Source organism: Jaculus jaculus, chromosome 2 (genome assembly GCF_020740685.1).
Source record: "Jaculus jaculus isolate mJacJac1 chromosome 2, mJacJac1.mat.Y.cur, whole genome shotgun sequence".
Taxonomy (NCBI): domain Eukaryota; kingdom Metazoa; phylum Chordata; class Mammalia; order Rodentia; family Dipodidae; genus Jaculus; species Jaculus jaculus.
Genome location: NC_059103.1, coordinates 20,118,736 through 20,262,469, shown reverse-complemented (window position 1 = coordinate 20,262,469; position 143,734 = coordinate 20,118,736). Strand labels below are relative to the sequence as shown.

General features: G+C 48.0%; 2 protein-coding genes and 1 pseudogene across 2 annotated transcripts; 1 reads left to right on the top strand and 2 right to left on the bottom strand.

The window, feature by feature from the left end:
- Positions 1 to 71,944: 71,944 nt before the first annotated feature.
- LOC101600061 lies at positions 71,945 to 72,546 on the bottom strand (annotated as a pseudogene).
- Positions 72,547 to 97,607: 25,061 nt separating this feature from the next.
- Positions 97,608 to 143,082, top strand: Kcng2 (potassium voltage-gated channel modifier subfamily G member 2). The gene is made up of 3 exons (XM_045143491.1): positions 97,608 to 98,459; positions 100,632 to 101,399; positions 142,306 to 143,082. Exons 2-3 carry the CDS (start codon positions 100,716 to 100,718, stop codon positions 143,080 to 143,082), a joined length of 1,461 nt encoding a protein of 486 aa, XP_044999426.1. The 5' UTR covers positions 97,608 to 98,459; positions 100,632 to 100,715.
- Positions 98,162 to 98,641, bottom strand: LOC101599778 (ADP-ribosylation factor-like protein 2-binding protein). The gene has a single exon (XM_045143779.1). It carries the CDS (start codon positions 98,639 to 98,641, stop codon positions 98,162 to 98,164), a length of 480 nt encoding a protein of 159 aa, XP_044999714.1.
- Positions 143,083 to 143,734: the final 652 nt, after the last annotated feature.

Below are 143,734 nucleotides of genomic sequence, written 5' to 3'. Positions count from 1 at the left end.
AGAATTTGGCAGCAACTTCAGCGGCTCCAGCACCGGTACCAGTGGCCCCAGCAGCAGTGGACCCAGGAGAGCAGCGGCTTCGGGGTGAGCAGCAGCGGTGGAAACGACAACGGCAGCTTCAGCAGCGGTGGGGGCTCCGGGGGTGGCACCTACAACAGCTGCAGAGGCGGCGGCAGGGGCTCAGTTTGCCCCGTAGGAAAAGCAAGTGCCCAGCTCCAGAAATCAGAACAGCAGCCCGACGACCCAGGCAGCAACTTGACTGAGACCAAAATCACCCAAGGTAACTGGGATTGCACCAGGGAAGGGTCTCACCTGGTCACAAGCTGACTTGGATACCTCAACAGACCAGAAATCTAAACCTCTTTGTTGATAGAGGATCTGGTCATTATAATAACTACTCTTGCATACATACTCGGGGCTGTTTTTGATGGAATGGGTACAGTGTTTAGTTAAATTTTAGAATCTACCAGTATATTATTCCACTCAGCCTGCTTGAATACTCCTATAGCAGGGAAACTCAACCCCTAAGAACATCTTTGTAGATACTCTGAGAGTCTTAAGAGCCACACCTAATTCCTTAAGGTCCTACCCTGAAAATATATTACACCAAATCAATTGATACAGCTAAGAATACACAGCTAGCTAGAAAATCCAAGCATTAACTTAATCCAAGATGCAAAAATATATACATTATAACACAAGAAACACTAAAAAGCAAGACGATATAAATCCACCTAAAAGTATTAATGCATCAGAAATGTCCTCCAGTGAGAAAGAGTTAGAGGAAATGCCTGAGAAAGAGTTCAAAAGAATAATTATAAATATGTTCAAAGAGGTCAAAGAACACATGAAAACAATCAAAGAAGAAATCAAAGAGGAAATCAAAGAGGAAATCAAAGGAATCAAAGAAGAGGCAGGACACCAATTTAATGAAATAAAGAAGGCAATACAAGACATAAATAGAGAAATAGAAATAATAAAGAAAAACCAGTCAGAATTACTAGCAATGAAGAACACAGTTAATGAAATAAAAAACTCTGTAGAAAATCTCACCAGTAGGATGGATGAGGGAGAGGACAGAATATCTAAGCTAGAAGACCAGGTGGCAGACCTAATGCAGTCCAACAAAGAGAAAGGCAAACTTATAGAAAAGTATGAGTGGGAATTTCAAGATATTCGGGACACTATGAAAAGATCCAATATAAGAATTCAGGGCATAGTAGAAGGAGAAGAATTCCACTCCAGAGGCATAGTAGGCATCTTCAACAAAATCATAGAGGAAAATTTTCCCCAAATTGGGAAAGAGGTGCCAATACAGATACAGGAAGCCTTTAGAACCCCAGCCAGACAAAACCCAGAAAGAAACTCTCCTCGCCACATTATACTCAAACTTCCAAACACACAAACCAAAGAAAAAATATTGAAAGCAGTTAGAGAGAAAAATCAAGTTACCTACAAAAGCAAGCCCATCAGGATTACAGCAGATTATTCAACACAAACTTTTAAAGCCAGAAGGGCCTGGAGTGATATATTCCAAGTTCTGAAAGATAACAACTGTCAACCAAGGTTACTTTATCCTGCAAAGTTATCCATCCAAATAGATGGAGAAATAAAGACATTCCATGACAAAAGCAGGTTAAAGGAATATCTGAAGACAAAACCAGCTCTACAGAAAATACTTGATAGAATCCTCCATGCTGAACAAAAGGAAAAGCACACATATAAGGAACCTAGAAAAAACCAGCCATACTCAAATACCAGTTAACAGAAGAGAGCACAGGTAGAACAAGTAACACACACACACACACACAAATGGCAAACATAAATACACACCTTTCAATAATATCTCTTAATATCAACGGTCTCAATGCCCCAACGAAAAGACATAGATTTGCAGACTGGGTTAAAAAGCAGGATCCTACAATTTGTTGTCTTCAAGAAACTCACCTTTCTACAAAGGATAGACATTATCTTAGGGTGAAAGGTTGGAAGATGGTGTTTCAAGCAAATGGGCCTAGAAAACAAGCAGGGGTTGCTATCCTAATATCAGACAGGGTGGACTTTAGTCCGAAGTTAGTCAAAAAAGATAAGGAAGGTCACTTTATATTGATTAAGGGCACACTCCAACAGGAGGACATTACAATCCTAAACATATATGCACCTAACATGGGGGCTCCCAAATTCGTCAAACAAACACTATTAGAACTAAGGTCACAGATAACACCAAACACGGTGGTGGTGGGTGACTTTAACACCCCACTCTCATCAATTGACAGGTCATCCAGGGAAAGAATAAACAGAGAGGCATCTGGACTAAATGAGGTCATAGAAGATATGGACCTAACAGATATATACAGGACATTTCATCCAAAGGCTGCAGAATATACATTCTTTTCAGCAGCACATGGAACATTCTCTAAAATAGACCATATATTAGGACACAAAGCAAATCTTAACAAATTCAGGAAAATTGAAATAATTCCTTGCATTCTATCTGACCACAATGGAATTAAACTACAAATCAGTAGCAAGAAAGGCTATAGAGCATACACAAAATCATGGAAGCTAAACAATACACTACTAAATGATGAGTGGGTCAATGAAGAAATCAAAAAGGAAATCAAAAAATTTATAGAGTCAAATGATAATGAGAACACAACATACCAAAATCTCTGGGACACAATGAAGGCAGTTCTAAGAGGTAAATTTATAGCCTTAAGTGCCTATATTAAGAAATTAGAAAGGTCGCAAGTAAACGACCTAATGCTTCGCCTTAAAGCCTTGGAAAAAGAAGAACAAGGCAAACCAAAAAGTAGTAGACGGGAAGAAATAATAAAGATTAGGGCAGAAATTAATGAAATAGAAACAAAAAGAACAATCCAAAGAATTAATGAAACAAAGAGTTGGTTCTTTGAAAGGATAAACAAGATTGATAAACCCTTAGCAAATCTGACCAAAAGAAAGAGAGAAGAGACACAAATTAATAAAATCAGAGATGAACAAGGTAACATCACAACAGATTCCAGAGAAATTCAAAAAATTATAGGGACATACTATAAAAGCATATACTCCACAAAGTATGAAAATCTGAAAGAAATGGATGATTTCCTTGATCTATATGACCTACCTAAATTAAATCAAAATGAGATTAATCACTTAAATAGACCTATAACAAACATGGAGATCCAAGCAGTTATCAATAATCTCCCAACTAAAAAAAGCCCAGGCCCGGATGGATTCACTGCTGAATTTTACCAAACTTTTAAGGAAGAGCTAACACCATTGCTTCTTAAGCTTTTCCAGGAAATAGAAAAAGAAGGAATCCTACCAAACTCCTTCTATGAGGCCAGCATCACCCTGATACCAAAACCAGGCAAAGATAGAACAAAAAAAGAAAATTACAGACCAATCTCCCTCATGAACATAGATGCAAAAATTCTCAACAAAATATTGGCAAACAGAATACAAGAGTATATCAAAAAGATCATTCACCCTGACCAAGTAGGCTTTATCCCAGAGATGCAGGGATGGTTCAACATACGCAAATCTATAAATGTAATACATTACATAAATGGGTTGAAGGACAAAAATCACATGATCATCTCATTAGATGCAGAGAAAGCATTTGACAAAATCCAACATCCCTTCATGATAAAAGTCCTACAGAGACTGGGAATAGAAGGAACATATCTCAATATAATAAAGGCTATTTATGACAAGCCTACAGCCAACATATTACTAAATGGGGAAAAACTGGAAGCTTTTCCACTAAAATCAGGAACAAGACAAGGGTGTCCACTGTCTCCACTTCTATTTAATATAGTTTTGGAAGTCTTAGCCATAGCAATAAGGCAAGAGACACACATAAAAGGGATACAAATTGGAAAGGAAGAAATCAAGTTATCACTATTTGCAGATGACATGATTCTATACATAAAGGACCCTAAAGACTCTACTAGCAAGCTGTTAGAGCTAATCAAAACCTACAGCAATGTAGCAGGATACAAAATAAATACACAGAAATCAGTAGCCTTCATATATGCTAACAACAAACACACAGAGGATGAAATCAGAGAATCACTCCCATTCACAATTGCATCAAAAAAAATAAAATACCTTGGAATAAACCTAACTAAGGAAGTAAAGAATCTATACAATGAGAACTTTAAGACACTCAAGCGAGAAATTGCAGAAGACACTAGAAAGTGGAGAAACATCCCTTGTTCCTGGCTTGGAAGAATCAATATCGTGAAAATGGCAATCTTACCTAAAGCAATCTACACATTTAATGCAATCCCTATCAAAATTCCAAAGGCTTTCTTCATGGAAATAGAAAAAACAATCCAAAAATTTATTTGGAATCATAAAAAACCTCGAATATCTAAAATAATACTGAGCAACAAAAAAGAGGCTGGTGGGATCACCATACCTGATTTTAACCTATACTACAGAGCCATAGTAACAAAAACAGCATGGTACTGGCACAAAAACAGACATGTAGATCAGTGGAACAGAATAGAGGACCCAGATGTAAGCCCAAGTAGCTATAGCCACCTGATATTCGATAAAAATGCCAAAAATACTCATTGGAGAAGAGACAGCCTCTTCAGCAAATGGTGTTTTGAAAACTGGATAAATATCTGCAGAAGGATGAAAATAGATTCTTCTCTCTCGCCATGCACAAGAATTAAGTCCAAATGGATTAAAGACCTTAACATCAGACCGGAAACTTTGAAACTGCTAGAGGAAAAAGTAGGGGAAACCCTCCAACACATTGGTCTTGGCAAAGACTTTCTAAATACAACCCCAATTGCTCAGGCAATAAAACCACAGATTAACCACTGGGACCTAATGAAATTACAAAGATTTTGCACCGCAAAGGACACAGTGAAAAAAGCAAAGAGGCAACCTACAGAATGGGAAAAAATCTTCGCCAGCTATATATCTGATAAAGGATTAATATCTAGGATATACAAAGAACTCAAAAAGTTAACTAATAAGGAATCAAACAGGCCAATCAAAAAATGGGCTAAGGAGCTAAATAGAGAGTTCTCAAAGGAAGAAATACGAATGGCATATAAGCACCTAAAAAAATGTTCTACGTCACTAGTCATCAGGGAAATGCAGATTAAAACTACATTGAGATTCCATCTCACTCCTGTCAGATTGGCCACCATCATGAAAACAAATGATCATAAATGTTGGCGGGGATGTGGAAAAAAAGGAACCCTTCTGCACTGCTGGTGGGAATGCAATCTGGTCCAGCCATTGTGGAAAACAGTGTGGAGGTTCCTAAAGCAGCTAGAGATTGATCTACCATATGACCCAGCTATAGCACTCCTAGGCATATATCCAAAGGACTCATCTCATTTCCTTAGAAGTACATGCTCAACCATGTTTATTGCTGCTCAATTTATAATAGCTGGGAAATGGAACCAGCCTAGATGTCCCTCAACAGATGAGTGGATAATGAAGATGTGGTACATTTATACAATGGAGTTCTACTCAGCGGTAAAGAAAAATGAAGTTATGAAATTTGCAGAAAAATGGATGGACCTGGAAAGTATTATACTAAGTCAGGTAACCCAGGCCCAGAAAGCCAAGCGCCACATGTTCTCCCTCATATGGGGATCCTAGCTACAGATGACTGGGCTTCTGTGTGAGAATGAAAATACTTAGTAGCAGAGGCCAGTAAGTTGAAAAGGAGACATAAAGGTTGGAGAAAGGAAGGGAGGAGGATACTTAATAGGTTGATATTGTATATATGTAATTACAATGATTGTAATGGGGAGGTAATATGATTGAGAATGGAATTTCAAACGGGAAAGTGTGGGGGTGGGGAGGGTGGGAATTACCATGGGATATATTTTATAATCATGGAAAATGTTAATAAAAATTAAAAAAAATAATAATAATAGAAAAGGGCTGGAGAGATGGCTTAGCGGTTAAGCGCTTGCCTGTGAAGCCTAAGGACCCCGGTTCAAGGCTCGGTTCCCCAGGACCCATGTTAGCCAGATGCACAAGGGAGCGCACGCGTCTGGAGTTCGTTTGCAGAGGCTGGAAGCCCTGGCGCGCCCATTCTCTCTCTCTCCCTCTATCTGTCTTTCTCTCTGTGTCTGTCGCTCTCAAATAAAAAAAAAAAGAACAAAAATAAAAAAAATAAAAAATAAAAAAAAATAATAGAAAATAAGGCCACCCCTGGAACCAAGGGAATGAGTCACAAACCAAAAGTTAACCCAAAATGGCTGATTACCTGCAGCTCTGGGGTCCCAACAAGGCCAAATGCTCAACGTGACATTAATCCTCACGAGAGCTCAAAACTTTCACCTGTTCACACTAATGCCCTCTTCACTGCTGCTGTCATTACTGTCATTGCTGTCACCATCAGCCCTCTGCAAGCAGGTGTTACCACTTGCAGGAGTGTAGATTGGACCTTCCCCACCTCTTCCCACGGCCACTTTCATCTGTTCCCTTAGCTTCACACATCCTTGCTCCCTCATGAACACCTTACCTACTGAGCTGTGCCGTCCTTCTCCAGCTGAACAGCCCACCTTTCAGGCTCTGACATCAGGTGGTCCCCCAGCTCCATGCACAGGACGACACAGGACTTCTCTCTGTTGTCTACAGAAGTGTCTTCCAGGTCACGGAACAATCAGCACAGGCCATGGGATGTGGCATAGTTAATGAATGAGACCTCAACTCTTGTCACTCACGTGGAAATGCAAAGGCTTACGCAGAAGTTGGCAGGGAGCAGTTGGCAAGGAGCAGCCCTATGCCAGGCATCTCCACAGCCCCAGCTAGAACGGGTCTAAGCCTGCTCATATTGGGCTCCAGACGGGCAAGGCTGGGCTGCATGCTGCCACTCCTCTCCTCAGAGCCCCCGCTTGCTGTGTGCCATCGCATAGAAGTCACTGCTCTCCAGACTGAAGAGATGGCTCGTTAGTTAAAGGGTCTTGCTTGCAAAGCCTTATGCCCTGGGATCAATTCCCCAGTACCTACATAAAGCTAGATGCACAAAGTGGCACATGGGTCTGGAATTCATTTGCAGTGGCAGGAGGCCCTGGCGCACCTATACTCACTCTCTATGTCTGCCTCTTTTTCTCTCTCTCAAATAAAAAAAAAATTTTTTTTCGAGGTAGGGTCTCACTCTAGCCCAGGCTGACATAGAATTCACTATGGAGTCTCAGGGTGGCCTCAAACTCACGGCGATCCTCCTACCTCTGCCTCCCGAGTGCTGGGATTAAAGGCAGCCCCTATATTTTTAAATATTATTTTTTAGCTGGGCGTGGTGGCGCACACCTTTAATCCCAGCACTCGGGAGGCAGAGGTAGGAGGATCACTGTGAGTTCAAGACTAGCCTGAGGCTACACAGTAAACTCCAGGACAGCCTGGGCTAGAGTGAGACCCTTCCTTGAAAAACCAAAATAATGATGATGATGATGATGATGATGATGATGATGATGATGTGTGGAAAGATTTCTCAGTGGTGAAGGCACTTGCTTGCAAAGCCTAATGGCCAGGGTTCAAGTCCCCAATGTCCACATAAAGCCAGATGCACTAAGTGGCATATGCATCTGGAGTTTGTTTGCGGTGGCAAGAAGCCCTGGCACATCCACACTCACTCTCTGCTTCTTTCTCTCTGTCTCGCTCAAATAAATAAATGGAACGGAATATTTAAAAAAAAATAAGCCATTGCTCTTCACAGCAAATATGCAGAAAAGGAGATCCCCACGGTCCTCTACCCCGCATTTGTCATGACAGCACTGGCCTTGCCTACCCCATGTGCCTGGAATGCAAGAGTTCCCTAGCAGATGGGCCAGTCCAGTGGAGAGTGCCCACTCTCGGGGCAAGTGGCTGAACACTTCACTTCTGCAGGCAACCTGCTCAGTGAACCAGGGCTTGTGTTAGCATGTAGGCTCGGGCCACCAGGATGGCCCCAATGGGAAGAATGATAAGTGTGCCCAGAGAAAAGCCACTACTCTCCATTAATCACACAGGTCTTTGGTTCTGGTTGTCCCAATGGCCACACTGACCAGCTTGATCACTGGAGGAGGCATACAGTCTTTGACATGGACAGGTGGTTGCAGAGGCCAGAGATGAGCTATGGTTATCCTCCTGGCAGCCTGCTCACAGGGTCAGGAATAATGTTCCTTGACACCACCACAGCCTGGTGGGTTGTAGCCTCCCATCCCAGAAACATGAGTTACTTTGCAGCAGACCAGTGAGAAACCAGGATGCACAAAGACTGACAATCATGCAGACTAGACTTATGTTAGTGTGCTTCATATGTGTGTGTGTATATGTATGTATGTATGGGTATATATATATATTGGGGCTAGAGAGATGGCTTCTTAGTGTTAAGGTGTTTGCCTGTGAAGCTTAAGGACTCAGGTTCAATTCCCCAGGACCCACGTAAGCCAGATGCACAAGGTGGTGTATGTGTCTGGAGTTTGTTTGCAGTGGCTGGAGGCCCTGGCATGTCCATTATCTCCCTCTCTCTCTCCCTCCCTCTCTTTTCCCTCTCAAATAAATAAATATCTTAAAAATATTTATTTATTTATTTATTTGAGAGAGAGAGAAAGAGGCAGAGAGAGAAAGAGGATGGGCACACCAGGGCCTTCAGCCACTGCAAACAAACTCCAGATGTATGCATCACCTTATGCATCTGGCTTACATGGGTCCTGGGGAATTGAACCTGAATCCTTAGACTTCACAGGCAAACACCTTAACAGCTAAGCCATCTCTCCAGCCTCATTGGTGTGCTTTCTAAGCAGAAGCTGTAGGGGCATGGTACAGGTTAAGGTAGAGGGGGTTCAGCGTGCTGCTATGGCTGAAAGCCTGAATCCCCCTTCATAGGTATTTTCATCTAGATGGCCACCGCCGGAGCTTTGTGAAAGGCTGACTTTGGGAGCATCACTTCTCAAACCTCAGCGTAAGACTGAATCACCAGGGCCTTGTGGAAACACACGCTTTGGTTCATCTATCAGGTAGGATGGAGAATTTGCATTTCTGTTGGCGCCCCGGTGGTGAGAGGCTCCCTCTGTAAGGAATAATAGGGCGAGGGTTCCTTTGCACCAGCTCTCTGTGGTCTTCAGCGACCAGCCCTCAAGGCCAGCGTCACACAGTCGGGAGGAGCTGCTCCATCTCCTTTGCCCTCGGAACTGTCCAGACAGAGAAGACCACGTGGCACTTCTCCAGGATCCTGGGACACAGCCCCTGGGGAGGAGTTGGGAAAGCCGTTGCCACACTCCGTTCCCTCTGGGGACAGTGAGGCTCCAGCTGTCCCAGCCCTCAGCTCAGCTGAGACCATCTGCCGCGGGACACAAACAGTTGCGGGCTACTGGTCTGTGGCTGCAAGGGAAGGTGGGTGGGCTCCTCAGGGAGCTGTGCCCTCTGTGATCTATGCTGAATGCAAGGCTTGACCGCAGGAGGGCCTTCCTTATTCTGGAGCCCGTTGATGCTGATGTGACTGTCACTGTATGTGGTAGCAGAGGTGTCTGGATGGGAGCCCGTGGGGTCAAGTGCTCAGGTGACAGGGGCCCAGCTGTCAGGAGCTCTTGTCACCAGGAGGAGCCACTTGGACCTCCAGAGGAAGAACCATAGCCAAAGCCCTAAAACCCATGGGCCAGCGTACTGTGGGCCCCACCTGCACGGCACCAAAACAGCTCAGTCGGGACATTCAGAGAAAAATGAAACAAAAGCCCCACATGGCCATTTGACATCACAAGGGCTGTGAAAATAGATCATCACGCAGTGGCTCTTCCCAGACTTCATGGTTTCTCCTGTGGGCAGTAAGCGTACGGGGCTTGTTTCTGCAGCATCTGTTATTTGTGAGCAAGTGTCCGGAGGGATCAGCTCCGTTAGTGTTGGCGCCAGAGACCACAGAGCGCACCGTGTGTCAACCCTGCCCAGAGGACCGCGTGTGGTGGCATTTTTCTCTCCCTTGGACTTCACAGACAAGGGAGAGCCCCATCCATATCCCCGCTGGTGAGCTCTCAGTGACAGAGATATAGTTGAGGAGTATCCATCCACTCGTAACCCTGAAACTCAAACTTACTGGTACAAATGGTGATTTAACAGAAAAAAAAAAAAAAAAAAGCATGTTGTAGCCTGTGGCCACTTTTGTATGCAGGGCTTCTTCAAAACTGTCCATGGTTAGAAAATGTGACATGACATATGCCTTAGGGGTATAAAGCCTGCTCTTGTCTGGCTAAATGCATATATTATTCTCACCAAACTGCCATGATAGCACTACACTTAGTGTTCATATTCATATATTAATGCTACTCTCACTTTTGGTTAGAGAAGCTTCTCTTTTCAGATGATGATGACCAGTGTGATGACCCAAAAGGCATCATAATGCTGAGAAGAAAGGATGAAGGAGTGTCCAGCACTGAACCATCTCTGCCACACCCTCCAAGGCTCAAGGACCATTGCAGAAGAGGTGGCGGAAAGAATGTAAGAGCCAAAGGAAGGGTAGGACTGCTTACAAGGCAACCGTTTGGACAGAAATTGGCCTCGATATCCATGACCTCACAGTGCCTAGCAATAGCTTCACAAGACCCTCATAATAAGAGAAAAGGATGATGACATCAAAATAAAAGAGAGACTTGGGGAGAGAAGGAGGGGAGTTGATGGAGAGTGGAGCTGTGAAGGGGGAAATGGAAGAGGGGAGAAAACATGGCTTATTGTCTGTAAGTATAGAAGTTGTCAATGAAACAATTTAAAAACAAAAAGAAAATAGGGCATGATTTCAAAGGCATTGGCCAGCTCACACATACTGTCACCCACAACCCCCCAAAGTTGGATAACTTTGAGGCATTCTGCTCCAGCTACAAGCAGCGTGGACGCCAGCCAAAGGGGCCTCAAATCCAATGTTGTTTCTTGTCCCACTCTTGGTGGTGATGGCAGCGACAGCAGCCTTTCATTCTTCGTTGGCTGCCTGCCTCCAGCCTGCCTTGTCATCCAGACAAACCCTGAATCCAGAGCCCTCACCTCACATACTAGACAGCGGCTGGCCCGCCTCAGGTTACTCACCCTGAGGCCCCCCTCCCACTAGGTGGCCTGGGATGCTGGGCAAAACCTAAAACCATGGCAGGTTGGGACTTGCCTGGGCCAGGTCTTCCCCTCATACTGGTACTATTTCTAAACTTGGGGACAAAGAGGAACTCTCGCCCCCAAAGAATGGATCCCCAGGCAAAGTCAGTACCAAAGGGTGATGTGACAGACACCGACTTCAAATTCCACCGGGATCACCATCAAGGGGGAGGCCCAGAACCTTTCATCCCTGGAAATGTCAGGGAGACCTTAGCATGGTCCAAGCTGTATCCTCCAAAGAGGGTGACAGTGGGCATGAGTCTGCCGGAGCAGCGGGAGACCCTGGCCTGACCCCAGGGGAGCTCAGTCCAGCTGAGTCCAGGAGATTTCTGGAAACAAACACCCTGAAATACCAGTGTCTCCATACACACACACTGTATTCCTACAGCCCACCTGTTCTGTCCTTCTGAGTGACCTGGCCACCTCACTGGAGTAGCTCCCCACCCGGCACTCACCTTCCTTCCTATGAGCAGTGAGAAAGTAAACGTGGTCACTTTAAGAGTCTTCCCCACTGCCAACCAAGACCAGGTAGGCAAACCCAGCCCTCTGCCCAAGCTGAAGCAAACATGAGTTATAACTTCTTTTGGCCTCCCTGGGTGGGCGCGAATGTAACTCTCCTCTGTGTGCCTTTTTGCCGCACCTCAACCCTACCTCTGAACCGAGCAAGGGCCAAACAGCCTCTCCCGCTTAGACACTTTGCAGGACCAGAGGCCACTCTTTGCACTGCCACTGTGACCTCTCTCACATAGTAGTCTGTGTCCACATACACCCATTCTCCCACCACACACACACACACACACATACCAGAAACTCACAAAAAGGACCACCTAGCCGGGCGTGGTGGCACACACCTTTAATCCTAGCACTCAAGAGGCGGAGGTAGGAGGATCGCCATGAGTTCAAAACCAGCCTGAGACTCCATAGTGAGTTCCAGGTCATCCTGGGCTAAAGTGAACCCCTACCTCAAAACAACAAACAAACAAAAAGGACCGCCTTACCCTCACTTTATTCATTTTCTTTGTTGTGACAAGCCCAGCCAACTGGCTTTTTTTAATGCAAGAAAGCAAGTGAGAGAGAGAGAGAGAAAGAGAACTGGCACACCAGGGCCTCCAGTCACTGCAGTCAAACTCCGGATGTGTGCATTCCCTTAAGTGCACATGCAAGCCTGTGCTCTTGTGTCCCGTTGTGCCTCTGGCTTACATGGGACCTGGAGAGTCGAACATGAGTCCTTAAGCTCCACAGGCAAGCACCTTAACTGCTAAGCCATCTCTCCAGCCCACTTTATTTTTAAAAATATATATTCTGGGCTGGAGAGATGGCTTAGCGGCTAAGGCACTTTCCTGCAAAGCCTAAGGATCTATGTTCAACTCCTCAGGTCCCACATAGGCCAGATGCACAAGGTGGTGCATGCATCCATCTGGATTTTGATTGCAGTGGCTGGAGGCCCTGGCATACCAGTTGTCTCTCTTTCTCAATCTCCCTTTGCTCTCTCAAAAAGAGTAAAACTAAAATACATTTTTATCTATTTATTTGCAAGCACAGAGAAACAGAGAAGCATCAGTGCTTCTAGCCACTGCAATCAAACTCCAGATACATGTGCCACTTAGTGCATCTGCCTTTATGTGGGTCCTGGAGAACCAAACCTAGATCATTAGGCTTTGCAGACAAGTACCTTAACCAGTAAATCATCTCTCCAGCCCTATTTTTATTTATTTATTTATTTATTTATTTATTTATTTATTTATTTATTTATTGGAGAGTGACAGACAGACAGGGAAAGAGGCAGATAGAGATAGACAGAGAATGGGCATACCAGGGCCTCCAGCCACTGCAAACGAACTCCAGATGTGTGCGCCCCCTTGTGCATCTGGCTAACATGGGTCCTGGGGAGTCGAGCCTCAAACTGTAGTCCTTTGGCTTCACAGGCAAGCACTTAACTGCCAAACCATCTCTCCAGCCCCCTATTCTTTTTTTAAAGATTTTATTTTTATTTATTTATTAGAGACAGAGAGGGAGAGAGAGAATGGGCAAACCAGGCACTCTAAAGCCACTGCAAACAAACTCCATACCCATGCACCACCTTGTGCATCTGGCTTATGTGGGACCTGGAGAATCAAACCTGGGTCCTTAGGCTTTGCAGGCAAGTGCCTTAACCCCTAAGCCATCTCTCCAGCCCTATTCTTTAGCTTCCTAGAGCTCCTCCTTCACTCTTTCTCCCTCACTGCTCTCTCTGGCTTCAGGCCCCACCCAGTCTGGGAGTACAGTGCTAAGAACTCTCCTAATAAAGTTTTAAAGGTAAAAGTCCATGTCTTCTCAGCGGTCTCTCGTCAACCAGCTGGTTGTTCCCCCATCGCTCGCCCTCTTGGTCACTATCTGTCACCCGCAATCCCAGAAAGAGACTGCTCTCCCACTGAAATATGGCAGCCTGACCAGACCCACACGCAGCAGGGGCTAGCATATCCTAATGAATGAATGGTCTCAGGCAGGAATAGGTGCTCTTGGCTGTAGGGTAGATCATCACAGGGAACTTCAGGGACCCCAGGGCTACAGATAACAAGATGGAATATGAGGCTGCGGGATCATTTATGTACCCCTTGGACTCATCCTCCAGACAGCCCCCACTTCTCTCTGCTCATATGCTGGAGCCCCATACAGGAAAGTGTTTCCTTGACAATAATAGTAAAAAAATATATATAGACAGACATGTTTGAAAGTTTACTAGCTAAGCAACGCATCGGGCATGCTCAGCACCCTAACAGAAGAGTGACACATGACATCATCTCTTCCATTTTTTAAATTTTTATTTATTCATTTGAGAGAGAGAAAGAGGCAGACACACAGAGGGGGAGAGAGAGAGAGAGAATGGGCACACCAGGGCCACCAGCCACTGCAAACAAACTCCAGGTGCATGTGCCACCTTATGCATCTAGCTTACATGGATCCTAGGAAATCAAACCGAGGTCCTTTGGCTTTGCAGGCAAACGCCTTAACCGCTAAGCCATCTCTCCAGCACCAGCTCTTCCATTTTTGTTGAGTAATTGATCTGAAAACACAAAAGGAGAACCATCGTGCACCCGCAGGTGCATTTCTTGACAGCACGCTGTGAAAACATTTGGGAGCATTCCTGTAAACAGAGAAACCAAGCTAATTCGTTTCCTCTCAGAATGTCACAACATGAGCTTAATGAATAAGGAAGGCAGCAGCCCACGTTCTCCCTCAGCCCCCACGTCCCACTGGGATTGAGGAGTGTCTCCGTAGGGAATGAGACGCCCGCTTTGAAAGCAGGGTGTCACCTCATGATAACCCACTTTTCAGCAGGGGGCTGAGGACCGTGCCACTCTACCCTTGCCAGTCTTGCTCTCTGCCAGGCTGTTCTGCGTGGCTGGAGCTCAGTACCTACCCTTTGAGCTTCTTGTGGCTGGAGTACCATGAGGAGAGAGCGAAGTCTGAAGACATGGGAGTCAGCAGTAGACTTCTTTTCCCAGGGCCACATCCCATCCCCCATATTCATGTATCACATTGCAGCCTGTGACTGGCCTGTACCTGGCCTTTGTGTAACAGGGCCCCTTTGAAGAGTTCTACTTGGTGTGTCCCAGTCCCCCAATTTGAGGTGACTTCCTCCTGACTAGTCAAACCATGGTGGGTTGTCCCTGCGCACCATCCTGGGAGGACACAGAGTTGCCAACGTGCCCTGGATAGTCATGGCTTTTCCTGTGTTGCCAATAGACACACTGGGGGAGGTGTGTTGAGGGATGTGTGAGTCCCTCCTCATGCCGCCCGCTGGACTCAGCACCATGGACAGCTGCCACCACAGCCTGTACTCCTTGTGGCTCTTTCTCAATGGTGCCTTCCAGTCCGTCATTCCTTCTATGTGTGTCGGCTGAGATTCTACTGTAGTCAGAGCTGTCTCCTGTTCCCCTACCCGTTGGCAGACTCAGTTTTCTTTATAATGGCACAGACTGACTGGGATCCATCGTGACCCCTCTCCCCACACCATCACCTTATTGGCTCTCCGCAGCAGCTGTTTCCATTCGTCCTCCAGCACCTCCAAATGTGCTCCTGACGCATCTCAGCCCCTTGTGGCCACTTCGAGGATGGTGGTTACCTCATGGAATGACCACCTCACGGAACTGTGGCAGACTTATAAGTACCTTAGTCCCCTGTCCTCTGCCCACTCTGCTCTTCTGTGACCTTGCCCTCTACATGGTGGCATGTCCCAGTTCAGAACTAAATGGAACCCCCTTGGAATCAGGCTGTGTTTCAATCACATTGATCTATCACATTATTTGCTTGCTGATTGACTGATTGATGATTGGCGGGGTTTTTTTTTTTAACTTATTGTTCTTTTTTCTTTTTTTATTTTGGTGTTTCGAGGTAGGGCCTCACTCTGGCTCAGGCTGACCTGGAATTCACTATGTAGTCTCAGGGTGGCCTCGAACTCTCGGCGATCCTCCTACCTCTGCCTCCCGAGTGCTGGGATTAAAGGCGTGCGCCACCACGCCCGGCTAACTTATTTTTGATACAGGGTCAGAAGCTAGCGCATCACACATGACAGGCAAGCACTCCACTACTGAGCTGTATTCCCGGCCCCAGTATTGATCTCTCTATTCAGCAGGCCAGCAGCTCCCACCCAGGCCAGTTGTTCCTCGGAGGCAGCTGGCTCATCTGGAAAGGTGTTCATTTTGGGGTGGGAGGTTCTGAGAGCCCCTGGGGTGCAAAGCAGGGGGTGTATGCACAGACACACACAGGACATCCCAAAGCAAAGAGTGGTGTGATGCCCCCTATAAACTGTCTCTACAGGAAGGCAGTGTGCTACGCTCTGAAATTCCGGTTGTGGGAAGAAGCCTTTCCCGTGGTGTAGACAGTTTCTGCCTTGAGACACCCTCTGATATCAGTGAAAACCCCAGCCACACAGAGGGAATAAGATGATTTATTCTTGAGCCAAATATGAGTGCCCATGGCCTGGGAACATGGATTCAGATTGCCCTGACCAACACGTTCCAATGTGGAAGCAGTTACATGAACTTTTTACAGTCATAGAGCAAACAAAGTCATGAATCAAGGCAATTTCCAAATACATTTGTGGGAACATCAGGTAGGCAGCTTACGGCAAAGCAGGGAAATCCCTGCTTTAGGTTTCAGATGCTATCTGATGACATTCTTAGCTTTTGTGCTGGTGTAAGTTAATGGTTTGCTGTTAATACAATCCAAGTTTTTTTTTTTTTATATTTGCAAGGAGAGAGAGAGAATGGACACACCAGGGCCTTTAGATACTACAAACAAACTCCAAACTCATGCTCCACTTTGTGCATCTGGCTTTAAGTGCATACCGGGGAATTGAACCTGGGTCATCAGGCTTTGCAAGCAAGTGCCTCTTACCACTCAACAATCTCTCCAGCCCCTACATTCCCAACTTTTTACTTGATAGTTGAAAGGATATTAGTTCAGACACAGAGGTGGGCAATGAGTGGCTCCTGTGTGACTAAAGACAACCCAAGATAACCTGGCTCTGTTCTAAAGTTCTGGGTCACAAAGTGGCAGGCCCAAGAAAGCTCAAGTGACTGTCCTGCAGCAGCCTTGGAATATCAGTGATAGAGTCACCATGACATTAATGAGAATGCTATTAGCCACAGTAATCAGTAAAAGGGATTACTTATAATATTATTGGCCACATCAGTATATGGCAACCCATTATATTAATACACAGTAACAGTAATAATGTAATGGTAGTGATAACAATTGGCCTTACTTTTTATTTTCCAGCCAAATAATTAACAACCACCTGGTCTTTATGCCGTGTGTAGAGAGCAGCGTAGTGATTTTCAAGGAAGACATGGCCCTCAAAGTAGGCCTCTGGTGCAGGCCAGGACGAATCTCAAGAGCTTTCATCATTATGAGCACCAGCCCTTTGCTTAGCGAGAGCTGACCATGGCAGCAGTGCCAAGAGTGCAGACCCTTCCTGCCCTCATCGCCCCCCCAACCCCATGAACCTAAGGTGTTCCCACTTAGAAGTCCTTTCTCAACCTGGCTGCCACATCACATGACCCAGATGTGCGTGGCAGAAGAGCAGGTTTCCTTCTCAAACTGAGCTTAGCTGGCCTGAGACTAAGGCATAAGGCACCCTACAGACAAAAGCCTCAGCTAGCCATGACGTGACTTGTGGGGGCGGGCACCACGGAGATGAGACGAGACAGCTATTGGCTCCCACACGGCAGAACATACGCTCTCAGAAGAAACAAGATTCCGAGAGCTCCAGGAAGCAGAGGAGTATCCTGGGGCGCCTGCTGGAATCAGTGCTGGCTTAGTGACCACCGGGCTGCCCAATCGTGAATGTCTAGGTCTCCCTGCTCTTCATGTGTGGCATTGAAGGAACCCAGCTTTAAGACAGAAAGTGGGGGCATGGGGATGCACACCTTCAATCCCAGGACTCGGGAAGCAGAGATAGGAGAATAACTGTAAGTTCGAGACCACCCTGAGACTACATAGTGAGTTCCAGGTCAGCCTGGGTTAGAATGAGACCCTACCTCGGAAAAAAAAAAAAAAAGACAGAATGTGGAGCAGGCACCGCTCACTCTGAAGTCCTGTCTTACCCTGAGAGCTTTCCTGTCCTTGGCTCTCATTGGCCCACTTGTTCCTGCCCCTCAACCACTCTCTTCCTCCCACTCCAGGCACCTTGCAACTTCTCGTCCCAAAGCTTTTACCCACCACAAACCTCTCGTGGTTTATAGCTTCCCTGCGGGGGGGGGGGGGGGGCGGGGGGGTAGGGGCAGCTGCTTTCTTATCGCTGGCATGAGGGTGCTATGTTCCCTGTGACTTCCCTGGTTCCTGGCATGCTGAAGTGACCGGGGATCTGAGCAGCTGAAGGGATCCACCGCAGGCTGATTGTTAAGGTCAAGCTCTGGCAGAATTGCTGATGCCATGAGCATCCCGTGCCTGCTACCACAGGCCCAAGTGCCACTGAGAAGGGACAGCCCCTTCCATTCATGAACTTCACAGTTTGTCTGTGCTTCTTGTTTCTATTGACCATCACCTGGTGACTGGTGGCTGGGGAGTTCGTGCTCCCTGCTCTGGCTGGGGCTGCGGCCCTTGGTCTTGGTGAAGCGGGTCAGTGTGGGGATGCTTCCACCTGGACCACGACACACAGGAGCTGAGGAGGAGCGCTGAGCATGTGCTCAGTCATCAGCAGCAGGCAAGAGCGGAAAGGATCCATTCCAACATTTGCCAGTGAAAACAGTCAATATTTGAAGCCTGGTAAAGAGATTGAATGTGGAAAAAAACACACACACACACCAAATACAACATAAATCATGCATGTATATTTAGCTGCAATTTTTCCACTTCAGAAACAGAAAAGATATAAATATGAAACCCACATACACATTAACTTGGATTTTGTTTTCATTTATCTAATTATAAATACATATGTACGATTGGAAAACAGCATTCCTTGGGCCCAGCTTCTACAGCAGCAGTAGCCTTTGACATGACCTTATCCGCATTGGTTAGTCCTCTCCCATGGTGTTGAAGTGAAATGTATAGTGACATTCCCTGGGTTCTGAAGGCTGTGGGCATGTCTTCATCTGAGGGCTCTGGAAACCTCATGAGGTTCAATGTCCAGCTCTTTTTTTTTTAAATTTTTGTTTATTTTTATTTATTTATTTGAGAGTGGCAGACAGAGAGAGAAAGAGGGAGAGAGAGAGAGAGAATGGGCGCACCAGGGCCTCCAGCCACTGCAAACGAACTCCAGATGCATGCACCCCTTTGTGCATCTGGCTAACGTGGGTTCTGGGGAACCAAGCCTCGAACCGGGGTCCTTAGGCTTCACTAGCAAGTGCTTAACCACTAAGCCATCTCTCCAGCCCTAATGTCCAGCTCTTAATGGCAAGCCATGGTGGACCATGAGCCTACACACCCGAGCAAGCAGCACAACACTGAAGTACCATGACTTCTGTGGTCATTTGAAAGTATGTCCTCCATAGCCTCAGGTATTGCTCCAGCAGCCTGGTGTTGGGGGGGGGGTTGGGAATGGGGGGCATCACTGGGGATGTACTGGATTCTAGCCAAAAGCTGGAGAAAGCAGTGTGAGCTCTGATCATGCTTCCGTGGGGTTTTGCTTGTTACAGTTGTCTCTCTCAGCTTGGATGGATGGAAGTAGGCAGCTTCTTCTGCCATTGGTGGAACTTCCCCTGGACCTGTAAGCTTGAAATGAATACCTTTTCTCCTGTAAACCATGTCTAGTTAGATGCTCATCCCAGCATTGTGGAGCTGACTTCAACAACCTCCTTTCCATTATGACTCACACTTCTAACACACACCTCTACTGACTGACTGCATCTCTCCGAGCCTATAAATATCTTCATGGCAATTTAGTTATGACCACCCTGCCAAGACAACTGCCATAGACCAATGTGTGGTACCACAGCACCATAGGCCCCTAGCACCGTCCACCAGCCCATGCTGGAGGGGTACAGAGCCCCCCAAAGCTGTAGGATCCAGCAGCTTACTCCTTACCGTCAGCCCCATCTCCACAGAGGTGTGTTCAGCTTCAGATCACGCCGTTCCTGAGTGCCCTGGTGTTCCCGCCTGGCTCTGACCCAGTAACCAGTGCAGTGCAGGAGAGAGTCAGGTAGATTCCGTGGCCCTCACTCAAGTGCCCTCAGAGATGCTGGGCTTCAAGCGGCACCCTACTGATGATAAATTCCAGGTGCCAGCAGAGCTAGGGCCACTCCAGGAGCAGGACCTGCAAGCTGTATTTTCTGACAACCCCAGGGTGGACGTGCCAAGGCCGATTTGATGGGTATTACATCTGAACACCCAAGGAGAAGTGTTCATGTGGGGGGGGGCGGTGGCTGAGGCTCCAAGAAGGAACCGTGAGGCCTGGAGTTGCTGCCAGGCTAGCCACACTCGGCACTGAGGGGTATCGGCTGCACCTGCAGTGAGCCAGGCTCTTCCTTCAGCGCAAGAGGGCACAAGCTCCTGACACTATGAAAATTCCCAGCTGCCTGCCCCACCCATTTTTGTGTCTCCCTTGGATCAGCATCCGGTAGCACAAGAGGGACGCACCTGAGGTCCCAGAGCCTAGTCTCTCGATGTCACACAGAGACGTAACCATTCTATGTGGGCAGTGCCCTGATGATGTCATGCGACCAGTTGTCACCTGTGCCACCAGCAGGGCCAGTCGTATATTCCAGACAAGGGAAAGATACCTGCCGTGGTCCAAGGAAGGTGGGAACACGGCATTGCTATTCAGAGTTGGGGACGTATAACAGTGGCTGTTAGTGGCCACGTGTCTGATATCACCCTCCAGCTGTGGAGCTGAGGCCATGCCACCAGCCTGGCCTTTGGCCTGTGTTCTACTCTGATATAGGCCCCATGGCACCTTCCTAAGTAACTGTGACTCTCTGATGCGGTTCCGGAACATTAGCTGCTGTGGAAAATGGCCGGGGCATTTGTGGAAACTCCGGCTGGAAGAGCAGCGAGGCTCCTCTCTCCCGAGTGGCCAGTGTGCCCCAGCCCTGAGCGGTTCTCTCTGGAAATACATTCCACTGACCCTGAGAGCACAGAGCATGGTTCTCACTGTTCATGTGTGTTTACACATGAGATTCATGTGGAAAATATCCATTAACTCCTCCTGGTGGCTCCTCATTCATCTGCCAGTCTCTGTGGCCCCACAGCTATAACCCTTACACACCATAGCTCTTGAGCCTGGTATGGTTGCTCAGTATAGCTAACTAGAAAATGTAGAGAAACAATTAGACGCTGATGGGTTTTGTTCTTTAATAGGTTTAATTGAAAGTTGATGAATGTTTATTTTTAATGATGGCTGTTATCTGACTGGCAAAAGCTCCTGACCCTTTGCCAACTCCAAGATGCCTGCCCCACCCACTTGTGTATCTCCCTTGGACCAGCATCCAATAGCAACAAGCCTCTGCCCGCCAACCGAGGCCATTCTGTAGAGCCTCGCTTGCTGCCAGCCCGCCCTTCCCCTCTCAGAATCAAATGAACCTGCGTCCTGGGACCTCAGAGATCTCCGTCCAAACCCCTCACACCTTAATTGCATCAAATCGCCTGGAGACTCTGATCTGTGATCAGTAGGCTGAGGGAATGTCTTCCTAATGCTTCCCCGTGGGAGCAAACAGACCACAAGACAGGGACCAAACAGCTGCAATTGAGGAGAAGGAATCAAAGACCCAGAAGTTTCCATAACTCCTCCAAATGCCATGGCTGTCAGTGGGGACAGCCAGCCCTCTGCCCCTCTTGTTTGTGGTAATCTTGCCTTCCGACTTTCTTCCTTCCAAATATGTGGTATGCATTTCCCTGCACGGTAAGCAAACCATAATTACTATGGGGACAGAATGCCCTGGAATATTTGGCTAATTAAATGATGGCGAAACTGCAAAATCAGCTAAGAGAGCAAGCCACCATATCTTCAGGGTCTGCAGATCCAGGTTTTCCAGTCTTCCATACACAGTGAGGATTTGCCATCACTTGCACATCAAGCCATCATGTGCACGAGGACAGCTCAGGGACAGCTGCCATTGCGCTGGAGGCTCACTACCCTATGGCACTCATTTTTTTTTTTTTTTCGAGGTAGAGTCTCACTCTAGCTCAGGCTGACCTGGAATTCACTATGGAGTCTCAGGGTGGCCTCGAACTCACGGCAATCCTCCTACCTCTGCCTCCCGAGTGCTGGGATTAAAGGTGTGCGCCACCACGCCTGGCCTGGCACTCATTTTTTGTAAGATGTCTGACCTCAGGGCCAAGAAAGTGACAGATGGCTTTAGTGACAAAAACAGGACACACAGCCTCCTTGTGGGAGCGCTAGCTGTGCCCGCAAACTGAGCTACAATAAGGTCCTGCTGGGTCTCGGTCTCCGTCGGACCCTGAGCCCCTCGCAGCCCCTTCTCTGAACTGCTTAGGAGAGCTGACTTCCCAGACAACCAGGCCTGGCTGTCCCACCACCTCTGGCCTTGCTTCTGGCTGAGGATAACCTCATGCTTTACCTGTGAGGGACCTGGAGGCCTCTGGGATGGCTTTGAGCCAGGTCTGTGTCTCAATGGGGACACAAAGCTTCTGGGCACATCTTCCATGGCAGCCAGTGTAATCCCGCTGGAAAGGTTCCAGACAGCGCAAGGATTATTCCTAATGAGGGGCTTTTCTCTCTCCCCGTTGGCGTCCACGGCGTCTATCTCCTGCAAGGCCTGGTGTTACCTTTGCACCCGTGGGCTGCTGCGTTTCCTTCTAAAACTCCAAACTCACACTTTCATAACTTGGCAAGAGTTCAACTTGACAAAAACGTTTTCAAGTTAGCAGCAGCACTTGATTTTTTTTTTTTTTTCCTCTCACTCTCTCACTAGCAAATGTTTCTCTAATTGCTCTGCTTTCTTGGAGCTCCTGCCAGGCTCATTGGAGGAGTCTCGGGGGAGCCTTCAATCACCGGTGTACCTGTTTGGAAAGCTGTGGGGCGTCTTTTTATTTTTGGTCTTGGTAATCTCTGACTCGTAGGCGTTGAAGGATGAGGAATTTTCCAGTCGCTCCATAGCAAATACAGGACAAGGGAGCGGGGTCACAGTTTAAGCTCTGCCTCTGCCCTCCTGCCCTGTGGCTTTTTCTCTTATGAAAATCTGCCGCCGGGGCCTCACAATTGTTCCTGAGTAAATGTTTCTAGAATTGCATACTGACCTCCTATTAGCCAAGCCTTGTTCCCAGAATGCCATGGGATGCCCTGAAGGTCACCCAACCTGTCCTTTGGTGGCCAAATCTGTCACAGCAGACAACATGGGGGCTGGCACAGGGAGGGAGGACGTTAACAACCATTTGTTAGGAGAACAAATGATTGGCAGATACAGTGTCCATGGCCAGTATGAACAAATACTCTGCCTATGCCAGTGAGGGCTGGAATCTCCAGGGTGCCTTTGTCCCTCCTTCTGCCTCAATCAAGCTCTCTGAGCCTCTGGTCCTTCCACTTTAGGACCCAGATTCATACCTAAGGATTCATTCCACTGTGGGTGGGAGCAAGCCCCTGTCAGCAGCAAAGTCTGCAGCTGCTCAGTGGATGGCTGTAACCTCCGCAAAGCACCAATTTGTCCAGAGCCTTCGAGCTATAGACTGTGAAGAAGGGAGGGGATTATTGACCTCAGCCAGCAGGGTCCAGTGGCCATATCGGTTCAGACTGGCCAGTGATGCTAATCCTTGCCTGCTTAAAGTTTTTCTCCCAAGAAATGATGCTGGAGCGCTCAGCACCAACACGTCTCTATCACACCCTCCAAGGCTCAGCGTCCATTGCAGAAGAGGTGACAGAAAGAATGTAGGACTGTTTACAATACTATCCAGACACAAGATGGCCTTGATATTCATGATGTCACAGCGCCTGACACTACCCACATAAGACCTTCATAATAGAAAGGAAAGATGTTGACATCAATATAGAAGAGAGACTGATTGGAAAGAAGGGATTCAGTGGAGGATGGATTTGAGAGGGGGAGAATTGGGGTGGCATGGGAATTATCATGATTTATTTTCTATATGTATGGAAGTTGGAAATAAAAATTTTTATTTAAAAAAAATTTCTCCCCAGTTTGTCCGTGTAAGAATATCTATTTAGGCCAGGCGTGGTGGTACATGCCTTTAATCCCAGCACTTGGGAGGCAGAAGTAGGAGGGTCGCTGTGAGTTCAAGGCCACCCTGAGACTACATAGTGAATTCTAGGTCTGCCTATGCTAAAGTGAAACCCTACCTCAAAAAAACAGAAAAAAAAAAAAAGAATATCTATTTACGGGTGGAGAGATGGCTTAGCAGTTAAGGTGCATGCCTGCAAAGCCTAGGGACCCAGGTTCAATTCTCCAGGTCCTACATAAGCCAGATGTGGTAGTTTGAATATATACCTTCAGTGTTTTATTAGCTTGTACTGTGGATCGGCAGCCACCTCGCTGGAGGTGGTGTCACTGGGTGGATCTTAGGGTCCAGCCTTAAGGTGTGGTGGTAGGTTTGAGTTTCCAATCTAAAGATATGCAAAGTGTGCCTTGCTGAAGTGTGCTGTCCTGTGTGGCTTTTGGCTTTGGGGCTTGTGGCTTCTCTCTCTCTCTTCCTGGTCCTTTTAAGAGGGGGCCAACTTCTTCTGCCATTATGGAACTTCCCCTGGATCTGAAAGCTTCAATAAACCCCTTCTTCCATAACGGTGCCTGGTCTGGAAGTTCACCTGAAGCTGTCTGCTACACCAGATGCACAAGGTGGCGCATGCATCTGAAGTTCGCATGCACTGACTAGAGGCTCCGGCGCACCCATTCTCTCTCTCTCTCTCTGTCTCTCTCTCTCTTGGTCCCTAATAAACAAATAAAAATAAATATTGAAAAAAGAACATCTCTTTAGTGTATGTACACAGCCCAGCTGTTACCCACATCTGAGCATGCTCCCCCAGGGCTGGCTACGTGGACTACCAGCACCCACCCACAGGGGTCGCCACTCCCTTGCAGAGCTGAGGCGCTCCCTGCTTGGGAGCCCATAGAAAACTTGAAATCTTTATATTTTCTTTTTTTTTTTTAATTTTATTTATTTATTTATTTGAGAGCGACAGACACAGAGAGAAAGACAGATAGAGGGAGAGAGAGAGAATGGGCGCGCCAGGGCTTCCAGCCTCTGCAAACGAACTCCAGATGCGTGCGCCCCCTTGTGCATCTGGCTAACGTGGGACCTGGGGAACCGAGCCTCGAACCGGGGTCCTTAGGCTTCACAGGCAAGCGCTTAACCGCTAAGCCATCTCTCCAGCCCTGAAATCTTTATATTTTCTTAACCCTCAGTGATCTTCCAAAAAGTTACTTGTTGCTATTTGTCTTAATATTCAAAGCAAACCTGGAATCAACATTCCTGCCTGTTTCCAAGAAACAATTTTTTCCCCCTAAGCCTTCATGTGTCGACAAAATCACTTGCATATGATTCTAAGTGGGGGAGGCGTCCCCACTGGGGAACAGAGAGACACAAACATGGGCCACCTGAAGTCACCCTGGGGACAGTCTGAATGCCCCAAACCTCTCAGAGATATTCTGCCAGTGACATCACACAGGGTGACGAGGCATACAATGACATCATGGGAGGTAATGCGGCATGAGATGGTGGCATGGAAATGTCACAGGAGATAGCACCACACTCAATGGCATCGTGGGGTTAAGTCACATGAGGAGACATCACAACTGATGACACCACAGAGGTGGTACCACACAGGATGACGCCACATAGATTATGTCACAGGAATGCCCGTTGCCCACTGTTTTGGTGGCAATGTCAGAGGCTGTCAGGTAGAGCTGTCATAACAGGAAGGTGCCAGAGACATTTCAGTTGCTCACACACTCCCGCTGCTCTGTCCCGTGAGCCCTGCCTCCCAGCTGCAGACACGATGCTGCCAGTGCTCTGAGGACATCGGCTCTACCCTGTCACACCCTGAAGTGGGCAGTGACCCTTCCCACGGCCCACTTAAACTCATAGGCCACATCTGGGCTCGCTCTCAGAATGACAGGAAAGGCACCAGATGAGCAAAGAAATGACTGTGGAAAGTACTGGGGTCACTGGCTGGCAGAGGAGCTGGGCAAGACATGGTCATCTCCCCAAGGACCTCTCACCACCCCCTGGGTATGACCTGGCAAGTGCCTCTCGCATCTGGGTCAAGGAGGCCAGTGTGGGGAGGGCACATGGATGGGGTCCATGAGCAATATGTCGGCATCTGGCAGTTAACATAGGGTGAACACTCTGGTCAGACAAAAGGAAAAGAACAAGGAAAGGAGGAGGGCAGGTACACCAGAACACCATGGAGCAGGAGAAAGCCAGCCTGCCCTGCCCTTCCCCAGATCCCAGCAAGCCTCGGGCCTCCCCACAGTGGATTCAGGATGGCACTCTTAGCGCCTCCTGGTAGTCAGTGTACTTTAGGGTGTGAGGGTCACGGCACCCAGTTTTGGGCCTGATACCTCTAATTTATCTTAAATGGTTTTAGTTATTTATTTGCAAGGAGAGAGAGAAAGAAATAAATAGATAGTGAGAGGAAGAAAATGGGCACCTCAGGGCCTCTAGCCACTGCAAACAAACTCCAGACACATGCGCCACCACGTGTATCTGGCTTATGTGGGTTCTGGGGAATCAAACCTGGGTCCTGGGCTGGAGAATGGCTTAGGAGTTAAGCGCTCGCCTGTGAAGCCTAAGGACCCCGGTTCGAGGCTCGGTTCCCCAGGTCCCACGTTAGCCAGATGCACAAGGGGGCGCACGTGTCTGGAGTTCGTTTGCAGAGGCTGGAAGCCCTGGCGCGCCCATTCTCTCTCTCTCCCTCTATCTGTCTTTCTCTCTGTGTCTGTCACTCTCAAATAAATAAATAATGAACAAAAAAAATTTAAAAAAAAAAACCTGGGTCCTTAGGGTTCGCAGGCAAGCACCTTAAGCCATTAGGCAATCTCTCCAGGCCCTAATGCCTCTAGTTTAGCACCATGTTCCTGAGTGCCTGCAGGCAAGGAGGATGATCCACACAATCCCACAAGAGCGTCCAGTTCAAGGACAGTCTCCACACAAGACCACCGGTCCTCACAACATCACTTGTGAGTCTGGCCTCCCAAGACTACCCTCAGAGAGGAAAGTCACCAGGAATCAGAGCCTTTGTATGTATGTTAGCGCACATTATGACAGCCAAGGGAGGAGCTCAAAGAAGAGGCATTGAGAATGAGGCTCTTGTCCACAACAATAATGACAACACGGTGGGAAGCTCTCTAAGGAATCCACCCAAGCCAGTGACCACAGATTTATGTGGGGCTCAGCCACAGGCCCTCAGGCCCTCCCCAAATCACATACTTGGATGTCCCGGGTGGCTAAAGGCCCTGAGTAAAATGACATCAAGCCGTCAAACTAGACATGGTGGCTCTTGGAGCCAAGGTTAGCTGCAGGGCTCCAGCAAAGGCTCATTTGCTACCACACTGCACTAGGCATGCCATGGCCAGCTCTGTCGAGAATGCACCTCTCTTGTCACCTCATGTGCAAGAAAGATGCCAAGTATAGGGACTTGCCTGCGGTCACACATGGATGTGGCAATGCTCCAGCCACCCCTGCTGGCTAACCCCAAGTTGAGCCCCTTCTAGCCCTTAGACTTGAACACCTGCCCCTCCAGGACCCAGCCCCAAATTGGTGGACTGCTTTTGGGGTTTTCCCCAAACATGAGTCCTCTGTCATACAGACTGCTTTCCGACAGCACGCTGTGCAAATGCACACACGAACACAAAGATACGCACGTGTGTGCACACACAGTTGTACATACAGACACACATACAGATACTGAATGGCCAGGGAGATCTGTGTCTGTAGGAGGAGCTTAACTTGACCACATAAGTCATCAGGAGTTTGGAGCAAGAGAAATTCAAGAACAGAGATATGTTTTGAGAATGTAATTTTTTAAATATTTATATTTATTTCACTTTATTCCAGTGCTCAGAGTTGACCTTAAAGCTTCATGAGTACTAAGGCAAGCTCTATAATATTGAGCTACATCCCCAGGTCTCAGATATATATTGCATATATACATACAAGAGAGTGGGCACACCAGGGCCTCCTGACACCACAAACAAACTCCAGGTGTACGTGCCACTTTGTGCATTGGGCTTTCTGTGGATTGAGAATGTAATTTTCAGGCTGGAGAAATAGTGTTTAAGGTGGTTGTCTGTGAAGCCTAAGAACCCATGTTCAACACTCCAGATGCACAAAGGTGAGGCAAGCACAAAGTCGCGCGTGCCCACTAGGTGGCGCAAGCATCTGGAGTTCGGTTGCAATGGCTGAAGCCCTGGAGCGCCAATGCTGTCTCTCCCTCTGACTGTCTCTCGCTCTCCCTAAAACAAAATTTTAAATAATTAAAAATGCAATTTTACCTAAGCACTTCAGTCATGGCAACAGTTGGCTTTTGTGTGAGCAGTAGACTATGCATTGAGTTCTCAGAAAAGCTCCATCCCAGTCTTCATGAGCCATAAGAGCTTTGAGATTTGCTAGGAGGCCCGAAGTCAGCAACATTTCTTTATGAAGCATCTGGCTCATAAGAGGTTCGAATACTCACGTCCCCGTGTCACTTTAATGTCGTCCTCAAGGCTCAAAAATAGACCGGTCCAGAAGCCAGATGGCCCCACTCTGAGGTTGTCCAGAGAACAACCCTAGCCAGTCCTGAGCAAGGACACAGCTGGCCTCCCGTTGTCTTGTCCCCCAGTGAGAGATCGAAACCTCACGAGCTCAGATTTGGCTACCTCAGCAAGTTGTCACTTTGCAAAGTGGGTCACGGGCTGGGAGACACGCTCTTGTGCACGGCACTGCTCAGCACTTTCTTATATAGAAAATGAAAAATGGCCATGGAAATGTCTAGAAAGGCATGGAAGTGATGAGTAAGGGTTCCAGCAAAGACAAGCCAGAGCCTCAGCACACCAGGCAGGAGAGCCGGTGAGAGATGGGAGCCCCTAGGCTTGTAGAGGTTTGCAGCAGTGGGAACTGAGGAACCAGGGGGCACTGCTGGGTAAGAAATAGCACATGGCAACCAAGACATCTAGAAAATTCACCATTTTGGGGGCTAGAGAGACTGCTTAGTGGTTAAGGCACTCGCCTGCAAAGCCCGAGGACCCATGTTGCATCTCTCTCCAGATCCCATGTTAGCCAGACACACAAAGGTGGGGCAAGTGCAAGGTGGCACATGCCCACTAGGTGGCTCAAGCAGCTCGAGTTCGATTTCAGTGGCTGAAGCTCCTGATTTCAGTGGCCGAGGCTCTGGCATGCCAGTTCTCTCTCTTCCTCTTTCTCTCTGCCTCTCTAGCTGGCTCTCTCTAAAAATTAAAAGAAAAGAAAATTCACCATTGCGTCACCCAAAGAGGTGATCCAGAAAACAAGCCTACATTGCCTGTTCATTACCCCAGATCACCCGAGCCCTTCAATTTCAGGGTGCCAGGCACACAGCCCCGCTCCAGAGAAGGAAGACCAAACCCCAAATGTGACAAAGGGGGTCCCATTGTGACAAGCATTTCTACCTGCATAATCCTGCCTGTCACCTGTCTAGATGTCTGTTTCACCCCCAAGAGCTAAGAAGTATGTGACAATGCCTAACACTGGGGGAAGTCCAGAGTTCTTGAGGGAATGCAAAGTTATTTTACGTTAAGAAAAACTAAATTGAGGGCACCCGTGTCTGTCACGTAGTTGTGGACTTGACGGGTCAGTTTGGCGTGAAATACAAGCACCCCGGGTAAGCGGAGGATAAGCAAGTGAGCCAACAAGCTGAATCACCCGGTTCCCCTTTCACCATCGCTTCGTGAAAAGGGTTTCTCTGATCCACACTCGTTGACAAGCTACCCCAGTGCAGGCAAACATCCCTCCAAGAAGCTTGGGTACTCCCTGCCTGTCATCCACATGGATTCTGACAGGCTCAAGGCTGGGTCAGCTCTGGATCCATGACTCAAAAAGGCGAGAGGGAGCTGGGTGTGGTGGCGCACAGCCTTTAATCCCAGCACTCGGGAGGCAGAGGTAGGAGGATCACCATGAGTTCGAGGCCACCCTGAGACTCCATAGTGAATTCCAGGTCAGCCTGGGCTAGAGAGAGACCCTACCTTGAAAAAGCAAAAAAAAAAAAAAAAAAAAAAAAAAAAAGAGAGAGAGAGAAAGAGAGAGAGAGAGATGGGGGTGGGGTAGTTTCAGAGCAAATAATTCACAGCCACACAGGCAATTAGACTGCTGGCAGGTACGTCCCAAGAAAAAATTGCTAGTGGAATTGGAAGTGGTTAGCTGGGAGAAGGGGAGAAGACATGCCATAGTCATTAGGCACAGCACTGGAGGCTCTATTTCTGGCTCTTGCGAGCCCCGTATTGCAGGTTGGGGAATTGGAAGGACTATTATTAGGGTGGTCACTTGCTGGTACCATCACGGCTGGCCCATGGGGCTGCGGGGTGGGGGATGTGGGGTCACCTCACAGCTCCAGCACCTGCCAGCTGCCCTTTCTGGGCTAGTTTCTCCTGCAGGCATCCTGAAATCACATTTTTTTCCCTTCACTGTAATGAATAATCAGCCTCAAACAATGGGCATAAATCCGGGTTCTGTCCGTCTTCCTCTAAACGTATATGATGCTAAACTCTCCTCACCAAATGGTTAACTAAGGTTAAGTCAAGCTGACTTCAACTGTCACCTCAGCTCTAACACACGGCATTTTCCTCTGATTCCGAAAGAGAAGTCAGAGAAGGGACATTGCACGGTATAGTGTCCACCTTCCCGCAGGGGACATCTGGGCTGCTGTTTAACACCCAGAGATACCCAGGACAGCCCTGACAATGACCCAACCCACTAGGTCACTCAAAAGACTGAGAGCTGTGCCCAGAATCACTGGGTTGGTAGAAGGGCTGTGTTGGCCCAAACCACAAGCGCTGGCTCCTCAACAGCCTGGACTCCCATCTGACCCTCCTTCCTCAGAACAAAGCACATAGCTCTGCCGGGCCAGATCCCTGATTCCCTGTGATATCAGCGTCCTTCGTGCCTCTAGACAGAGCACCTAAGTGTCACGTCCTCCCTGGGAGTCTTGACTGGAGTCACTGGGATGAAGCCTGAAGCTGGCGGGCAGGGGCGGGGGGGGGGGGTCCCTGTCTCTCCATAGGAGCCTGCTCATGAGCAGAGCTGCTGAGACGCAGAAGCAAAGGGCCAGCATGAACGGAGCCCTGAGTTCACAGTGCCACCCGGACCTGCTGGCGATGGGGGCTGGGTCTGTGCACATGTCTGGCCAGTGTGGGAGTATTTGTCAATTCCAACCAAGAGTCCTAGCTGACGCACTAATAGATGCTGTCAGCAAAAGGCAATTCCAATGAAATATACAACCGCTGCAAGTACCTACGCAGGGCAGAGGGGAATCGTTTTTACAAAGCTTGACGTTCTTTTATGTGATTTCAACTGGGAGAGGCTATTCACAAAATTACTTTTCCTTTCCTTTCCCTTTTAATTTTGGGGAAGTTTAGTAAATTGGGGGTTTTCTTTTCACATTCCTTTTATTTGTATGGGAAGCACACTAAGGCTCCTGATGCTACAAATGAACCTCAGACCCTTGTGCCACTTTTAAAAAAAAAATCTTTTTTGTTTGCAAGGAGGGAGAGAGAGGAGGGAGAGAGAGAGAGAGAGAGAGAGAGAGAGAGAGAGTGTGTATGGGCATGCCAGGGCATCTTGTCACTGTAAACAAACTCCAGATGTATGAGCCACTTTTGTGTATCTGGTTTTATGTGGGCACTGAGGAATTGAACCCAGGCTGTTAGACTTTGCAAGCAGGCACTTTAACTGCTGAGCTTTCTCTCCAGCCTCCTTGTGAAACTTTTTATATCCAGCTTTCATGAGTGCTTTGGGAACTGAATTTGGCTGGGCTTGCAAGCTTTGCAAGCAAGTTCCTTAACTACTTAGCCATCTTATCAGCCCCTAAACTAGGGAATATTTTTTCTCTGTTTAACTGTTTTCAGGGACTGGAGAGATGGCTTAGTGGTTACGGTGCCTGCCTACAAAAATCAAAGGACCTAGGTTGGATTCCTCAGACCCATGTAAAAGCCAGATGCAGGCCTGGAAAGATGACTTAGCAGTTAAGGCACCTGTGAAGCCTAAGGACTCATGTTCTACTCTCCAGGTCCCATGTGAGCCAGATGCACAGTGATGCAAATGCTCAAGGTTGCACATGTGCAGAAGCAGGCACACATGTCTGGAGTTCAATTGCAGTAGCTGGAGGCCCTGGAGTGCCAATCCTTTCTCTCTCTCTCTCTCTCTCTCCCGCATAAAAATAAAGGCCAGTCTATTGGGCTTGCCTCAAAAAAAATAAAAACCCAGATGCACAAGGTGGTGCATGTGTCTGGAGTTCATTTGCAGTGGCTACAGTTCCTGGCGTGCCCTCTCTCCATCTCTCCTCTTCTTTCTCTCTTTCCCAAATAAATAAATAAAATATGAGGATGGTACATCAGGGCCTCTTGTTACTGCATAGGAAACCCAGACACATGTGCCACTTTGTGCATCTGGCTTTACATGGGCACTGGGGAATGAAACCCGGCTGGCACACTTTGCAAAACAGTCCCTTTAACCACTGAGCCATCTCCCTAGCCCTCTGTTTAAATTTTATTGGCTCCATTGCTCAATGGTTGCAAATAACACTTGAAAGTCTCAGTATTTTACAGAATTATAAAAAAAAAAAAAAACAGTCTGTAAAATGCTGCTGGGGCATCTGGACGTCATGGTCTCCTCCACTTTTCCAGTCAAAGATCAAACCACAGGAAACCATGAAGACCAAACTGTGGGGGAAGGGGAAGCTCCCACAGAGTTCAGCACTGTGGTTACGGAGATGGGGCAACCATCTGTTTTTTTTTTTTTTTTTTGTTCCTTTTTTATTTATTTATTTGAGAGCTACAGACACAGAGAGAAAGGCATATAGAGGGAGAGAGAGAGAATGGGCGTGCCAGGGCTTCCAGCCACTGCAAACTAATTCCAGATGCGTGCGCCCCCTTGTGCATCTGGCTAACGTGGGACCTGGGGAACTGAGCCTCGAACCGGGGTCCTTAGGCTTCACAGGCAAGCGCTTAACCCCTAAGCCATTCTCCAGCCCAGCCATCTGTTTTTTATGTAGTTATGAGAGAAGGAGAGAGAGAGAGAGAGAATATGAATACGGACACACCAAGGCCTCTAGCCACTGCAAACAAACTCAAGATACATGCGCCACCCTGTGCATCTGGCTTACGTGGGTTCTGGGGAATTAGACCTGAGTCCTTAGGCTTCTCAGCCAAGTGACTTGACTGCTAAGCCATCTCTTCAGCCCGAAAGGCTCCCTGCATATCTCTCCTCTTTTCTTGCTCACATAGGCTGGCTTACCTCAGGCCAGGCGCTGCGCAAAGCGGTTTCCGGACCCCTCAGGGCACCTAGCACCCACAGCTGTACAGTTGTGCAAAGCCTTGAGTTATAAAGCAAGAGAGTGAAGCTTATAGGAGGCCAAGTTGTTCCCTAAAAGGTGGGACAGTGAGCCAGCAGGTGAGGGATCCACCCAGCCTGACTGGCCGCCGGGCTCGACCCACTGGCACTAAGAGGCTGCTGGGTCATGCAGTTGGCATCAGGCCACATAGTTTTACCCCTGCCAGAATGTCATGAACTATGCCGGTGTTTTGAAATAGTCTTTGGAAATTTTTTAAAAAAATACTTACTTACGTACTTGAGAGAAAGGGAGACAAAGAGAGAGACAGAGAATGCGCACACCAGGGCCTATTGATACTACAAATAAACTCCAGATGCATGCTCCACTTTGTGCATCCTGCTTTATGTGGGTCCTGGGAAATGGAACCCAACTCATAAGGCATTGTAAACAAGTGCCTTTAACCCCTAAGTGATTGCTCCAGCTCTGAAATATATATATGGCTTTTTGAGGCAGGGTCTCGCTCTAGCCCAGGCTGACCTGAATGGAATTCACTATGATGTCTCAGGCTGGCCTTGAACTCACAACGATCCTCTTACCTCAGCCTCCACTTACCTCAGCCTCCCAGGTGCTGGGATCAAAGGCGTACACCACCACACCCTGCCAGATCTGGACATTTTTAATGGCTACATATTTCTGTACACCCATGGACAGTAATCTATCAAGCTGATCTAAAGTTGCTGGACCTCAGATCCTTCCAGTCTTGATATTTTGAATGTGTCTTCTGTAAACATTCTTGGACTTAAGCTTCAAGGACATCAAGGGACAAATGAGGAAGTCTGGGTTTTTTTTTTTTTTAATTTGTTTGTTTTTTGTTTTGTTTTTAGACAGAAAGCACACAGGGGAGGAGCAAGCCCGACAGGTAGTTTCCCCACACCTGCAGTCATGTACTGAGAGCTGCGACTGCCTACCTGGCTGTCTGCAATCCCTCTGGGTTTCGCCCTGTCCTCTCCGCCCCCTCCCCCCTCTGCCCCTGCAGCCTCACGGCTGGAAGGACTCGCCTTCCCTGCAGTTCTGCAGGTTCAGAAAACGCCCGCCGATAGCTGCTCACTCACGGAAAATGGCTTTGTTCTAATTGGGTTCTGGGGGTGAGGAGGCTGCCCTCCCACGCTCCTGGCTCTTCCCCAGCGCTGTGTCCACCCTCTGTGATTGAGCCGGGGCGGGAAGAATTTAAAGCTTATTCTAAGGGAGGAGCAGAAGCCCACAGGCCTTGCCTTTCCGCGCCGCCCCACCCCAGCCTCCGCTTCCTGGGCTGGCTTCTTAACCACCCACTGAACTTGACTTTCCACATATCCCTGGTTACCTAGGACAATCTTCTTCCACAGCTTTTCAGCCTCTGAAAGGCAGCAGCTGTCTAAAGCAACTCAGACACTCCATGCTCAGCAGAGCTGGCCCTGGGGAGGTACTTGGCATGACATGTGAGCTAGTAGTTATTGGACTGGATACAAGTAACAATCTACCCCAACATGGAGGTTGCGGTTCGCGGTTCCAACTCTGCAAGAGCCCCATCATTTCAGAACGTCACCAATGCTACAGAACGCGGGGAAAGCAAGATCCATCTGCTAGAACCTCACCTAACCACCAGTCAGCATTAAGCAACGCAAATATTCAATGTATGGTTCTGTTTGGAGTCTGTTTCCAAGAGGCATGGTACTAGCAAAGCTGAATGGAGGGCTGGCGAGATGGCTTAGCGATCAAGGCACTTGCCTGTGAAACCAAAGGACTCAGGTTTGATTCCCCAGAATGCATGTGAGCCAGATGCACATGGTGATGCATGTGTCTGGAGTTCATTTGCAGTGGCCAGAGGCCCTGGCACGCCCATTCTCTCTCCCTCCCTCCCCCCTCATGAATACATAAATAAATAAAAATATTTTTAAAAAACTGAATGGAAGTGGGTCAGCATCATATTGCTGAAGGTAAAGTCCTGTGTTCCACAGTGAATTTAAATTGACAAGACACTCCAGAAGGAACACTGGGTGCTTACAGGATGCACACAACTTCAAGTGACAAAAGCTGTATTGTGAAGTGTTATGGGCGTCATCCCTTGGACTGCGATAGTGGAAGTTCACAGCCCAAACAATGCAGCAAGCTAGCCAGCTTCAGCCACACGTGCAGTCTCTGTGCGTGTGTGCGAACGCACATGTGCACAAGGGGGCAGGGGAATGGTCACAGACAACGTCTGCTATTCTTCCCATGCCCACTGGGCAGGGAAATTGAAAGGGTGAAACCCCTTCCTTGTCAAACAGGGAGAAGCTAGCTTCTTATCTCAGGAAGGAATCTTCTTAGAAGCCCTTTCCTTAGAGTTTTTATTTTACTTATTTATTTGAGAGACAGAGAGAGAGAAAGGGCACGCCAAGGCCTCCAGCCACTGCAAATGAACCCAGACGCATACGCGCCACCTTGTGCATCTGGTATTCATGGGTACTTGGGAATCAAACCTGGGTCCTTAGGCTTTGCAGGCAAGGGTATTAATCGCTAAGCCATCTCTACTGTCCTCCTCAGAGGTTTTTATTTATTTATTTTTTTAGGTGTGATATTGCACACCTATTTTTGTTTTTGTTTTTGTTTTTTGAGGTAGGGTCTCACTCTAGCCCAGGCTGACCTGGAATTCACTATGGAGTCTCAGGGTGGCCTTGAACTCATGGCAATCCTCCTATACCTCTGCCTCCCGAGTGCTGGGATTAAAGGTATGTGCCACCACCCCTGGCTTTATTTATTTTATTAGTATTATTATTTTGCAAGGAGAGAGAACAGGTATGCCAGGGCCTCTTGTTATTGCAAACGAAGACCAGATTCACGTGCCACTTTGTGCCTCTGGCTTTACATGGGCTTAAGGACAATCAGACTTGAGCCATCAGACTTTGCAAGCAAACACCTTTACACCACTGAGTCATCCCCTGGGGCCCCACTCAGAGTTTTCCCTGATGGAGAGGATTCACATGTCAGTCCACTGACAGAATTTCAGTTTTCACGGGTTCCAGGAGCACACTGCCTTCGCTTTCCCCAGGGAGGCACTGGCTGCTGCGTCTACATGCCCGTGTGAGCACCGAGCACCGAGGACAGCGCCTTCTCGGCCTGGTTAACCTCGTGTTCAGAGATGGGACGATGCGGCGACGTGGTGGGTGTGCACACGGAGGCAGACTGTTTCCCTCTGGAGCCCCGAGAAGATGAGGACACACAGTGATGATACGCGTGGAAGTAGGGAATCTGGGGTAGAAGATTAAAAGTCATGAACAAAGGCATGTATTCCCTATGATGGGAATGTTTGATCTATCAAAAAGCTGGATGGAAGAGTAGACAAAAAAAAAAAAAAAAAAGAGGTGTGAGTGGCTGATGAGGGTCCTGGCGGGAGAGGGGCAGAGCTGGGAATACTTGGAGAAATTGTATAATGGTGTCATGACACAGAATGCTGCAAACCCTCGAGAAAGGGCAAAATCAAAGACAAGACATGCAGAAGGACAAACAGGCCCGAGCCGCAGCTGCGTGCGTTGTAAAGGCTGGCCATGGAGATTCCCCCTCGGGACTCAACATGGAGCCCACAGCAGAAAGGGAACTTTGTCTTCCAAGCACACCCACCAAAAAAGAAGAAAGCAAGGGAGTACCGAAAACCAGTCAAATTCACAGGCGAGGACAAGTGCCCTAAAGTGGACAGATGTCCAGAAGGAGGTGCACCACACTGCACAAGGGGAAGCCAGGCTCCTTTGGGTCCCCCAAGGGCTGAACCAGGAGGTTAGATGGGTAGATGGGACCAGACATGCCAGGTATGGACAAAAGCGTTCAGGTTTCCTTAGTTAGGGGTGGTGAGCATATTATATGCAAAGCGGCTGGGGGGAGTGGCCATGAATATGGCAAGAGCCACGGAACTGGAGACATGAAGTGCGCAGTGTCTCCGTTCCATCTCAATAAAGCTGTTAATGGCAGCAGGACAGAATATATCATCTTGCTCTCAAAAGGAGCCAAGAAAATTATGGTTAAATGTCTAGAAGAAAATGACTAATTTAGAAAATTACCAGTTTAAAAAAAAAAAGTAACTAGAGATCTGCTCAAGTAGATGAAAGTGGAGCCTGATGAATCTTGGGCAAGCAAAGCCAGACAGACCTCTGAAGCAACCCAATGTCCTTGGTTTGCAAATACCAGCCGCACGTAGCTATTTTAAACACCTATGTTAGAGATATTGAGCCAAAGCTCGAGTAGTCCCAGGAACGAACACACTTAGTTATATAACTAGGCCTTTCTTGCAAGGATTATGACCACTCAGATATCTTCTATATGCCACACTGTCCACCCTGTGACAGCCTCTTGAGACTCCTGGACCACTTCTGGTTTGGAACTACCCTATTCATGAATTCATGAATTTTTTTTTTCCCCCGAGGTAGGATCTCACTCTAGCTCAGGCTGACCTGGAATTCACTATGGAGCCTCAGGGTGGCCTGGAACTCATGGCAATCCTCCTACCTCTGCCTCCTGAGTGCTGCGATTAAAGGCGTGTGCCACCACACCCAGCTCATGAATTTTTTTTTAAAGTTTTTTTTTTTAAGAATATTTTATTTACTTATTTGAGAGACAGAGTCAGGCAGAGGGGGAGAGAAGGAGAGAGAATGGGTGCTCCAGGGCCTCCAGCCACTGCAAACGAACTCCAGAGGCATGTGCCATCTTGTGCATCTGGCTTACATGGGTCCTGGGGAATTGAACCTCAGTCCTTTGGCTCTGCAGGCAAACACCTCAACAGATAAGCCATCTCTTCAGCCCCTTTTTTAAATTTAAAAATATATATTTTATTTATTTGAGAGAGAGAGGGAGAGAGGGACATAGGGAGAAAGAAAGAAAGAAAGAAAGAAAGAAAGAAAGAAAGAAAGAAAGAAAGAAAGAAAGAAAGAGAAAGGCAGATAGAATGGGCATGCCAGGGCATCCAGCCACTGCAAAAGCTTGGACATCTGGCTTACGTGGGCACTGGGAAATCGAACCTAGGTGCTTATGCGTCACAGGCAAGCACCTTAACCACTAAGCCATCTCTCCAGCCCCCATGTGTGAATCCTTATGGAGTCAAAGTCTTTGAGACTTTACTATGCCTTAGTTTACTATGTAGGAGGCCTCATTTGCAACAGCATTCATTCACATCCTCATGGATACAGTCAGTAAACAACTATTAACCTTCGTGCTTGCATGCCAGGCCCTAGCTGAAGACCAAGAGTACACAGATAAGCACACCCTTGCTAAGAGGGCCACTGTGCACACGACTTTCTGCTTCTTCAAAGAAATGAATTTCCAACGAGGCCGAGGCAGTATTTACATCCTGGAGGTCCAACTAATGATGCACCACTCAGGATCCAGCAATAGGGTCTACAGTCCAGAGAGGGGATCAAATATGTCTATGAAGGTATATGACCATGAAAAGATGGAGAAAACACTTATGTCAGACGATAAAGTAAGGTACCAGCTGAGAACTGGAATTCTATTTAAACATCTCAGAAAGTCATGTTGGGCACTGGGAAGTGTTGGAATTGTTAGCTCCCTGGCAAGTGGTGAAAATACAGTAATATTATGATAATAATATTTTTGTATATAAAAAACTAAGGCCTCATATATATATATGTATATATATATATACGTATATATATATATGTATATATGTATGTGTGTATATATTCATACACATATACCCAAAGTGTTTTGTTGTCAATATGTTCAGAGATACAAAGTTTGGATGATGAAGCTACAGGTGGTTTATTTATTTATTTATTGCTTGTTTTTCAAAAGCTGGCAATGTTTTCTTTTTAATTTAATTTTATTTTATTTTAGAGAGGGAGATAAGAGAATTGGGGCACCAAGGCTTCAGCCACTGAGCTCCAACTCCGGACGCTTGCGCCACCTAGTGGGAATGTGCAGCCTTGCGCTTGCCTCACCTTTGTGAGTCTGGCTTATGTGGGATCTGGAGAGTCAAACATGGGTCCTTAGGCTTCTGATAGGCAAGCACCTTAACCACTAAGCCATCTCTCCAGCCCAAAAGCTGGCAACATTTTCTACAGTAAATGTGTACTACCATTCTGAAGCATCTCTACTTTTTTTTTTTTTTTTTTTAAGGAGATAGGAGTTTGCTCTAGCCCAGGCTGACCTGGAATTAGTCTCACAGTGGCTTCAAACTAGCGGCAATCCTCCTACCTCTGCCTCCCAAGTGCTGGGATTAACGCCATATGCTACCATGCCTGGCTGCATGGCTCCTTTTTAAAACAAAAGCTACCCAAAAGCTCAAACACCTCACCAGGATACAGACTGTGGTGGTTTGGATCAGAAGGTCCCCTCATAAGCTCATGTGTGCTGATGCTTGAACCCCAGCTGGCAGTAATTTGGGAGGTGGAGCCGTGATTGAGGCGGTGTGTTGCTCGGGGTGGACCTTGAAGTTTATTAACCCCTAGCTTGCCAGTGTTAGGCAACCCACTCTCCTGCTGCTGTTTCCACCTGACGTTGGCAAGGATGTGAGGTTCAGCCTCTGCTTTACCACCTTTCCCCTGCTATCGTGGAGCCTCCCCCTGGAGACTATAAGTCACAATTAAAAACATTCCTCTCATCAGCAACGAGAAGATGACTACAACATGGACTTTGTGTCACTTAGAAAAAGAAACGGACCATGTGCCTGTGGCTGGCAGGATCCCTGCCATCTCCTGCCACTGTCCCATCTAACAGCTATTGTCTGTTTACTGTGGGCCAGACACGTCCCTTTATTAATTGATTTGGCTACCAACATCAGCAGTAGGGTAGGTCCCACTGTTCTTCCCAGCTCACAGACAGGACACTGAGGCAGAGCTAAGGACCTTGGTCAAGGACACATGGAACCATGCCCTCCCTGAAACTGACAAGCTCACCTGTACTAATCTCTAAGACAAAGCAGTTAAGACCCACCTAACCCTGAAAAAAATAAAAAGCCATACTGATCAGAGCACGTTTGCTGTCCTGTTTTTGGATGTGTGTAATAATGGTTGTCTTGCCAGTTCAGAGGGTAATTGATTGTGTGTCAATTTCAGAAAGGGATTTGAGCCCGGCGTGGTGGTGCATGCCTTTAATTCCAGCACTCTGGAGGGAGAGGTAGGAGGATCACCGTGAGTTCGAGGCCACCCTGAGACTCCATAGTGAATTCCAGGTCAGCCTGGGCTAGAGTGAGACCCTACCTCGAAAAACCAAAAAAAAAAAAAAGAAAGGAATTTGATAAGTGAAGGTGCCCCCCCCCCATCAAAAAACACACATGGAAAACACTGAGTGAATAGAACAGTCAGATGGGAGGCAATGCAGAGGCAGATATCGTACCTAGGCCCACCCGTGCTGGTTCTTGTCTTGATTAGAAGCTGCACTGGGGTGGGATGCCGGGCTCAAGATGATAAGGGAACAGATTAGGGTTACGATTTTGAAGCATCTGACAAGCTCACTTAAAAAGGAAATAAAAACAAATGAGGTGAAATTTAATAGGAACAAACTGTAAGGTGCTCCTTCAAAAAACTGAAGATTATAGGAAAGAGAAAAGAATCACAACGATTGCACAAATGGACTCACAGAGGGACAGAATATACAAAAAGTGGGGAGTGGAGAGATGGCTTGGCAGTTAAGATGCTTGCCGGCAAAAGCCAAAGGACCCAGGTTCAACTCCCCAGAACCCATATAAATCAGATGCATAAAGTGGAGCATGCATCTGGGGTTTGTTTACAGTGGCTGGAGGCCCTGGTGCATCCACCCATTCTCTCACTCTCTCTACCTCCCTCTTCCTCTCTCAAATATATATATATTTTGTTTCTTTGTTTGTTTGTTTGTTGTGTTTTTCAAGGCAGGTTCTTACTCTGACTCAGGCTGACATGGAATTCACTATGGAGTCTCAGGGTGGCCTTGAACTCACGGCAATCCTCCTACCTCTGCCTTCTGAGTGCTGGGATTAAAGGCATTTGCCACCATGCCCAGCACACGCCTTTAATCCCAGCACTCCGGAGTCAGCGGTAGGAGGATCGCCATGAATTCAAGGCCACCCTGAGACAACATAGTGAATTCCAGGTCAGCCTGAGCCAGAGTGAGCCTCTACCTCGAACCCCCCCCCAAAAAAAGGGGGGTATGGGTTCGTTCCTTGCACAGGCAATGTAACCACAAGTGAGGGCCTGAAAAGAGCCGGATATGGCTGGGTCTGTTTGCTCCCCAGAAGAGCACTACAGAAGAATAAGAGGCCCAGAAATCCTCTATACCTGTCAAAACACTACCAGTTGGGCACTGGCTGTGAGCTTTAGAGACTTGTCTCATTTATCTGCTTATTGTGTCAAAGGTATTCCCAGGCTGCCCTGGGCTGACGGAAAGCAGCCCCTTCCAAACAGCACTCCCTCCCCATAAGCGGTCATTTCCTGGGCGAGATGGTGGCCTTCCAGGAATAGCGGTGCGTGGCCTCCTGAGCTCTTAAATTCAATGAACGTTTCCAGGGAGAAAAAGCCTCCTTTCTGGGCCTGGTGCAGGCGGAAGCTGGAGAGGAACATTTCCATCTCCATGCAACAGTGACACAGCCACCACCAGAGGCCTCCTGCCACCCAGATCCACCCCAATTCCCCCCCCCTCCCCAGCTGGCACACTCGGCTCTTCCTGCCCCACCAGCGTCTCCAGATCGCACAACGCGTCCGACTGAAACCCACACCTGGCGCTTCCAAGGTCTCTGGGGTTTGCTTGGAGGAACTTGTCCCCTCCCCTTGAGGGTGTGACAACGGAGGAGACAGTCCCCACATCTTTAATGACAAGGACTGTGAGTGTAGGCGAGTGTGAGCGCTCAGGTGTGAGTGCCTGTGTTGGTGTGTGGGAGAATGAGTGTAACCCTCGAGCGCGCGTGTGGGGGGAGCGGGTGTGAGCGAGGGCTTACATGTGAATGGTGCGTGAGTGCCAGGGTGCCCATGTGGGTGTGTCCGATGGTGCAGTTTGGGTGACACCCAAGGTGGTCCGGGTGAGTATTGCATGCGAGGGTGAGAGTGCTCATGGTTGAGTCCCTGTGTGATTGTGTGTGTGTGTGTGTGTGTGTGTGTGTGTGTGTGTGTGTGACTCTTCTGAGTGCGCTTTTATGGGAGCGTGTGTCTGAGTGTGAGTGCGTGGGAATGAGTGTGGGTGTGAGAGCGCGTGCCCGTGTCCCGCCAAGGTCCGGTGCGTTCTGCAAAGCCGGGGACATCATGCACCCCCGATCACCAGGGATGGGGTATGTATGTGGGGTGGGTGTCGGGGGGTGGTTCTCGCTCTGGGACCCTCTGGGCACGAGGGGGCGCCGCGCCACCACCGCAGGCCTAGACGCGCGCCGGGCGGCCTGGGGGCGGCGCGCGGGGCGGGGCGGTGCTGGACTCCCGGGGCGGCGGGCTCCCGGGACGCCGCGCTCCGCCCCCGAGGAGCCGCCGGCCGGGCACGCGGAGCCAGCAGCCCGGAGCCCGGCCCGGAGGTAAAGTTGCGCTCGCGCTGTGGAGCCCGGAGTCAGCTCCGAGCGTCCCGGGGCCGGTGCAGGGACGGGGATTTGGCTGCGAGAGGTGGAGGGGAGGGGGGTGTTCTGTGCCGTCAAGTCCCGGACCCGAGTGGGGCCCAGGGTCACGGGCACCTGTCCCGCTGGCGGCCATCGGCAGGCGCGCAGTTTGGATTTGGGTAGCCGGACGGGCTGGGGGCGCAGAAGCTCGAAGTGAGGTGCTAGAGGGGATCGGGCCGGGGCGAGCGGTACCGGTGCCGCCCTCGCCCCACGCGCTCCAGCCCCGGAGGCAGCGCGGGCTCGGCCGCGTCGTGTGCTTTCATGGAGGTTCGGGCGCTCGCCGGAGGCCCGGTCCTGCTGCCGCCCCGTCTGCCCACGTCGGTCCCGCCGGAGCCGGGGTAAGAAGGGAAAGAGCGGACAGAGAAGGTCCGCGCCCGCGGCCAGGAGCCTGGATTCCCCGTCCCCCGGGGAGAGGCGGGGAGGGAAAGGGCTTGGGGTGTCCGGCACCCTCCGGGACTGGGTGGATGAGCGAGCGCACCCGCTCCCGAGAAAGACGCGAGCGAATCCACGGCGCTAGGCGGTACCGTGGTGCAGCCCGAGTAACGGGGTGGAGAACGCCCCGCGCCCCGCTTCCACGCGCAGCCGCGCGCACACGCGGCTTCCAAGCGCGCGCGCGCGCCGCCGTCCTCCCACCCTGCCTGCTCCAGCCGGTGGGGGTCCCGCAGCCTGGAGCCCAAGCACAAGGCTCATCGTCTGGGACCAACATGGAGTCAGAGGCTGTGGTCAGGACAGGGACAACCCCTCCCCAACACACACCTCCCCCCCCCCCCGGGGTGAGGACTGTTGGGCGCTGGGGGAGTCCGAGCCTTGGGACCCTGTGTGGGGGCTGAGCTGGCTCCATTGCACTCGGGGCGCTCCTCCAAGCTCACAGTTCGGGCACGGGCACGTTTGTCATCCAGAGGGTTTCGAAGTTTGCCAACCCCTCAGGGGTCCAGCCCAGTCGGGGCTCCAAACTCTCCTCGCATTCCCCTTGCTGAGAAAGCGTGTTCCTAGACTATCGCCCCCGGACCATTTTGGTCACCTCGTCTGATTTAGACACAGGAGCCTGGATCCGTTGTCCTTATCCCCTAGTATTCCGGGAAGTCCTCTCTCCTTGCCTCTGGCCTTTTTTTTTTTTTTTTTTTTCCCCTTCCTCCTTTGGTCCCCCTCCTTTGCCTCTGCCAAGGCCAGCTTTTGGAGCAGTGGCGTGTTGTGAATAATGGCTTTTCACTCAGTCTGAAGTCTTGGAGTGATTAAGTGGTGTTCGCTCCTCAGTCCTGTCCTTGGATCACTTAGAGGCCAGATAGGAGCGGAGGCATCAGGACTCGCCTTGCGTAGTAGTGGTGATTTCTGCAGAGACGTCAGGGGGGAGCCTCACGCCCCAAGGAAATGACGACCTCCCTCCTAACCTCAAAAGCCCTCTGAGAGGTCCTCTCCTTTCGCCCTTAGGGTATGCAGGGTTTTTACCGGCCTGGGAAGGCTTCACTTACAGTTGTGTTTCGGATGAGTTTGCGGATGGGATTGCTGTGCGTTCCCAAGTGTGAATAGGAAGCGGGGATGGAGGGAGGGATTGGAGGCGGCGGGGTGGAGGGATTGTGGCATCTTTGAGAGTGAAGACCACTTGACTGGGGCTCCCTGTTCAGTACCAGGCACGCAGACTTAAGCAAGGAGCATGCACTTCTGTCCGCTGAGGACTATTGCTTGAGGTGGTCTCTGATGGGAAGCCGCGATGAAGACATCTTTCCAAGGCCACAGTCAGCTTATAAATTCCTCTTTGAGATCTTTAGCTACTCTTTTTTTTTTTTTTTTAGGGGGAGGCGTTCGAGGTAGGGTCTCCCTCTAGTCCAGGCTGACCTGGAATTCACTATGTAGTCTCGTGGTAGCCTTGAACTCACAGCGATCCTCCTACCTCTGCCTCCTGAGTGCTGAAATTAAAGGCGTGCGCCACCATACCTGGCTGAGAATTTTTTAAAAGTCCTTGAGATGGTCATAATTGAAGAAACAAATTGTATGTTTGTGGAGGCAAGGGGAAGAGAAGGGAGCAAGATCCCAGCTGCCACCGAAGGGAAACTGTATTGTTTTTCGTTTTCGGTGCCTGGTAGAGGCCTGCGTGGGCAAGCTGCTCAGAAAATGTGTGGTGGTTGATTAATTATTTGAGTTATAATTAAGAGTTTCTACCTAGAGTATGGCTGGGAGCAGCATTATCCTAATTACAGGTGTGTGTGCTGTAATTAGTAGGTCGTGCAGAGCACATAGGTTAGTAGGAAATGATAAAATATTGGGGTTTGCCCTTGCGAGTATAGGTCTCTGGCTTCTCTGTGTTAGAGGAGGATGGGCCGTGGCAGATCTGAGGTGACATGGGGTCCTCTTGTCCACTCGTTCTGGGCTGGTCTTCTGGAGGTGCCTCCCACCAGGGACTCTCAGGGCAGGATGAACGGAGTGGGAGGTGCTGTCGGCTCAGCAACCCTGTGCGGATGTGTGGGGGCACGCTGGAGAGGAGCAGATGGGTGGCACCAGGTGTGTGGGTGCTGGGGGTGGAAGGATCTGAATGAAGAGGCTGGCCCAGGGTCCAAAACAGACCGTGGGTCTGACTATCTGTGTGCCTTGCCCACTGGTGGTCATTTCACGAGGAACAGAGGCGTTCGGTACTAACTTGTCTGGGGACATTCTTCCCTGTGGGGCCGTCCAGTGCTAGAGTGGGGTGTCTGAGTAAAAGCTGCCTTCAGATGACGCCCCAGTGCTCACCATAAGGAGGGCCTTGTAGCCAGGGGTCAACTTCGGCGAGGCTCCCACAGTGGCCAGAGAACTGTGCCTCGGGTCTAAACCAGACTAGCAAAGTCAGGGCTGCCTTTCACTGGGGCTTCTGGGCACCACCCAAAGCTGGGAGGCACTCTGGATCCTTGTTCCTAGGAAAGCAAGCCCACCTGTCTTTTCCACAGCCCAGCAACTTCCTTGGCAGAATACCAGGGGTTTCATTTCCCCAAAATCACTGAGGTAAACCGAGAAGAGAGACGGCCCTTTCCTTGTCTCACCAGCAGGCCACAGTTCATCCATCGGTTCCCCCTTTTTCCAAGCCAGTTGTTTGGGAGATCAAGCTGAGGAAGGCACTTGAGAAGCAGCCTTAAGGACAATGACATTCCTGAAGAGAGAAGTGCAGACCCTGGTCCCTGCATCAGGTGGAAAGGCAATAGGCCTGTATGACGAAGGAAAACAGAAACTTGTTCACTCACGAAACACCCAACGTTTTAATTTGATCGTGAGTTTAGGAAAAGACTAATGGGGCTGGAGGGATGGCTCAGTGGTTAAGGCACCTGCCTGCAAAACCTAGTGACCCAGGCTCAATTCCCTGGCACCCACCTACAGCCAGATGCGCAAAGTGGCCCATGCATCTGGAGTTCGTTTGCAGTGAGTTGGAGGCTCTGGCGCCCCCATTCTGTCTGTCTGTCTCTCTTCTCTCTCACTAAACAAAAATAAAGAGAAAAACAAAAAAAGACTAATGGAATTGTAAGATTAGTACAGAAGAGGAGAGAGGGAAGTGGCAGAGTAAAACACTCACACCTAGGCAGGCAGAGGCCAGCTTCAGTGGGACTCACGGAGACCGGGCACATGTCTCTCTTTTTCTCTCGCTGTTGAGTCATGGGACCTCTTGGCTTAGCATCTTGCCTTCCTCCAAGGACCCTGGCTGCCTCCTCCAGGTACATCCGTGGGGAGGGACCGGAACATGGACTCCGGCGAGCAGAGCAGACACAGACTGTGGTCCACGCTGCTCCCAGAACTCAGTGGCCTTCCTGGATATTTTTAACCTCCTCAGATATTTGAATGATGGCATTTAAATGTTATATTAGACTAGAGTGGTGTCTTGAAATCAAAGGCTAGAATCCAGGGGCCCTGCAGAGCCTCAGAACCTTGGGCTGAAGTGAATATGGCAGCAGTTTCAGCCGGATTCTATCCTGAAGAGGCAGATTTATTATTATTATTTTTTTTTTTTGTCATGGATTAGCTATGGTAAGCGCTGTGGGAATCCACATGTGCCTGACTCTTGGTTCCCTTTGGCTGTCCAGTTGGGGGGGTGTCCAGTTGGGGGGGGGCATCTCCAGCAGGAGGGTTTCTTGGGGCTCGGTGTCTGTTGTGTGGTGGCTTCATCTTGTCTAGAGGGGAGTCAGTGTGTTTCCCAGATGCCCTGGCACACAGGCCACTTGCTTGCCACATCCTAGATCCTGCCCTGGGGATCCTGTCCTGGCAGTGAAAGTAGTGAGGTCCTGAGAACTGGATTCCGAAAATGAATGTGAGGTGTGTCTCATTGTTGGTAAGTTTCCAGTTTGCCTGTATTCTTTTGTCGTCGTTGTTGTTGGCATTGGGCATTGACTCCAGGGCCTCCAGCTTGCTAGGGTTGCGCTCTTCCAGTAAGCTGTCATTCTCACCAATTTGCCATATTCTAAATGCCATGACATTTGTATAGATAAGCCTTTTAATATAAATTTTATTTATTCACTTGTGTGTGCACACGCACATGCCAGAGTCTTCTTGCTACGGCAACTGAACACCAGCTACATGCACCACGTTGGGTCCAGCTTTATGTAGGTGCTGCGGAATCGAACCTGGCTGGCAGCCTGTGCAAGCAAGAGCTTTCAACTGCTAAGCCATCTCCCTAACCTCTAGATAAGCCTTTAGAAAAAAAAAATAATAAACTAAATTTAGTCAAAGCTGTGAAAAGAAAAGTTTTTATTTACTTATTCTCATAGAAAGGTTCTCGCTGCCTAACCCAGGAAGCTTGTGCCTGACCTCATGACGTGGTGTGTTGGCACTTTTAGCCTCTAACTGCTCACTGTAAGAGGCTAATTGTGGAAGTCATCATGCTCCCTATGAAGTGTTCCTTGGCCAAGAGGTGCTGCTGTGTCCCAGGACACTGGCCTCTGACAACCTTCTTGTGGATGTGGTGGTCACAGTGCCTGCTGTCTTTTCAGAAGCAGGCTTGTTGATGACGAGCAGTTTTAGTGTCACTGAACTTGGAGCCCTCCTAGTGAGGTGGAGTCTCTCCATCTGTTGTCTCTTTTCTCACGGCAACCTTTGTGGCTCTCTGCCATTAACTTTGTTTTGTTTGCCACAGTTCTAGCATGTGCTTCTCCCCAGATCTTGCTATGCACCCACCATGCCTGTCCCTGTGCTTCCTACCTTGAAAAGCCACAGCAGATGGCTCAGTACTTGGTGCGCTCAGCTGGGGCACCATCCAGCCAAAGTGAGTTCAGTTAGCAGACGCTCCTGAGAGGCTGCTGTGAGCAGACTTCAATGCTGGGAGTAATCATTAGGAAAACACACCCCAGTGCATGTTCACATACTCCTCAAACACTTACATACACATACACCACCACCACCACCACCCCCACACACACCAGGTGAGACAGGCAGCCTTTCTATAAGTGGATCGGTGATTGAGAGAGGCTGACGTGAAGACCTGAGAAGGAAGATGGATCAAGCCGGCAAGCCTGCACTGGGTAGTCTGTGTGTCTGTGTTCATGAGAATCCTCTATGTCAGTATGGCAATAGAACATGTTCCTCGGGCTGGAGAGAGGGCTTAGCGGTTAAGCGCTTGCCTGGGAAGCCTAAGGACCCCGGTTCGAGGCTCAGTTCCCCAGGTCCCACATTAGCCAGATGCACAAGGGGGCACACGCGTCTGAAGTTCGTTTGCAGAGGCTGGAAGCCCTGGCATGCCCATTCTCTCTCTCTCCCTCTATCTGTCTTTCTCTCTGTGTCTGTCGCTCTCAAATAAATAAATAAATAATTTTTTTTTAAAAAAGTGTTCCTCATCTTTTCATGATTATAACAAGATGTCCAAGAACCCATAAAGAAAAGAGGTTTATTTTGTCCCATGGTTTTGGAGCTGAGAGTCCAAGCATTCAGATACAGGGGCTGGTGGGACCATGCACTGCCTCTCATTGTGGCTACTGTAAAGGTTCCTCTTTCCCTTATGAACCCGCCACCAGGATTCAGTCATAGCCTCCATTCTGATGACCCTGTCTAATCTAGTCATGGCCCAAAGGCCCATCACCCCTAAATACCACAGTTAGGTTAAGTTTCTACCCTCTTAATACAATAGCAGGTGGCTTTAGAGATTGAAGTCCTGTATAAGTGAAATCACATTAAAAACAGCAGAGGGGACTGGAGAGATGGCTTAGCGGTTAAGGCGCTTGCCTGTGAAGCCTAAGGACCCACGTTCGACTCTCCAGATCCCATGTAAGTCATACGCACAAAGGTGAGGCAAGTGCAAGGTCGCACATGCCCACTAGGTGGCGCAAGCGTCTGGACTTTGATTACAGTGGCTGGCTGAGGCCCTAATGTGCCAATTCTCTCTTTCCCTCTTGCTCTCTAAAATTAAAATAATTATAAAAAACAGCAGAGGCGCTGTGAAGGAACCACATAGCCTGCAGGAGCCTGTCTCCTCTAGCAAGTGCCTGCATCCCAGGTCCTCATGGTGATGTCATATTGGGTGGAGAGTGGTCCCCATTCAGCCTTCCCTCATGGTTGGCCTCTTGTTCAAAGCTGCATGAAGCTCAGGTGAAAGAATGCTGTGAAATCCCCAGAAATGCTGTTGTGTCTCTGGGCTCCCTGAGGGTCAGCTGGTGGATGATGGGGGCGGGGGGACTGGCGGTGTCTACTGAGAGTTAACAGCAGACGGGCTCATGGGGCTTGGAAGCTGTGCATGGACCTTGCTGTCCATGGTGGCCCCTGAGTGGATCATTCTAGGACCCTTAAACACTGGCTAGGTCTTGGGAGGAGTATGTGCCAGTCAGAGACAGCTTCCTCTCCCAAATGGTGCTTTTTAGAGAAATGTTGGTAAAGTTGATCTTCGCTAGAAAGAAGCTTCAGAACACAGACTGTGCCTTTTCCAAAGTGTCTACTTCATGACAAAACAGCATCTGCTCTGTCCTGCGGGAAAGTTGCCTTTAGGCTGTGATGGGTCCCCCACCAGGCCAGCACCAGAAGTCGGTTGCTTTCACCTCTCCAGGCAAAATTAATAAAGGACAACATAGATCCCTTCCATTTTTAGTTCATTTTAGTTGGTTTTCAAAAATGTGCTGAGGCTCAGGGCTAGAACAAGAAAGTTAATAAATGGAAGGTTTCTATCATTTTCTTTCCACCCACCCTCATGGTTCCCCCAGGGATGAACCACCTCCTCTGTGGCCTGTGGTCAGATGTCAGCATGAGAAGAGTCTGTAACCTCTGTCTGGAACTCAGGCCTTTAGAGCCAGAAAGAGCTTTGGGGAGTGGTGCCAACCAACGATGGCAGTTTCCAGGCCTGGGTTTCACAATAGAGGACTCAGAAACATGTAGCTTCTTGAGCCCAAGGTTCTTGTTTTTTGTTTGTTTTAGTTTTATCAGAACATCATTTTTTGCTTGTTTGAGAGGCCGGGGGTGGGGGTGGGGATTGCAGTTAGAGGAAAAGAATGGTTGCATCAGGGCCACCAGCCACTGCAAATGAACTCCAGATGCATGAGCCACCTTGTACATAGGGCTTATATGAGTACCAGGGAATCAAACCTGGGTCCTTAAGCCTCGTAGGCAAGCATCTTAACTGCTAAGCCATCTATCCAGCCCCCAAGGTTACTGTACTTAATGCCAGCAAGGGAGTGGTGGGGTTTGGAGGAAGAGCAAAGGGGTCTCTGAAGCCAAAGCAAAGAAGAAGGTAGATGGGGACTCAGAACTACGGGCAAGAGGACAGCTGTGGAGCAAAGTAGAAGATGATGAAAACTGAACTGCATAATGGAAGGAGCAGGAGGTTTTTAAGCCCTTTGTGGGGAAGAGAGAAAACGGTGGGGGGGGGGCGGTCCAGTGTTGTGCTACATGGAGTTTGGGGAATGAGTGACATGCCTGCAGTAGCCAGGATGGCTGGACCTCCTCCCCTGTTGAACTCTCCCAGGGATATAATACAAAGTTGAAGGCTGGAAGAAAGTTGTTTTTCCTCTCTGCTCAGGTGCAGAAAGGTGAATTAATTACCATAATAGTAGACAGGGATTCAAAGATCTCAGACCCAGTTTGAGTTTGGCGGCGGGGTGGCGGGGGGAGTAGGAACAACACTTTATGAAACCTCAAGAACCTAGCTGGAGAGATGGCCTCCGTGGCTAAAGGTGCTTATTTGTAAAGCCCGACAGCCTAGGTTTGATTCCCCAGTACTCATGTAAGGCCAGACACACATGCATCTGGGGGTTTGATTCCCCAGTACCCACATAAAGCCAGATGCACATGCATCTGGAGTTTGTTTGCAGTAGCAAGAGGTCCTAGAGCATGCGTGCTCTCTCCCTCTCCCTCTCTCCCTCTCTCTCTCTCTCTCTCCCTCTCTATCCTTAAATAAATATTTTAAAAAGTATATTTTTAGATCTGGGCATGGTGGTGCACACCTTTAATCCCAGCACTTGGGAGGCACAGGTAGGAGGATTACCATGAGTTTGAGGCCACCCTGTGACTACAGAGTAAATTCCAGGTCAGCCTGGGCTACAGTAAGACCCAATCTCAAAAAACCAAATATATATATATATATATATATATATATATATATATAATTTTTATATTATTATATTGTATTATATTATTTTTATATTATTTTATATTATTTATTTGAGAGAGAGAGGAAGAGACCCAATCTTGAAAAACCAAAAAAGTATATATATATTATTTTATTATATTTTATATTATTATATTATTTTTATATTATTTATTTGAGAAAGAGGAAGAGACAGATAGAGAGAGAGAGAATAGGTACACCAGGGCCTCTAGCCATTGCAAATGAACTCCAGACACATGTGCCAACTTGTGCATCTGGCTCACATAGATACTGGGGAATCAAACCTGGGTCCTTAGGCTTCTCAGGAAAGTGCCTTTAACCACTGAACAACCTCCACAGCCCTCCCTGAAATATTTTTATTTATTTATGTGCAAGCAGAGAGAGAAAGAGAGAGAGAGAGAGAGACCGAGAATGGGCTACAAGTGAACTCCAGATGCAAGTGCCACTTTGTGTATCTGGCTTTATGTGGGTACTGGGAAATTGAACCCAGGCCATTAGGCTTTGCAAAAAAAGGAAGGGCCTTTAACCACCTAGCCATCTCTAAAGCCCTGTAATATTTTTAAAAAATATTTTATTTATTTATTTGAGAGTCAGAGATAGATAAAAAGGCAGATAGAGAATAGGCATGCCAGGGCCTCCAACCAGTGCAAGCAAACTCCAGACACATGTGTCACCTTGTACATCCAGCTATACATGGGAACTAGGGAATCAAACCTGGGAACTTTGGCTTTGCAGGCAAGTGCCTTAACCACTGGGCCATCTCTCTACCCCCCCCCCACTTTGTTTTTGAGAAATCTCAATCACCATCATAGGAGATAGTTCCAGAGTCTCAGGCCTCATCAAAGTATAGTTGGTTGGGAGGGAAGAGAGGAGATGGGTAGAGAGCTTTGAAACTCTTACAATAGTCTCCTGTAGAGTTGGTCCCAGCATTTCAAGGTGGGGTTCTTGTACATTTAACACTCAAAATTACTGTGTCTTGTACAATATCCCACTAAAGTGTGATTGAATCCATTGAGGTGGGGAAGGTAAAAGCCATGTTTGATGATCCTAAGGGGGAAATCAAGATCCCATATATCTCAGCAAGCACTGTCAACTCTTTTTTTGCCAAATAGTCTTCCTTCTACTTTCATGTCTTTTTTTTTTTTTTTAACTTTTTGTTTTAAATCTGAGTGTTTAAAAAGAGGAGGAACTTAGAAATGGTCAAATAGGGAAAGAAAAGGCAAAGGGGACAGAAAGAGAAACTTTTAAAGGAAGTCTTTGGAAGAGAGAGTAGAGGCCGGGGAGGGGGGAGGGGAGGGCAGGCAGATGCCCTTCGCACAGGGGGCTCCACAGCAGACCGTCTTGGTGGGGGTGAGGGGGGGGGTGCAGCTGGATCACAAGGGAAAGCGCTCTGATCTCATCTCATGCCAGACACTTAGAGCGAGCCTGGTGAGTAAATCCAGGAAACGCAGAAAGTAAAACTTATAAATTTATAAATCCAGGAGCGAACATTTCCACAGCCTCTGCTGTAGAAGTCTGTCCAGCCTTGGAAGGAACAGGTGACATTTGTCAAGGTCTTCCTCATGATGACCGTGTAATGAAACAAGCCGGGACTTAGAAGCCATGTGCGTTTCTAGATGCTAGCAGTGCACAACCCAGAAAGAAAATGGAGAAAGCAATTGCATTTATAAAATCAAAATAAAAAAAGATGGCTGGAGGGCTTGCTCAGCAGTTAAGGCGCTTGCCTTCAGCTCCCCCGTACTTGCGTAAAGCAAGATGCACAAAGTGGCGCATGCATCTGGAGTTTGTCTGCAGTGGCTGGAGGCCCCGGCACACCATTCTCTCTGCCTCGTTTCTATCTCCCTCTGTTTGCAAATAAATAAATATTTTTAAAAATAAAAGTTTAGGGCTGGAGAGATGGCTCAGCGGTTAGGAGCTTGCCTGTGAAGCCTAAGGACCCCGGTTCGAGGCTCGATTCCCCAGGTCCCACGTTAGCCAGATGCACAAGGGGGCGCACGCGTCTGGAGTTCGTTTGCAGTGGCTGGAAGCCCTGGAGTGCCCATTCTCTCTCTCTTTCTCGCTTTCTCTCTCTGCCTCCTTCTCTCTCTCTGTCGCTCTCAAATAAATAAATAAATAATTTAAAAAGACTTTCCTTTAAAAAAAATTAAAATAAAAATAAAAATTTATAAAAGACCCAGGAGAAAAAGTAAGCCAAAGAGCTGTAAGACATACACTGGAAGCAACAAAATACTGCTGAAAAAAAAGGCAAAGAAGACTGAAATAATTGAAGATCTCCCATATTTATGGGTTGGAAGACTTAAAATGACAGCAGTCCCAAACTGACCTGCAGAGCCAACCTAATCCCTATCACAGCTACCTTTTTGCAGAAAAGGACAAATTAGGGTTTTTTTTTTTTTTTTTTTTTTTCTTGGTAGGGTCTCACTATAGCTCAGGCTGACCTGGAATTCACTATGTAGTCTCAGGCTGGCCTCAAACTCACCATGATCCTCTTACCTCTGCCTCCCAAGTGCTGGGATAAAGGCATGCGCCACCATGCCTGGCTTGAAAAATTAGATTTTAAACACATGTAATTTCAAGGGACCGAGATAATCCAAAGAAAGTTCAGGAAGACAATTTCCATACATATAAACAATATACCATGATCATAACCTTCTCCAACCATCCTCCCTTTCCCCTTCTAAATTCCCTCTCCATTGAATCCTTTCTTCTTTCCAACTAGTTAACAATTATTATTTTAAAATACTTTTTATTTATTTGCAAGTACAGAGAGATAGGAGACAGATAGAAAGAGAATGGTTACATCAGGGCCTCCAGCCACTACAAACTCCAGATGCATGTGCCACTTTGTGCATATGGATTTATGTAGGCACTGGGCAATCAAATTCCAGTCATTAGGCTCTCCAGGCAAGCACCTTAACCACTGAGAAATATCTACAGCCCAATATTTACTTTTTTTTATTTAGCTGTGAAGGTTTTATTTCCTCTTTTTTTCTCAATTTTTCTTAACATTTTCCATGATTATAAAAAGTGTCCCATGGTAATACCCTCCCCCACACACACACTTTCCCCTTTGAAATTCCATTCTCCATCATATCCCCTCCCCATCTCAATCATTGTACTTACACATATGCAATATCAACCTATTAAGTACCCTCCTCCCTTCCTTTCTCTTCCCTTTATATCTCCTTTTTAACTTACTGGTCTCTGCTACTGAGATTTTTCCTTCTCATGCAGAAACCCAATCATCTGTAGCTAGGATCCACATATAAGGGAGAACATGTGTTGCTTGGCTTTCTGGGCCTGGGTTACCTCACTTAGTATAAGGAGAAAGCAGTAGCAAATTTTTTTTAGGTGTATAAAGTCGAATTTAAAAAATACATTAGAAAATGGACTCCAGCAATATATAGTTTCCGAGCCAAAAGCAGTGTGACCTAGGGATGCAAGGCAAGCTAGTTTAACACACAAAGATCAGCCAGTCTGCTCCACCACTCCAGAAAAAGAGGTATATAATCCTATTAGTTGATGCAGAAGAGTACTTAACAAAATCAGACAGCTAATCTTAACAAAAGTTTCCATAAATTAGAAAATAGCTTCTCGGGGCTGGAGAGATGGCTTAGCGGTTAAATGCTTGCCTATGAAGCCTAAGGACCCCAGTTCGAGGCTCAACTCCCCAGGACCCACGTTAGCCAGATGCACAAGGGGGCACAGGCGTCTACAGTGGCTGGAGGCCCTGGCGCGCCTATTCTCTCTCTCTATATATATTTGTCTCTTTCTCTCTGTTGTTCTCAAATTAAAAAAAAAAATTAAAAAAAAAAAGAAAATAGCTTCTCAACTTGATTAAAAAAAAAATTCCACCAAAAAAAAAAAAAATCTACCCTACAAATGAAGACTAAAGACCTTCTCTTAAACAAGGCAAGGCCGTCTACTTTTTCCACTGCTATTCAGTATGGTGCTGGAAGTTAAAAGGGCAACAAGAGGCCATTCAATACACATAAGTCATAAAGGAATAACTGTCTGCAACCCGACTTGCATGACATGATTTTATCTAGGAGCATTACAAGAAGCATATCCCCTAAACTTCCCAGAAGCCATCAATTCAGCAGGATTGCAGCATCCATGATTAGAACAAAGGGACTTGTTCACACTTCTGTACACCAGCATTAATATTTGACACCAAAATTAAAACTTGCCTGGCGTGGTGGTGCACATGCCTTTAATCCTATCCCTCGGGAGGTGGGGGTAGGAGGATTGCCGTGAACTGGAGGCCAGCCTGGGACTAAGAGTGAGCTCTGGGTAAGCCTGGGCTAGAGTGAGACCCTACCTCGCAAAAAAAAAAAAAGAAAAAAGAAAAAGAAAAAATTTAAATTAAAGTAATTGGGCATCTGTGAAGTGGCAGGGCAGGAATATGAACCTCAATGTAAACCTCACAGCCTGCCGGAAATTAACTGAATCATAGCTTTAAACATAAATGGGAGACTTTAAGACTTGGAGGTGGGGTGGGAAGTAAAAAGCAAGAAAAAATCATCCCAATGTAAGGTAAACAAAGAGTTCTTGAACTGGGAACGCTGGACTGCATCACCATTACAGCTGCTCTCCACAGGTCCTTTTTTTTTTTTTTGGATTTTCGAGGTAGGGTCTCACTCTAGCCCAGGCTGACCTGGAATTCACTATAGAGTCTTAGGTGGCCTCGAACTCACAGCAAAATCTTTCTACCTCTGCCTCCCAAGTGCTGGGATTAAAGGCGTGCGCCACCACGCCCGGCTCCAAAGGTCCTTTAAGTGCACGAGAGGAGCACTCGGGAGGGGGAGGAAACACTTGCAGACCACACAATCTAGACTATATGAAGAGCCAGTAATCAATCAGGGACTGCCAATTAGAAAATGGGCCAAATATGAGAACAGACACTTCACTGAAAAGGAGATCTAAATGATGAATGAACATCAGAAAGCAAACTCCATACCATTAGCCATTAGGGACGTGCAGAATAAACCACACGGAGACATTACGACCCAACTATCAAAATGGCTACAAAAAAAAAAAAAAAAAAAAAAGGAGCCAGGCGTGATGGCACATACCTTTAATCCCAGCACTCAGGAGGCAGAGGTAGGAGGATTGCTGTGAGTTCGAGGCCACCCTGAGACTACATAGTGAATTCCAGGTCAGCCTGAGCTAGAGTGAGTCCCTACCTCACAAAAAAAACAAAAACAAAAAACCTTAGAAATCCTAAATGCTGCCAGAGAAGCCAAGAAATCATCTCTCATACAGGCTGGTACAGCTCCTCTAAAAAATGGTTTGACCAGTTTCGTAAAACTAAACAATAGCTGTGTAGCCCAGAATTTGTGTAAAGAAGTGAAAACATCCTCTGGAAACCTGGCCGTGGGTTTCTATAGCAGTTTTATTAATATTAGCCAAAATGGATACATTATGTCCACCAAGCTGCCCTCAAAATACTTATGCTGGAGCTGGAGAGATGGCTCAGCAGTTAAGGCATGTGTCTGCAAAGCCTAACCATCTGGGGTTCGATTCCTCAGTACCCATGTAATACTAGATGCACAGAGTGGCATGGCACATGGATCTGGAGTTCATCTGTAGTGGCAAGAGACTGTGATGTGACATTCTCTTTCTCTATTTCTGTCACTCTCCCCTGAAAATAAATAAATATGTATGTATATACATATATATTTTGGGGGGGGATTTCGAGGTAGGGTCTCACTCTGGTCCAGGCTGACCTGGAATTAACAATGTAGTCCCAGGGTGGCCTTGAACTCATGGCGATCCTCTTACCTCTGCCTCCAGAGGCTGGGATTAAAGGCGTGCGCCACCACACCTGGCCGTTTTTTTTGAAAAAGTAATTTCTGCTGGGCATGGTGGTGCACACTTTTAATCCCAGCGCTAGGAAGGCAGAGGTAGGAGGATCGCCGTGAGTTTGAGGCCACCCTGGGACTACATAGTGAATCCTAAGTCAGTGTGGGCTAGAGCGAGACCCTACCTCAAAAAAAAAAAAAAAAGAAAGAAAGAAAGAAAATAATTTCCAAGCTGGGCACAGTGGTGGCCTATTTCTTTAATCCCAGCTGAGGTAGGAGGAATGTTAGGATCTCAAGGCCAGTCTGAGTTTCATAGTGAGTTCCAGGTCAGCCTGGGCTACAGTGAGATTCTACCTCAAAAAACAAAAATGATTTCCAGTGGCAAATGACCTTGACTTTGAAGAAAGGAGGGTGGCCACTCTCCTGTCATTCTATAAAGGTTGGGCAGGAAGGGCTCCAGAGAAACATCCAGATTTTCTCAGATATCCTCCAGAGGAGCTCAGGCATGGAGACCAGGGTTGGCTGTGAGCCTGGGCCCCACAGGCCAGACACCAGCCATTGCCAATGATTTCATCCAGCCACCTTCCTCCCCCTCCCAGCCCCTAGGCAGCTGCCCCAAAGTCAGCCTTGGTTTCCTCGCACTCTGTCGCTTTGCAGATTATTAATTAAAATTCCTTCAGAATCAATTTTCCAACTGAAGATGGTGTGGAGACAAGACATTTGCATCTTTTGCTCTCACTGTTTTTTTTCTTCCAGAAATGGATAATGGGCTCATTTCGAATTGAATTAGGAGGGTGTTAACACGCGTGCAGATGCAGATGCAAGACTGACATGCCATTTGCTCTCTCTTATGAATGTTAAATTGCTCCTGTAAAGACCTGATTGGGAGTCTGACCTTTGGGGAGTTAAGAAACAGTTCCTGAGTCTTTTGTAAAACCTTGAGACGGGGAGAGCCCGCCACTTGTGAACTAAGAGGGTCACTGCCACCCCAGCCCTCAGGGAAGAAGGCTTTTAGAGAACTCACCTGGTTGTCACATCCTGTTGCCACACTGCCGCATGGTCACCTACTCTGTTGCCACATACTGTTGACACCCTGTTGTCATCTAGCTGTCACCAATTGTCATACTTACCCTAGACACACTGTCATACCTTGTATCATGACTGTCACCTCCCTCACACAGCCTCTCACTATACCTAGAGCGCTCTGTACAGATGGTGTTCTCAGGGCCTTCACACCCTACTGAGCGGTCAGAGGTGACATCCCATGCTCTTTCTGCACCTGCTGGCTTCCCTCCCTACCCTATTTTTGGCCATTTTGTCCCTTGGCCTTCTGGGCCTAAAAGAAGACTCACCCCCCACACACAGCTTCTCCCCCATCCTAAGCCTGCCCCTCACTCCTGGTTCTGAGCTTGGTGAAGATAGAACTGGGCAGTGTGCCTTCAAGGTGCCGACAGATGTCCATTGCCAGTTCTTTCCAGGGAGGCATGGGGATAGCCTAAGGGGACTGAGCCAGCTCTGTCCCCTCAGCCCTCTTGCAGGGTCTACCCATTCCCCCCCTAGCATCCCGCCACCCCAGCTGCTCCAAGCCAGCCGTACCCCCCCCTCACACACACACACACACACACAGGTGGGCATCCAGCGAGGTTATACAGACACTTTCTACCAGATGCTGTGGGTAGCCCAAGGCTTCTCAGAGAAGAACGTGTGGCTGAGGCATCCTCCTGGGCAGGGACTTTTTCTTTTGATTACGGATGCGTTGATTTTTCCCCTGGAAGGCAAGGAACCTGTGATGCATGGTGGCCTGGAGATTCCCTACTCATCCCAGCTCACCTTCACAGGTGAATAACCTCAAGGAAGGAGAGCCTTGAGGAAGGAGAGGAGAGACGTGGCAGACTTACAAGCTAGGCTCCCATCCCCAGGGAAACAGCATTTCTTCTAGAAGTTTTGTTTGCTTTATTATTATTTTGGTCTGGAGAGATGGCTTTGCAGTAAAGGCATTTGCCTGCGAAGCCTAAGGACCCAGGTTCAATTCCCCAGTATCCACATAAGCCAGATGCACAAGATGGCACATGCATCATCTGGAGTTCGTTTGCAGCAGCCTAGAAGCCCTGTTGCACCCATTCTCTTCCTCTCCCTCTCTCTTTCTCTCTCTGTCCTTGCAAATAAATTTAAAAAATTAAAAAAACACAAAAAATATTTTATTTGTTTATTTGAGAGATAGAGAGAGAATACTTTGATTTATTTTGAAATCACCAGTGCTGAGAATGTTGCTTTTTGTATAAATACATACTACAAAATAGCAGAAGCCTGTTGAGGACCATTTCAGAAATTCCTAATCTCAAGTCACATTTCATTTAATAGCTTTCATTGTATGCACAGTAAAAATACTGTAATGCAGGGCTGGAGAGATGGCTCAGTGGTTAAGGAGATTGCTGCAAAGCTTAATGACCCAAGTTCAATTCCTCAGTGACCATGCAAAGCAAGATGCACAAAGTGGCACATGCATCTGGACTCTATTTGCAGTAGCTAGAGGCCCTATTCTCTCTGTCTCTCTCAGCTTGCAAATCAATAAAAATATTTTTTTTTAAGTCTGAAATTGGGGCTGGAGAGATGGCTTAGCAGTTAAGGAACTTGCCTGCATATGCTAATACATGTTCATATCTCCAGGTCCCACATAGTCAAATGCAAAAGCAATGCAAGCTTGCAATGTCCCACATGCGCCCAAGGGAGCACACATATCTGGAGTTCATTGACAGAAGCTCACAGGCCCTGGTGCACCCATTCCCTCTCTCTCTTTACCTCTCTCTCTCCCTCTTTCTCTTTCTGTATCCTTCTCAAAACTTAAAAAAAAAAAATACTGTTAATTGGGCTGGAGAGACAGCTTAACAGCTAAGGAGTTTGCCTGCAAAGCCTAAGGACCCAAGTTTGATTCCCCAATACTCAGGTAATCCAAATGCACAAGGTGGTGCATGTGTCTGGAGTTCGTTTGCAGTGGCTGTAAGCCCTGATGCGCCCATTCTCTCTATCTGCCTCTCTCTCCCTCTCTCTCTTACAATCAGTAAATAAATAAAATATTTTTAAAAGAGAAAAAAATACTGTAATTCATACACAGGATAATTTTGACTCTGAGCTGAGGTGATTCAAGCAGCAGTTATTGGTTCTGAGCAGAGGGATGCCACATGCGGTTAGTACGAAGTACGCACGTTACGTGTTCAGAACCAGGGCTACAGTGAAGTCATGTGATGTTACACACACACACACTAACATCTCCAGAAACAACTTAAATTCATTGCATGTTTGATTTTGAATAAATTTTTGGTTGTGCTTTCAGAAACCTTTTATTGTTGCCATCTTTCCCCCAACCCCCACATTCAGCTATATGATGGGGTCACAATCCACAGTTTAAGAAGCTGTGGTGCAGATGTTCTTGAAAGTGAAATCATATAGTAGAATTCACTCTGTAGTCTCAAGGTGGCTTTGAACTCATGGCGATCCTCCTACCTCTACCTCCCAAGTGCTGGAATTAAAGGCATGTGCCACCACGCCTGGCTTTTCAGAGCCTTTTTAAAGCCCTGAATGGCCCACTTATTTTAGCCACTGTCTTTCTGGACACGTGAGCTGTTGTGAATAACCCCACTATGAATGTCAACATACACGTATTGCCCATTCAGAGCCCTTGATTTCGATCCTTTTGGGGCATATGCTTGGACTGGAATTGCTGAGTTACATGATAATCCTGTGTCGTACTTTCTGAGGAACCAGTCAGCCTTCACATGGTTTTACTTCGCCAGCAGCAGGCGTGAGCTCTAATTCTCCATGTCCTCAACAACACTTGATATTGTCTTTCTCATCAGTAGATGTGACATGGTTTCAAGCCTCGTTTTCCTAATGATTAGTGCCGTGGAATTCTTCTTGTGCTTGGCCGTTTGTTAATCTTCTTTGGAGAAATGTTTGTTCAGGTCCTCTGTCCATTTTTACTTTTTTCTTTGTCTTATTTATTTATTTATTTGCTCTAGGTCAGGCTGATATGGAACTTATGCTGCGGCCCCCATGCTGGCCTCACACTCTATCAGGTCACTATTTGACCTTGCTTTATTCTAAGGGTTTTGAAGGTTTTGCTCTTGAATTTCAGGTCATTTTGAGTTTCATCTGTGGTATGAGGCAGGACCTCAGCTTCATTCTTCTGCATGTGGTTGTCTAATTTCTCAGCATCATTTTTTGGGAGGATTGTCCCTCCTGGCTGACTTATCATCCTCTTCTGATGTCTGCTGCCTATACATGCCAGCAGGGTTTAGTCCTGGGCCTTTTTTTTTTTGTTCCATTTATTAATGCCATAGTCTTAACTACTATATCATTTTACAAAACATTTCATTTTTATTTATTTACTTGAGAGAGAGCGGAAGAGGCAGATAGAAACACAGAGAGAGAGAGAGAATTGGCATACCAGGGCTCCTAGCCACTGCAGATGAACTCCAGACACATGTGCCACCTTAGGCATCTGGCTTACGTGGGCACTGGGGAATTGAACCTGGATCCTTTGGCTTTGCAGGCAAGTGCCTTAACTGCTAAGCCATCTTTGCAGCCTGCTGTAGCATTTTAGTTCCTTCTTTTTAAATTTTTTTTATTGTTTTACTTATTTATTTGAGAGAGAGAGAATGAGCACACCAGGGCCTCCAGCTACTGCAAACAAACTTCAGACACATTCACCACCTTTTGCATCTGGCTTATGTGGGTCCTGGGGAATCAAGCCTGGGTCCTTTGGCTTTGCAGGCAAGCGCCTTAACTGCTAAGCCATCCCTCCAGCACAGTTGCTTTTTTAAAATATATATATATTTTATTTTAATTTAAGAGAGAAAGAAGCAGGGGGCAGGGACAGAAAGAGAGAGAGAGAGAATGGGTGTGCCAGGGCCTGCAGCCACTGCAAACCATCTCCAGAAGCATGTGCCATCTGGCTTACAAGGGTACTGGGGAATTGAACCAGGGCCCTATAGATTTGCAGGCTAGCATTTTAATCACTAAGCCATCCCTCCAGCTCCATTTAGTTCCTTCTGAAATTAGGAAGTGTGAGACCTCTGACATTGTTCTCTGTGTAGATGGTGTGGACTGTCAGAGACCCTGAGAACCCACAGGACTTATAGGATGGGTTTTTTTCCATTTCTACAAAGCTCTCAGTGAAGATTTTGATAGGCTTTTCTAGAGGGACTTTGCTTGTAAGAAAATCTCAGAGTGAAGATTTGGAATGTGAAGACTTCAGTTAAGGGCCTGGAAATAGGGCTCATCTTACAAAGCCTTCTGGCACTTGTTCATTCCCCAGACCACCCATGTAAGCCACACAAAAAAAATGAAGACTTCAGGGCTGGAGGGATGGCTTAGTGATTAAGATGCTAGCCTACAAATCTATAGGGCCCTGGTTCAATTCCCCAATACCCTTGTAAGCCAGATGCACAAAGTGGCGCATGCTTCTGGAGATGGTTTGCAGTGGCTGCAGGCCCTGGCATGCCCATTGTCTCTCTCTCTCTCCCTCCATCTCTCTCTCTCAAATAATTTTTTTTTTAAGTGAAAATGTCAGTTGGCACTCATCAACTTCATACTCAGGGAACTTTTATTACTAGAACCTCAAGGTTTAGGCTGGAAAAAGTTAAGAGTTTTAAACACTCTTATTTGAGTATATATATATATATATATATATATAAATAATTTCTTTATTTGTTTGAGAGAGAGAAAGACACATGTGGCCCCTTGTGCATCTGGCTTACATGGGTCCTGGGGAATCGAACCAGGGTCCTTAGGCTTCGCAGGCAAACGCCTTAACCGATAAGCCATGTCCCCAGCCCTTGAGCTATTTTCAAACTTGCAGAATGCAGGCAATTTTATAAGCCAGCATCCCCCGGTGTTGGCATCTGGTACCTGAATTAAAGCCTTACTTGATCGCTGACCAGCCCACTAATGCCAGGCTGTGGGGTGCTGGCCAAGGTTACTAGTTTCTTCTTCTTGGTCTCCCACATTAGTTTTGGTCTTCCACCATCTTCACACTTTAAAGGAGTGTTGTTCTGAGCCTGTGAGGTCTTCTTGGCTGATTGCAGCCTTTTGGCTGCAAATTTTTATCTTTGTGCTCACAGGTTCTTGGGATGGTTTGTGGGTGTGCACATGCATGTGTGTGTCGAGCATGTGTGGTGCCGTGTATGCATCTGTGTGTGTGCAGGAGTGTGTTCTCTGTGTGCACACATGCAATGGGACCAGAACAGAGTTTCGGGTATCCTTCTCCACTGCTCATCCGTGTGCTTCCTTGAGATGGGTCCCTCCCTCAACTTGGAGCTTCTGGTGTTGGTCTGGGATTACAGATTGCATGGCCATGCTCAGCTTTGTATGTGGGTTCTGGGAAGTCAGACTTCAAAGGGCTTCTCAGGCCCTTGAGCAACATAATGCTTTAAAAAAATATATTTTATAGGGCTGGAGAGATGGCTCAGCAGTTAAGGTGCTTGCTTGCAACCCCTGATGCCCGGGTATAAATCCCTACTACCCACCTAATGCCAGATGCACCAGGTGGTGCATGCATCTGGAGTTCATTTGCAGCAGCACGAGGCTCCTGCGTGCCCCTTTTCTGTCTAGTCTCTTTCCCTGTTTTCCTGTTTGCAAATAAAAGAAATATATGTATTAAAAAATATTTTTTTTATTTGAGATTATATGGGCAGGTAGAGAGAGAGGGAGAGAGAGAGAATGGATGTGCCAGAGACAGCAGCTACTGCAAATGAACTCCAGATGCATGTGCCATCTTGTGCATCTGGCTTACATGGGTCCTGGAGTTCTGCTCCATCCCCCTTCAGTATGGCCTTTTTTGTTTGTTTGCATAGGTGTGTGTGAATGTGTGTGTGTGCTCTGCATACATGTGTGTATGTGTATTCATATGTGTGTATGGGTGAATGCGTACATGTGCATGTGTGCGTGTGTGTGTGTGTGCGTGCGCGTGTGTGTGTGCGTGTGTGTGTGTGTGCATGTGGAGGCTAGAGGTCAATATCAGAGGTCTTCCTCATCACTTTTCACATTATTCTTCAATACGGGATCTCTTTCTGAACCTAGAGCTCACTGGTGTGGCTAGACTAGCTAGCCAGTGAGCCCCAAAAATTCCTGTCTCTGCCTCCCTACCACCCGGATGGCAGGCTCCCTACGGCATGCCTAGCATTTTACATGGCTGCTGGGGATCAGAACTCAGGTTCTGTGTGGCAAGCACTTTACCCACTGAGCCATCCTACCAGCCCCCACGGTGGCTTTTTATTCACTTGGGAGGAGTTCTGTCTCATCTGTGACTGTGTCTGCCCATGTGAGCTTGGCTTCATCTAAGGAATAGGAAAGGGTGGAGCTATTGCTGTGGTCTGAGCTCTGACTCTACAGACAGGTGCCCAGTAGGTTCTGTCCTAAGCTCTCTCCCACTTGTCACTTAGGCTCAGCATCCGTGCTTTTCCATCCCATGGCTCTATGCACCCCTAGGCACGGTGCACCCCTGTTGAATGTGTATTCCCACTTGGCCATCTCCTTGAGCAGTAACCTGTAGGATTTGCTCCAAGCCAACCAGACCCTCCTCATTCTTTCCATCTGCAGCATCCCCTGTGTCTCCCTGGATATTCATTCAGCTTCCTTCCTCTGCCAGGAACTGGGTTGTTTCCAACATTTGACACTTACAGCCAATCTGCAGCGAAGAGCCCCGTGTGTGTGTGTGTGTGTGTGTGTGTGTGTGTGTGGTTTCTTCAGGGCTAACTCCCAAAGCCACATGGGCTGTGCACTGCTTCCAGATTCCCTGCAAAGCTTCCAGGCACAGAATGGCCTTACAGCCAGAAAGGGTGCCAGTCCCATGGGGACAAGGGCAAGGGGAGTCTTGTCTCTGTGTTGATTTGCTTGTGTCTAACTAAGGGTGTGCATGCATATCCCCCCCGTATACTTGAAGTCTATTTTTATGCTCTCTTACTTAACATTCTTTTGTTTTCTCCATTTCTCTGTGGCTATTGGTCCTTTGTCACTGAGCTTTCAAGACTTTTCTATCTTCGTTTTGCTCCCCCATAGTTCTTCAGGGTTCCTAGATACTCTTGTACACTCAGATTTTTAGTATTGTTACCTTATTTCAAAATTAGTGCTCTTTTTTAGGGGGCATGTTGAAGTTAATTTATAAGGTAACTTAAAGAAGAAAGCATCACAATGTTGAGTTATTTTGCCTATGAATAAGGGGCTGCATTTCATCTGTTCAAGTCTATTTCTTTGGGGGGGGGGTTATTTGTTTTTGCTTTTTTCTTTCTTTCATTCTTTTTTTGTTTGTCTCAAGGTAGAGTCTCACTCGAACCCAGGGTGACCTGGAACTCTGTAGTTCCAGGCCGGCCTTGAACTCATGGTGATCCTCCTATCTCAACCTCCTGGGTGCTGGGATTAAAGGCTCAAGTCTATTTCTTAATGAAACAGCCTGGCATGATAGTGCAGGCCTTTTTTTTAAAATTATTTTAAATATTTTTTTGTTCATTTTTTATTTATTTATTTGAGAGTGACAGACACAGGGAGAAAGACAGATAGAGGGAGAGAGAGAGGATGGGCGCACCAGGGCTTCCAGCCACTGCAAACGAACTCCAGACGCGTGTGCCCCCTTGTGCATCTGGCTAACGTGGGACCTGGGGAACCGAGCCTCGAACCGGGGTCCTTAGGCTTCACAGGCAAGCGCTTAACCACTAAGCCATCTCTCCAGCCCTCAAGTCTATTTCTTTATTCTGCTGCTATGGATGGACCCCAGGGCCTTGCATGTACTAGGCAAGTGCTCTTGTATTGAACCACAACCCCGCCCTGCTCAAGCTGATGTCTGTGTTTCCAGAGCATTGTAAATGTTTGGTTTTTTTGCTGTTGTTGTTTTGTTTTTTGTAAAAGTTGTATACATGTCTTGTGGAATGTATTTCTCGTCATTACTATTGTAAATGAACTTTTTCAGTTATCATGTCCCCTGTTCGTATATGATTTTATAGCCAGCCATGTTACTGGATTCTTTAAATCGATTAAGACATCTATCCGAAACTCATAGGGTCCCCATTATCTTGATTATTTTAAATATTGTATTTATTTATTTGAGAGAGAATGGGCATAAGAGGGCAAATGAACTCCAGATTCATGTTCCACCTTGTGCATCTGGCTTATGTGGGTATTGGAGAATCGAACCTGGGTCCTTAGGCTTCTCAGGCAAGTGAATTAACTGCTCAGCCATCTCTCCAGCCTATTTCTAAAGTTTTATTTTTAAATATTTATTTATTTATTTATTTGAGAGAGCAAGAAAGAGGCAGATAGATAGATAGATAGATAGATAGATAGATAGATAGATAGATAGATAGATATAGAGAGAGGAGGGGCCCATTATCTTTATGGTGTCTTCTACAAATAGACCTGCTCCTGCTTCCTGCCCTGTGTTGCTGGCTGCTCCTCTAACTACGCAGCCTCTTGAGTTGTGCTTGGTGACATCATCAAAATAGTACACCATCGGCCGGGTGTGGTGGCGCACGCCTTTAATCCCAGCACTCAGGAGGCAAAGGGAAGAGGATTGCCATGAGTTCGAGGCCACCCTGAGGCTACATAGCGAATTCCAGGTCAGCCTGAGCTATAGTGAAACCCTACCTTGAAAAAAAAAAAAAGATAATACACCATCATTCTCTTCTCCTGGCTCTTGCCTCTGGTTCATTCCCACTAAACAAGAGGATCGCTTTAGACCCCAGGCTAACAGTTCGCTCCGTCCGGAGAAGGCTCTCTTGGCATCTTGGGAGAGAATCCTATGCACTAGGTCACAGTGTGGCTCACCCTCAGCTGACAGAGGCTGATGGGGACATCAATGGCAGCATCTTTTCTGTCGTGACCTGTCTTGTGGGTTCAAAACTTGCAGCATGAAAACACCTTTGTTGCCCAGCCAGGCAGAAGCTGTCCATAAGGGAGCAGACCTGGTGCCAGGGAGGTGCTGAGCAGCCCTGACACCCAGCTGAGCGCAGTTGGCCCCATAGGTTGTCTGTGAAGATTTAGAGCACAGAAAAACCAGCTGCACTGTCTCCTTTCCTTTTTTTTGCTCCTCCTCCTCCTTTTTTTTTAAAGCAAGCCCAACATACTGGCCTTTTATTTCATTTTACAGAGAGAGAGGGAGCGAATTGGCACACCAGGGCTTCCAGCCACTGCAACTGAACTCCAGACGCGTGCGCCCCCTTGTGCGCATGTGGGATCTTGTGCACTTGTCACCTTGTGCGTCTGGCTTATGTGGGACCTGGAGAATTGAACACAGGTCCTTAGGGTTCTCAGGCAAGCACCATAACCACTAAGCCATCTCTCCAGCCCTTTTCTGTTTTGAAACAGGGTCACATTTTAGCCCAAGCTGGCCTGGAACTCACTCAGTAGCCCTATGGTGCTCAAACTCACAGGATCCTTCTACCTGAGTCTCCCCCAATCCTCAGTGCTAGAACCGAAAGCCTGCACCACCGCGCCCAGCCACTCCATAGGGACTTCATTCTCCTATAAAAAAAACAGTAAGATGCTATTTTTGCCCCTCAAATTAGAGTAGTTTTATTCCTTTTTCTAGTTACTAAAATTACCTGTATCTTTTGTTACCAAAAAAAAAAATGTCTTAAAGGGAAAAATTTGGCAGAAAAAAATATATATATATAGGAAAAAATTTAAATCACTTGAAATTCCATGCCCAACCTGTAGTCCATCGATCTGTGGATGACCTTCTGCCTGGAAAATTTTTTTCTTTGTCTATCTAGTCATTCTGTCCTTGCCAGCACATGCCTTGTTTTTTGTTGTTTTTTTTTTTTTTGCTTTTTTTTTTCTTCCTTTCTAAATGCTATGTTGGTGCCATTCCTGTCAGAATCCATGGAAGGGCAGTGCAGAAAAGACGCAGTTGTAGGGAAGGCTTGGGTTTGTGAGTCAGCTTTCAACTGCCATGGTCTTATCCCAGCCCCCAGTCTGCCCGAATCTAGTTCAAGAGGAGTCAAGCTGCCCCCACCCCACGCTGTCTCACAGTTCAGGAGAATAAGAGGAAGGCAGGCCACTGTGGCAGGTCAAAGAAGAGTGGCACCAAACGGAGACAGGGTTTTCTGGGCAGAAGGCAAGGGGCATGGGGTGGCTGCTTTGAGGACCCTGGAGGGCAAGACTCAGTCACGGGCACCATATCTCTCAGGTGTGAGGCCTTGAGGGACTGCTGGATTCCGGGGGCTTTTGCCCATGGGAGGAGGAGGGGCATCTGGAGTCCAGGGAAGAGAGACCCAGAGTGGGCCAGCGTCGGTGGGAGGAGACGGACTCTGCTCCCGAAACTGATGCCCAACCAACCACGCGCGCTCCACTGCCCACGGCTCCTCAGCCACAGGGCTGTGGGCTGGGCCCGAGTCTCTCTGCTCTGGGCTCCCGAGCAAGATGCTGATGTAAATAACTACTTCAGAGAAAAAATAAATAAATAAGTGGTCTTGACTGTACATTTGCATACAAATACACACTAATTATACTCCTCTTCCTATGTGCTAGAACAGAATTAGCAGTTACAGCTATAGTAGAACACGATATTCTTAAAACCCACAGGCTTCCAGGCATGCAGAAATGCCTAAATCCACTCAGGGATGCATGTGGTTTTTTGTGTTTTTTTTTTTTTTGCACACGCATATGGGTACACACCCTGCGTATTTGTTGGTGTCTGTGTGCACATCTGCATGCGTGTGCCCATAGGAACCATGTGTCTGTGTCCATCTCTGTGCCATGTATGTCTGTGTGACACAAGCGCGTGTTATAGCTCTGTGACCATTATGCATTTTATGTCTGTGTGACCATGTGTGCATGTGTGTATGTTTATGTCCTTGGGTCTGTGTGTCAGTGTGTCCATGTACATGCTTGTGTGTATGTCTGTGTGTTCATGAGTCTATGCATGTCCACATGTCTGTGCATGTATGTATCCATGTTTTTCTTTCTTTCTTTCTTTTTTTTTTTTGAGGTAGGGTCTCACTCTAGCCCAGGCTGACTTGGAATTCTCTATGTATTCTCAGGGTGGTCTCGAACTCATGGCGATCCTCCTACCTCTGCCTCCTGAGTGCTAGGATTAAAGGCGTGCGCCACCACGCCCGGCTGTATCTGTGTTTTTCTCTGCCTTGTGATAAAGTGAGTTTGGGGGAGACATTTCACATCCGCACCACAGCGCTGAGCATCTTTGTGGTCCTCAGTTCCTGTATCTTGTGGTGGAATAGCTTCCTATTTCTGAAACAGAAGCAAAGTCACGTTCAGAGAAGGCCCCTAGAGTCTGTATTTGACGGCTTGCTTTGTTTCTGACACCTACCCTAACCCTATGGCCACTTCTGTCCTGGTGTGCTATTTATTGTGACTGCCTTCTGAGAGGCAGAGGAGAGGGCAGCTGGTGTTCCCCATGAACTCTACAGTTCCCAGCCCTACACGGAGCCACTAAAGCAGATCTTTAATTTAAAAAAAAAAAAAAAATCCTGGCAGTGGAGGGCTCATCGGAACAGTGTTGGGGGCCTGCTTTGCGACTGAATTTTCATGTAAACCAGGTTGTACTTGGGAAGGAAAATGCCCTTCTTCCATGCCAATAGAGCCGTGGAAACTGCGGAGAACAGACGGCCTCTGTGGCAGCACCAGCTGGAGCTGAGCTGAATGCTTTCCTGAGGTGGGAGGGCAGCCGTGTTCACAGAGGACCCGCTGAAGGCTCAGGGCGCAGCGCTCCTAGGTCCCGGTAGCTGGGGACCTGGCCTGCAAGGCAGAGCCGATGCAGGGCAAACTTGGCTCCTGGGCTTGAGTCACAGGCCTCAGGGAAGCAGTTCTCTATGGAAAGCCCTCAAGGGACGTTCCTGACCTTCCTGACCTGGCTTGTGCAGAGATCAGAGGCAGCTGTGTAATGACAAGACTGGGTCCCCAGGGCGCGGGCTGGAAAAAGTCAGTCCTCAAATACCCGGGGGTGAACCGGCGGCATTCCTGCCGGGGACGCTGAGTCCTGTATACACAGGGGCTGTGAAGGTTCCCAAGTCATGTGCTGTCCTGAGGCCGGTCTACTTTGTCAGCAGTTCTCAGTAGATGTGAGGGACACACCTCCCGTGGAGAGTGATGAGTGAGCCAGGATACTGGCTTTTCCACCAGTTAATAGTCTTTATTCTTGGTGGGGAGGGGTGGTCCATCCATCCAAGGAGAGGGCTGTGACACTGAGAAGCTGGGTTGAGGCAACGTACCTACTCATTACTGGAAAGGGGACACAGGGGCTGCTCACCCATAGGGAGGGAAGGACACATGCCAGACTGGACACATCGAGCCAAATGTGTCTGGACATTGCCCAGAGAGGTCTAGGAGGTAAGCAGAAGCAGTCAGGTCTGTGGGGGGGCCACCTGGAGATCAGAAGGTGACCTTTAGAGGGAGGGACAGGAAAGAGCAGAGCCGATTGAATGGGCAGAGCACGAAGCCAGGACAATTTTGGAAGGGTGCTCCTTAGCATATGGAAAAAAAGCCATGTAGATATGGCTAGAACCCTTGAATTCAGGAGGGATGGGGCCATGGGCTCAAAAGCAGGGGTGAGGACCCACTTTCAGAGATATGAGTCAACAGGGTGAGAAACAAGTGTGTGCTGACAAGTGTGATAGCGCCTGCTGCTGTTTCTGGGTAGAGAAGGGGGTGGGGGGGGGGAGGTCCAGGGAAGCAGGGTGTGACAGGGAGAGCGAGTCAGGAAGGCTGCCCCCCACTTCCCTGAACTCAGGGCACAAAGAGGCCCCAGAAAGCTCCCTTCCTGTGAAAGATGGGGAAGGCAAGGCTCTGGGTCTGAGCTATAGAAGAGAGTTCCTGCATCCTCTTGTGCGATATTCCCCGAGTATCTGCCTAATTTGTTCATGGAGGACAGAGAGCGATAAGGAGGAGCAGCCAGTTCTGGAAGGGCTATTATGGTTTCATTTGTCTTGTCAGAACCTGGAGCTGGGAGACTGCGAGATTGCACAGCGAGGATGCTGTCGGGGGCAGCACAAACCACAGCGATGCAGTTAACTGCTGGTTGGAATAAGCATAAAAGATTCCTGAAATAGGAGCTCTTCCCTGGGTGGCGGGGGGGGGGGGGGTCAGCGCAGTCAGGAGTAATTTTACAGGGCCCCAAAGCCATGTGGAATCAGAGGTGGCAAATGGCTGAACTCATGCTAAGGAAGGGGCTATGTTTCCTGGTTTCTCCAGAGAGCACGTGGCCTTACTCTAAACACAGAATTTTCCATACTATTTCAGGGGTTTAAGAAGCACTGGTAGAGATCTTACAAGATGGTGCCAGCCGAAACGGGTCAACTGGGATGAACCCCCACTTGGGAACTGCAATCAAAGGTAAGAAATGTGCCTCTGAGGTCTTTTCTTTTTCTTCTTTCTTTCTTTTTCTTTTTACACACATATGTATTTAATTTTTTTTAAGCTTCATGAAATAATGCACATATTTCATTCACAAAAATAAAAAAAATCTTGCAGAGGGAAATACCAACATCAAGTACAACCATTCGTCCAGCATGTAACCATTCGTGCCCCAGCACTGAAACCCATCACAGCCTGAAACTAAAGACAGTGGCCGGGCTGCGGAATACACACAGGCGAAATTCAGTCCAGCTTAGTGGTTTCCTCTCTATTGATATGCCTCCTACCATCGCCCCCACAATTTCAGTCCCTTCCATATACCCCCCCCCCAAAAAGAAGGTAGTGAAAAGAAGGGAGTATTGGGGCTCTGAGCCCCTTGAGCAGCTAGAAAAAGAATAGAAAACAAATGATCATTAGCTGTGACAGAGACTGACAATAAGTCTAAAGCAGTATGAGAATGGAGGGCAAAGGGGAAAGAAAGGAAAAGAAGGAGAGCTGCAAGAGGCCATGTCTACCATTACCCATCTTGTGAAGAGGGGCAGGGGAAAAAGCCTCAAACGATAAGGGTCCTGAAGAAGGGAGGTGGTGCTTGAGCCTGGAGGAAGGAGGCGGGGGTCATGGAAGGGCACCACTGTTCTTTGTAGAATCGGATGACAACCCCCAGCCCACCTCAGGAACAAGCAGATTCACAGATCACAGACACTTTCATCACTGTAGGCAATGTGTAGAAAGAAATCTTCGTGGTGTTCCAGGTAGCTGATAACTGATGCATCGTGGCACTGGTGGGTGGAATGACATTGTTGACAAAGAAAAACAAGGCATCCTCAGCTCAGAAGTGAATTTGCTTTCGAATCAAGAAGTAAAACTGACCAACTGTGAGGTCAGAAGGCACCAGGCATTTCTTTTTTTTTTTTTTAATTTTTTTTTAATTTATTTGAGAGTGACAGACACAGAGAGAAAGACAGATAGAGGGAGAGAGAGAGAATGGGCGGGCCAGGGCTTCCAGCCTCTGCAAACGAACTCCAGATGCGTGCGCCCCCTTGTGCATCTGGCTAACGTGGGACCTGGGGAACCGAGCCTCGAACCGGGGTCCTTAGGCTTCACAGGCAAGCGCTTAACCGCTAAGCCATCTCTCCAGCCCCAGGCATTTCTTTTTGTCCAAGTCTCCTATCCGAGCTTTGGGAACCTTTTCTACTATCACCTGGACTCGGTCCGGTTATTTCTTTCGGATCTTTTCTCCTTCAGAGCGGCGCTTCTCGGATGGATGCCCCTCTTACATGAACTTCATTCTCCCGGGAACCGGGCTGGACCGAGCTGGACTGAGGGAACCCGGGGAGGGGCAGGGAGCCGGGCAGACTCAGCGGAGCCTTTTTTTTTTTTTTTTAGGTTTGGTCTCACTCTAGACTGATCTGGAATTCACTATGTAGCCTCAGGGTGACCTCGAACTTACTCACTGCAATCCTCCTACCTCTGCCTCCTCAAGTGCTGGGATTAAAGGCATGCGCCACCATGCCCAGCTAAGATCATCTTTTCTAAAGTAGATCATCATATGCAGTCTTAAAACATGGGTCCCTGCAAAAGCATCTACTCCCGAGGCACATAAAAATGACAAGATAGCATGACCATAACGAGGCCTGGTTCTTCCTGCTCAGGGGCTGGGCAGACTGGCAAAGATGTTTACAGATATAACCAGAAGTTTTTGTCTCCTGATCTTGCCTTAAGGGTTGGGGGGTGGGACACCACTGTCCTCACAGCTCTACGAAAGTCCCCCACCTCACCCTTACCTGACTGCCTTAGAAAACATCCTTCCTTTCTTGCCAGCGTTTAGGGCCATTGTGCTCTGGTTCCCCCACACCCCCAAGGCAGACAGCTCAGAGGCCGTTTTGAAGGCCAGAGCTTGGAGCTGCCATTCCCCCCTGCAGGGCTTCCTGTCCTTCACTGACACCCCCATTGCTGCCAGAGCAGCAGCAACCCCACAATGGGGAAGACCATCCGGAAGGAGTTGGGCAGATGATCTCCGTGCCAGCACGGCCCTCTCTGCTGCTGGACATACGGGGCAGAGTGTGTGTCCACCTGCATCCTCAAGCCTGCCCAGTTCCCCCTGGTTCCAGGATCTCTTCCTGTTCTCACACTTGGCTCAACATGAGTTACCCTTACGCTCCTCACCTATGCCTCCTCTCCCCCACCCTCTCTGCTCGCTCACCCTTCACATGCCCATCCTCCCTCTGCCTGCTCATCTGTCCTTTCTCATTTCCCTCCTGATCCCCTTCCTCACCCATCCCTCCTCACCTTCCTCTCTTCATCCACCCTTTACCCACCCACCCCCGCCTCCTCTTCTCCTTCAACCAAGCCCTCTTCCTTTCTTCCCCATCTGCCTCCCTGTCTCTTGCTGTTTTCTGTGGCCTTCCGGAGTATTTGGGGGGGCTCGCGTCTGGAAGAGCCCCAGGGATCATTCGCGTCGGTTTTACCCATGTCAAGCACAGGCAACAGCGCAGTCAAACCTGGATCCTCCAGCTTCCCACTCAGTTCCTCTTGCTCCCACCGAGTCCCCCTCTGCACGCAGCAAGGGTGCTGTCCGAGTCATTCTGCAGTTAGGTGGCCACTTGTGCTGTGTCCTCCTTCCAGCTGTCAATCTTCATCCCAAGGTGCTTTGAAGCATGGTGGAGTGGGGGCTGGGAGCTGTCTACTTTCTTGCCCAGTCTTAGAGGGGCCAGAACATCATTGTCCTGAAAAGCTAGAAGTAAAGGAAGGATGCTTTACAACCTTTCTCCGTTACATATTCCAGTGTCTCTCGAATCTTCGTTCTTGTCTTCTAACCCCTCTTGTTGCAGTTTGTTGACTGTTACCGCTGCTGGGAATTTTCATTGCGATTTTTAATTGTTGTTTTTCTTTCGACACCCACACTGTTAGCACTATGTTTGGGAAGTGAGAAACCAGACACTGAGTTATAGAACAAAACCCAAATCTGTTTGGCCACAATAGTCTAAAAGAAGCAAACTTTCACTAGGATGTCAGTCCCACTGGTAGGACTGAGGAAGTCAAAGTGAGTGGATGAGGGGACACACGACCTCTACTCTCCTGTGCCATAATGGGATGCCCCAACCTCTGCTAGGGCTGGAGTTTGTGGGGGAAGTGCCCACCCCTCTAAATAGCAGTGAGACCCAGACCCACTGAAAGATTTGGGGAATCAGCTTCCCTAGGGTGAAGCATCACAAGTCCTCTGCTCTCCCAGCTAGGGATGTCAGTGAAGAGCAGAAGCTCCCACCAGAGTCATGAGGACCCCCCCCCACAGATGAAGGTAGAGGCCACATGGAGAACATGGGCTCCCCACCCCCTAGCCATGCCAGTCACAAGATGCCATCCGTGCCCTGCAGCACAGGGTTGGTGGGCATCAGCAGCAATGGAGTGTGCGGGACCCAAGTGGCTAGGTTTCAGCAGAAAAATCTGTAAAGAACCAGGAAGATCTCAAACAGTGAAAAGGATCGACCAGTAAGACACAAGGTCAAGCTGATCACACAGAGACCAGAAGCCATCATCGTGAAGATGCCCCAGCGAGCGCTAGAAATGCAGTGGGAACATGAATGAATCTCAGCAGAGAAACAGAAGTCATAAAGAAATGCTAAGTTGGGTGTGGTGGCGCATGCCTTTAATCCCAGCACCTTGAAAAAAATTTTTTAAAAAGTTAAACAGAAATTTTAGGACTGAAAAATGCAATAAATTAAATGGAAATCTTGGTGGATGGGCTCAGTGCTTGGAATAGAAAGATGCGAGCCAGGAGCTAGAACAGAGAACAGGAAGCTGGGGAGATAGCTCAGTGGTTAGAGGTGCTTGCTTGCAAAGCCTACCAGCCTGGGTTCAATTCCCCAGTACCCTCATAAAGCCAGATGCACAAAGTGGCATATGCATCTGGAATTTGCCTGCAGCAGCAAGAGCCCTTGTCATGCCCATAGTCTCTCTCCTTCCTCTTGCCCTCTCTCTTTCTCTCTCTCTCTCTCTCTCTCTCTCACACACACGCACACAAAATTAAATTAAAAATATTTTTTTACAAAAAGGAACAGTGGAATGACCCACTTACTCTTTAGCTCAAACAAAAACAGTGACCCTGGCCTGGCATTGCTCAGGATTCATCTTGCCTACAATGCTGGTGGGATGCAAAATGGTGTGGCCAATCTGGAAAACAATTTGGCAGTTTCTTTAAAAAGTAAACCTACAGCAGGCAGTCAATAAAGAAAATGATAAGATAAACTTTGGTCAAATTTTAAAACTTTTGCATTCTTAAGAGGGGAGCGGGGCTGGAGATATGGCTTAGTGGTTAAGGCGCATGCCCATGAAACCTAAGGACCCAGGTTCAATTCTCCAGGTCCCACATAAGCCAATGCACATGGTGACACATGCATCTGGAGTGCATTTGCAATGGCTACAGGCCCTGGTGTGCCCATTCTCTCTTTCTTTCTCTCTCTCTCTCTCCTCCTCTGTCTCTAATAAATAAATAAATAAAAATAAAATCTTTCTAAAAAAGAGGGGAGAAATATTGTACAGAATTGTTTACAGTAGCTTTGTTCATAATAGCCCAAATCCTGGAAATATGAAAAAAAATGGACTTTGATTGTGAATTATTTGTGAGCAAATTATAGTTCATCCACACCAGAGATGGTTCTTAGTGAGGAAGGCACCATGGGGCCAGCGCACCACATGGTCCCCAGGGAAATGAGCAGCGTGAAGAGGAGCAGGCCTCAGGACGATCGCATGCTCTGATTCTTTTTTCACAACATCCTCAAACGGCTCAGTCGCGGAGCTGGGGAGGAGGCTTCTGCAACAGCGACTTTAACCTCCGCTGCTGGCTCAATGCTAACGGAAGTAAACTGCTTAGCAGTCTCAGAGGGACTGTGTAAATCAATGAGTCGCATGTGGATTCTCATCTGGAGGTGATCGATCCCATGTCTTGGAACCTTCATCGCAAGGTGTTTTCCTTGAAGTTATTCTCAGTGCCTTGGTGGGCATGCGAACTGACAGCGAGGGGTGGGTATGGGGGGGAGGCAGGGCGTGCTGGTAGGCTGCACGCTCTACTTTGGGACTCAGTCCTGTCATATTCTACTGAGGAGAGTGGCCTAAAGGTTTGCAGGATGTAACTGTTGGGGGTGCTGGGGTGAAGGGTGCGGGGACCTCTGTGTTAGACAGATGACTGCATGGCTATAGGGAAAAAGTAAAAAGTGCAGTCATGGCCCAGAGAAATGGCTCAGTGGTTAAGGGTACCGGCTTCCAAAGCCTGATGTCCCAGGTTCAATTCCCCAGTTCCCATGCAAAATCAGATGCAGAGTGACATACGCATCTGAAATTTGTTGACAATGTAGGAAGGGCCTGGCACGCCCATTTCTTTCTTTGTGTATCTTTGTCTCTGTTTTTCTCTCTCTCTCTCTCCTTGATAATAAATAATAAATTAATTTTTATTATAGTTTATTTTTCGGTTTTTTGAGGTAGGATCTCGCGCTAGCCCATGCTGACCTGGAATTCACTCTGTGGTCTCAGACTGGTCTCAAACTCACAGAGATCCTCCTACCTCTGCTTCCTGAGTGCTTGGATGAAAGGCGTGCGCCACCACACCAGACTTAAATAATAATTTCTTTGAATTGAATGACTCAGTTTGTTAAAATAATTGACTTAGACTTCTGCAATAGTGACTTCAACCTCCACTCCTGGCTCAATGCTAACGAAAGTAAACTGCTTAACATTCTCAGAGGGACTGTGTAAATCAATGAGTCGCATGTGGATTCTCATCCGGAGGCGATCCCATGCCTTGGAACTTTCACCACAAGGTGTTTTCCTTGTAGTTATTCTCAGTGTCTTGGTGGGCATGTGAACTGGTCCTTTCACTTTGAAGTTAAATAACATATTTTCAAAAAGTGCAGTCATAGGGCTGGAGAGATGGCTTAGCGGTTAAGGTGCTTGCGCTTGCCTGCAAAGCCAGAGGACCTTGGTTCCATTCCCCAAGACCCACATAAGCCAGATGCACAAGGTGGTGCATGCGTCTGGAGTTTGTTTGCAGTGGCTAGAAGCCCTGGTGCACCCATTTTCTCCCTCCTTCCCTCTCTTTCTTTCTCTCTCTCTCCCTCTTTCCCTCTCTCAAATAAATAAGTAAAAATAAAAATAAAATAAAAGTGCAGTCATACACACACACACAAATAGATTTTTTTTTTTTTTTGGTTTTTCGAGGTAGGGTCTCACTCCAGCCCAGACTGACCTGGAATTCACTATGGAGTCTCAAGGTGGCCTGGAACTGATGGCAATCCTCCTACCTCTGCCTCCCGAGTGCTGGGATTAAAGGCGTGTGACACCATGCCCGGCTTCACAAATAGAATTTTAAAAATACCGTCCAGAGGGTGTTGGAGAGATGGCTCAGAAGTTAAGAGCATGTCCCGTGCAAGCATGAGTGCCCGAGGAGGCCTGAAAGACCATCAGGGTTGAATCCCCAGGACCCACATAAGCAGTCAGGTGTGGCCATGCACATCTGTAACCCCAGTGTCATAGGGGAGCAGAGACTCAAGGCTCTCCACAGTTCATGGAAAATGGCAAGCTCTGGGATCAGTAAGAGACTGTGGCTCAAATAAGAATGGGCAAAAAGATGGACTGGAGAGATGGCTTAGTGGTTATGGCACTTGTCTGCAAAGCCTGAGGATTCAGGTTCAATTACCCAGAACCCAGGTAAGCCAGACGCACATGGTGGTGCATGCATCTGGAGTTTGTTTGCAGTGGCTACAGCCCCTGGCAAGCCTATTCTCCCCCCACCCCCCGCTACCCTCAAATAACTAAATAAAAATATAAAAAAATAAGGAAAAGAGCAATAAAGTAGGACACCGGATGTTCTGCTCTGGCTACCACAGATGAGCACATGGAGCCTGTGGTGGTTTGATTCAGGTGTCCCCTATAAACTCAGGTGTTCTGAATGCTGTGTTCTCAGCCAATAGAGATTTGGGAATTAACACCTCCTGGAGGCAGTGTATTGTTGGGGGTGGGCTTATGGGTACAATAGCAGTTTCCCCTTACCAGTGTTTGACACACTCTCCTGTTGCTATTGTCCACCTTCTGTTGGCCAGGGGGTGATGGCCACCCTTTGCTCATGTCATCATTTTACCTTGCCATCATGGAACTTCCCCGCAAGTCTGTAAGCCAAAATAAACCCTTCCCCCCCGCCATTGCACCACATAGGCAGATACACATCTGTTCACAACACACACACACACACACACACACACACACACACTACATTATACACATAGCAAAAAGAAAAAGTTCTGGGATGGTAATAGACAGCTGTGCTTACACCTTACATTGTACATAAGAGTTATTAATCACCAAGTTTCTGCATGTCTTATAGAGTTGGAGATTATGTTTCATAAATCGTAATTGAAAAACGGTTGTCAATATCTGCCAACATCATGGCTAAAAATGGATCTAATTAGTGAATTTTCAATCGTGTTCATTACACACTCTTATGTCTCTGTGAAAAATAATTCATGTCACTTTGACATGGAAAATAAATCCATTTCAGTATAAAATACTGAAACTCGCATATGAAGTCAATAATCAAAAAGAAATTGCAAGCCGGGTGTAGTGGTGCACGCCTTTAATCCCAGTAGGAGGATTGCCATGAGTTTCAGGCCAGCCTGAGACTACATAGTATATTCCAGGCCAGCCTGGGTTACAGTGAGACCCTACCTCAAAAAACCAAAAAAAAAAAAAAAAAAAGAAAAGAAAAAGAAAAGAAAGAAAGAAAGAAAGAGAATTTGCAGGAGTGATATTAGCATTATGTCTCATAATTTCATAACAAGCATTTCCAGCCTATATTTTGCTTACAATTACTTACTTTTAAGCCAGATATTGAGGCCCATGCCTATTAATTCCAACACTTAGGAGGCTGAGGCAGAAGAATTGGTACAATTTCAAGGCCAGCCTCGGCTACCATAATGAGACCCTGTCTCAAAACAACAACTAAAGGTTTTTTTTGTTTGTTTTTTTTGTTTTCTAATGTTTGGCTCTTTTCTTAACCCACAGTTGATTATTATCTGAACTTACATGTTTTTCTTGGTAGGACAAATAAGACCGAAAAGTTCTTCTAAAATGCAGTGTCTCAGCAAGTGTCAGGCCCTAGCCTCTGGGCATGTTTGAATTTTAAACAGTTTTTAGATTCAGACATTGTGATGGCTTGTATTGCTTGTCAACTTGACAGAACATAGAGTCACCTGTGAGAGTTTATGTTGATTAGGTTAATTGAGAAGACCCAGTTTCACTGTAAGTGGCACCATGCCATGGACCAGGCTCCTGAACCTCATACAAAGCCAACACCTAGCTGAGCGTGGGCAACCCCCCACTTCCTCTCGGCTGTTGTGACTGTGACGTTGGCTTCCTGTTCCTGCCATGTTTTCCCTGTCACCGTGGGCTCTACCCTCTGGAACTGTAAGCTGTCATCCTTCCTCGAAACATTTTTTCAGGGATTTTTGTCCCAACCATAAGAAGTTGACTAACATGGTCTCCACAAGTTGTCGGTTGAAGAAGAGTATAGGTTGTCTAAGTCACTGTTCCTTGTCATGGCCTGTGATTGTGTCCCCTTGGAGCTTAAGTCTCTGCTGCAAAGCAAAGTATGTGCCGGGGGGTGGGGGGACAAGTTCAGGGCTCAAGAGATGGCTCAGCAGTTAAGGTGCTTGCCTATAAAGTCCAAGGAGCTGGTTTGATCCCCCCCCCCCCCCAGTACTGATGTAAAAGCCAGATGCACAATGCAGTCCGTGAATCTGGAGGCTCTGGTGTGCCCATTCTTTCTGTCTCTCTTCTATCTCTCTCTGCTTGCAAGTTTAAAAAAAGACAAGTTCAGCAGAGGATCCTGGGACACCTCTTTGAGAGCTTGCATGACATCACCCCATTTTCCATGAACCAAATTTCTGAAGGCACTGGAGCCAGCTGAACCAGGGCTCTTTGGCTGGGTGTCTTCTGAATGCATCTTAGTAGGACAAATTATTCACATCCTAAAGTGACAGGATCTTAGGTTCACACCAAACCCATGCTCTGAGCCTCCTCTTGGACTGGTGCAGCTTGGTGTGATGGGTCCTCTGACATCTGTACCTATCCCCAGCCTTGATCATTTCTTTCCTACTGTGACTATTTTTTAATATATTTTATTTAATTATTTGAGAGAGAGAGAGCAAGAGAGAGAAAGAAAGGAAGGAAGGAAGGAAGGAAGGAAGGAAGGGAGGGAGGGAGGGAGGGAGGGAGGGAGGGAGGGAGGGAGGGAGGGAGGGAGGCTGTACCAGGGCCTCTAGCCACTGCAAAAGAACTCCAGATACATGCGCCCCTTGTGCTTTCGTGGGTCCTGGGGAATTGAACTGGGGTCCTTTGGCTTTGCAGGCAAAATGTCTTAACCACTAAGCAATCTCTTCAATCCCTACTGTGACTATTTTGACAGTTGTTCACTTGAGATGCAAACCCTTGGCACCAGCACACTTTAAGTCAGATGCGATGTGCACCAGCCCTGTGGCAGATGTGGGCCAGCTGCACTAACTCCACTGCTTAGCACTCCTGTAACAATCGCCACAAGTATCCCTGGGAGTTGCCATGTGTCCCCTACAAAGCAGGTTGGGAGTGGACTCCACTGAACCCATGGCTATCTCTACTTAAGGAGGGATGGGTGTGTTTCCTGGGTGGGTTTTCAGGTTAAAAAATAAAACAAAAGAAAAAACCGGAGGCCGGGCATCTTGCACACGTGAGCTAACAGAGTAAATGTCCTTGGGATGGAAGCCTTGCTATGTGTGTGCCTGTGTGGGTGCCCCAGTGCACACCCACAGAGTCCCATTACGTTAGCGCAGCCCTGTAGCACCCACCAACTTCTCTGCTTCCTTCCCACTGCCTAGGGGCCCTCGTGACACTCTGGTGAGTTTCCAGCTTTCCACCAAGACACAGCTGCAGGTACTGTGGCTCCCTAGACACCAGTCATGATACCGACCCGGCTCCCTGCACTAGCTGCTTCTAGGGAGCTGTGGCAGTGAGTTCCCTGGGCCAGGCTCTATGAGAATTGCAGACTGAGCCTCATGACTCTATTGAAGCCCCAGTTTAATTTTAAAAGGCTTGAGAATCCCTGAGCCACCGATTTACCTGTATTTAAGCACAGTTGGCTTTTCCTAGCGAGTGTTGTGGGGCTGGCTGGGGTGAGAGGGAGGGAGCCACGGGAGGGTTAGGGACGGAAGCTGGGTGTGTAAATTTCACAAGAGGCTTTACATAAGCCTGGCTGCATGCGGCATCCTCACCGTGAGAAATACCAGCCAGCCAGAGGGGCACGCTAGGGTCACTTCCCCTCTCTGTCGGTGACCAGAGAGGTTAGTCACACTTGCAGACTTTAGGTTTGCCTCCAACCTCCTAACGAGTCCTGAGGACTGTGCCACAGAATGGCACGAATCAGCCACTGCCATCTCTCACGTTCTTGGGGGCGGGGGGCGGGGCAGAAGGCCAGAATATAGGGATTGGGCCAGGCTGTGCCTGCACCCTGTATAAAAGGTCCTGCCAGTCTCTGCCAGCCTCTGGTGGTGTGCACTCTACATTGCCTACGTGTGGCGTCTCTCTGGGTCTGTGTGTCCTCTGCTTACTGGGACACCAGACACTGGATCAGGGTTTCCTTAGTGCCCCTGATTTTGGTGTGCATCAGCAAAGACCCTCTTCCCAAGTAAGATCCCAGTCGCAGGCAGCCGGAGTTAGGGCATCTGTGGGGACAGCTGTCCTTCCTCGGGGCTGCCAGCACCTTCTTGCAATTCACGGAATGACACAGACCACTGCCAGGCAGCCACTGAGGGCTCTGTGAGCGTTGGATGAGTAAAGACAGCCCGAAGGATGAGTGTCTCACCAGCATGGGACTCAGGAGGACCCCAGGGAAGACTAGACCCCTGGTCCCCTCCCAGTTCTATTGTCCCTCGTCTGCCCCATTCCCATCTGTCCCTCCTTCCTTTAACACTTCTGCCTGGACCCCTGGGATTTCACATCACCTCCCTCCCTGGGTACTTGCTCAGCTCCTTTGAGTCCATATTCTGAGTTCTGGTATTTTGGGACACCTATTACATTGGGGTGTCCTAGGTGGGATGTCCCTATGTAGCAGGAGCCCGGCGAGGAGTGTTTCCCTGGGCATGCCACACCTGCACGCAGTGGAGTCCACACCTGTCATGGTCGTGTCTTCCCAAAGCCTTCACCTCTGGTCACATCCTCATGTACCCACCTACACACGCATGGATGAAGAAACATGTGTAAGTCGAGGAAATTCGCTCCCCCGGCTAAGGAGCCTTCCCCCTCTCTGTGATCCCATTGTCATCTGCATCCAAAGGCAATTTGGGTTTTGTATAAAATTGGGTTGTTATTTTCCTGGAATGTTTCATAGAACTCTCAATAAACTCATTTATATGATGGTTTTAGAAGGAAAGTAGATTTTCAATTACTGCATCCATCTCTTTAATGATTATAGATTTATTCAGCGCTACCTTTTTTTTTTTTTTTATTGTTGTTCTTTCCTGCAGTGGACTGTGGCCACCCTGACTGGCCTAGCCTCGAGTTCTTGAGACTTCCACACGCCTCCCACTTCAGCCTCCCAAGTACTAGGTACACAGGCAGGCCCCACCATGCCCAGCGGGGTGTTCTCTTTCTGCAATAAATTTTAGTGCTGTGTATGTTTGTTTTAAGGTATTCATTTTTTTTTCTTCTTCTTCTCGAGGAGCATGAAGCCATCCGCAAGTTTCCTCAATGTCTTGGTGGCGGCAGGATCTGCGGCTCTATATCCATTCCGGGCCCAGCTTTTCACTTCTTGTCCCATTTTTCTCATCAACACTCCAGGTTTGACTTTGCCTGGTCAAGGACTCACGCTGAGCTCGGCCTCGCTGCTCTGCCTTTCCTTTGAGCTTGACAGTAACAGAATCTTTTGAAAGCCTTTGTGATTAGTTTTTCTCCTTAATGTTAAGTTTAAAAGCCTTCATAATGTAAATATTTTTCCCTCTGAGTTTTATGTTTGTTTGAAGTAAGGAGAGACAGTTGCCCAGAAGGAATTCCAGCAGACTGGACGCAGTACCATCCAATCCCCCGAGGCGTGGATGGAGCCAGCTCCGCTCCAGCTCCTGCTCCGCGTCCTGGAGTATGTGATCCCAAGACCGAGGCAGCACCCATGCTGCCTCTGTGACAACAGGTTACGCTTAATCTCGGCCAGAAGGCTGAGCAGCATACCAAAGCGTTCAGAACGTGTGTCCATGTCCATCGGGTACGTCCTACCACATACCGAGAGTTCCGTGACTGGAGTGTTTTAAGCACTTACGATATCTTTTATTTTTTTTTTCACTTATAATATATTTAATCCTCATAATCGTCTTAAGGTATTAGCTTTACTTGCTACTGTAATAAAAAAAACCTAACAGAAACAACTTATAAAAGGAAAGATGGGACTGGAGAGATGGCTCAGCAGTTAAGGTGCTTGCCTGCAAAGCCGAAGGACCTTGGTTCGATTCCCCAGTACCCATGTAAGACAGATGCACAAGGTGGCACATGCATCTGGAGTTCATTTGCAATGGCTGGAAGCCCTGGCCCGCCCATTCTCTCTCTCTCTCTCTTTCTCCCTCTCTCCCTCTTTCAAACAAACAAATAATAAATATTTTCTCAAAAATTTTATTTGGGGGCTGGAGAGATGGCTTAGCGGTTAAGCGCTTGCCTGTGAAGCCTAAGGACCCCGGTTTGAGGCTCGGTTCCCCAGGTCCCACGTTAGCCAGATGCACAAGGGGGCGCACGCATCTGGAGTTTGTTTTCAGAGGCTGGAAGCCCTGGCACGCCCATTCTCTCTCTTTCCCTCTGTCTTTCTCTCTGTCTGTCGCTCTCAAATAAATAAATTAATTAATTAAAAAAATTTATTTGGTTTTCCAAGGTAGGGTCTCTCTCTAGCCCAGGCTGACCAGGAATTCACTATGTAGTCTCAGGGTGGCCTTGAACTCACGGCGATCCTCCTACCTCTGCCTCCGTAGTGCTGAGATTAAAGGCATGCCCCACCACGCCCAGCTATTAAAAAATATTTTTAAAAAAGAAAGGAAAGATGTATTTTTAAGTCTTTTGTTTATTTATTCGTTTGTTTGTTTATAAGTGGGAGAGAGAAAGAGACCATGCCAGAGCCTCTAGCCACTGCAAATGCACTCCAGATACACACAGAATGCGTGCACTACTTTGTGCATCAGGCTCTATGTGGGTGCCTGGGAATAGAACCCAGGCCATTATGCTTTGCAAGCAAGCTCCTTAACCGCTGAGCCATCTCTCCAGCCCGAAAAGGTATTTTGGCTCATGGTTTGAGTCCATCATAGTGGGAAGGACATGGTGGTACAGAGCAGCTCACATCATGTCAGCCAGGATGCAGAGAAAGGACACAGAAAGGGACCAGGACAAGATGTGTCTCCCAAGGACAGGCTTCAAGTGACTGCTTCCTCCAGCTAGGCTCCACTTCCTACCTGTCACCATTTTCTAATAATGCCATCGTATTGTAACTCCATCAGGAATTGAGTGATAGGGTGTGGTGTGATCTCTGAAAATGCGCTCACAGGCGCACAAACGTGCTTCACTAAATTTTCAGGTGCTTCTCAGTCCAATCTAGAGCACCCATCACACCTTGTAAGAGTGTGAGGTCACACTAACGGCCCCCAGCTGATGACGAGTCGGCTTTGCAGGTTTCCAATCCCCAGTGATGTGAAGGCCAGGAGCTCTCAATGGAAAGTGCTCATAAGGAGTAACCATTGTTTTTCACTTCTAGTACAGTACTCAGTAAATCACCTGAGATGTTCAACACTTTATAATAAAATGTTTTGGTTTGTTTGTTTGAGGTAGGATCAGCCCAGGATGACCTGGAATTCACTATGTAGTCTCAGGGTGGCCTCGAACTCACAGTCATCCTCCTACTTCTGCCTCCCAAGTACTAGAATGCAAGGTATGCGAGAAGAAAGGTTGCAAGAAGAGAGAGACAGAGACTATGGGCATGCTAGGGCCTCCAGCCGCTGCAAATGAACTCCAGACACTTGTGCCACTTTGTGCATCCGACTTAATGTGGGTGCTGGGGAATGGAACTCGGGTCATTAGGCTTTGCAGGCAAATGCCTTAACTGCTGAGCCATTTCTTCAGCACCCTAAAATGGTTTTTGTGAGATGACTTTGCCTCACTGTGAATGGGTGCCACAGTCAGGTAGGCAAGACTAAACCCCCATGCCCTTATTAAATACAGGTTCACCCTCCAGTCTATGATGGGCTTGTCTGTAGCCCCCTGCACCGTCACCTACTCCAGCCTATGGAAGTGGCAAGGCTGAGTCACTTTTTCAAAGTCAAGTGGCGCTCTCCTATCTTTTGACTAATTCTCCAGATACCTTGAGAAGACTTGGATCAGGGCTTGAGTTGGGGGGACTCCAACCCCCCACTGTGCGCATAAGTAACATTTAATTACCGCCAACGAGCTATGCTCCTTCTCAATGGCCCCGTTTCAAGCAACCTCCCTCTGTTTTCATAAATGCAGTGCCCCAGGGAGAAGATAATGTCAGCATTGTTGCTTCCCATAATGTGCCATTAATCTCTAGCAGTGCCGAAAGATGCTGGCTCTGAAATGTTCAGCTCCCTCCAGGACATTCTGTGACTAACTTGATCTTTGCTTTATGTCTGCAATATCAAATCCCATCCAAAGAGCCCGTGGCTGTCCAAATGGATTTAATTGCAGATTTAGAACACCGATCAACAGGAGCTCCCAGGGACAGGCCCATGCCCATGGAATGCACTCAGAGGGGAGAGCTTGAGGTCAATCCTGCATCCTTGCGAGGGTCGAGGACCTACTCCTTTCATGGCTTGAGTCCTGGACTATCCCCCATAATGCCTTGGGTTTTGCCTTGTAGGTACTATCTGCGTTCCTCACAGGCTTGCTGACGTCCATTGATAGAATTTCACATGTGGTGTCTTCAAGCCAAGAGTTTCGCTACAGTAAGCCAGATTGGGACTGTCAACTTGTTGACAGGAAATTAAGATGCGCAGAGGTCCATGACTGTCCAGGCAGTTAGCAGCCAGATTGAAACGTTTAGGCTCTGCTGTCCCTGGCTCAGTACATTTTCCAGTCCTAGTGGAACAGGAATTTTACTTGTGTTCTGAAGGACTTTTTTTTTTTTAAATTTATTTATTTATTTGAGAGCGACAGACACAGAGAGAAAGACAGATAGAGGGAGAGAGAGAGAATGGGCGCTCCAGGGCCTCCAGCCTCTGCAAACGAACTCCAGACGCGTGCGCCCCTTTGTGCATCTGGCTAACGTGGGACCTGGGGAACCGAGCCTCGAACCGGGGTCCTTAGGCTTCACAGGCAAGCGCTTAACCGCTAAGCCACCTCTCCAGCCCCTGAAGGACTTTTTATTGATTCTCGTGGGGTATCATATAGGTTACCATCTTGGACAGCCTGTGGGGCAGACTTGGGACTGGGTACTGCCTAGCTGTGGCCTCCATCCGACTGTCACTCCTGGGGTTCCCGACTTCTACTCACTAGATGCCACCACGTCCAGTACTACCATCAGAGGCATCTCTAGACCTCGCCAAGCACTCTGGGACAGAGTCATGGGGGTGTGCTATGACTGGTCATGTTCCTACTTCCTCATGTGCCTCAGGGAAGCCACAGCCCCCTTCCACACTAACCAGAATGTCTGCCATACTCACACCTAATTCTTAAAAATATTTTACTTATATTGCTGAAGACTGCACATACTTGGGCTGCAAGGCCACTGAGAAATCCTGCTGGAACTGAGCTGATAACCTCCTCCATGTAGACCAGCTGACTGAAAGCTGGAAGAAGCCACTGTGCATGCAGTTCAATGGGAGAGAGAGAAAAACCACCAGTGAAGATACTCAGCAGTGGACACTGCAAGCCTTATATTTGGCCAGCCAGGTCAAATGAGCCAACAGGTGCAATAGTGGCACATCTGTCATGGTGGAAACCAACTGCCCTCTAATTGGACTGGAGGCCCACTCCATGGGACAGAATACATCCCTGATACTGAAAACCTAAAACAGGGGTAGTCATGAGTCCTAGGGGTGTAACATCAGCTGCTGCCGGGCTAAATGTATATACTATGCTCACCAAACTTCCCAGTAAGCACTTCTCCTAATGTCCATACCCGTAAATTAATGCTACTCTCACTATTGGTAGAGAACCTCCTCTTTTCAGATGGCAGTGACCTTGGGATGACTCAGAAGGCATCATGGTGCTGGAAAGAAGTGACAGGAGTGCTCAGCACTGTAATATCTATCACACCTTCCAAGGCTCAGGGTCCATTGTGGAAGAGGTGGCAGAAAGAATGTAAGAGCCAAAGGAAGGGAAGGACTCCTTACAACGTGCTCCTCCAGACATAAAATGGCCTGGATATCCATGACCTCACAGTGCCTGACACTACCTACACAAGACCATCATAATAGGAGGAAAAGATCATGACATCAAAATAAAAGAGAGACTGGTTGAGAGGGGCAGGGGATATGATGGAATGGAGTTTCAAAGGGGAAAGTAGGGGGAGAGAGGGCATTACCACGGGATATTGTTTATAATCATAGAAGTTGTTAATTAAAAAAAAATAAATAACATTTTATTTATTTACTTAGAGAAAGAGGTAGAGAGAGAATGGGTGCATCAGAGCCTCTAGCCACTGCAAATGAACTCCAGACACATCCGCCACCTTATGCATCTGGCTTCTATGGGTACTGGGGAATCAAACCTGGGTCCTTTGGCTTTGCCGGCAAGCGCCTTAACAGCTAAGCATCCCTCCAGCCCATCACATCTAATTTTTGACCCAAACCAAGCAGAGAAATCTCATAATTGATGTCCCTTTCAGTGCAGGTGTGGCTGTAAAGGTACCTCCTTAATTCTTCACCTCATGCTGAAAGGTTTACCTCCTGTAACCCAGCCATATCCCCAAGCTGGTCAGACATGTGTGTCCACATCACTACAGTGCCCTCTGGTCTTTAAAGGTGTTTGGTTTTGCTCTTGTGAGAACAGAGTATCTTTTTTATCTGTCAGGAGATCTCTTCATCTTTCTTTTCCTTTTTCTTTTCTATTCTTTTCTTTTCTCTTTTTTCTTTTTGGCTTTTCAAGATAGGGTCTTGCTTTAGCCCAGGCTGACCTGGAATTCACTATGGAGTCTCAGGGTGGCCTTGAACTCAAGGCGATCCTCCTACCTCTGCCTCCCGAGTGCTGGGATTAGAGGCGTGCACCACCACAGCCGGCTTCTTTGTCTTTCTTTTGCAGGTGGACTTGCCCATTTATTTTGACAGAGCTGTCAGGTCTTTGTTGGGGTCAGACTGCCTGCATGTCTGCTATGTTCTATACAGAAGGGGAGCTTTCACAATGTTCCAATCTTTTTTTTTAAATTTTTATTAACATTTTCCATGATTATAAAATATATCCCATGGGGGCTAGAGAGATGGCTTAGCGGTTAAGCACTCGCCTGTGAAGCCTATGGACCCCAGTTCGAGGCTCGGTTCCCCAGGTCCCACGTTAGCCAGACGCACAAGGGGGCTCACGCGTCTGGAGTTCGTTTGCAGTGGCTGGAAGCCCTGGCGCACCCATTCTCTCTCTCTCCCTCTATCTGTCTTTCTCTCTGTGTCTGTTGCTCTCAAATAAATTAAAAAAAAAATGAATAACAAAAAAAAATATATCCCATGGTAATTCCCTCCCTCCCCACCCCCACACTTTCCCATCAATGTTCCAATCTTAAGTTGAACAGAAATTGACTTGAAAACAATTTTTAACATAGTTTTATTTTATGACAGAGAGAAAGAGGCAGATAGAGAGAATGGGCACACCAGGGCCTCCAGCCACTACAAACAAACTCCAGACACACATGCGCCACCTTGTGCATTTGGCTTATGTGGGTCTTGGAGAATGGAACCTGTGTCCTTAGGCTTCATAGCCAAGCACCTTAACCACTAAGCCATCTCTCCAGCACTTGAAAACACTTTTTAAAAAATATTTTATTTTTATTTATTTAACAATGAAAGGGGGGGGAGAGAGAGAACGGGCGCACCAGGGCCTCCAGCCACTGCAAACGAACTCCAGATGTGTGCGCCCCCCTTGTGCATCTGGCTAACGTGGATCCTGTGTCCTTAGGCTTCACAGGCAAACACATTAACCCCACGCCATCTCTCCAGCCCTTGAAACCACTTTTAACACAACATATAATTACTGTCCATGTTTTAATATGTATATTCTGGGGGAAGAAAACCCATTATGGTAGAAGTTTCTCACTGATTATTCAGTTATTTTCATGGTCACTCATCCCTCCCTGTGAACGCTTGAAGTCTGAATGTGACTTGGGGACAAGAGAAGCCAAGTTACCCTGCCACTGAGGTGGAACAAGTGGGGGCAGGAGTTAGACAGCCATAGGGGGCCCTCTAGATGTGATGTCCTAGGCTGGGGAGATGGCTCAGCAGTTTAGGGCTCTTGCTTATAAAATCTGTTGGCCAGCACCATCATGAAAACAAATGATCATAAATGTTGGCGGGGATGTGGAAAAAGAGGAACCCTTCTACACTGCTGGTGGGAATGCAATCTGGTCCAGCCATTGTGGAAATCAGTGTGCAGGTTCCTAAAACAGCTAGAGATTGATTTACCATGTGACCCAGCTATAGCACTCCTAGGCATATATCCAAAGGACTCATCTCATCTCCTTAGAAGTACGTGCTCAACCATGTTTATTGCTGCTCAATTTATAATAGCTGGGAAATGGAACCAGCCTAGATGTCCCTCAACTGATGAGTGGATAATGAAGATGTGGCACATTTATACAATGGAGTTCTACTCAGCAGTAAAGAAAAATGAAGTTACAAAATTTGCAGAAAAAAATGGATGGATCTGGAAAGGATTATACTAAGTGAGGTAACAACCCAGGCCCAGAAAGCCAAGCGCCACATGTTCTCCCTCATATGTGGATCCTAGCTACAGATGATTGGGCTTCTGCGTGAGAAGGAAAATACTTGGTAGCAGAGGCCAGTAAGTTAAAAAGGAGACATAAAGGGAAGAGAAAGGAAGGGAGGAGGGTACTTAATAGGTTGTGATTATATATATATGTAAGGACAATGATTGAGATGGGGAGGTAATATGATGGAGAATGGAATTTCAAAGGGGAAAGTGGGGGGAGGGTATTACCATGGGATATTTTTTAACCATGGAAAATATTAATAAAAATAAATAAATATGTTTAAAAAAAGCAAAAGAAAAAGAAATCTGTTGGCCAGGAGATCAGTTCCTCAGTGCCCACATAAAGCCAGATGCACAAAGTGATGCTTGTGTCTAGAATATGTTTGTAGCAGCAAGAGGCCTTGTATGCTGGCATCCTCTGTCTCTCTCTCTCAAATAAATAAAGATATGTTAAAAATTGGGCCAGGCAAGGTGGCACACACCTTTAATCCCAGCACTCAGGAGGTAGAGGCAGAGATAGGAGGATCACCACGAGTTCGAGGCCACTCTGAGACTACACAGTGAATTCCAGTTCATCCTGAGCTAGAGTGAAACCCCATCTCGAGAAACCAAAAAAAAAAAAAAAAAAAAAAGGAAGCTGGAGAGATGGCTCAGTGGTTAAGGTGTTTGCCTTGGAAGCCTAAGGACTCAGGTTCAATTCCCCAGTACCCACGTAAAGCCAGATATACTAGGTAGCGCATGCACCTGGAGTTTGTTTGCAATGGCTAGAGGCCCTGGTATGCCCATTGTCTCTCTCTCTCTGTGTCTCTCTCTCCCTCTCCTTACAAATAAGTAAAATAAAAATCAAGAAACTTAATTAAAGAAATGATATTTTAAAAATAGATATGAAGTCCCCATGTGTGACCAGGTAGAAAATGCCGATCTGGGCTCTAATTTCAGCAGGTGCATGGAGAGAATGCATTGCACGGACACAGAGCCCAGCAAACCTAGGCCCTGTGGGATTTGGCAGGAATGCTCAGCAGTACTGGGGTGGTCGTTAATTCCAGAAAGAAGATAGTCTTGCTGGCTCTTGTGCTTTTGGCTTGACAGGGAGGCTGAGATGCTGGCGCCTGCATGCCAGAGGCACACTGCCAGGTCATCAGGGATTTGGGCTTGGCACCTTGGGAGAGCCCCTCCCCCTACAACCAAGGACAACTCGGGTTCGTTCTCCTCATGCGATGGGCAGGACCACATGCCGGCTGGAGCACTGGGTTCACTTGCTATCCTTTCTGGAAAAATAGGGATAGCTGTCGTTCATCCCCTCCAGTGCCAAGCTCGGTGTGTCTTCCTGTTCATTAGCAAGCACTGTCTCCAAACTGAAAACACCCGTCCACCCACCCACCCTCGGTTGGAGCTCAAGCAGCTGCTCAGGAAGTCACCACAACAGGTAGCTTTCGAGTACAGCCGGACCCTTCCAGATCCCCTGAATTCTATGGGCCAACTCCTCATGTTCGTAAGAAACTTCCAAATTCCTCACTGGCAGGTGGTGGAACTTCCTGCTGATAAGTATGTATGTGTTAGTTACTCTTGCTGTGACCAAAATACATGACAAAAGCAACTTAAGAGGAAAAAAAAAAAAAAGTTGGCTCATAGTTTGAGGGCACAGTCCATCATAGTGGGGAAGGCATGTGGAAGCAGCATGAGGCAGCTGGTCACATATGATCCATGGTCAGGAAGCAGAGAGATGAACGCTGGTGCACTGCACACTTTCTCTTTTTCACTCAGACTGGGACCCCAGCCCATGGAATGATGTCACTCACATTCAGGGTGGGTGTTCCTACCTCAGTTAAACTTAAGTCTCTGGAAACATCTTCACAGACACATCCAGAGGTGTGTCTCCTAGGTGATTCTAAATCTTTTCAGGTTTACAAAATTAGCCAGCCCTGTGCATGAACCTCTGACGGCCTTTTCCCTGATCCCTTCTCTTTGCTATAACCTCCCCCAAAGCATCAAGTGAATCATTCCTGTACCCACTGGGCTCTCTGAACCACATACTGAACACCCACTTGGACACAGGTCCAAGTCCTGTGCTGCCCTGGTGAAAGGTTTGTGCTATACTCAGCAGTGGTTAGGCTATAAAATTGTTTAAAACCAGGGAAAGGGGGCTGGAGAGATGGCTTAGTGGTTAAGGCACTTGTCTGCAAAGCCAAAGGACCCAGGTTTAACTCCCCAGGACCCATGTAACCAGATGCACAAGGGGACACATGCATCTGGAGTTTGTTTGCAGTGGCTGGAAACCCTGGTGTGCCCATTCTCTCTCTCTCTCTCTCTCTCTCCATTTCTCCTTCCCTCCCTGCTTATTTCTGTATCTCTCTCTCTCCCCCAAATAAATAAATAAAAATAAAATATTTTTAAAGAACAAGGGAAAAGTCTTGGTGTAGAATATTGGGATCAATGATTTTTCACATGTCTACATATTAAACACATTCTTCAAATGCACAGCAGTGGATTTTACACAGATTTACTATTTTAGTTACCTTCTCGTTACTGAGAAAAACACCCAACCAAAAGCAGCATATGGAAGGGAATGTTTTATTTCAGCTTACAGTTTCAAGGGGAAGTTTCGTCCATTGCAGAAACAGCAGGGCATGAGCAGAAAGCTGGCTCACACTGTCACACATCAGCAGCAGGAGTCTGCTCTGATTACCTGGACTGATAAACTTCAAGGTCCTCTCCCAATGTCATATCCCCTCTAGCAAGCCCCCCACCTCCCAAAGACCCCATAATCCTCTCAAATTGCCACCTACTGGGGACCACGCATTCAAAACACATGAGGCTTTGGAGAACCTTCCACAGTCAAACCACCACAGCTATTCAACCCTATTTAAATATATATATATTTGACACAGAGAAAGAGGGTGAGAGAGAGAATGGGCGCGCCAGGACCTCCAGCCACTGCAAACAAACTCCAGACGCATGCGCCCCCTTGTGCATCTGGCTAACATGGGTCCTGGGGAATCGAGCCTTGATCCTTTGGCTCTGCAGGCAATCGCCTTGACTGCTAAGCCATCCCTCCAGCCCCCCTACTTTTTTAATTGAGATAAAGTCATATGGCATTATACTTATTTCAACCATGTTAAAGCATACAATTCAGAGTTCTTTTTTAAAATAAAGTAACAGTGCTATGCAGCCGTCAACACTGTCTAACTCCAGGCATTGTCATCACAACAGGGGAAAACCCAGCACCCACTAAACATGAACCCCACTTGACAACCACTAACCTTCTGTCTCTACGAATGTACTTACTATGGACATTTCATACCAGTGAGTCCATTCTATGTTGACTTTTTCTACCTGTCCTTTTATACTTAGCATACTGTTTTCAAGGTTTATCCATTTATTTATTTTTTTTAATTTTTATTAGCATTTTCCATGATTATAAAAAAAATATCCCTTGGCCGGGCGTGGTGGCGCACGCCTTTAATCCCAGCACTTGAGAGGCAGAGGTAGGAGGATTGCTGTGAGTTCAAGGCCACCCTGAGACTACATAGTGAATTCCAGGTCAGCCTGGGCTAGAGTGAGACCCTACCTCAAAAAAAAAAAAAAAATCCGGGCTGGAGAGATGGCTTAGCAGTTAAGCGCTTGCCTGTGAAGCCTAAGGACCCCGGTTCGAGGCTCGGTTCCCCAGGTCCCACATTAGCCAGATGCACAAGGGGGCGCACGCGTCTGGAGTTTGTTTGCAGAGGCTGGAAGCCCTGGCGCGCCCATTCTCTCTCTCTCCCTCTATCTGTCTTTCTCTCTGTGTCTGTCGCTCTCAAATAAATAAATAAATTAAAAAAAATTTAAAAAAAAAAATCCCATGTTAATTCCCTCCCCCCCCACACACTTTCCCCTTTGAAATTCCATTCTCCATCATATTAGGTTTATCCATTTAGAATAGCACTTAACTCCTTTCCTGGCTGAATTATATTCTGGTGTATGAATGAGCTTGCTGCTTTACCTCCTTCCATCATGTATGTGGTCTCATATCTTCTCCAATACTCATTTTTCTCATCGGTTTGGTTCCACCCAAGCTGATGAGTACAAAGGGTGGTCTTCCTGTGTGTAGAGCATCATGCCTCATCCTGATGGCCCCAAGGTATCTGAAAGAATAGGACTTTTCTCCTAATTAAGAGTCCTTGAATCCACAGAAATTTCCGGTCTCCTTTCTCAGCCTTTGTCTTTGGGACAGTTGATGGTGGGATGTGTCTGTGGATCTCAGAAGCTATCCGACATGGAGTTTCTTGATGCATAAGTTAATGTTTTTCATCAAATTTTGGGATGAGGGGGCCTGGAAAGATTGCTCACTGATTAAGGCACTTGCCTATAAAGCCTAAGAACCCAAATTTGATTCCCACAGTACTCACGTAAAGACATGCATAAGGTGGCACATGTATCTGGAGCTTGTTTGCAGTGGCTGGCACACTGGTTCTCTCTCTCTTTATCTGCCTTTTTCTCTCAAATAAATAAATTTTAGGATTTTGACAACTATTTTTTTTCCATGCATTCTTTTCCATTTTCCCTCACTCTTTTCTTGGGACACTTGTTATGCCCACATGGCTGGCTTCGCGATTGCAGCCTGCAGTCTGAAACTCTGCACCAGGAAGTGGGGTGCTCTCATGGGACCTGCCTTCACCCTGTGATACCATCTAAAACCTGCCTAGATCCATTTCTGAGCCCCCGTCCCACAAGTTTGCATTTCATTTTTATGCTTTTCAACTCTGGAATATTCTTACTTCCTTTTCATAACTTCTGCCTCCTTGCTGGCACTGTTAGGTGACACATCATTCTCATAAGTTTCTTTAGACCTTCATATCTAGTTTCCTTTATGTCTTGTTTTTGAGACAAAGTCTCACACCGTAGCCTAAACTGGCCTGGAACTTGCCTCCCAAGTGCGAGGATGCCAGGTAAAGAAAGCCACCATGCCCCGCTAACTCTTGAACATAATTAATTAGTTCATGTGAAGTTTTGTCTAGTGAAGCTGATGTCTGGGCTTACTTGGGGCTGTTTGTTTTATTTTTCCTGTTTTATCCTGAGTAGACATCATAATTTTGTTGCTGCTGCTGTTGTTGAAAACCAGACATTTTGAACAGTGGAAGTGGCAGTCCTGGCTATCAGATCCTGGCCTCAAGGATGTGTTATGGCTACTGGTGTTTGTTTGCACAGTAACGTTACCAGCCTAATTGTATTAAGTCTGTGTGCTTTGTCTCCTGTGGCTGCCGTCTCTGCTCCATTAGCTTGGGGGTCAGTGAATGACTGGGCACACACTCCAGGAAGGAAAAAGCAAAACGGTCTTTGCACACGCTGGGGTCAGTACCAGCTCTCAGCTAGACAACCCACAGCTCTCTTCCACATGCCTTTTTCCATGCCTGAAAGTTCATCTGGAAGTGCCTTGGAGGCTTCTTTGATCTTTCCTGACTGTGCACACAGCCCAGGCATGTGTACGGCAACCTAACTGCCCAAGGAATTTTCCAAATCTTTATTCCCAAGGCACCTCGTCCCCAGCTTGTCGTCCTGAGCCTCTTGCTTGTCCCAACTGCAACCCTCCTCCCTTTGGGCAGTACCAACTAAAGCGCCCTCCTATCGCGGTGTCTGACAGACAGTCGCTGGCTGGAGGCTTTGGCGCTGGGCGGGTTCCTAGGAAGGGGCCGCAGGATAGGTTAAGGATATGATGACTCCTGGTGAGTGAGGCCTGTTCTCCTTCTAGCACCGGCATCAGCAGCTTGGGCTGTGTTTTCAAGGTTGCCATTGGAGCTGGGAGCAGAGAGTGAACACAGAGTCCCTTGCGCTGGGAGCAGGGAATGAACGTAGGCTGAGTTCCCTGAACTCAGAGCAAGATAGAGGCAGGATAAGTCCAGTCACTACAAAGGTCATTGTTACCCGGACGGCTTTTTTCTTAAGGTTCTCATGGTTACTAAAAACTTTTGGCTAGTTCCTAAAGCACCACAAAAGTCAGCTGCAAAAGTTTTCATCTTGGGCTGGAGAGATGGCTTAGCGGTTAAGCGCTTGCCTATGAAGCCTAAGGACCCCGGTTCGAGGCTCAATTCCCCAGGACCCACATTAGCCAGATGCACAAGGGGGCGCATGCGTCTGGAGTTCGTTTGCAGTGGCTGGAGGCCCTGGCGTGCCCATTCTCTCTATCTCTTTCTGCCTCTCTCTCTCTGTCTGTTGCTCTCAAATAAATAAATAAAAATAAAAATAAAAAAACATGTTTATTGGGCTGGAGAGATGGCTTAGCGGTTAAACGCTTGCCTGTGAAGCCTAAGGACCCCAGTTCGAGGCTCGATTCCCCAGGTCCCACATTAGCCAGATGCACAAGGGGGCACACGCGTCTGGAGTTCGTTTGCAGAGGCTGGAAGCCCTGGCGCGCCCATTCTCTCTCTCTCCCTCTATCTGTCCTTCTCTCTGTGTCTGTCACTCTCAAATAAATAAATAAATAAATAAATAAATAAATAAATAAATAAATAAATAAATAATAAAAAAACATGTTTATTGACACTTAAAAAAAGTTTTCATCTTTTTTTTTTTTTTTTTTCATTGCTGACCTGGAGTTCACTATGGAGTCTCAGGGTGGCTTCTAACCCACAGCGATCCTCCCACCTCTGCCTCCTGAGGGCTGGGATTAAAGGCGCGCGCCACCACACGTGGCCACGGATGGATTTTGGAACGCTTTTATTCTACAATATTCCCGTCACACAACATGCTGCGGGTCATGATGGCAGGAATATAGTTTTCAACCAGGTGTGCTGGCGGCTCTGATTTTGCTGGTCCTTCTTCCACTATGAGAACACTGGGGGAGACGGGAGTGTGTCTCCCACCAGATACCCAAGACGTCCTCCCTGGCGGGTTGTCCTGTCCTGAACAGACTGAGGCCTGCGTGCCTTCTTTGTTCTTGCTGCTGCCGTCGCAGTCTGAGCTCCTCCGCTAAACCTCCGGCCTCTTCATTCCAGGAAGCAAAATGGCACGGGAAACAGTAAATTGGAGGGAATGGCGTCGCACCTGGCATTATGAAGAAGGGGCAATAGAAGTCTCCCTGATATCAGTTATTGCTGCCCCCCTTTATTGTTTTTATTATTTTTGAGGTAGGGTCTCACTCTAGCCCAGGCTGACCTGGAACTCACTCTCTGTACTTCCAGGCTGGCCTCAAACTCACAGCGATCCTACCATCCTACCTCTGCCCACTGAGGGCTGGAACTAAAGGCATGCATGCATGTGCCACCGCACCTAGCTTTTTCTTTTTTTTTTTTTTTTCAGTACAGACTCTTATACTTACTAGAAAGGTTAAAATCAAAGGTATACATTAGGAATTGAACCATTGTTCGCTTCTTTGTTGAGATGTGACACACACGTTTTTCTGTTGCTACCCGTCTACCAAAGCTGACAGGTGACCGACCGCAAAGCTGTGCGCGGCCTGCCGGAGCTGAGCCCGTCGGAGGAGGAGCCCTGTCTGGGCAGGGGAGAGTCTGGCGGGACGAAGAACGTGCAGAGCCCCCGCCTAACCCCGCAGAAAACCTAGCACACTGGCTTAATCAGGAAGGATTTTAGGCAGACGTGCCGAGACACACTTCACATGCTATAATAACAAGATAGCTTTTGGTCTTATTTCCAGCATTACAGCCAGTTTTCGCTGGTTCCTGGGAAGAGAGGCGCAGCAGCGTAGAAAGCAGTTTTGCACTCACAGGAGCGGGGCCCGCACAGGGAGCTAAGATGGCTGGATAGGAGGTGTTTCAGAAGAACAGGGTGGGGCGTGTCGGCCGTGGTGTTGGTGACCCGTCAATAGTTCACATGACTAAAGGACTGTGGTACAGTTGATCTTTGCAAGATACATCTGCTGCTGTCACGAGCCCGGGTCTCTGAGCCTGCTGGGTGGTGACGTCAGAATGACCCCCTCACACACACCCGTTGTCTGGAGGTGAGACCTAGTGCCGCAGGGTGTGCTGGGAAGATGATTTACACAGGGAAGCCACTACCAGGCCACTGCTTAAATCCAGCCCACGGCCTTCCTCTTCTGCTCTGTCGTCCGGAGACATTGCCTTAAAAGCCAAAAAGTCCGCGAATGTGAGCAGCATGTCGCATATGTCACCTGCCACTTCATCTTTATGGTGCTGCATTGATGTGGTGAAGGCTGCCATGCTGAATCCAGGGATCCGCTCCAGCAGCTGCTCTTCCATAAGCTTCTCTTCCAGGGAAGTGTACTCACTAAAGATGGGTGTGTAGGTGAGTTTATTTTCTTCCGTGTCTTCAAACTCCTGGTAGTGCCTGTCCATGACGTTTCTCTGCAGTAACTGGAGCTCAGCATCCATGATGATGTCCTGTAAACATCCAACCACCGCATCAAATTCTGCATCACAGGCAGAGGAGGAGGACAGCGCCAAGCTCTCTTCCCCGAGAGCGTCCATGGCCGCGGCACGCATGCACCTGCGCCCACTAGCGGACCATCGCCTCCTACGTGGCACGGCCTCCTCTGATCTGCTCCACCAAGCCCCCGGCCGCATCAGGGCACCCGGGAAGGAGGCCTCGTCTGTTCACAGCCCAGCGCGGTCACTGCCATCCCGCAGGGCCTGGCCTCTGACTCCCCGCTAGGGCCCAGCATTTATGTTACCATTTAAAAATTTATTTATGCCAGGCGTGGTGGTGCACGCCTTTAATCCCAGCACTTGGTAGGCAGAGGTAGGAGTATCGCCATGAGTTCAAGGCCACCTTGAAGCTACATAGTGAATTCCAGGTCAGCCTGGGCCAAAGTGAGAACCTACTTCAAAAAACCAAAAATAAAATAAAAATTTATTAATTTGAGGGCTGGAGAGATGGCTTAGCAGTTAAGGCACTTGCCTGTGAAACCTAAGGACCCAGGTTCACTTCCCAAGTACCCTTATAAGCCAGATGCACAAGGTGGCGTATGCATCTGAAGTTCTCAGTGGCTAGAGGCCACTGGTATTCCCATTCTTTATTTCCCACTTTCACTCTCCCAAATAAATTAATTAGTTAAAAATTTTATTTGAGGGCTGGAGAGATGGATTAGCAGTTAAGGCGCTTGTCTGTGAAGCCTAAGAACCCATGTTCAACTCTCCAGATCCCACATTAGCCAGAAGGCTTCACAAACAAGCACTTTTGATCACTGAGCCATCTCCCCAGTCTAATGCACCCTTTTTTCATAGGCTCCTCTGAGGAAAGTGGGTCCTTCACAGAAAAAGGTATGACAGGCTAGATAGCTGATATATAAACCTAGAAAGCTCATGCATTTGTATGAATACCAAACAAAACATGTGGCTTAAAAAAACCAAAGCCAGCTGAAGAATAAGGCACTGCTGGTTTCCATCTTTCTAGACCAGTGGTTCTCAACCGCAGCTGTGCAGCAGAATTACAAGGAAACTTTGTTCCAAGCAAAGCAAACCATTTCCATTATGGAGATGTAACGATGTATAAAACAAAGAGAGAGCCCCACTGAGCTGTCTGCAGACCGCCGTGAGAGTGGGGCTGCTTCCTCTGTGACCACCAAAATCCCAGACCCCTCCATCTCTGTGAATAACCGCCAAGGATCTCTAAGAGAAAATTTGTCTCTGGTGTTTCACATACCATTATCAGGCCTTTAAAAACTCTTAACTGGGCTGGAGGGTTGGCTTAGCGGTTAAGGTGCTTGCCTGCAAAGCCAAAGGACCCAGATTCGATTTCCCAGGATCCACTTTAGCCAGATGCATAAGGTGGCCTATGCATCTGGAGTTGGATTGCAGCAGCTGAAGGCCCTGGTGTGCCCATTCTCTCCCTCCCTCCCTCTTCCCCCCCCCCCTCATACCTCCTTCACTCTCTCTTTCTGTCTCGAATAAATAAAAGTTTTTTTTTAAAAAAATTTTTTTAACTCACACATAGTGTTGAGTTTCCCATTTACTCTTAAGCATTTTTTTTCTATAACTGGCTTCTTCTAATCTCTGTGTCTATATGGTACATTTCTCTATTTCTTGTCTGCTTTTAATTAATGTCGCTCTCCAGCCCACCTCTTTTCTTCTTGGCTTTATTTGATAAAGGACAGATAGTTCTCTTTTCAGGTATCCTAATAGCCACCCCTGATCACCCAGGGCAGACCCAGACATAACTTTGTACAAGTGTCCTTCTAACTTTGACAATGCGTTCCTGTTGTAGGCCAAGGGCTTCCTGAACTTTTTCCACTCCGGACTCCTCTTCGACTTGAAGAAAACTTTACGCGTTTTTGTTTTCTAGGTGATAAAGTAATGTCTCCACTTAAAGGGGTCTTCTGGAAAGTTGGAAGAACCCCAAATCTAGGCTAGATGGAGCCCCGCGGTTATGCCAGAGAGGAGGCAGTTCCCTTGGTCCCTCAGTCCGTTGATCCTTGGTCAAGGACCTTTGATCACCCTAACGCCCTCGTTCTCCCTGCAGGCCCAGTCTCCTGACCACGGCCGGGCCTGACGCGCGGGACCTGGACGCGCAGTCCCTCGCCACGCACAGCTGGCATATGGGCCCATGGCCTTGCTCCCGGGGCATGAGGAGGCCCCTGGCCCGGAGCCCAGTGTCGCAGGCGGAGGAGGAAGAAGAGGAGGAGGCCGAGGCCGTGGTGGCCGCGCTGCCCACTCCCGGCACGTCATCATCAACGTGGGGGGATGCCGAGTGCGCCTGGCCTGGGCGGCGCTGGCTCGTTGTCCCCTGGCTCGCCTGGAGCGCCTGCGGGCCTGCCGGGGCCATGACGAGCTGCTGCGAGTGTGTGATGACTACGACGTGAGCCGCGACGAGTTCTTCTTCGACCGCAGCCCGTGCGCCTTCCGCGCCATCGTGGCGCTGCTGCGCGCCGGCAAGCTGCGGCTGCTGCGCGGCCCGTGCGCGCTGGCCTTCCGCGACGAGCTGGCCTACTGGGGCATCGACGAGGCCCGGCTCGAGCGCTGCTGTCTGCGCCGCCTGCGCCGCCGCGAGGAGGAGGCCGCCGAGGCGCGCACGGTGCCCGCGGCCCGAGGCGCACCGGGCAGCCCCGCGCGCGTCCTGGGACCCGGGCGGCTGGAGAGCGGCCGGAGGCGTCTGCGCGACGTGGTGGAGAACCCGCACTCGGGCCTGGCGGGCAAGCTCTTCGCCTGCGTCTCCGTGGCCTTCGTCGCCGTCACAGCCGTCGGCCTGTGCCTGAGCACCATGCCGGACATCCGAGCCGAAGAGGAGCGGGTGAGCGTGGAGAGACAGCGCGGGGCAGCGGGGACTGGGAAGAGAGGGGGAGACTTCGCGGGGAGGGGGGTCACCAAGCTGTGGGTGGTGAGACCATGGGATGCACACAGAGGGGCGCACGGATTGGTTGTGCATTGCGCCCCCTACAATGGCCCGAGATCACTGGTGCCCCCAGGTCCCGCCTCCCTGGTGCCAGTTAAGTGTCCTGGAGCCAAGTGGCTCCAAAATGACATTTTAAGTTTTCGGACCAGGAGCACACAAAGCCTGTCTTGGGGCCTCTCTAGATTTCTCCCAACAGCTCAGGCAGTCTGGAGTTGGATTGCAGCAGCTGAAGGCCCTGGTGTGCCTGCAAAGTTTGGACAAGGTAGAGCTTAAAAAAAGAAAACAAAAAACCCCGCAGTGTCTTAAGGGTCTAAAGAATTTGTGTGACGACCCCATGCCCCATGGGGTGTACCAGCAATCCTACTGAGGATGGCCGTCAGCTGAAGGGGGGCCAGGGAGGATGGTACCAACATATGATGTGTCCATACAAAGTATATACTTAGTGTATTTTTTTTAAAAAAAAAATGTGTTGTGGAACTCCACTTTGGGCATCTGTCAGAGGGACTCCACCACCACATCCCCCCACCCCCACCCCAGGGTTGGAGGGCCAGGAAGGTTTTATGGAACTGTGGGAACTCTAATCTCATTGGACTGTCCGTTTCCTGCCCCCCCTTTTCACTGTCCTGTCCACCAATTTGAAAGTGCTAGAGCGTGAAATGTGGTTAAAAGGGTCATTTGTGTTTAGCCAAAGTCCCCATGAAAACGCAAGGGAAGAGAAAACATAGTTCACTAACATTTATGCATATTGATCATCGTGGAAATTTCTGGAAACAGTTGGAAAAGGGTGATATACAGCAGGCAGAGGTCTGTGTTTGAGGCAGTGGGATTCTGAGAGATGAAGAGGCTAGAATGTAGCTGGCGGCTGTTCTAAGTGCTGCCATTTCCTGCCCTGGACACCGCCCTGCCGCTAGAAGCCCAGGTGTAACCATTCTCTCCACCACTCACCCCCCACCAAATAAATAAAATATTTCTTTTTGTTTTCTTCCAAGGTAGAGCCCCGCTCTTGCCCAGGCTGACCTGGAATTCACTCTGTAGTCTCAGGGTGGCCTCGAACTCACAGCCATCCTCCTACCTTTGCCTCTCAAAGTGCTGGGATTAAAGATGTGCACCACCATGCCATAAATATGCCCAGCCATAAATAAAAATATTTTTATGATGGGCTGGAGAGATGGCTTAGCGGTTAAGTGCTTGCCTGTGAAGCCTAAGGACCCCGGTTCGAGGCTCGGTTCCCCAGGTCCCACGTTAGCCAGATGCACAAGGGGGCACACGTGTCTGGAGTTCGTTTGCAGAGGCTGGAGGCCCTGGCGCGCCCATTCTCTCTCTCCTTCTATCTGTCTTTCTCTCTGTGTCTGTGGCTCTCAAATAAATAAATAATTAATTTAAAAATATATATATTTTTATGAAAGAAATAGAGGGCTGGAGAGATGGCTTAGCAGTTAAGGCGTTTGCCCACAAAGCCTAAGGACCCAGGTTTGATTCCCCAGAACCCATGTAAGCCAGATGCACATGGTTTTGCATGCCTCTGGAGTTTGCTTGCAGTGGCTGAGGCTCTGGTGTGCCCATTCTCTCTCTCTCTCTGTCTTCACCCCCCCTTTTTCCCTCCTTCTCTCTAAATAAATAAATAAAAATAGAAAAGAAAGAGAGGTAAATAAAAAAGAGAAAAGCACTCCCAAGAATGGGAGTGGGCTAATGCCAAAAAAAAAAAAAAAAAAAAAAAAAGGACAATGTGGCCCTTTGCAGGTCACTTACATATCCCCCCATCCCTCCAGCAATTGGACATCCCAGGCTTTCCTCCCAAACATGCTCAGTTGTTACATGTAGCCAACATTGGGAAGGTTTCCACTCTTCCAGTTACCACCACCTCCTTTTCTTTTTTTTATTTTTTATTTATTTATTTGAGAGCGACAGACACAGAGAGAAAGACAGATAGAGGGAGAGAGAGAGAATGGGCGTGCCAGGACTTCCAGCCTCTGCAAACGAACTCCAGATGTGTGCGCCCCCTTGTGCATCTGGCTAACGTGGGACCTGGGGAACCAAGCCTGGAACCAGGGTCCTTAGGCTTCATAGACAAGTGCTTAACCGCTAAGCCATCTCTCCAGCCCTCACCACCTCCTTTTCTGTGTCCATATTGATATAGACTTCTCCAAGACCCTGTTCTCCTGAGCTTACCTTATAATTCAGAGAAACAGTGAGAAACTGAATTGATCAAGAGCATGGTCACCAGAGCCCTGACTGCAGATTAAATTTAAATGTAAACTGTAGAAAATTGGTTATGCTTGCTTCGCAGCAGGCTGAAGGTCCTGGTACACCTATTCTCTTTCTCACTCTCAATACAAATATTTGAAAAAAAAGACAGGTGTGGTGATGCACAATTTTAATCCCAGCACTCAGGAGGCAAACACAGGAGTATTACCATCATTTTGAGGCCACTTTGAGACTACATACTGAGTTCCAGGTCAGCGTGGGCTAGAGTGAGACCCTACCTCAAAAAAAAAAAAAAAAAGGAGTTTTGGGCCTTAGGAAACTGTACTCAGCAGTTTTGAGGGCTGCCTGTCAAGGGTTTCCAGGCACACGGTGCTCTTCCAAACACAGGCGGGGTAGACAGGAGGAGGATCTAGCTTCCCCACATGTTCCATAGCACATCTTGGGAGAGTCTGACCTAGAGGCTGGCCAGGATGGCCCTCTGTGGTCTCCAGATGTGCAAGAGAAGAGGGCAGATGGGGCAGCCGTGCCTGGCCTCTGTGTCACAATCAGATGTGGGGACGCAATGTGAAACCCTTAAGGAAATGTCTGTTCATGGTACATAGCGGGTGCCACATGAATACCTCTCAGGAGGAAAAAGTGTGACGTCCTATAAGCTGTTTTATTTTTATTTTTTGGTAAAATGTTTGTGAAACTTATGGCCATCTTGCCACTTTCTAATGTGTAGCTCAGTGATGTCAGGCACGTTCACAGGTACGCAGCCCTTATCTACCCATCTCCAGAACTCTGCACCTTCCAACCTTGCACAAGAAGGAAGGAAATCCCGTCGCATACCACCAAGTGGATTGGCCCTATGCTCAGTGAAGTAAGAAAATCACAAGACAGGACTGGGGATATAGTTCAGTAGTAGAACAGTTACCTACAATACACAAGATCCTAAATTCCATTCCCAGCATCCCATAAAAAAAGACAAGTGGGGAGTAGGGCAGGAGAGGCGGCTAAGCAGTTAGGGCATTTGCCTGCAAGGCCTAAGGACCCAGGTTCAATTCCCCAGCACCCACGAAAAGCCAAATGCACAAGGTGGCACATGCATCTGGAGTTCATTTGTAGCAGCTAGAGGTGCTGGCATGCCCATTCTCTCTCTCTTTCTCTCTCTCTCTCCCCCTCATTCTCTCTCTAATGAGTCAATAAATAAAACATTTAGACAAGGAGGTTCTGGAGAGATGGCTTAGCAGTTAAAGGCACTTGCCTGCAAGGCCAAAGGATTCAGATTCAATTCTCTAGTACTCACGTAAGCCAGATGCACAAGGTGACACATGCATCTGGAGTTCATTTGCAGTGGCTAAAGGTCACTGGTGCACCCATTCTCTCTCTCTACCCCTCTCTCTTGCTCTCTCACTCTCAAATAAATAAATAAAGTTAAAAAGAAGACAAGAGGGGGTCTGGAGAGATTGTCCAGTGGTTAAGGAACTTGCCTGCAAAGCCTAACAACCAGGTTAGATCCCCCAGTACCATGTAAAGCCAAATGCACAAAGTGGCACATGCATCTGGAGTTCTTTTGTAGTGGTTGGAGGCCCTGGTGCACTCATTCAAGTTCATACTCATTCTCATTCACTCTCTCCTTGCAAATAAACAAAATATTTTTTAAAAAAGGGAGGGGCCTGGGGAGATGGCTTAGCAGTTAAGGCCGTTGCCTACAAAGCTAAAGGACCCAGGTTCAATTCCCCAGGACCCACGTAAGCCGGATGCACAAGGTAGCCCATGTGTCTGGAAGTCGTTTGCAGTGGCTGGAGGCCCTGGCATGCTCATTCTCTCTCTCTCTCTCTCTCTCTCTCTCTCTCTCTCTCTCTCTCTCTCTTTTCTCTCTCAAACAAATAATAAATAAATAAAAATTTTTAAAAAGGAAAAAAAATACAAGGGAGGGACAGGAGGGAAGAAGCACAAAAGACAGTGTATGATCTCTGATGTATGAAGTACCCACAGCAGGCGACGTGGTTGGAACAGAAAGTGCAGTGGTGGGTGTCAGGGCTTCAGAGGGGACAGGGAGATGGCGTCTGCTGGAGACAGCATCTCAGCACGGGAAGATGGAGAGCTGTGAGGATGGGCGGCACGAAGGCTGTAGTGCACGTGCACTGTGGATTCTTTGGAAGGCAACAGATCTAGAACACATGAGGTCAGAGACTAGTCCGGGAGCAAAACAGAGCGAGATGGGCCTATGTTGCGGAGTAACAGGCCCGAGTGAAACCCCCCTTGCCCCTCCTATCTAAACATCTAAAGGCCACTCATGGGGCCCGCATCCAGTCTGACCAGAACCTGCAGTTTCCAGGACCCAGCCCAGATGATTCCACCCCAGTATTCATCCAGGTGGCTGTCACACCACTGGACACCCCACCTGCAAGCTGACAAGTAATTCTGATGGACACAGCTGCCCAGAGCTCCCTTAAAAAGCTTAACCATCCTTTTTCTCCCATGAGAGAAGCAGGCCTGGGTGGCTGGGGAGACTGCTCCAGGAACACTGTGGAGCCACAGCAATCCCCTGATCCCTTGTCCTTCCGCCCCATGCCACACAGATACAGAGGGCCAAAGTATCACCAGTGTGTGTCTCCACAGTGGCCCCGTCGCCTAATGGGAGTCCTGCAGTTTGGTGAGGACACTCAGGACTGTAACAGTGCCCCTAGATTGGGCTCAGGAAGACCTCCCACTCCCGACCACAGAGGGTAGATATAGCTGCAAATGAGACTTTAGACAGAGCCCCAAAGTGACAGTTCTACAGTGTGAATAAGGTTAATAACCCAGGCCTGGTCAGCAGGGAGAGTGTTAACTAAGATAAACTGGGTGCCATTGGCAGAATGGGATGGAGCTCCATCAGGGACCAGTGCACTCATTCCCTGTAGTAGACACCATATACTGTGTGTCTGAAACAAGGCACAGATCTGGAGGGTGGAAATCCAAACCGGATCCGCAGGCTAAGACAGGGCATGACAGTAATGGCCCCTGCTGGAAGCTGTGGGTTCGCCTCTTACACTACGGCTTCCAGACCCCCTCCCCCATCACCAAAGCGCATCGCTGTGACCTCCGCTTCTCCCTGTCTCCTCTGGCTGACCCCAGCCTCTTGCATGCACAGAACCCCTGACAGGCCCACCTGGATAACCAGAGCAGACGCCCATCCCAGGGCTCTTTAGTCCTACTTGCAAGCTCCTTTTGCCACACAAGATGACATATTCTTAGATACTGGGCTGAGGATATGGACACTCTGAGGGTCTTCATCCACTGAACCAGAGAACCATGAGAACCATGCTGTCAAGGCGAGCCCACTGTCCACCAGGTGGAGTGGTTCAGGTCCTGCCACACACCCCGACTAGGTTGGCAGCAACACTTGCATGCTGGCTCCAGAGCTTGGCATGCACCTCATGACCTGATACCCAGAAGGGTGTGTGCCACGACTCTGTGCAAATGGCCAGGAAAAGCAGTGCTGGCTGCAGGGTCTGGAAAGAGACTCCTGTTTGCCCACGGCTTTTCCGTGTGTTGGAATGGTATCAACCTACTGCCCGCATGCTTTCGGCTCTCTAGACCGTATGATACTGCTCTTACGGGACACGGCTCTTTTGATACCTGCTGTGTTCATAATCTCAGACTAAGCAGCTGTCCTGTCGTCCCTAGTCCAGTGGACTGTGCTGTGGGAGCGTGTCCCAGCTGCACCTAGGACTCAGCCCTCCAATCTCAGTGACATTGTTCACTCAATGGCTGTGCCCAGAAGGAAAAGTTCTGTGATTTCCAAAAGGCTTACAGTGTTCTCATGGTGTGAAAGCAAGGTCAGCACTCAACAACCTGGACATCTTATGGCCACGATAGTTGCCCTGAATTCCCTGACCCCCCCCACCACCACCAAAGTAATTTTGAAAAACACACCCAGCACTCACATACGCGCACACGCACGCACGCACACACCCTTTCCCATGTCCTGAAGGAGAGGTTGCGTGGTGATATACCAGTCGCCCAGTCTCTGCACGCTGGACCACAGCCCTCAGTCTCAGCACCAAGCACTGATGAGGGCTGAAGAGCACAGAGGCCAGAATCTGAGCTAGGTCTCAGCACCCCATGTGCAGATGGAGACTGGACTTGATGCTGAGAGTCTCTACCATATGCCAGTGAGTTTTTTTTTAATTTTTATTTATTTATTTATTTGAGAGCGACAGACACAGAGAGAAAGACCGATAGAGGGAGAGAGAGAGAATGGGCGCGCCAGGGCTTCCAGCCTCTGCAAACGAGCTCCAGATGCGTGCACCCCCTTGTGCATCTGGCTAACGTGGGACCTGGGCAACAGAGCCTCGAACCGGGGTCCTTAGGCTTCACAGGCAAGCGCTTAACCGCTAAGCCATCTCTCCAGCCCGCCAGTGAGTTCTTTAAAAGCCTCCAGTGATCCTCAAGCCTTCATTAGGTTGCAAATGGAGGAAACAGTTTCTCTGCCCCCAGTCCCCCCCCACCTTCTCCCCCCCCCCCCCACTATGAGCTACAGTCCAGAGCTAACATACGCGCTCGGGTATTGTGTGACTTTTCCTGGAGAGTTGTGAAACGTGTCTGTGCACTCCGGATAACAGCACCTATGGCAGACCAAAGAAACATTTCTACCCGAGTCTAGCCTAATGCATCAGTGAGTCTATGGGGTTACTTACAGAAGCATGGATGGCTCAAAGGCATCATTGAAAAGCCCACAGCAGCATGGGTAAGGACCCACAAAGGCTGCGTGACTGGAGATCCCTGCGCAGCTTTTTTTAAATTAATTAATTTATTTTTATTTATTTATTTATTGGTGTTTCGAGGTAGGGTCCTGCTCTAGCCCAGACTGACTTGGAATTCGCTCCATAGTCTCAGGGTGGCCTCGAACTCATGGCAATCCTCCTACCTCTGCCTCCCAAGTGCTGGGATTAAGGGCGTGCGCCACCATGCCCAGCGCATGCAAAGCTTTCAGGCAGCTTGGTGGGAGACTGTTCTTGCCCCCAGCAGCTCTTAGTTCTTCTATAACCTTGGGGGAGAGACCTTGTGAATCTTTTAAGTTTCAGGAGCTTTCTGAACCTTGCAAAGTTTTCTTTATTCCCTATGTATTATAAACCTCCCTCTTCCCCTCAGAAGGGAATTTTTCAGTTAGCAAAAAATAGGCACAGTATCCAGGCATGGTGGCACATGCCTTTAATCCCAGCACTTGGGAAAGCAGAGGTAAGAGGATCGCTATGAGTTTGAGGCCCTGAAACTGCATAGAGAATTCCAGATCAGTCTGAGCTAGAGCAAAACCATACCTCACAACACCAAAAAAAAAAAAAAAAAAAGAGGAAGAAGGAAAGAAAGAAAGAAAAGAGGCCTGGAGAGATGGCTTAGTGGTGAAGGCACTTGCCTACAAAGCCTAAGGACCCAGGTTTGACGCCCCAGAACCCAGGTAAGCCAGATACACAAGGTCACACATGCCCACACGATGACACATGCACCTGAAGTTTGAATGCAGTGGCTAGAGAACCTGGCACACCAACTCTCTCCCTCCCTCCCTCCCTCCCTCTCTCTCTCTCATAAAATAATAATTAAATAATTAAAATAATAATTAATTTAGGCATTGTGGCACACACCTTTAATCCCAGCACTTGGGAGGCAGAAGTAGGAGGATTGCTGTGAGTTCGAGGCCAGCCTGAGAGCACATAGTGAATTCTAGGTCATTCTAGGCTAGAGAGAGACCCTACCTTGAAAAACAAAAAAAAAAGGAAAAGATAAAGAAAGAAATAGGCACACAATGTCAGGGTCTCAGATACCACATTGATCTCCAGACACCAGTACGGCTGTAATTACTATGGAGTCACCCATAAATGCTCTGTCACCTAAGAACTGTGTCCCCAGGGACATCAGGAGGTGACATTGACAATTTGCACTTCTGTTGGGGTTAAAGGTTCTGTTCTTGGCAAGAAGTGCCTAGATGTTGGCTTTTGGACCAAGCAGGTGTCTGTTTTGAGTGATTTGGAATGTGTGGAGAGAGGATGCACAGAACTCTTTATTCCAGCACATAGCTACGAGGTTCTTTCTGTGTGGTGGCAGCTGCCGTGTTGCCTGGAGACGGAGCTGAGCGCCTGCCTGGGCCCTGGTTGCAACCCAGGAACGGGCTGTGCTCGCCAGCATGCCCAAGAACAGCCTGTCGCTGCTGAAGGCCCACGGGGTGCAGGGTGCTTTGGAGAACCCATCCCTTCCCTTTGAGTTGAGCTGCGTGGCTGTGCCACTCGATGTTTCCTTTTGCTCGCACAATTAAGGCGATCGTAACGAGCTATGGATTTCATGCTGGGCATTTCAGTGTTGAACCCACCAATGACGGTTCTGCAGCAGTGTGGAAAGCTGGGGGCAAAGTTGCTGCTGCACACCACACACACAGAGCTTTGCCAGCTTCTGATGGCGTGAGAGCTTGGCCGTCTCTGTGCTGGTTAGCCGGGGTTCCCCAGAAACACAGGATGTATGTGGAGAGAGGTTCACTGTTCACTGTTAGGAGTCAGTGGGCATGGTCCGAGATTTGCAGTCTCAGTGGAGCCCCAGGAGACTATATATAAACATAAATATATACATATACATATGCATATATATATGCCTGAAAACAGGAGAAAGTGATGTCCCAGACCTGTAAGAGCCCTGTAAATCAGCAGCCAGGCAGAAGGAGTCCCTGTCACCCAAAAGGATGGCTTTCTGTTCCATTTATTCCTCCCCGTATGAGTGGGCAAGGCTACTTATAGTGAAGGGACTCGTGTGCTCAGTCTTGTCCAGACACTCTCACAGGCACACCCAGAATCATGTCCATCCAACCATGAGGAACCCCGGGCCCATCCAGTGAACGCATGAGCTTGATCACTCGGCCTTAATCCCTGCTCCTGGCACCTGCGTAGCTGGCATTCGGCTTGCTGGCACTCACAAGGTGGGCCTCAGCAAGATGGCAAATTGTACTTCCCAGCGTCTGTTGCCACCTACCTCTGGGTGGTCCGTGGGGAGACCTCTGATTGGTTTCCCGGGGCGCACGGCTTAAAGCTGGACAGGGCTCATCCTGGGACTCCGTTGCAGAGCTGGGGAGGGGAGGGGCTGGGTGGGCACTCGCGGTTAAGGAATTCCCAGGGGAAGCTCCTGGCCCCGAGCTTCCTGTCCTGGGTGGAAGTGGCACAGAGCCACAGTCCAGAATCTCAACAAGGTCAAGGCTCTTTCCCCCAGCCCACTGTCTGGAACAGGCAACGCAGGCCAGTAGCATGGTTTCCCCTGTAGTCCCAGGATGTTCCAAGGCTGCCCTTGCCACCCAGCAAGGGCAAAAGAGTGGGGGGCAGGTGGTTTCACATGCAGCTACAGCTGGGCAGCCGGGCCTCTTACTGTCAGGTAGCAAGACATCTATCTGCAGGACACTGGCACACAGGGTCCAAGTGGGGCCATTTTAACCAGGCAGCCATGGGCCAAGATAAAAGGAGAGGTAAAACCCGATGCCGCTTTTATCATCATACCCAACGAAGGCACAGACTGGTGCCCAGCACCTCCGCTGGCCACTTGTGCTAGGAGATGTCACCAGGTCCTGCCACACCCCAGGCCACAAAAGCATGGGGGGTAGGAGAAGAGGGTTTTGCCCAGCCTGAGCCCAGGGTACCACAGAGCCACTGTGTGGTCACTGCGGTCAGCTCCAGGCTCCCATGTCCCCTGTCTAACCAGTAGCCGCATTTGGGTGGTTTGTCTGCCTGTTTGCAAAGACCTGATCCTTTCAGCAAGCCCGCAGTAGTATTACATAGTGAGTCAGCACAGTGGAGTGGGCAGAGCCTGGAGCTGCAGTCGGGGGCTTGGAGCCTCGCTCTACTGTGAGATGGGAACCAGTCCTTGGGTTTCTGAGAACATGAGATGAGCATGGGGGATGGCAGGGACCTTAACCATCACACTGCATCCCATAGTGAGGTGCAGTCCACCCCGCTGCCCAGAGTTGGCATATGGGAGGGCCCAGGATCACTGTCTGTTTCATTGGAAGCTCCGTGGTGGCTCCTACAGGCATGGGAACAGCTGGACCTGGTTAATTTGCTGGGCACAGGCTGGAGATAAAGCTGAGGACATTTGTTTTTCTCCACTTCCTGCACAAATTTGGCAGAGAAAAGCTAGGAGATTTGTGATTTGGATTTTTTTTTTTTTTTGCTTTAGTCTGAAAAAAAAAAAAAAGACTATTAAAGATGTGTCCAACTGCCTAGAATAGAAGCTGCAAGATCAAGGTTCTTTCTTCCGTAATCCATCCAAGGTCTTTGGTCTTTCCTCTATCCTCATATGAGGCAAAATTGGACGCTGGCTAAATCCTCAGACCAAGCATCTGTTCAGACTGCTACAGGACCTTTAAACATTTATTTCTCCTCTCTGGCCTCGGTTTCCGCATCAATCAAATGTAGGTTCTTCAAAGAGATCAGCTTGAATGATTCATGAGAATCGGGGGATTCACTTTATGGTGAGGGGGACTTTGTGTGGTATAGGGGGGCAGCCGCCCTCCGACTCCAGAAACCTCTGACAACAGGTGGGGTAGCTCATCTGCAGACAACGTAAAGCTGGGAGGAAGGCTCACCAGGACGCACCTGTGCCCCCACAGGTGACGTGGTCATTACAGAGACCAACGGGGTGGACATGGGGGAGTGGAGAGAACAGCCTGAGGAGGGAGTTGCTAGCAGCCCCATAGATGAGTCCAAACCCTGGCATCACCATACTCCCCCAACCTCCAGAATACTGTCCTGAACTGCTGACCAGTGCAGCTGAGGAAGGCCACATCTCTGATCACATGGAGCCTCCACCCTTTCATGAGTCTCTGAACACAAACTTCTAGTCCCCTATGTTCTGATCTGCTGTGAGCCACCTCAGACCGAGCACGGTCCCCCCTGAGCCTGGACAGGAGCCTTCAGGAACAAGAGAACAAGATAGGCCAGGGAGATAGAGCCTGGCAGCTGGGACAAAGCATCGGCACCAGCTGTCCCCATCTGCCCCATCTCTCCTGGGTCCCATTAGCTATTAGGTGATTTCTTGTTAGCCATCACTGTCTATCATGGGTCATTCTTAGGGCCGGAAGGATGGCTTAGCAGTTAAGGCACTTGTCTGCCCCCACATAAGCCAGATGCACAAGGGCATTTGTTTGGAGTTTGTTTGCAATGGCTAAAGGCCCTGGCATGCCCATTCTCTCTCTTTATTTGCCTCTTTCTCTCAAGAAAAAGTGTAAAACTATTTTTTAAAAATTAAAATTAGGACTGGAGAGATGGCTTAGCGGTTAAGCGCTTGCCTGTGAAGCCTAAGGACCCCAGTTCGAGGCTCAATTCCCCAGGACCCACGTTAGCCAGATGCAAAAGGGGGTGCATGCGTCTGGAGTTCTTTTGCAGTGGCTGGAAGCCCTGGCGCACCCATTCTCTCTCTCTCTCCCTCCCTCTTTCTCTGTCACTCTCAAATAAATAAATAATAAACAAAATTTTTTAAAAAAATTAAAATTACTCTCTCTAAAAGAAAAAAAGAAAAAAATCATAAATTTAGGACTGGGGAGATTACTTAGTGGTTAGGGCACTTGCCTGCAAAGCCAAAGGACCCAGGTTCAATTCCCCAGTACCCACATAAGCCAGATGCACAAAGTGGCACAAGTGTCTGGAGTTCATTTGAAGTGGGTTGAGGCCCTGGTCCACCCATTTCTCTCTCTCTCTCTCCCTCCTTCCCTCCCTCCTTCCCTCTTTCTCTCTCAAATAAATTAATAATAAAATATTTTATTTATTTTATTTTTGGTTAGTGCTGAGGATTGGACCCAAAGCCTCATGCATATTATACAAGCACTCTATCAAGGAGCCATGTCCACAATGTAAATACTTTTTAAATTAAATTTATATAATGGGTCATTCTATCCCCACTCTGTCCTATGCAGCAGCCTGTGGGGACAGCTATGCTACTGAGAGCTCACTGGAAATGAAAGGAAATGGAGGGCTTCTCCAAGCATGTGTGATTTCATTACTTCCCAGTGTCTCCCTAAATAGGACTGAATTATTTTGACAGATAAGCTGCTTTTTTTTTTTTAAGGGAACTGAATTCCCCCAAGTGTAAATTCATCAGGCACCACTCAGTTGGGAGAACAGACTTGAGAAGTTGGAATGGAGAAGGTTTTTGGCTCCACGTAAGCCTGAAATATTAAAGGATAATGTGATGAGAGGATGTTTTTCATAAGAGGATGTTAACTGTGGAAATTCACCAAGTTAGTCACCGCCAGATGACAGGCATGTACTGTTTCACCAAAACCATTGCCTTACGTGGCGCTGTGGGAAGCTCTGTCGGCGTCTGGATTGCACTCCACACCGCGGACTTCAGGAACCTGCGACCTCTGGCCCCCCCCCCCGCCCGCTGGTTGGAGCCCATCCTTCCATAGGACCCCCCACTCTAGAAAAATAAAACTGTGTCTTTCTTCCTTGGGACCCAGAGCTTTCTGACTTGAACATCTTGAAATACAAACTTCTGTGGGCGTGTTGGTTATAAACTCAGCTCCTTCAGAGCCAGGAGGAAGCAGCTGAACCTCAGATCTTGCCATCTGCCCTGTCTCTGCTCACTACCAAGGGGTGACCATGCCCTCCTCCCTGTCCTCCTCTTAGTCCTCACTCCAGCCTAAAGAACCTGTCAGCCCTCAGAAATGTTTCTGATCATAGCCACCTGTCTTCATGGGCAGTACAGTCCTCAGAGTAGAATGAAATTTAACAGAGGGGGACAGTCAAGCTGATGGGCTTCTCTGCACCGCCTTCTTCCTGATGCCTCTCCACCTCTGGGCACACACTGGCCTGCCCATAGCCTGGCAGCCAGCTCGATTCCCAGCGCAGCCTTCTCTGAACATCCCCGCACCGCCATGCTGAGCTGTGCTATGCAGCGTTCTCTCGTGGCTACTTTCGTGTTTCCATCCCTTTGCTGTTGTCACTGACTCTGGGCAGGTCATTCGTGTGGCTGGTTCTGAGGGATTTCGTCACGCGGTGAATGGCTCCCTGTGGCCCGCACCCATGATGGCTCCACATTCTGTTGCTCAGCCACCAGGCAGGCGATCTTGGATCAGCTCACCTGTGTGTTCTCCATTGCTGGGTCCAGCTGGTTGCAGACATCGTTCTGAAATTTCATGTGCGTTTCTAAAACACCGTCTCCTAGCTGTTAAATGTCCTTGATCACTAAGACACATGTTTCGTGTGTTTATCTGCCAGTTTCTCCTCTAGGAATTTGCTTCTTCACTGACTCCTCTAAAGTGGTCGTTTGCTCTTGATTCTGAGCACCTAACACCCCCTTGCTCACTGGGGCAGACTCTCTCCACTTCATGAAGCTTTCTCCTTTTACTCAGCCCCTGGCCCTGGCCTGCAGCACAGTGAATGTCCTGCCTGTGTCCTCCTCCTGCTAGCCACCCCATAGGAAACCTTCCTAGACTGTTCAGGTTCAGCACACATCCAAGAAAACTCCATGTGGTAGTTTGAATGTATGAACTCATAGACTCAGGTGTTTTATTAAAGTTGAACTTGTTCGCTGGGCATGGTGGTGCATGCCTTTAATCCTAGCACTCAGGAGGCAGAGCTAGGAGAATTGCTATGAGTTTGAGGCCACCCTGAGACTACATAGTGAATTCCAGGTCAGCCTGAGCTAGAGTGAGACCCTACCTCCAAAAAAAAAAAATAAAGAAGAACTTGTTGGGCTGGAGAGATTGCTTGGTGGTTAAGGTGCTTTCCTGGGAAGCCTAAGGACCCAGGTCCAATTCCCAGTACACATGTAAAGCCAGATGTACAAGGTGGTACATGCATCTGGAATTTGCTTGCAGTGGTTTGTTGATGCGCCCATTCTCATTCCCTCTCTCCCTCTCCCTCCCTCTCTTACTCTCTCTCTCTCTCTCTTTCTCTCTCTTAAATAAATAAATAAGACTTGAGCTTGCAAGTTGAGCCCCTAGCAGGCAGATTCCTGCTACAAGGGACCATGTCACTGAAGGTAGACCCTGGAGACTATCCCTTGAGGTGTGTTTGGGGTCAGATCTTCAGTCCAGCCCTGCTAGATGTGTTCAGAGCATTTTGAACTCTGGGGGTTCGTGCTTGGTGGTGCTAGTGTTTGCTGGCTATTTGGTGGTGTCTCCCTACTTGAATCTATAAAAGGGAGCCAGCTCCTTCCAACATGGATGATGTCCCTTGGGTTTTGTAAGCCTGAAATAAATCCCTTCCTCCCATAAACTGTGTCTGGTTAGATCTTTGTCCCAACAGCATGGAGCTGACTATAACACACTGCATGTGCTATTTTAAAACAGGTGAGGAGGGCTGGAGAGACAGCTTAGAGGTTAAGGCGTTTGCCTGTGCAGCATAAGGACCTGTGTTCAACTCTCCAGATCCCATGTGAGCTAGAAGCACAAGGTGACATGAGCACAAGGCCGCACATGTGCACTAGGTGGAGCGCACATCTGGAGTTCAATTGCAGTGGCTGGAGGCCCTAGTGTGCCAATTTTCTCTCTCTCTCTCTCATTAAAACAAACAAAAACAGGTTAGGATGAGCCTCATCCTGTCTGCTGATGCCCTCATACTTGCTGATGTACACAAGAAATATTCTGTGTTGCTTGTCTTGGATCCACGGTGAGCCTGACCCTTAGTGGGTGTCTATTCAATCAGCACTTGACAGTGTGAAATGATGGTCTGAGAGGGAAGTATGAGGGCTGCAATTGTGAGTTGATAGCAGAGGTGAGAGCCCCTGCCTAAAGGGTGGTTTCAGCACATAGGAGTGTGCCACCTGCACAGCCTGCAGGTGAAACCTCAACGTAGTAGACAGTTCTGCAGTGCTGGGATGAGCATCCAACTGAACACAGCTTTATGGGAAGAAGGGTTTATTTTGGGATTACAGACCCAGGGGAAGTGCCATCAGTGGCAGAATAAGCTGTCTCTCATTCATAAATCCAAGCAGAGAGAGCAGCTGAAAAACAACAAAAAGCAGCAAGCAGGACCTGGCAGCAAGCAGGACCCTCAGAGCTCAAACCTTACTGTACTTTGGGGCTGGAATTCAGATCTGCCCCAAACACACCTTTGAGTTCGACCCCAAGATCTGGCCCCAAGTTGCAAACTTTAATAAAAACACCTGAGTCTATGGGAGACGTACATTCCAACTACCACATTGGCGAACCTCGGCTGCACAGAAAACCATTGTTTCTAAATGTTCCCAAGTCCAGGATCCAGAGAAGTCATTGTGGAATTAAATGTCTATTGGGAAAGCTTCAGGATTTTGTGGAGACATACCGAGTCCAGGCACTTGTGCATAGAACAGGTGTCTACCATGTTGTGGGCAAGAACACATGGATAGATTACAGCCAGAGATCCACACGGGTTAAGAGTCTAGATGTTTCTTCCCTGACCTGTCAGGATCGCTGAGCCCTTTGGCCACTCCTGGAACTTGCCTCTTCTCCTTATACTTAGCCTGATTCACATGCTTGGACTTCCAAGACTCACTGAATCACTGTAAGTATAGACTGTTCAATGGTAGGGCTACTGGCCCTGAGTCATGAGCAGTTTAAGGCATCCTCTTCTCTTCTTGGGACACATCCCAAACAGGGAGTAATAAATTTTATTAGATCCTTTCTGAGTTTGTTTCCTAGAACTGAGATTATTTGCCATAGGATTCACCCATTGAAAAAATCCAGCTCATGGGCTGGAGAGGTGGCCCAATGGTTAAAGGTCCTTGCTTGCAAAGCCTGAAGGCACAGATGTTCCATTCCCCAGTACCTACATAAAACCAGATGCACAAAATGAAAATGCTCAGTTCGGGGGCTTCCCTTCAATTAAGCCACCTTTTCTCAGGCATTTTGTTGAAACTCCAAAAGAGGTAGGTGAAAATGTATTAGAAATAAGTAAATTTGCCAGGTGTGGTAGAACATGCCTTTAACCCCAGCACTTGGGGAGGCAGAGGTAGGAGGATTGCCGTGAGTTCAAGGCCACCCTGAGACTACATAGTGAATTCCAGGTCAGCCTGAGCTACAGTGAGACCTTACCTCTGGGGAAAAAAAAAAAGAAGAAGAAAGAAAGAAAGAAAGAGAGAGAGAGAGAGAGAGAGAGAGAGAGAAGGAAAGAAAAGAAGAGAAAAGAAAAGAAAAAAGTGAATTTGTCACAGAGGCTGGCTTAAAAAACAAATGCACAAAGATTAGTTATTTCTCTGTATGCCAGAGTAGCACAAAATGTAATGTAATGAGAAAATAATCTGGCCAGGGTTAGAACAAGAACACGTGAAGCAGGGTTGGGAAGATGGCTCGATGGGTAAAGTGCTTGCCTTGCATTTGAGGACCTAAGTTTGGATCCACAGCACCCACGCAAAAGCTGGGCATGGTGGCTCATGCCTGAAATCCCAGTGCTGGGGAGGCAGAGACAGGGAATCCCTGGGGCTTTCTGGCCGGCTAGTATAGCCACATCAGAGAGCTCTGGGTTAGCAGGAGACCTTGTCTCAAATAATAAGGTGGAGAGCAAGTAAGGAAGATTCCTGACATTCATCTCTGGCTACTCAATAAGTACACACACACACACACACACACACACACACACACACACACACACACACCATGCCTAGGGATAGCATTAGAAAGAAAGACTCCATATCTAAAAGGAAAATCCCAACATGAGGCTGAGCAATGCATGGAAGGGGTGGATGAGGCAGCATCTTATGCGCTAGGATAGGAGAATTTCCACCCCAGGTTGGTGCATACATGTGGTACGGACAGTCACAAGGGCAGTGCTCCTGGAGCCTGGTCATCATTTGCTGTGGAACCAGCTTTCCAAACATGCAGGGTGTGAATGGCAGTCACATGACCTCTGGTGGCTGTGGTTACTGTTCAGTCTGAGTCAGCTGGCTCTGTCACACAGGGACCCTGACGCATCACTGCTGTTACTCTTCTAGGAGGCTAGGCATGTGTGAGTGAGAACTCCCAGTCTGGTCCTTTCTACAGCCCTGCTGGGTCACATGTGCCTGGGGCCATCATGGTCATAGGAAGACACGGGTCCCTGAGGACAGCATCATAATATTGAATATAGAAGCAAGGCATTAAAAAATTAAACAAGAGGGCTGGAGAGGTGGCTTAGCGGTTAAGTGCTTGCCTGTGAAGCCTAAGGATCCCAGTTCGAGGCTTGATTCCCCAGGACCCACGTTAGCCAGATGCACAAGGGGGCACACGCATCTGGAGTTCATTTGCAGTGGCTGGAAGCCCTGGCACACCCACTCTCCTCTCTCTCTCTGCCTCTTTCTCTCTCTGTCTGTCACTCTCAAATAAATAAGTAAAAATAGACAAAAAGTTTTTTAAAAAATTAAACAAGAGGCCAGTGTGGTGGCACATGCCTTTAATCCCAGCACTCGGGAGGCAGAAGTAGGAGGATCTCTGTGAGTTCAAGGCCGCCCTGAGACTACATAGTGAATTCCAGGTCAGCCTTGGCTTGAGCGAGACCTTACCTCGAAAAACCAAAAAATAAATAAATTAAACGAGAGGGCTGGAGAAATGGCTCAGCAGTTAAGGCACTTGCCTGTGAAGCCTAAGAACCCATGTTCAACTCTCCAGGTCCCACATAAGCCAGACGCACAATGTGACGCAAGCGTGCAAAGTCACATATGCGCAGAAGGTGGTGCACGCGTTGGGAGTTTGATTACAGTGGCTTGAAGCCCTAACATGCCAATTCTCTCTCTCTGTCTCTTTATCCCTCTTATCTCTCTCACACACATTAAAATAAAAAAGGCCAGTCTATTGGGCTTCCCTCAAAAAAAAAAAAAAAAAAGTTAAACAAAAGGCAAGAGAGATGGCTTAGCAGTTAAAGGCGTTTCTTGCTCGCTTGTTTGCCAAACCTGAAAGACTGATGACTGGATTTGATCTTCCCAGGACCCACATAAAGCCAGATGTTCAAAGTGGCACATGTCTGGAGTTTGTTTGCAGTGGCAAGAGACCCTGTCTCTGTGTATCTTTCTGTCTGTGTCTCTCATAAATAAAATAAAAATATTTTTAGCTGGGTGTGGTGGCACACGACTTTCATCCCATCACTCGGGAGGCAGAGGTAGGAGGATTGCTGTGAGTTCAAGGCCACCCTGAGAATACACAGTGAATTCCAGGTCAGCCTGGGTTAGAGTGAGACCCTACCTTGAAGGAAAAAAAAAAAGAAAGAAAGAAAGAAAATATGTAAAAAATTGCTAGGGGCTGGAGAGATGGCTTAATGGTTAAGGCACTTGCCTGTGAAGCCTAAGGACCCAGGTTCAATTCCCCAGTACACATGTAAGCCAGATGCACAAGGTGGCACGTGCATCTGGAGTTCATTTGCAGTGGTTCAAGGCCCTGGCACACCCATTCTCTCTCTCTCCTTCAGATAAATAAATTTTTTAAAAAGTTTAAACTAGCCGGTGTGGTGGCACATGCCTTTAATCCCAGCACTCGGGAGACAGAGATAAGAGGATCACCATGAGTTCGAGGTCACCCTGAGAGTACATAGTGAATTTCATGTCAGCCTGCACTAGAGTAAAACCCTACCTCAAAAAAAAAAAACAAAAAAAAAAAAAAACAGACAGGTGTGGTGGTGCATGTCTTTAATCCCAGCACTAGGGGGCAGAGGTAGGAGGATTGCTGTGAGTTGGAGGCCACCCTGAGACTACATAGTGATTTCCAGGTCAGCCTGGGCCAGAGCAAGACCCTACCTTGAAAAACAAAAATAAAGTCAGAGGTAAAAGAATTGCCATAAATTTGAGGCCGCCCTAAGATTACGTAGTAAATTTCAGGTCAACTTGAGCTACAGTGAGACCCTACCTCGGGGTGGGGGGGGGTAGTTTAATGAAAATCTTTCCTCACGTTTCCAAAGAACATAATCTAAGAATAAAATCACATCTCACAGGCCAAAAGGCTAATATCCGTCATACATAGGAAGTTCAAATAGATAATAACATCACAGTTAGGTGGGTCATGCCTGCAAGCTAGCAATAAAGATTAGCAGTGAATAACACAGGAGGCTATCTCTGTACATCAACAAAAAAAGAAAAGAAAGATCTCTTACTTTCCTGTTGACTGAGGCTCTAATGCTTGTCCACACCCGGTGTGTGTGAAGTTTTTACAAAAAGACTTTTTACAAATGATTGAAAGAATGTGGAAGCATTTGCTGGGCAAGGCTCCCCAAAGGATAAGTGGCTGTCCAATGAGGAAATCCACTTCCAGGGCTGGGTGTGTGGCTCAGTGATAGAGTGCTGGTCTAGCATGCGTGAAGGCCCTGGATTCAATCAAAAACAGGCAGCCCACTATTGAGAAATGGGTTTACGATGGTTTCTGGGGAATTGCTTACAATAAGTAAAAAATTGGAGAACAGCCATACATGTGTGTGTGTGTGTGTGTGTGTGTGTGTGTGTGTGTGTATATATATATATATATATAATATATGTGTGTGAGTATGTGTGTGTGTGTGTGTGTCCTGTAGTTTCTAGTAATGATAGTTGAGTTAATTCAACCCAACCCACCTGCAGCAAAGATTACAGCGGATTGAGCCAGGCACAGAGCAAACATCACAGTCTTCAAATAGAGCCACAGCTGTGGGGTAGGGCCCTCAGGAAACAGCTAAAATTAACAGTTCAATGAAAAACATGTGGCTGCACACATTTCATGCCTTTCTTGGACCAAATGGAAATCTAATCTGTTATCTGGGACTCTTCTGCCCTTGCTGGGATGCCACCTTCCCATACTGTCTCTGAGCATCCTGCTGATTTCATCTGTACCTCCCGCTAGGCCCTCAGCTTGATGCCCAACGCTGGGCGAGCACGCGTGACGCTCCCCAGAGTCCTCCAGAAAGCACACAGGCAGGTTAGGTGTGTCACTTGGCGTAGGTAGGGGCAGTCTCAGAGACTGTGTTTTTGCCTGGCATGAAGAGACCAGCAAATACTTGGGGTCAGGACACTTGAAGGCCTGGCTGGGTTTGGCCAGGGGAAGGGAGAAGTCAGAGATGGCTGCAGTGAGACCCTTCATGCGTGTCTCTTCCACAGTACAAACTAGTTAACAGTGTTGGCAGTGATACGGGACACTGAGGCTCACAGAACCGGCTCCAGAGACTGAGTGAAGAATCCATTTATTTCCGCACCAGTCTGGGCCCAGGAGAACCTCTTCCAAAGCCTGGACTCTGATGCTTGGTTGTTCAGAGCTGACATATCTTTTCTTGGACTAGTCTTATATTATGGTTAAGTCTCAGAGCTCAAAGCCCTGGCCCAGTGCTAGAGACCTTGAGTATGAAATAGGCAAGTTTTACAGGAAACATAAAAAGTGATTAACTAGGGGCTGGAGAGATGCCTTAGTGTTAAGGCACTTGCCTGTGAAGCTTAAGGACCCAGGCTCGATTCCCCAGTACCCACATAAGCCAGATACACAAGGTGGCACATGTGTCTAGAGTTCATTTGCAGTGGCTAAAGGCCCTAGTACACCCACTTTCTCTATCTCTCTCTATTTCCTTAGTTTATTTATTTATTTATTGTTATTTATTTAAAGAAAGAAAGAGGCAGAGAGAGAATGAGCATGGCAGGGCCTCCAGCTGTTGAAAGCAAACTCCAGACACATGCACCACCTGGGGTATCTGGCTTACGTGGGTCCTGGGGAATCGAGCCTGCATCCTTTGGCTTTGCAGGCAAGTGCCTTGACCACTAAGCCATCTCGCCAGCTTTCTCTCTCTCTTTCTCTCTCCCCCCCTCAAAAATAAATAAATAAATAAAAATTTTAAATCTGTGGTTAATTAGCTGAGAGATGCCTGCTGCTGTGTTACAGAGATAAAAAGAAACACAAGATGATTTTTAGCATAGGTCAAAAGTTGCGATATAGGTCACAGACTTGAGCCACTCCGGCTTTCTGACCTTGGCCCCATTCCCACAGCCTTCACTGTCTGGTACATCTGGGCCCGTATGTACCTGTCTCTACAGCCTTGTCATGGCGATCCTCCTACCTCTGCGTCCCAAGTACTGGGATTAAAGGCATGTACCACCACACCTGGCTTAATTTCGTATTTTACTTTTTTTTTTTTTTTTTTTAGTTTTATGAGGGAGAGAGAATTGGCACACCAGGACCTCCAACCACTGCAATAGAACTCCAGACGCTTGCATCATCTTGTGCACATGTGTGACTTGGCACACTTGCGTCACCTTGTGCGTCTGGCTTACATGGGATCTGAAGAGTTGAACATGAGTCCTTAGGCTCCAAAACTACAGGGTCAGCACAAAAGACTGTGCAAAACAGGACATAACCAGTGCAAAAGTCTACCACAGCACACACTTAACTTTAAGGGACGGGGCTTCTAGATTTCCCTTCCCCAAGTTCCGTCTCAACAGCAGAGCAAACCAACTAGCTGCTCCTCCACCGGCCACTTGCAAAGAGCAATTCGTCATTTCTGCTTAAATGTGCGCCATGCCATTCTTTCTAAACGATCACTTTTCCGGAGTACATTTGACAGTCCTCTGCTACTTCTGTTTGCATCACCAAATCTGACTGTAAGAGCCCCTTTCTAGAGATAATTAGGAGGAATGAACCTCAGTTGAGTTCAGAGAAGAATCTGAAGTTAGCGAACTGAGTTCCCAAGCATTTTGTTCGGCTGCCTTATAGGAGTGGTGGTGAACTCTGCAGTCATTAGTGGAGACGCACCCTGCGGTGGGGTCAGCCTTCACAGTGTCCATCTGTGGGCAGCACAGAGGGAGGACCATTGACTGCCTGCCAGGTGCCCTACCCCCTCCCCCCCCCACACACACAGACTATTTTGCCCAGCTATGTAAGACAGATGATTGGATTCATGAAGAGATGGGAGGAAGTTTCCACACAATGCACATGCTGTAGTCAGAAGGACAAGAATATATCCACTAAGTGGACTCTTGGACACCCACACAAGAGGTCACAGGCCTTGGGGGTCTCTGAGAAGCACCTGTCCACAATGGTGGAACTACTGCCTCTTTCTGTACCCTCATGCTTCCACTTTGATTTTATCTACAGACAGCCACACGTGACGTTTTAATAGTCACAGCAAATATTCATTGGCAAGCTAATGCCAATGAATATTTGATGACACAAGACAAAGGAGGGACAAAAGCGAGCCTCATGGGGCAACAGCAGAATGTAGCTCAACAGCATACCACCCCCAGCTGCAGCATCCCCACAGAGAAAGATGGTCGTGCCCTCTTTATTTTCACTAGACCAGTGCGCTAGGACCCGTGCAAATGCAGACACCATCTCTGGAGACCTTGCCTTCTGGGGTGTTTAATTTTCCAAAGGGAAAATTGCCCTGGTCCTTGCTCAGTGAGCCACTCCGGCTTTCTGACTTCTCCCCTCTGCCACCAGAGGCCTCCTGGCCCCATTCCCACAGCCTTCACTGTCTGGTACATCTGGGCCCGTATGTGCCTGTCTCTACAGCCTTGTCATGGCGATCCTCCTACCTCTGCGTCCCAAGTACTGGGATTAAAGGCATGTACCACCACACCTGGCTTAATTTCGTATTTTACTCTTTTTTTTTTTTTTATTTTTTATGAGGGAGAGAGAGAGAATTGGCACACCAGGACCTCCAACCACTGCAATAGAACTCCAGACGCATGCACCGTCTTGTGCACATGTGTGACTTGGCACACTTGCGTCACCTTGTGCGTCTGGCTTACATGGGATCTGAAGAGTTGAACATGAGTCCTTAGGCTCCACAGGCAAGCGCCTTACACCCTAAGCCATCTCACCAGCCCTTAATTTATTTTTTGTTTGTGCACACAAGTGTGTGTGTACCTGTATGGGCACATCAGGGTCTCTTACTGAGGCACCACTTTGTGCCTCTAGCTTTATATGGGTGGTTGGGGAATTGAACCAGGGCTGGCAGGCTTGGCAAGCAAGCACCTCAAATCACTGGGAACTCTCTTCCCAGCCCCCAAACCACCTTTATTCTGAACATCTAACCTCTAACTTTTGTTTTGTCTGTTTGCTAATAATAAATTGGGCTTGTTTTTGTTTGTTGTGTTTTGTTTTTTGGAATAGGGTCTCACTCTAACCCAGGCTGACCTGGAATTCACTATGTAGTCTCAGGGTGGCCTTGAACTCACAGTGATCCTCCTCCCTCTGCCTCCCGAGTGCTGAGATTAAAGGCGTGCGCCACCATGCCCAGCTGGTTGGGCTTTGAGGTAGGTGACAAACTAACTACATCTCTCTTCCTTTCTTAAAACCAATCAAAAAGATCCTAATGGCAAAAAGGGTACAATTCCATAAGGACATTGCAGATATAAACAGCTATGATGACAGGTGCACATCTTCAGCATACTTTTTGAAAGAAAGATGGGGATGTGGCTGTGGGCAAGGGCACACACACACACACACACACACACACATGCAAGAAAGTACAAAGCCAAAACACTGGAGAGTGTTATGGGGTCCATTGTCACACAAGTAAGACCATCAACTCATAGGATGTGAGGCAAAGTTTTATTAGGTAATAAAGAAAGAAAAAGAAGAAAGCTGGCGTGCCAGGTCTGCATCCCAGAGGTTGGGATCTCAGGATGCAGCCCTGAACTGGCTGGCAGGGTCAGCTTTTATTGGAGAAAACCACATCCTGTGTAAAAACAGGATGGAAGTTAAAATACAAAGTTAGGCAGAACTGGGGCAAGAAACATTCTATGCTATGTAATCATAAAGGTGTTTAGGAACAGAGAGGTACAGGAAGGTACATTGCACAGAGGGGTCATCCCATTTCTTAGATAACAGAAAACACCTGCATTTTGCAATAAGGCCTGTGATGCCTGAAACTTCTCCTTTATCTGTCAGGAAGATCAACTTGGGTGGTGGCCTCCATTATGTGTGCCTAAAGGCAAGGGCTGCACAGGGGGAGGTTTAACCAGGTCTATTGTGTTCCTTTACATTCCATTTTCCAAGGAGAGATATCCAAGACCAAAATGGATCAGAGATGCACCGTGCCTGTGAGTTGGGAGACAGGCCCATCCATCTTCCATAGCTGATCTCTAGGGTTAGTGAAATCTCATTACAAATCCTGTTTTTGCAAGTATCAACAAGCTGACTCTAAAATATTTATGGAACAGGAAAGGAACCATGTTGAAGAACTAGCTGAAGTATTCATACCTCCTGACTTCAAGATTTACTGCAAGGCTGCAGTCAAACTGAATCTCTGTGAGAGGACAGGCGGGTAGTAAACAGGCAGGGCAGACTTGCACACATAAGGCCTGCAGAACAGCCTTTTAAAACATATTTTTAAGGGCTGGAGCGATTGCTTAACTGTTAAAGTGTTTCCCTGCAAAGCCCAAGGACCCATGTTTGACTCCCCAGGTCCCACCTGAGCACAAGGACACACATGTGCACAAGGTGGTGCATGTATCTGGAGTTTGATTGCAGTGACTAGAGGCCCTGGTACTCCAATTCTTTCTCTCTCTCAAAAAATAAAAAAGTATATATTTATTTGACAGAGAGAATGAGCATGCCAGGGCCTCTAGCAACTGCAAACAGACTCCAGATGCACGCACCACCTTGAGCATCTGGCTTACGTGGGTGCTGGGGGATGGAACCTGGCTCCATAGGATTTGCAGGCAAGCATGTCAACCACTCAGCCATCTCTCTCCAGCCTGAGAACAGCCTTTTTAACACTGTGCTAAAGCATCTGGACTTTAAAACTCAGCCCATCTGCACATGGTAGTGCACACCTGCAATCTTAGCACTTAGGAAGAAGAGAGGCAGGTGGACTGTGAGTGTGAGGATAGCCTGAGTCTCACAGTGAGTTCTAGACCAACCTGGGCTATAGAGTGAGACCCTGCCTCCAAAACTAAAACCCACAGCTTATACCTTATATTTTGTACAAATATAAGGTATACAAATATACAGGTCAACTCAAAATGGACCATGGACCTAAAATACAATATAAAACTTTAAACTGGGAATGGTGGTGCATGCCTTTAATACCAGCACTCTGGAGGCCGAGGTAGAAGGATCAGTGTGAGTTCAAGGCCACCCTGAGACTACATAGTGAAATTCGGGTTAGCCTGGGCCAGCGTGAGACCCTACCTCAAAAAACCAAATTTAAAAAAAAAGTAAAACTTTGGCAGGAAAGCCAATGAGACAACCTTTGATTAGATTAGAGCCTCCAAGTGTGATATCAGAAGTCCATAGAAAAAAAAATGGCCAATTTCACTTCATTAAGATTAAACATGATGAAAGACTGCTGAGGGAATGAAAAGACACGGCTCAGCCTGGGAGAAAATATTTTCAAATCACAAATCTGACAAAGAACATGCAATTAGACTATATAATGAGCTGTAAGAAAACCTAATTTAAAAAGGGACAAAAGATTGGAGCAGACACTTCATCAGAGAGGACATGCCGATGACAAGTGCCTGAGGAGATGCGCACCTCTGGCAGTTACTAGAGACATGCACACTAAATGACCCTGCACACTTCAGAAAGAGGGAAAAAGAGGGAGGATCCTGGCAGGATGGCTGTGCTTGCTTGAAAAGCCTGCTGGCTTAGGTTCAATTCTCCAGCTCCCATGTAAAGTCAGGCATTCATTTCCAGTGGCAAGGGACCCTGGCACATCCATGCACACACATTGTTGCTTGCAAATAAATAAAATATTTTTTCATATCCATTATCTATCATTTACATATCAAATACATGCAGTGATGAGACCAAATATACAGAATTTCCACATTTATATACAGAAATCAACATGGTGCACAATTCAAATCTATCTTACAATCAAGTGTACAAGTTGGAGTATGGCTTTAGAAACTACTAACGATTACTGTGCTAAAGTAACTCACAGGTCCAGAAGTAAACACTGGAATGATGCCGCCACAGCAGCCCTGATCGGCCAGATGCTATTCACTGTGTTTGCAAACCAGATGTGCAGGTAGATGTCTCCAAGAGTGTCCACTGCCAGCCCCCAAACAGCTGAGATGCAGGTTCAAACCATAACAACATACACCCTTGCCATGTTAGACATCTGAAAATAAACCTGGATATCTTCCACACATTTGGGTACATGAGGATGCAAACAAACAGAACAAACATACTGTCAACAAGGTGATGGTTACCAGTATTAGCCAAATGTGCTTCCGGGATAGGTGCCAAAATCCTTGAGCAATTATTATTGGGGTTTTCCCCCTTTCTTTCTTGTTTTGCTTATGTCAGTGTATTGTGAAATTATTTGAAAATTTTTAGGGCGTTCTAGATCAAATGGTCCCAAAAGCAGAATTCAAAAGAGCTTTTGTAAAAGTGACATCTAATTATTCACTCTTTCCTTCTCCTAACCCAAAGTATCTGCTATAAGTAAATATAAGCAAATACCTTGACCTAAAGTCATGCATCCATGCCTTTTTTGTTTGTTTGGTTGGGTTTTCGAGGTAGGGTCTCACTCTAGCTCAGGCTGACCTGGAATTCACTCTGCATTCTCAGGGTGGCCTCAAACTCACGACATTCCTCCTACCTCTGCCTCCCAAGTGCTGGGATTAAAGGCATGAGCCACCACACCTGTCCATTAAAATATATTTTAAAAAGAAAAATAGGATATTTTTTAAAGAAAGAAAGAAAAGGGCTAGAGGGATGGCTTAGTGGTTAAGGTGCTTGCCTGCAAAGCCTAAGGACTCATGTTCCACTTTCCGGGTCCCACATAAGCCAGACACACAGTGGCACAAGCATGCAAAGTCGCACATGCGCACAAGGGAGTGCATGCATCTGCAGTTCAACTGAAGTGGCTGGAAGCCCTGGCGCACCAGTTCTCTCCCTCTCTCTCAGTTTCTCACTCTTGCATTAAAAACAAAAGTCTGGTGGGCTTGCCTCAAAAATAAAAAAAAGAAAAAGAAAGGAAGGAAGGAAGAAGAGAGAGAAAGAAGGGGAGGAAGAGAAAGAGAGGAAGAAGGGAGGGAGGGAAGAAGGAAAGAAGGGAGGAAGAAAGGAAAGAAAGAAGAAAGATGGACAAATGGCTTAGCAGTTAAGGTGCTTGCCTGCAAAGCCAAATGACCCAGATTCAATTCCCCAGGACCCACATAAGCCAGATACACAAGGTGGCACATGTGTCTGGAGTTCGTTTACAGCAGCTGAAGGCCCTGGCATACCTAGACCCACATGCCCATTCTCTCCCTCCCTCTCTCTCTCTCTCCCTCTGTCTTTCTCTCTCAAAAAATAAATACATAAAAATAAAATATTTGAGCCAGGTGTGGTGGCACACGCCTTTAATCCCAGTACTCAGGAGGCAGAGATAGGAGGATCACCGTGAATTCAAAGCCACCCTAGACTACATAGTGAATTCCATGTCAGCCTGGGCTAGAATGAGACCCTACCTTGAAAAACAAAAAAAACATGGGCTGGAGAGATGGCTTAGCGGTTAAGCGCTTGCCTGTGAAGCCTAAGGACCCCGGTTCGAGGCTCGGTTCCCCAGGTCCCACGTTAGCCAGATGCACAAGGGGGCGCACGCGTCTGGAGTTCGTTTGCAGTGGCTGGAAGCCCTGGCATGCCCATTCTCTCTCTCTCCCTCTATCTGTCCTTCTCTCTGTGTCTGTCGCTCTCAAATAAGGAAAGAAAGAAAGAAAGAAAGAAAGAAAGAAAGAAAGAAAGAAAGAAAGAAAGAAAGAAAGAAAGAAAGAAAGAAAGAAAAAGAAAGAAAGAAAAACAAAAACAAAAAAATTAGAAATTAAAATAAAATTAAATATTTGAAAGAAAAGGAGGGCCAGGTGTGGTGGCACATGCCTTTATTTCCAGCCCTTAGGAAGAAGAGGCTCATGTGAAAGATGGATAGGGAAGGGGGACAAAATAAGGTAACAAAAGGAGATTATGCTCAAAATATCCTATATACAATACATAAAAATTATCAATAAAAATGCTATTAAAAAAAGAGGCAGGTTAGCCAGGTGTGGTGTCATGTGCCTTTAATCCCAGCACTCAGGAGGTAGAGGCCGAAGGATCACTGTGAGTTCAAGGCCAGCCTGAGACTACATAGTCAATTACAGGTCAGCCTGGGCTACAGTCAGATCCTACCTAGAAAAATAAAAAGAGAAGAGGAGGGAAGGAGACACATATACACACACATACACATGCATACAATGGGCTATGACTTTTTAAACTATTTTTATTTCTTGGGCTAGAGAGATGTCTCAGTGGTTAAGATGCTTGCCTGCAGAGCCTAACTACCCAGGTTCAATTCCCCAGTACCCATGTAAAGCCTGGTACAAAAAGTGGCACACACAGGCTGGATAGATGGCTTAGCAATTAAGGCGCTTGCCTATGAAGCCTAAGGACCCAAGTTGATTCTCCAGGTCCCACATAAGCCAGACGCACATGGTGGCACATGCATCTGGAGTTTGTTTGCAGTGGCTAGAGGCCCTGGCGCACCCATTGTCTCAACCTTTCTCTCTCCCTCTCTCTCTCTCTGCTTGCAAATAAATAACTAAAAATAATTTAGTGTGTGTGTGTGTGTGTGTGTGTGTGTGTGTGTGTGTGTGTCTGCACATGTCACTGCAAACAACTACCAGATATTTGTGCCACTTTTTGCATCTGGCTTACATGGGTGGCTTAGGGATAGGACCCTGACCAGCAAGCTTTGAAAGCAAGCACTTTTTTACAAAAAAAAAAAATTTTTTTTTTTTTGGTTTTTCGAGGTAGGGTCTCACTCTAGCCCAGGCTGACCTGGAATTCACTATGGAGTCTTAGGGTGGCCTCGAACTCATGGCAGTCCTCCTACCTCTTTATCCCGAGTACTGGGATTAAAGGCGTGTGCCACCACACCCGGCTTTAAAAATGTTTTATTGTTTTTTTTTTTTTTATTTTTAAGAGAGAGAAAGAGGGAGAGAGAGAGAGAATGGGAACACCAGGGCCTTTCAGCTGCTGTGAATGAATGCCAGATGTGTGCGCCCTCTTGTGCACATGTGTGATATTGCATGCTTGTGTGAATTTGAGTCTGGCTATGTGGAACCTGGAGACTCAAACATGCATTCTTAGGCTTTGCAGGCAAGCGCCTTAACTGCTAAGCCATCTCTCCAGCCCCAAGCAAGCACTTTTAACCAATAATCCATCTTCCTAGACACCCCCCCCCCACCGGGCCATGATTTGAAAAGGGAAGCAAACTGGCAGGAGTGAATACTGAGAAGGTTACAAAGCCCCTGGGCTCCAGGTCATACATGTGGGGAGGTAAAGTGGCGCTGCCATTGGGGAGCAGTTGTGGTCTCTTGACAAAGTTAGCCATGCACCGTGTGACCCAGCAGTGCACTCTAGGGGTTCACCCAAAAGAAAGAAAACTGTCCACAGAGAGACTTGTTCATGAATATACATGCCAGCTTCATTTGTGGAGCACAAGCATGCCTCCATGAGTGGACAGTGGAGACACTTCGGTCCCCATGTAACAGGATCAGTGAGTAGCATAAAAGAATAAACTATTGACGCAACAGCATGAGCAAACCTCAGATCACCCTGAGCAGAAACGTGGGTGCCAAAGCCTCAGGCTGAATGCCATCTACATGCCACTCTGAAACAGGCAGGGTCAGCAGCCTCAAGGAAGGACAAGGTAGGCCTAAGGAATCTTAGCATTCGTGGGACCATTGTGAATCATCCCCATGGATGATAGCTCCATTGCATTCACTGTCAAAGCTCGCAGAACCGCACTGGGAAGTGGGACTCTCCTTGTGCAGATGTCTATGGGCTCATTTCTGATCCTCTCCGAGAACCCACTCTCCAGATGGAATTCCCAGGCCAGTGTGGGCGTGCTCTGGGAAGGCTTTTGAATAATATGTGCAAAGTTTATCTGAATGCATGCTTAGCATTCTGGGTCTTCCACGCTTGGCTCCAAAATCTTGGCCTAAGACCCAGCTGACACTTATATGAGAGGAACTGAGCTATTCCTTTTTTTAAAAAAATTAATTATTTTGCAAACAGAAAGAAAATAGGCAAACCAGAGCCTCTTGACATTGCAAACAATTTATATGGGTACTAGGAAATCAAACCTAGGCCATCAGGCTTTGCAAGCAAGTGCCCTTAACCCTGAGCCATCTCTCAAGCCCATATTTCTTTTTGTATAAGAGAGAGCAAGAGAGAGAGAGAACTGGCACGCCAGGGCCTCCAGCCACTGCAGTTGAACTCCAAACGAATGTGCCATCTTGTGCACATGCACAACATTGCACATGCATCACCTTGTGCGTTGGTTTATGTGGGATCTGGGGAGTCAAACATTGGTCCTTAGGCTTTGTAGACATGCACATTAACCACTAAGCCATCTCTCCAGCCCTCTCTATGTCTCTTTAAATAAATAATAAAAGGGATCCTCAGCCAGTATCTGCTCTCACCCCGCCTTCTGCTAGTTAACTCAGCTGCTCTCCTGGGAGGCAGCCAACATCGAGGTCCTGAGCAGTAAGTAACCCCGGGAGCTTATTTGCTATTCTAGAAAGAAAACTGAGGAAAATGAGAAGCAAGCTGGAGCGCCTACCTGGGTTGTACAGAACTATTTATTTTTCATGTAGCGATGTGGCAAGCTGGTGACTAGAAAGGGACTGTGGGCTGAGAAGGGGACAGTGTCTTTTTTCTTGGAGAAGTTCGCTCGTGGGGCTGAGCATTCAAATATAGTTGGCTCTCACATGGATTCCAAGTCGGGCAGAGCAAGGAAGCGAACAACGCGCAAGCAGCAGCATCCCCTGGTCTCTTGGAGGTCCCGGGGGGAGCCTCGGAAGATCAAGTAAAGTAGGGGTGCTCGTGTTTGTAAGGAAAGTGAGAGAGAAAAGCACACCGGACTTGATCTCAACAGCCTGAGACTGTTTATTGAAGCACAGCAAGGGGCTCCCCCCATGGAGGCTGAAGCACTCAGCAGGGGAAGGGGCTGGGCTTATAAGGACAGGAATGGGGTGCAGTGTGGTAGGGGTGGACGAGTAACTGAATAACGACAAGGTCGGGTTTGTTGGCTCTTCCACGATGAGTCAGAGGAGCTGTTTCAATGGTTTTCTGCTGGGTGCAATGTCTCGAATTGTTTCGGCTCCTCAGAGCTTTCTGAGTTAAAGAAAACTCACCAATCGTTCATAAAGAAAGCTCATGAACCCTTCAGTGTTCTTAAAAACATCAGGGCTGATGTTGTGCAAAGCTCCTATCTCCAGCTGTACAGTGGCCCAGCCAGAAGAAGGTGAAGGTCAGGGCTGAGCGGCCACACTTGCTCCTCACCTAACCTAGACAGCCAGACTACACCCCACCTCACTATTAGTGCAGGCCCAGCCGCCTGTCCTCCAGGGCTCTCAGCCAGCCTATACCTCTGGAGAGCATACACCCCAAGAATCCAGTGAGTGAGTGGCTGGTCTCACCCCTCTGGGTGCTGCCCTGTCCAGGCCAATGATCACTTCTTGTCTAAAGATTTAAAAACAAATTGGGGGCTGGAGAGATGGTTTAGCGGCTAAGTGATTGCCTGTGAAGCCTAAGGACCCAGGTTCAAGGACCCAGGACTCACAAAAGACAGATGCAAAAGGAGGTGCAGGCATCTGGAGTTCATTTGCAGTGGTTGGAGGCCCTGGTGCACACCTATTCTCTCTCTCTCTCTCTCTCTCTCTCTCTCTCTCTCTCTCTCTCTCTCTCTCTCCCCACCCCTCTTTCTCTCTCTGTTGCTCTCAAATAAATAAATAAAAATTAAAAAAAAGGATTTAAAAAATTATTAGAGAGAGAAAGAGGCAGACACAGAGAGAGAATGGGTGCTCCTGGGCTGCTGCAAATGAACTCCAGATGCATGCACCACCTTGCATGCATCTGGCTTATGTGGCTCCTGGGGCATCAAACCTAGGTCCTTAGGCTTCACAGGCAAACACATTAACCACTAAGCCATCTCTCCAGCCTGCCAGTGATCACTTCTGTTCTCACCCATCCTGCCCTGCCCAACTGAGTGCATGCAACTTTGTTTTCATTCATACATTCTCTTCCAGTGACAAACCTTTCTGTAGCCCTCAGCCCCAGGACCCAGTGCCACACAGACCTCCCAGGCTGCTAGCTCCATTCCAGACTCTCCTGATCATCGCCTCCCCTGGGGAAAAGCCTGCCTCTGCTGGGGCCAGGAGGTCACCAGAGACAGACAGGGCAGAGATCAGGGCTGCAGCCTAGTGGCCATCGTTGGCACAGAGAAAGAAAAAAATCGAAAACTGAGATTTCCTTTCTTATTTCTTATTTTTGTTTATTTTATTTATTTATTTATTAGTTTTTCGAAGTAGGGTCTCACTCTGGCCCAGGATGACCTGGAATTCACTATGTAGTCTCAGGGTAGCCTCGAACTCATGTTGATCCTCCTACCTCTGCCTCCCAAGTGCTGGGATTAAAGGTGTGCGCCACCACGCCCAGCTCCTTTATTATTTCTTTAAGTTTGCTACATGGAGCTGAACAATGCCGCGGTTTCTGGGGACATCAGATCCAGGGGGGACAGGAAAGTTACAGTAGTGAGTTACTCCACCTGGGCGCTGTGCAGGGAGTGGAATTCCCTAAACTGATTGATATTCCCGCTTGTTCGGGCAGACAAGAGCTAACTTGCTCCATTTCACACAAACACCACAGGGGACATGAAGCAGTTATGAGGATGAAAATTGGAGCCCTTCCCACCAGCGGGGATGGAAACCACGTGAACTTTAGTCATTTTCCTCACCACAGAACTACTTACCTAACTTTCAGGGAACAGCTCGATCTCCCCACAATCCCATATGACCCCAGCCCCTACCCTGACAGATCAGAAAGTCAATATTCTCACAGGGTTTGCCTGCCCTTGACCAGCCACCCAGGATCAGGTCATGGAAAAAAGCCTAGAGGATCCCTTAGCAGCAACTCAGAGCCCATGAGGCAGCTCCCTGGTGTCTTGCAGCATGAAGCCTCAGTGGTGAGGTCCCTGTCCAGACCTCTGACCCTCGGGCCTCCACAGCTCACAACCGCACACATGGAGCCACAGCCTGCCAAATCATGAAAAGCACATTGAGGAAAAGTACCAGTAAAAGCCAAATAAAATCACATGGCCAGAGAGAGGCTCTCGGGGGCAATCAAGGCTGAATACGACTTACTTCTGTCCTGATTTTGGCCAAGTAGGACAGATGCATCAGATCATGATGGATCAGGGTCTGCCTTCTGGGTTGAGAGTTCCAGAAACTGCTCCCTTGGACAAATCTCCTTGGCTATCTGTGACTTTTGGTGGGGCAGTAGGAGCAGGGGTTGCTGAGGTGGCTGTAGATCTTGGTCCTTCCTCCATCACTGACTGACAATGACCCATAGTGACTCAGAAGACACATGCAGGGTCCTGGGATACCCTCTGTCTCAAGATTCCCCAAACCTCCAGGGACATTGAGTTTGTTCCCTCCTCACCTCCACGGGACCAGAGTGGGATTAGCCATGATTCCCAGGATGGCTTTAGGATAGTATTTTTGAGGTCAGACTGCCTGGTTCAGATCCCATGTGGGTTCCCTGGGTAAGGGCAGGGAACCCTGAGACATTGTTGGCAAATTGAAATATGCATGAGTGGGTAGCTGGAGAGATGGCTCAGCAGTTAAGGCACTTGCCTGCAAAACCTAATGACTCAGGGTTTAATTCCCCAGGACCCACATAAACCCAAATGCACAAAGTGACGTATGCCTCTGGAATTCATTTGCAGTGGCTACAAGCCCTGTCATGTACATCCCTCCTCTCTCTCTCTCTCTCCCCCGCCAAAAGGAAATGTGCTGGGTGTGGTAGCACACGTCTTTAATCCCAGCACTCAGGAGGCAGAGGTAGGAGGATCACCATGAGTTTGAGGCCACCCTGAGACTCCATAGTGAATTTCAGGTCAGCCTGGGCTAGAGTGAAACCCTACCTTGAAAAACCAAAAGAAAAAAAAAGAAAGAAAGAAATGTGGGTTGGAGAGATGGCTTAGCGGTTAAGGCATTTGCCTGCAAAGCCAAAGGACCTCAGTTCAATTCCCCAGGACCCACTTAAGCCAGATGCACAAGGTGGCACATGCATCTAGAGTTCGTTTGCAGTGGCTGGAGGCCCTAGCATGCCCATTTCTCCCTCTCTCTCTCTCTCTCTCTCTCTCTCTCTCTCTCTCACTTTATCAAATAACTAAATACATAAATAAATAAAATTTATTTTTAAAAATAAGGAAATGTGCATCAGGATTTCCTCACACAAGTTCGAGGCTAAAGTCTCTTCACTTCATGTATCTGGGTTTGGCAAGGACACTGGCAGCGATGAACATCTCTGTGGCTGCAGACACCAGCAACAACAGTCTGGCCAGGAGAGGCCTGTTCACAGGGCCTGAGCTGGAGGGACTCCCTCCGGTGTGAATGCAGCCACTGCCTCTCTCATCAATAGGCACCTGAGCCCATGGCCAGTCACACAACAGGACAGTAGTTAACCTGGAGCCAAGGTGGAAGTACCAGCAACCCCAGAAGTGAGAGGAAGAGGAAAAGGCTCAGTATAGGCCACTCTGAGCCACACTGGGATGGGCACTGTAGAGCAGAGAGGTTTGGGCATCAGCTTCCAGTATTCCTTAATTTTCTTTTGTTTATTTTTTATTTATTTGAGAGTGATAGGCAGGCAGAGAAAGAAGTAGAGAGAGAGAGAATGAGTGGGCACGCCAGGGCCTCCAGCCACTGCAAATGAACTCCACACACATGCGCCCCCATGTGCATCTGACTAACGTGGGTCCTGAGGAATCGAGCCTCAAACCGGGGTCCTTAGGCTTCATAGGCAAGCGCCTAACCGCTGAACCATTTCTCCAGCCAGCTTCCAGTATTCTTTGCACAGCCCTACACAGAACAGCCCACTCAGCCCTGTGGGGTTCCGCCCACCTGCATCCCTCTAAGTTATCTTCGGTCATTAGTTGTTGTCCCCCAAAACTTGGTGACCACCAAAGCTCCAGACCTGTCCTGAGTAGAGATGTCCTTAAAGAAGGCTTCAGGCCCTATCATTCTCTGTTCAGAGGCACCTGCCTTGTGCCCACCAGGCCTTGGACATAAGGCTTCCTTCTGTCTCCAGATGCTCATTGTCAAGATTTGCCCCCACTGTGAGAGGTGACCTGATGACGCAGAACAGGTGTGACCACGTAGAGTCAGGGGTTATGAGCAGCAATGGTCTCTGGGCTATGGTGAGATCACGGCAGGGTAGGGATCATTAGGTTAGCTGTGGTACCTTTGAGAGGTTGTCTGTGGCTCGCTGCCAACCCCAGCAAGATAACTGCCATCTACACATGCCACCCCAAGCATGTAGCCCAATGGTGGGGTACCCACCACCACCTCTGTTGTCCAGCCAGCTACACATTCTGGCGTTTGCCTAGAGATGAAATATTTTTAGCAAAAAATAAAAAAATAATAATTTTGGTTTTTCGAGGTAGATCTGGCTGTAGCCCAGGCTGATCTGGAATTCACCATGTAGTCTCAGGGTGGTCTCAAACTCACGGCGATCCTCCTACCTCTGCCTCCCGAGGGCTGGGATTAAAGGCGTGCGCCACCACGCCCGGCTAGTCAAAATATTTTTATTGAGCTATAATTCACATACCACACAGTTAACACATTGAAAGTATCCAATTCCATGAGTTTTAGTGCATTCATACAGCTCTGTAGTCATCACCTCAGCCAATTTCAAGAGAGTTCCAGCAGATATAAAAATTAAAATTAAAAAACCCTGTCTCTGGGGACATGGCTCAGTGGGAAAAAGCTTGCCTTGCCCTGCAAGCATGAGTACCTGCCTTCAGATTAAAATCAGACACCTTGGCGGAAAGAATGCAAGAGCCGAAGGAAGGGCAGGACTCCATACAACATGCTCCCTCCAGACACAAAGTGGCCTGGATATCCATGGCCTCACAGTGCCTGACACTACCTGCATAAGACCATCATCAGAGGAGGAAAAGATCAAGACATCAAAAGTAAAAGAGAGACTGATTGAGATGGGGAGGGGGTATGATGGAGAGTGGAGTTTCAAAGGGGTAAGTGGGGGAAGGGAGGGTATCACCATGGGGTATTTTTTATAATCATAGAAGCTGTTAATAAAAAAAAATTTTAAATTAAAAAAAAACCAGACACCTTAAGTTATCCTCTGACCTCCATGAACGCGTGCCGTGGCACACTCGCTCACATTCATACGCATGTACACAAACACGGAGGGCCCTGTGTCCCCAGAACCATGATGCCACCAGCCCCTGGCAGCCACTAATTCCCTTTCTGTCCCTTTCCATTTTCTTATTTTGAACTTAGATAGGAATTGGAACACAGAGCACGTGGTCCTTTGTAACTGGCTTCTTTCACACCTCGTTTCTGGGGTCCACGTGTGACACTGTCACACCCCGTTGTGTTTATCGTTTCATCCACGGAATGACAGTTGGGTCATTCTGCCTCTTAAAACTCGTGTATGAGGTTCTGTGCTGACATGCTTCGTTTCTCCAACAACTACCTATAAATGGAACTGTTGGGTCAGATGGCAGCGCTCCTTAATCATTTGAGGGGCTGCCAGAATGTTCTCTAGAGTGACTGTATGAGAGTTCTCATTTCTCCATGTTCCCACCAACACTCACTGGTGTTGGGATTTGTGGTTGTAGCCATTCCACTCTGTGTGGCTGTGCATTTCCTTCAGGACGAATGACCACGAGGCTTCCCGTGTGCCCATGAGACGTGTGCCTTCTTTGCTGTTGTGATGGGCTTTTAAATGATCGTTTTCAGACTGACTGTTGCACGTTTATAGAGGTAAAGATGGACTTTTGTGTATTGCATCTCATGGCCTTCAACATTGCTGAACTTATTTCTTTTTTTAAAAAATTATTTGGGCTGGAGAGATGGCTTAGCGGTTAAGCGCTTGCCTGTGAAGCCTAAGGACCCCGGTTCGAGGCTCGTTACCCAGGTCCCACGTTAGCCAGATGCACAAGGGGGCGCACGCGTCTGGAGTTTGCAGAGGCTGGAAGCCCTGGCGCGCCCATTCTCTCTCTCTCTTCCTCTATCTGTCTTTCTCTCTGTGTCTGTCGCTCTCAAATAAATAAATAATAATTTTAAAAAATATATTTTAAAAAATATATATATTTTTTTTAATTATTTTATTTATTTGAGAGAGAGAGAGAGAGATAGAAATAGGCAGGTAGAGAGAGTGAGAGAATGGGTGCACCAGGGCCTCCAGCCACTATAAACAAATTCTGGATGCATATACCCCCTTGTGCATCTGGCTCACTTGGGTCCTGGGGAATCAAACCTGGCTCCTTTGGCTTTGCAGGCAAACGCCTTAACCACTAAGCCATCTCTCCAGCCCCTGAACTTATTAACTCTAATGTTTGTTTTGTTTTCAGTGGCTTCCTTAGGCACTTTATTCTGAATTCATAGTCATGGTAATGGACTTTTGTATATTGTGTCTCATATCCTTCAACATTGCTGAACTTATTTCTTAACTCTAATATTGGTTTTGTTTTCTTTTCAGTGGCTTCCTTGGGCTTTTTCCCCCACCTGATTACATAGTCATGGCACTTGTGAACACAGGCTGTTTCTTAAATACCTTTTATTTATTGGTGCCTTTTTTTTTTTTTTTTTAATAATTGCTTTGGCTTGAACCTCCAGGATTCCTTGGCTAGAAATAACAAGAGCAAATCTGGGTGTCTGATCTTTATTTATGAGGCTAATAGGATGAATTACATTAATCAGTTGCTAATGCAGATGCTAAGTCAACCTTGCTTCCCTGGGGTGGGGGGAAGAATCCCTGCTCCACATGGTTTCTAAGCTTTCTTCCCTGCTGCTGCATTCAGTTTGCTACTATTTTGTTTAAGCCTCCTCCTCCCCCATCCCTTTGTTGTTCTTGGGTTTTTGGAAGCAAGATCTCAGGTAGCCCAGCCTAGCCTCAAACTCAGTAAGTTGCCAAGGATAGTCTTGGTCTTGAATTCCTGATCCTTCTGCCTCCAGCTTCCGAGTGATGAAATTGGGCTGGAGAGATACAGGTGTGAATCTTGTTTGAGCTTTATTTAAGAGAGAGAAAATGGGCACACCAGGCCTCTAGCCACTACAAACAAACTCCAGATGCATGCGCCACATTGTGCCTCTGTCTTACATGAGTACTAGGGATTTGAACCTACGTCCTTAGGGGTGGCAGGCAAGCAAACACCTTAACCACTAAGCCATTTCTCCAGCTCGAGCCTTACTTCCTACAAGTCAGTCTCTCCTTTCCTTCTTTTTTTTTTTTTTTTCCTGCTTCTTCCTCTCTCCCATCTCTCCCATGTTTCTTTCTTTTTTGTTCTTGACACAAGGGTGATCCTCCTGCCTCAGCCTCAAATGCTAGGATTGTAGGCATTGTTTGAACTTCTTACATAAGAGTTCTTGGTCTGTAGTTTTCTTTCTTTCTTTCTTTCTTTCTTTCTTTCTTTCTTTCTTTCCTTCTTTTTTTCTTTCTTTCTCTCTTTTTTAGGTAAGATTCCACTCTAGCCCAGGCTGACCTGCAATTCACTATGTAGTCTTCTCAGGCTGGCCTCGAACTCACAGCAGGCAATCCTCCTACCTTTCCTCCTGAGCGCTGGGATTAAAGATGTGCACCACCATGCTCGGCTTGTGTTACTTTTTTTTTTAAATTATTTATTTATTTACTTATTTGAGAGCGACAGTCACAGAGAGAAAGACAGATAGAGGGAGAGAGAGAGAATGGGAGCGCCAGGGCTTCCAGCCTCTGCAAACGAACTCCAGACGAGTGCGCCCCCTTGTGCATCTGGCTAACGTGGGACCTGGGGAACCGAGCCTCGAACCGGGGTCCTTAGGCTTCACAGGCAAGCACTTAACCGCTAAGCCATCTCTCCAGCCCGGCTTGTGTTACTTTTAAGAAATATATTTACTTGCAAGTGGAGAGAGAGAGAGACAGAGAGAGAGAGAGAACAGGCATGCCAGGGCCTCTAACTTCTGCAAACTCTAGATGCAAGTGCTACTTTGTGCATCTGGCTTTACATGGGCACCAAGGAATGGAATTGTGGCCAGCAGTATTGTAACCAAGAGCCATTAACCACTGCATCATCTGAGCTTTAAACACTGAGCTTGCTTGCAGAGCTCGGATCAGTTCCCTAGGACCCACATAAAGCAGATGCACAAAGTGGTACATGTAACTAGAGTTTATTTATTTATTTGCAATGGAAAGAGGCCCTGGTGTACCTATTCTTTTCTGTCTCCCTCCCTCCTTCTTTCTTCCTCTCGTTTAAAAAGAACTACCTTTTGGCTTTTTAGGTCTCTTCTCTGTTCCATCCATTCCTCCTCTACTCTCTTCCTTCTGCTCACTGTAGGTTATTGCCTCTCCTTTTTCCAGTTGTCTCAAGTAGAATATTATATTACTTATTCCAGAATCTTCTTGCTGGTAGGCGCCCCACCCATCAAGTCAGAAATTCTCAGCAGTCAGTGATTGCAGGTTTTAAGTGACTTTTCAGTGTCCTGGATCAACCTGATCATCTGCTGTCCTGTCAGAAACGATGTCCAACCAAATCAATCTTTCTCTGTCTCGCTGTCTTTCTCTCTCCTGCCTGTCTGTCTCTGTCTCTGTCTCTCTCTCTCCATACACACACACACACACACAGAGACATATATATGATCTGGAGAATATGTGTGTATGTGTGTATTTAGGATCTGGAGGCTATATGTATAGATAGATATAGATACAGAGAGAGAGAGAAAAAAGGAGGAGGAGGAGGAACTGGGAAGATGATTCAGTGGCTAAAGGCACTTCCTTGCAAAGCCTGTCCACTGGGGTTTGATTCCTAGTATCCATGTAAAGCCAGACACACAAAGTGGCACATGTGTCTTTACAACAGCAAGAGGTCCTGATGTGCTCATATTCTCTCTCTCCTCTCTCTCAACTAAAAATATTTTTATTTATTGATTTATTTGACAGAGAAAGAGGGAGAGAGAGAAAATGGGCACACCAGGGCCTCCAGCTACTGCAAACAAACTCCAGATGCATGCGTCCCTTTGTGCATCTGGCTAATGTGGGTCCTGGGGAATGGAACCTGAGTCCTTTGGCCTTCCAGGCAAACGCCTTAACCATTAAGCCATCCCTCCGGCCCCAAAAATATTTTTAAACAGGAATTTGGGGGGGGGGACTGGAGAGATGGCTTAGTGGTTAAGGCTTGCCTTCGAAGCCTAGGACCCAGGTTCGATTCTCCAGTACCGACATAAGCCAGATGCACATGGTGGCCCATGCGTCTCTCTCTCTCTCTCTCCCTCTCTCTCTCTCCCTTCTCTCTCTCTCATAAATATGTAGTCTCAGAGAGGCCTCAAACTCAAGGCAATCCACCTACCTCGGCCTCCCAAGTGCTAGGATGAAAGGCGTGCGCCACCACACCCGGCCAAACAAACAGTTTTAAAAAACGGAATTTTTAGCCGGGCGTAATGGCGCACGCTTTTCATCCTAGCAATCGGGGAGGCCGAGATAGGAGAATCGCTGTGAGTTCGAGGCTAGCCTGAGACTAAATTCCAGGTCATCGTGAACTAGAACGAGACCCTGTCTCGGCGGGGGGGGGGGGGAACCCATGATATTTTTATTCTACAACTCCCCATTTCCCCTCATCCCCCCCCCCCGGGCTTTCTGTGCGTGTCCACCAAACATCCCTGCGTTCCCATGCCCCCCCCCAACCAAGGTGTCCCTCGCTCTTCTTCTTCCTCCTCTTCTCCTTCGTAGGGCGAGTGCTCAGCCAAGTGCCGCAACTTGTTCGTGTTGGAGACGGTGTGCGTGGCCTGGTTCTCCTTCGAGTTTCTGCTGCGCTCCCTGCAGGCCGAGAGCAAGTGCGCCTTCCTGCGGACGCCACTGGCCATCATCGACATCCTGGCCATCCTGCCCTTCTACGTGTCCCTGCTCGCCGGCCTGGCGACGGGCCCCACGGGGAGCAAGCTGCTGGAGCGCGCGGGGCTGGCGCTGCGGCTGCTGCGCGCGCTGCGCGTGCTGTACGTGATGCGCCTGGCGCGCCACTCGCTGGGGCTGCGCTCGCTGGGTCTCACCGTGCGCCGCTGCGCGCGCGAGTTCGGGCTGCTGCTGCTCTTCCTGTGCGTGGCCATGGCCCTCTTCGCGCCGCTCGTGCACTTGGCCGAGCGCGAGCTGGGCGCCCGCCGCGACTTCTCCAGCGTGCCGGCCAGCTACTGGTGGGCGGTCATCTCCATGACCACCGTGGGCTACGGGGACATGGTACCGCGCAGTCTGCCCGGGCAGGTGGTGGCGCTGAGCAGCATCCTCAGCGGCATCCTGCTCATGGCCTTCCCGGTCACCTCCATCTTCCACACCTTCTCCCGCTCTTACTCGGAACTCAAGGAGCAGCAGCAGCGAGCCGCCAGCCCCGCGCAGGCCCTGCGCGACGACAGCACGCGCTCGGCCAGCGCCACCGAGGACAGCTCGCAGGGCCCCGAGAGCGCGGGCGGCGGCGGCGGCGGCGTGGGCAGCTCTCCCGGCTCGGTGGGGACCTGAAGCGGGATGTTCCGTGGAAAGCCTGTGGGGGGGGAGAGTCAAGGATGACCCCCCGCTCCCCACACAACCCCAAAGCTTCGCACAGCCTGGAGGACACCATAGCCCGGTCCTCCTCATTTTCCACTCTAGTTTTAAATTGTCCTTGGCTAACTAAAAAGAAATAAATTTAGTGAGGCCCAGCAATGCCGGGTCTTAAAGCAAATGACAGCCCTTTAGTCCGACCCTAGCCCTTCCTTGCTCCTCACCCAGGGGAGTCCCTTGCTGCTCACCCTATGACTGACCCTCAGCGGGACTGCCCAGTGTGGAGGCTGCGTGACCACACCCAGTCCCCTAGTTCTAAAGCCTGAGAAACTCCCATTTAAGAGGGTATCTCAGCCCTGACCTGTGATACCTAACACCAGCTCCTCAGGTAGCAAGGGTCTCCTGATCCTTCACTCCTCTGAGGAGACTACAAAGCTCAAGGTGTGCCTGGTGGCCTTTTAACCCTTTCCCTGACCTCCCAGCTAGCCTGTGGGACACAGTTGCCTGTCCCCACCCGAGGCTGTCTCCCCTCTGTTGGAACATTTCCCTGAGACATGGCTCAAATGGAAAAAATTATATATATATAAAGTCCTCTTTGCAGAAGGCCTGGTTTGGGGGTAAAGAAAAAGGC

Excerpts from the sequence above, each read along its gene's own strand:
- Kcng2 (XM_045143491.1), top strand. The coding sequence starts at position 100,716 with ATGGCCTTGCTCCCGGGGCATGAGGAGGCCCCTGGCCCGGAGCCCAGT. Across the intron at positions 101,400-142,305 it reads TCCGAGCCGAAGAGGAGCGG|GGCGAGTGCTCAGCCAAGTG; the intron begins GTGAGCGTGGAG and ends TCTCCTTCGTAG.
- LOC101599778 (XM_045143779.1), bottom strand. The coding sequence starts at position 98,641 with ATGGACGCTCTCGGGGAAGAGAGCTTGGCGCTGTCCTCCTCCTCTGCC.